The 144,179-nt window shown below is 44.1% G+C and overlaps 2 protein-coding genes and 2 long non-coding RNA genes across 7 annotated transcripts in view; 2 read left to right on the top strand and 2 right to left on the bottom strand.

Moving 5' to 3' along the window:
• LOC129604872 (uncharacterized) overlaps positions 1-1,534 on the bottom strand; it is a 6,292-nt gene extending 4,758 nt beyond the window's left edge. Inside the window, exon 1 of the long non-coding RNA XR_008696177.1 lies at positions 1-1,534. This exon is cut by the window's left edge and continues 3,434 nt beyond it. This is a non-coding gene — a long non-coding RNA (uncharacterized LOC129604872).
• Positions 1,535-5,697: 4,163 nt separating this feature from the next.
• Positions 5,698-7,098, top strand: LOC129604850 (uncharacterized). Its single transcript, XR_008696154.1, has 3 exons — positions 5,698-6,067; positions 6,323-6,438; positions 6,637-7,098. It is a non-coding gene; the product is annotated as an uncharacterized LOC129604850 (long non-coding RNA).
• Positions 7,099-14,742: 7,644 nt separating this feature from the next.
• On the top strand, positions 14,743-16,969 carry LOC129604849 (piggyBac transposable element-derived protein 4-like). Its single transcript, XM_055512961.1, has 2 exons — positions 14,743-15,391; positions 15,564-16,969. The coding sequence occupies exons 1-2, from the start codon at positions 14,986-14,988 to the stop codon at positions 16,352-16,354; spliced, it is 1,197 nt and encodes a 398-aa protein (XP_055368936.1). The 5' UTR covers positions 14,743-14,985; the 3' UTR covers positions 16,355-16,969.
• A 10,734-nt stretch (positions 16,970-27,703) lies between these two features.
• Positions 27,704-102,687, bottom strand: arhgef1a (Rho guanine nucleotide exchange factor (GEF) 1a). Of its 4 annotated transcripts, XM_029166557.3 has the most exons (23): positions 102,626-102,687; positions 102,426-102,506; positions 98,548-98,710; positions 98,297-98,364; positions 98,108-98,171; positions 97,856-97,988; positions 75,681-75,790; positions 75,441-75,584; positions 75,001-75,251; positions 74,566-74,691; positions 65,886-66,003; positions 65,207-65,283; positions 53,590-53,761; positions 53,332-53,408; positions 53,074-53,246; positions 41,167-41,246; positions 39,289-39,477; positions 38,515-38,601; positions 38,301-38,350; positions 36,102-36,152; positions 35,461-35,727; positions 35,117-35,264; positions 27,704-30,391 (listed from the first exon to the last, which is right to left on the bottom strand). In XM_029166557.3, exons 2-23 carry the CDS (start codon positions 102,486-102,488, stop codon positions 30,363-30,365), a joined length of 2,640 nt encoding a protein of 879 aa, XP_029022390.1. In that variant the 5' UTR covers positions 102,489-102,506; positions 102,626-102,687; the 3' UTR covers positions 27,704-30,362. The 4 variants fall into 4 exon arrangements, with proteins under 4 accessions (XP_029022390.1, XP_029022391.1, XP_029022393.1 ...); XM_029166558.3 differs by having other exon boundaries at positions 98,108-98,168; positions 102,426-102,667; XM_029166559.3 differs by having other exon boundaries at positions 29,158-30,391; positions 41,167-41,234; positions 102,426-102,666.
• Positions 102,688-144,179: the final 41,492 nt, after the last annotated feature.

Genomic DNA, 144,179 nt, shown 5'->3' with positions numbered 1-144,179 from the left:
AGTAATACTTACAGTTGGATTTGGAAAGCCTGTTTATCAGCTCAGGTGTTGAGTGTCCCACTACAAGGTTAGTAAAGCTGTAGCTTAACATTATTCACCCAAAGGGTGAGGCAGCTGTTGTTGTATGAACAATGCCACTTGTGGAAGCCAGGGTGATGTGAGGAGCTCGGCCACTACTCCCATCCAACAAGCAGGGGAAAGAATCCTAGCAGCCAGGAAGCCCACACACCTTCAGTTCCAGGAGGGCAGGTGTTGCGACCCAAGTCGCCCACACAGAGCCCCCCAGGCAGAGCTGCAGCAGCCACAGAGACAGCACCCGAGGTCAGAGTGGGTCACCGTGGGTCAACGCTGTCCGCCCCATGAGAACCAGGGGCAAACACTCCCCCCGGTGGGAGGGTCGGCCTGAAAGAGTGGAGCCCGAGGACCCACGGTCTGTAGGGAGCCCGCTAGGAGATGCCACCGCACGCAGAGTGGGGCCCACCCCCAGTCCACCACCTCTCCACGAGTGGAGCGGGGCCTACCCCATCGGCCCAACCTCATCCCCTGGCATCACACCGGGCCTGCAGCACATTCGTGGGGAGGGTAGGCCTCCGGCCTGCCGCCCATGTGGCCCCAGGCAGGGACCGCAGCTCCTCCTTCCCTCCTACCCGGGGGAAGCAGAGAGCAGCGGAAAAGGCACCCCAGAACCCTGCAACCCAGCTTGGACGTGAGTGTGTGGAACTAAAGTGCGACCACGACCGCTGGCTGACGGTGTGTCTCCCGGACAGTGCCCCCCTTCACCCTAAATGTCTTTTTGCAGTTAAAACTGGGTGGTGATCTCTCCAGCCAGGGCCATTGGGCGAGGCCACAACTGGCCTCAGCCCCAGGCCCCAGTGAAAGAGCCCACCCCTGGCCCTAAATGTATGTGTATGTGGCTAAGTATGAGGAACTTTGGTGGATCGCCAATTCTCCGAGGGGTCCAGCAGACAGAGCCATCAATGGGAAGGTTCCGTCCACTGGCCCCCCCGGAAGGAGCCCCCAGATTCCTGGACGAGTGTGTATGACTAATGCAATTAAACTGCAGAGCATCACACTTGGGAGGGACGGAAACACTTCCTGGTAGCCACGGTCCCTCCATCCGCAGGACGCCCACGGCTGACCTAAGTGGATGAATGTGGAGAAATGTAGTTGGGAAGCAGAGCACCAGGGTCTGCAGAGCCAGGTTCCTGACTGGCTCTGCTACCCATCCCACCGCCCCCCACAACCCCCAGCCAGGAAGAGACAGCCAAGACCCAGGGACCGCAGTACTACTGCCCAGGCACCACACGCAGCACAGCCAGAGCCATCCTCACCTTTCTTTCACAATTACCCATTCTCTCGCTCAAGTATGCCCATGCTCGCCCCGTGTAGTGCTACACTCGAACCTACACACATACTCTGCGGTTGTGCATTGAGGGCCAACCTCCGCCCAGGGCCCAATGAAGGTTGTAGCCTGAGTAGTCCGCCAACCCCCCCTGCAACAGGCCCGAGCAGTCACCAGAGGACGTCGGACCGCTTGGGCAGGCAGCGCTCCACCCGAGCAGGGGCAGCGCCCCAGGGGAGAGACACCCCTCCGGCTGGCAGGCATCCCCGGAGGGACTCCCCTGGACACAGGTCACCCAGGTCTCCACCCCCAGGTCCGCCCCCCGCACACCGGCAGGGAGGCCCGCCTCCCCCCCCGGAGACAGGCACACGCCAACCCTCAAATTGGCCCTACTCCGGCACAGTACCACCGGTCTCAGCAGCCACAACACCCCCGCCGCAGGGGACCCATGTGGCCAGCCCAGAATCCACCAGTCCCGTTTTCCCTGGATGGACAAAGGATGGACCTTTCACTGCAAGATAAGCTGGCACAGGCATTGGTCGGCCTAGCAAAGCCTTATGCAGTGTTAGCTTCAGTGTTCTGTGAGCACTTGCTCTACAGGCCATGAGAGCAGGCGGCAAAGCGTCGATCCAGTTCAAACCTGTAGACATTCAGATTTTCAGCAATTTGTTTTTTAGAATCCCATTGCATCAGACTGTGAGGTGGGACAGTAAACACTGCCATACCTCTGTTTCACTCCAAGTTTCTGCAGAATCACACACTACTGTTTTATCTACGAATTGTTTGCCGTTGTCTGAACTGATTTTTAGGGGAATGCCAAATCTTGGAATAACTTCCTGACACAGAAATTTTGCTACAGTCTCAGCAGTTTTGTGTTTCCTCAATGCAACGGCTGAAACAATCAATTACAAACAGAAGGTAACGCTTACCTTGTACCGGCCTCACCATGTCTACAAAGTCTAAGGTCAGATGTTTAAAAGGGCCATCAGGAATTGGCAGGTGTCCCGCTGGGGGTACCATACCCCGCCTGATGTTACATTTAAGACACGTTTCACACCAACCTATTGTCTCATCAACATACTAATAAAGCTTGGGAGCCCAAAAGTTCCACTTTTTGATTCGTCTCACAACCTCACCTCTGAACTCATGGCTCAGGCCATGTGCTTCATTTATCAGCAATGACAACAGTCCCTCATGGTTTCTCCATAAGCCGTCATCACCTTGAACGGCTCCTCTCTCGACCCAGAGCTGCCTCTCAGCCTCTGGCACCTCTTTCTGCAACAAAGACAAATCTTAGGAGGTTATTTGATCTTCATCATCTGCAGCATGAACTGCTAAAGTAGCATCCGTCTTTGCTGCCCAGTCTGCAGCAGCGTTTCCCTGGGTAATCAGAGAACCATCATGTTTATGAGCTACACACTTAATAATAGCCAGAGCTGCTGGCTTCATCATGGCTAGTAGCATATGTTTTATTTGCTTACCATGTGTCACTGGAGACCCATCAGTCTTCTTGAAGCCTCTGCCTCTCCAGGCTGCTCCAAACAAATGACACACACCGTGTGCAAATGCTGAGTCTGTATATATGTTGGCTCGCTTACCTGCTGCTACTCACAAGCAGCTGTTAAAGCTTTCAGTTCTGTTAGTTGGGCAGAGCAAGGCTGAGAGCTCCTGCGTGGTCATCACCTCCATGCTCCCGTTCTTCTCTTGCACCACTGCGAACCCTGCTTTAAGATCCTCCACTTTTTTAATGGAATATATGGGTGTGTTACCGCATGGGTTCGGCTCCTCCACAAGTGCACCCACATCCAACAGACCTTGGAGGGTTGGCTGAATTCCAGCCTCAGCTTCAGGTTGTAATGGATATTGTGACTTCAAGGGAGGCCTGCACCCAGATTTCAGGTGCACCTCCACTGGCTGTGCGGACTTAACCCTCACGCAGCCTTCGAGGGGGTCAGTCTGACCCCACGAGACAAACAATGAAACTTTTGATTCTTTTTACGTTTTTTGGCCACAAGGCACCTACGCGTCGCAGGATCCGCTGCGGCTCGGTCACCCCTCCCTTCTTCTTCGTCACAGGCCCGTCCCTTGTCCTCCCGGGGTCCGGCGCGACCCGAGCCCCCTGTACCTCCCCGTCCCTCGTCCTGCCGGGGTCCGGCGCGACCCCAGCTCACTGTACCTCCCCGTCAGGCGTCCTCCCGGGGTCAGGCGCGACCCCAGCTCCCTGTACCTCCCCGTCAGGCGTCCTCCCGGGGTCCGGCGCGACCCCGGCCCACGGAACCTCCCCGTCGGGCGTCCTGCCGGGGTCCGGCGCGACCCCGGCCCACGGAACCTCCCCGTCAGGCGTCCTCCCGGGGTCAGGCGCGACCCCAGCCCCATGTACCTCCCCGTCCCGCATCCTCCCGGGGTCAGGCGCGACCCCAGCTCCCTGTACCTCCCCGTCAGGCGTCCTCCCGGGGTCCGGCGCGACCCCGGCCCACGGAACCTCCCCGTCGGGCGTCCTGCCGGGGTCAGGCGCGACCCCAGCTCCCTGTACCTCCCCGTCAGGCGTCCTCCCGGGGTCCGGCGCGACCCCGGCCCACGGAACCTCCCCGTCGGGCGTCCTCCCGGGGTCAGGCGCGACCCCAGCCCCATGTACCTCCCCGTCCCGCATCCTCCCGGGGTCAGGCGCGACCCCAGCTCCCTGTACCTCCCCGTCAGGCGTCCTCCCGGGGTCCGGCGCGACCCCAGCCCCATGTACCTCCCCGTCCCGCATCCTCCCGGGGTCAGGCGCGACCCCAGCTCCCTGTACCTCCCCGTCAGGCGTCCTCCCGGGGTCCGGCGCGACCCCGGCCCACGGAACCTCCCCGTCGGGCGTCCTGCCGGGGTCAGGCGTCCTGCCGGGGTCCGGCGCGACCCCAGCTCCCTGTACCTCCCCGTCAGGCGTCCTCCCGGGGTCCGGCGCGACCCCGGCCCACGGAACCTCCCCGTCAAGCGTCCTGCCGGGGTCTTGGCGCCGCGTTAGAAACCCATTCTTTCGTAGCTCTCATTGTGGCGTTCGTGTGCAGCCTTGTTCATTGTGGCCATTTGCTAAATTTTCGTGCCCAGAGCGAGTCGCTGCGTGTGAAGAGCCAGTGGCATCGATGTTTCCACAGCGAGTCACTGATCAGCGCGCTGCTGTTGGCAGGTTTAGTTGAGGTTAGGGTGGTCTGTCGAGGAGCTCCCGCCCCCTGCGACTTGTCCACCGGTCTGCGGGGGAGTTGAGCCTGGTTGTAAACCTCCACACGGTGCGGTTCTCAGAGTAATGGCTGTCTACAAGAAGACAGTAAGAAAAGCGTTTCAGTGAAATAATACCTTCTGTTTTAAAATGTTTGTTAAAAGAAAACGAGAGAGAGAGATGCTTTGGCTTTTTGGTTTTTTCCTTTTCAGCTGCAGACCATCGCAGTCATTTGATCAGAGCGGAGGGCAGCCAAAGGCCTCAGTATCTTGAGGATCACAACACAAAAAGGCACAGTGTGACTGTTCCCTATGAGCCGCCCCACGTATCACTGCCTCTCACTTCTGACCTTTCCCCTAACGTAGCAATTAAATGTTATCATTCTGTTGTGCCTCTCGTTCCGCTTTCACGGTTTGTCATCCCTGAAATTACCCGTGCACTAAACGACTACTATCCTGCATGTGTTTCAGCCGGGCTCAGAGATCACCACAATCCTGTTCAACTTCATGTGCAACAGCTCCTGCATGGGAGGCATGAACCGCAGACCCATCCTCACCACATCCTGACCCTTGAGACTTCAGAGTACGTATGGTTTCATCTACCAGGATTGGTGTGAGCTGAAATGTATTTGCTGGCTGTCTACAAGAAGACGGTAAGAAAAGCGTTTCAGCGAAATAATACCTTCTGTTTTAAAATGTTTGTTAAAAGAAAACGAGAGAGAGAGATGCTTTGGCTTTTTGGTTTTTTCCTTTTCAGCTGCAGACCATCGCAGTCATTTGATCAGAGCGGAGGGCAGCCAAAGGCCTCAGTATCTTGAGGATCACAACACAAAAAGGCACAGTGTGACTGTTCCCTATGAGCCGCCCCAGGTATCACTGCCTCTCACTTCTGACCTTTCCCCTAACCTAGCAATTAAATGCTATCATTCTGTTGTGCCTCTCGTTCCGCTTTCACGGTTTGTCATCCCTGAAATTACCCGTGCACTAAACGACTACTATCCTGCATGTGTTTCAGCCGGGCTCAGAGATCACCACAATCCTGTTCAACTTCATGTGCAACAGTTCCTGCATGGGAGGCATGAACCGCAGACCCATCCTGACCACATCCTGACCCTTGAGACTTCAGAGTACGTATGGTTTCATCTACCAGGATTGGTGTGAGCTGAAATGTATTTGCTGGATAAAGAGTAGTGTTACATGGAAACCGAGGGTCGACGTGGTGTAACTTGATCTCCTGCTTTATGTATTTGCCTGTTTTATGTTTATTTTGTTTCTAAATGTAACTTGAAGTTGAAGTTGTGCATCACTGTTATCCCACCTCAAAGATAGCTTTTGCAGCCTTAGTAAATGTTTTTCTACTGTCTTTTAGCGGACAACTTTTGGGCCGAAGATGCTTTGAGGTGCGTGTCTGCGCGTGTCCCGGCAGGGATCGTAAAACAGAGGAGGCAAATAGTGCAGGTTAAAGGCCGTGAGCGCTATAACATGTTAAAAAAGATAAATGATGCATTAGAACTGGCTGGCTGAAAAAGAGGCGTAAGTATCTTTAAACTACAAGACACACACACACACACACACACACACACACACACACACACACACACACACACACACACACACACACACACAGAAACTGTGATCGGATGACACTTTGATAAACATTAGCTGCTACGGAACAGCTGCATGAGACTTTCAGCATTGCATAGCTGTAGTGTTAAATACTTTTTCCCTTAAACCAGACGTGTCCCATCTCTGTTCTGCATGGTCACTGTTTGTTTCCTCTCTCCACAGTAAAAACAAAACCAGGGCTTCTAAGGAACTGCTGCCGTCCAGTGGAAAGCGCGTCTTGCAAAAAGCAGAACGAAGCGACAGCGACTAGTTGCAATCTGCCTTCTTTTAACCGCCATGTACGAGTACGAACATCTACGATCATGACTATGAATCATTGTTTACCTCCCTTTGATGTTTCTACATTAATTCCTGCCATCAGTCTGAGGGCATACGTTGAGCAGTAACGTATTAACGATTCAGTGGGGCTTTACTATTTTTAACTACAAAGCCCTTTAAATAGTTTTTTTTTTTTTTTTTTTTTTTATCTCCTGCAGGTTATGTTCAGTGTTGCTTCCTGGCCAACATCCCTCAGCAGGAGGCTGCACGATCATCGAGTTCAGATGAACTGCGCGACCCCAGCCCCCTGTACCTCCCCGTCCCTCGTCCTGCCGGGGTCCGGCGCGACCCCAGCCCCCTGTACCTCCCCGTCCCGCATCCTCCCGGGGTCAGGCGCTACCCCAGCCCCCTGTACCTCCCCGTCAGGCATCTTGCCGGGGTCCGGCGCGACCCCATTTTTTTTGTTTTTTATTTTTCCTTCTCCTTTCCTCCCCTTTACCTCCACCCGTGCCACAGGCCCACTGATGATGAACATGATGATGACGAACATGATGATGATGATGATGATGATGATGATGATGATGATGATGATGATGATGATGATGATGATGCAAGCAGACAGCTGCGTGCAAGGGCTGACCATTTTAAACGAAAAATAAAACAGACCAAACAGGCAAAAACATTTGATTAAATGCCAAAAGTTTATTTAATAATATAAAACAGTTATGAAATAAAGGAGTACAAGGCGCATTCCGTACAGTATAATTTAATCGGTACGCGTAAAGCAACAGAGGCAGGCGTAGAAAGAAATTGAATGCGGCCCTTTTTTTGTTTTGTTTTTTAATCTTCATCAACGGGATTCTCGGCTCATCAAAACTTGACGCGAAGCAACTTTCGCAGCAGCGCCAGCATCAGTATCCCGCAGCGTTGGTTGTGGCTCTCGCTCCGCCGCGAGCCGCACACGACGCAGGGCATATCGTAGCCAAAGCCGACATGGCCTTCCACGGCCTCCTTCAGCATCAACTCGGGGAACGCCACGTAGCCCCTTCTGTAACGCTCCTTGCCTATCATTGCTTTCCGGACGCTTTCTCTGCCAGAGAACTTTTTCGCCAGGAAGTCGCACTCCTCCACTCCGGCAACGTGCACGTGATACACATGCTCTCTCAGCATGTTGTCACCCGCTACGAAACGGGAAAGCCTGACGCCGCACGCATCACACACGTGAGTGTCTACGGTGTCCAGCTCATACGACATGCCCTCACAGCTGCCCAGCTCCCTGAACAGGTTGTCCGCAGTGCGAGGGCCGACCACGCTCCTCTCGCTCGGCCTTTTCGTGTACAGCAGAGGCTTGCGCCCGTAGTCGTCGTCCAGCTGGGTGTCGGTCAGGTACGCCGTGAATCTCTCGCATACTTCTTTGCATCTGTCGCGGTGTCGTCTCCCCGCGCCGGCACAGATGACGCATCGCTTTACGTTTAGCAGGTAACATTTGCCACCGCTGGCAAATAAGAGGGCGTCCGGAAACGCCACCATGCCGTGGGCGAACCTGAGTTCGCCCAGGTCCAAGGCCAATTGATCCGGTGGCAGGTGGCGGTGTCTGTAATGAGCCTTGACGCGAGCACACCGTCCGTCGCTGGCCAGGATGTGTTTGTCCAACAAGTCCCTCAAGGCACCCTCAGCGGCCAGAGCGTTCCCACACAAACAGTCGCACTCCAGACCTTCGTCTCAGCCTTCTTCCGGGTCTGGGAATCCGCTATGATCCAACGGGCACGGGGTTCCCTCTTCTTCTACGCGAAGGCGCAGACAGTCTGTGGTCCGCTCGAGCCGCGGCTCGAACACCGCGCAGCCGTCGGTTTGCAGGTCACCTTCTTGTTGAGAGGCCATAGCGTTGGAACCTTTCGACGAGACTGTGGATAAACGCTCGTTCCAAGCTTGTCAGGTGAAGTGGTACTGCGACGTATTCTCTCTGCGACTTTTAAGGTTTGCCGCACCTCCCTCCCCCCACACACAGGCACCCAACCCAAAATCTGAACCAGCGAGGGATCCTCCAACCGGCTCATCGTCATCTCACCGCCAGACAACTCCTCCTGAACCGTCCTCCACTTTGTCCAACGTGGAAAAAGTCCTCCGACCGGGGCAATTTATTCCCACCAGGAGGATCCTCCAACTCGGAAAAATCCTGGGAAACCTGGGAAATCGAGGGAAAACTTGTGTAAACTTGTGTAAAAATTGGAAATGAGGCGGCGACTTGTCAATAGGTTCCGCCGCAGCGCTCCTCACATTGAGACTGGTGGAATAGCGTTGACACAATAGCGCAGGCCTCAGTGCCCGCAGCAGCCACGCTCCCCATACATGTAAAATAAAAAAGAAAAACACACACACACACACACACACACACACACACACACACACACACATAGACACACACACACACACACACACACACACACACACACACACACACACACACACACACACACACACATTATTTGAATATTATCATATTATGAGGGAGAAAATAAAGACCAAATAAGCAAAACTTTTGATTAAATACTAAATATTTATTAAATATGAAACAGTAATCAAAGAAAGGGGTACACAATAAATTCATATGCACTCATATTCAAATTCATATTAAAACCTCAGAGAGACCGAAATCATCTCACCACCAGAGAACTAGGGAGCCGTTCTCCACTTTATCCAACGTGAAAAATCCTCCAACGTGGCAGTTTATCCCACCGTTGGATTCCTCCAACGTGGTGAAGATTCCTCCAACTTGGAAACTCTGTGTTTGTGTGTGTATGCTTTCACCTGCAAATTATTTCACCACGACCCTCACATTCCGCATCCTCCCTAGGTCCAACACGACCCCATGCTCCGCGCACGCGCGCACACACACACACACACACACACACACACACACACACACACACACACACACACACACACACACACACACACACACACACAGATTGATTATTATATTATATATATATTATATTGTATATTGAGGGAGAAAATAAAGACCAAATAAGCAAAACTTTTAATTAAATGCTAAATATTTTTTGAATATAAAACAGTAATCAAAGAAAGGTGTACACAATGCATTCATATGCACTCATATTCATATTCATATTAGAATTCACATCACACGTATTCCAAATAATCCAAAGGTGTCCGGACACCTTAATCGGCACACGTAACGACAGAGGCTGGCGGGGCGGGGAGAAGCTCGATACAGCCGGCGATGTGAGCCAAGAGTTCAGAGACAGACTTGAACGGGTCTCTCACAGTGCCATCCACGAGCACGTATTGGAAACCGCGCGGGGTCGAACAAAACAAAACGCTCCGAGTACACTCGTCGGTAGCGATGTCAAACAGGTATCCCGCGTCGTAGCCGCCCATATAACAAAAGACTATCCCCGCGTTCGGCTTCACCTCGGGCAGCTTTTCCGGATAGGCGTACAGCCCCCACCAGGTGTCGCCCAGTGCCGTTATCGCGCCGCGCACCTCACTCAGCAACCTCGTGGCAGACAGATCCTCAAAGCGCACTCCGTCTTCCTGGGGGGGACTCAGAAGCCTGGCGCGGTCCTTGGCGATAACTTTGCCGATCAGCCTCACGGGGTCCGACGCCGTCCCGTAAGGGTCGGACCAAATTGGGGCGGTGGCGTCCATGACCATCGCGAGCCACCGGCTCGAAGAGGATCTGGTAGACTCCATTGTAAACCACCAGAGAGAAAAATTTCAGACCCCATACGGTCTTGATTGCACCCCAAAGAACAACGCCGTCCCCCGACTCTTTCCGGGGACTTGGGATGCAGTCGGCCAGCAAAACTATTCCCTCGCACGGTGTAACGCGCGCGCGACACAGATGCACCAGCCCCTTGCCGGGCGAGGCCCAGATCTTCCCCGTTAGGACCTCCATTTCCTCCCAGGTGGCGTTCAGGAGCGCCCAATTTCCCACGGGTCTGCGTTGCGAGACGTGAGGATGCGCGTCTCGCCAGACAGCGAACTTGTCATTGTCTCTGGCTTTTCCAGTGCCTTTAGAGAAGGTCTCTAAGATCTGAGCGAAGGCGACGAGCTCCGGTCCGTTAGAGAAGTTAGAGGTCTCTGCGTCCATGTCGGTGAGCTCTGTTCAGTTTAGAGGGACGGGAAGAGTAGCCATCCTCTTCTGTCTTCTGTGGGGTTTATATGACGCCGACCGTGGGAAGGTGGCAGGTCTGACCGGGGGTCCGATCCCCGACCCTAACCTTGTTTTTGTTTTGTTTTGTTTTTTTTTCGTATTCTCTGGCACCACATCTCCATCGCTGCCAGAGGCATCAAACCAAAATCATCTCACCGCCAAAGAACTCGGAGCCGTTCTCCACCTTATCCAACGTGAAAAATCCTCCAAGCTCCTCCAAGTTTATCCCACCAGAAGGATTTCTCCAACAAAAAAAAAACATCTAACCTGGGGGGGGGACTTATTTCACCACCACTCTCACGTCCCTCAACAAGACCCCACACACACACACACACGCACACACACACACACACACACACACACACACACACACACACACACACACACACACACACACACACACCTTCTCCACTTTATCCAACGTGAAAAATCCTCCAACCTGGCAGTTTATCCCACCTGAAGGATTCCTCCAACGTGGTGGAGATTCCTCCAACTTGGAAACAAGACCCCACACGCACACACACACGCACACACACACACACACACACACACACACACACACACACACACACACACACACACACACACACACACACGCACACACACACACACACACACACACACACACACACCTTCTCCACTTTATTCAACGTGAAAAATCCTCCAACCCGGCAGTTTATCCCACCTGAAGGATTCCTCCAACGTGGTGGAGATTCCTCCAACTTGGAAACAAGACCCCACACGCACACACACACGCACACACACACACACACACACACACACACACACACACACACACACACACACACACACACACACACACACACACACACACACATTATTTGAATATTATCATATTATGAGGGAGAAAATAAAGACCAAATAAGCAAAACTTTTGATTAAATACTAAATATTTATAAATATAAAACAGTAATCAAAGAAAGGAGTACACAATGCATTCATATGCACCCATATTCATATTCATATTAAAACCTCAGAGAGACTTTATCCAACGTGAAAAATCCTCCAACGTGGCAGTTTATCCCACCGGAAGGATTCCTCCAACGCGGTGAAGAGTCCTCCAACTTGGAAACTCGGTGTTTGTGTGTGTGTGTGTGTGTGCTTTCACCTGCAAATTATTTTACCACCACCCTCACGTCCTCCCTAGGTCCAACACGACCCCATGAGCCACACACACACACACACACACACACACACACACACACACACACACACACACACACACACACACACACACACACTGATTGATATATTATATTATATATATATTATATTATATTATGAGGGAGAAAATAAATACCAAATAAGCAAAACTTTTGATTAAATGCTAAATATTTATTGAATATAAAACAGTAATCAAAGAAAGGGGTACACAATGCATTCATATGCACTCATATTCATATTCATATTAGAATTCACATCACACGTATTCCAAATAATCCAAAGGTGTCCGGACACCTTAATCGGCACACGTAACGACAGAGGCTGGCGGGGCGGGGAGAAGCTCGATACAGCCGGCGATGTGAGCCAAGAGTTCAGAGACAGACTTGAACGGGACTCTCCTAGAGCCATTCACGAGCACGTATTGGAAACCGCGCGGGGTCGAACAAAACAAAACGCTCCGAGTACACTCGTCGGTAGCGATGTCAAACAGGTATCCCGCGTCGTAGCCGCCCATATAACAAAAGACTATCCCCGCGTTCGGCTTCACCTCGGGCAGCTTTTCCGGATAGGCGTACAGCCCCCACCAGGTGTCGCCCAGTGTCGTTATCGCGCCGCGCACCTCACTCAGCAACCTCGTGGCAGACAGATCCTCAAAGCGCACTCCGTCTTCCTGGGGGGGACTCAGAAGCCTGGCGCGGTCCTCGGCGATAACTTTGCCGATCAGCCTCAAGGGGTCCAACGCCGTCCCGTAAGGGTCGGACCAATATGGGGCGGTGGTGTCCATGACCGTGTCGTCGCGAGCCACCGGCTCGAAGAGGATCTTGTAGACTCCATTGTAAACCACCAGAGAGAAAAATTTCAGACCCCTCACGGTCTTGATTGCACCCCAAAGAACAACGCCGTCCCCCGACTCTTTCCGGGGACTGGGGTTGCAGTCGGCCAGCAAAACTATTCCCTCGCACGGTGTAATGCGCGCGCGACACAGATGCACCAGCCCCTTGCCGGACGAGGCCCAGATCTTCCCCGTTAGGACCTCCATTTCCTCCCAGGTGGCGTTCAGGAGCGCCCAATTTCCCACGGGTCTGCGTTGCGAGACGTGAGGATGCGCGTCTCGCCAGACAGCGAACTTGTCATTGTCTCTGGCTTTTCCAGTGCCCTTAGAGAAGGTCTCTAAGATCTGAGCGACGGCGACGAGCTCCGGTCCGTTAGAGAAGTTAGAGGTCTCTGCGTCCATGTCGGTGAGCTCTGTTCAGTTTAGAGGGACGGGAAGAGTAGCCATCCTCTTCTGTCTTCTGTGGGGTTTATATGACGCCGACCGTGGGAAGGTGGCAGGTCTGACCGGGGGTCCGATCTCCGACCCTAACCTTGTTTTTGTTTTGTTTTTTTTTTTTTTTCGTATTCTCTGGCACCACATCTCCATTGCTGCCAGAGGCATCAAACCAAAATCATCTCACCACGAAAGAACTCGGAGCCATTCTCCACTTTATCCAACGTGAAAAATCCTCCAAGCTCCTCCAAGTTTATCCTACCAGAAGGATTTCTCCAACAAAAAAAACATCTAACCTGGGGGGGGGGGTGGGGACTTATTTCACCACCACTCTCACGTCCCTCAACAAGACCCCACACGCACGCACGCACACACACACGCACACACCTTCTCCACTTTATCCAACATGAAAAATCCTCCAACCTGGCAGTTTATCCCACCAGAAGGATTCCTCCAGCGTGGTGGGAAAAAATCATCTAACCTGGGTTCTCCACCGTGAAAAATCCTCCAACGCAGCAGTTTATCCCACCAGAAGGATTCCTCCAACGTGGTGGAGATTCCTCCAACTTGGAAACAAAACCCCACAAGCACACACACACACACACACACACTCACACACACACGCACACACGCGCACACGCGCACACACGCACACACACACACACACACACACACACACACACACACACACACACACACACACACACACACACACACACTTTCTCCACTTTATCCAACTTGAAAAATCCTCCAACCTGGCAGTTTATCCCACCAGAAGGATGCCTCCAACGTGGTGGAGATTCCTCCAACTTGGAAACAAGACCCCACACGCACGCACACACGCACACACACATTTTCTCCACTTTATCCAACGTGAAAAATCCTCCAACACGGCAGTTTATCCCACCAGAAGGATTCCTCCAGCGTGGTGGGAAAAAATCATCTAACCTGGGTTTGTCCAACGTAAAAAATCCTCCAACGCGGCAGTTTATCCCACCAGAAGGATTCCTCCAGCGTGGTGGGAAAAAATCATCTAACCTGGGTTTGTCCAACGTGAAAATCCTCCAACGTGGCAGTTTATCCCACCAGAAGGATTCCTCCAGCGTGGTGGGAAAAAATCATCTAACCTGGGTTTGTCCAACGTGAAAAATCCTCCAACGTGGCAGTTTATCCCACCAGAAGGATTCCTCCAGCGTGGTGGAGATTCCTCCAACTTGGAAACTTGTGTTTGTGTGTGCTTTCACCTGCAAATTATTTCACCACCCTCACGTAGCTTGGACTAAAAACAAACAAAAAAAGAGAAAACCGGTCTTACTTATGAGTTGGTGTTAGGGAGACGCTTGCGTGCCCGCGTTTCCTGCATGCTTGCGTGCCTGACCCCCTGCTCATTCGCCTGCCTGCCTGCCAGCCTGCCAGCTTGTCTGCCAGCTTTGCGCTCTCTCTTCATGGCCGCTGCTCGTTTCACCGCCGCACAGGTTCTAGAGCAGATTTTTTTAAGCCAATCTAATGACGACTCTGAATCAGAAGAGGAATCTGAGGAAGACGTGTCAAGTGAAGAAGAGAAAGAAAAAGGAGAAGCAGAAGAAGCAGATACAGCAGGACCAGAAACAGATGAAGGACAAAAAGACAGCTGATGAAGAAGTTGATGATGAAGAATATAATGATGATGATGATGATGATGATGATGATGAAGATGATGATGAAATAATAGAAAACGTGCAAAGACTGGAGCAAATAGAACTCGAGGATGAGGATGAAGAAGAAGAAAAAGAAGAAGATAAAACTTTTATCTCTAAAGACGGGAAAATAAAATGGTCCTCCGCTGTGTTTCGCAACGGCGAGGAAGCGAGGAACGTCCCTCTTAGTCCTCTTTCTGCCCAGGGACCCACAGAGTACGCGGCGGCTCAGGCGGTCGACTTTGAATCGACCTTCCGCATGTTTGTGACCCCGGCGGTGGAAAGGATCGTCCTGGAGAACACCAACCTGGAGGGCTCTCGAAAGCTCGGGAGCGCCTGGAAGGGCATGGACGAGGTCGACCTGCGAGCCTACTTGGGCCTCCTGATTTTGTCCGGCGTCTACAGGTCCCGAGGGGAGGCCGTGGCCAGCCTGTGGGACGCCGAGAGCGGCAGGGCCATTTTTCGCGCCACGATGTCGCTCAAGGTGTTTCACGCTTACTCGAAGCTGTTGCGTTTCGACGATCGCCAAACTAGACCCGCCAGGCGAGCGACGGACAAACTGGCAGCCGTGAGAGAGGTCTGGGACGCGTGGGTGGAGCGGCTGCCCAGCCTCTACGACCCGGGTCCTAACGTGACGGTGGACGAGCAACTGGTACCTTTCAGAGGTAAAGCAAAAAAAAAAAAACAAAACATGCAGACACAGACACAGACATACAAACACAGGCAGACACACACACGCAGACATGCAGACACAGGCACAGACACACACACATACACACACAGGCACATAGACACAAAAAAATATATTTTTAAAAATCTCACCTTTATTTTTTGTAGGTCGTTGCTCTTTCAGACAGTACATGCCTAGCAAGCCAGCAAAATACGGCCTCAAGTTTTGGGTGGCGTGCGACGCCAAGTCCAGCTACGCTTGGAAGATGCAGCTTTACACAGGCAAGCCAGGAGGAGGAGGAGGAGGAGGAGGAGGAGGAGAAAAGAGAGCTTCTGAAAAAAAGCAGGGCCAGCGGGTCGTGCTGGACGTCACAGAAGGGCTCGCCGGGCCTCGCAACGTGACGTGCGACAACTTTTTCACTTCCTACGAACTGGGCCAGCGGCTCCTGCGCAGGGAGCTCACCATGCTCGGTACGGTTCGCAAGAACAAGCCGGAATTGCCGCCGGCGCTCCTCTCGGTCAAGGGCAGGAGCGCCTTCTCCTCCGCGTTTGCCTTCACTCCCAGCACCGTCCTGGTGTCCTACGTGCCCAAGAAAAACAAAAACGTGATCCTGATGAGCACGCTACACTCGGCCGCCACGGCCGCCGCCGACGTCCTCCTCGTCGACGCAGGACGGCGGGACAAAAAGCCCTTTGCCGTCCTAGACTACAACGCCACCAAGGGAGGCGTAGACAACCTGGACAAGGTGATAGGAACCTACAGCTGCAGCCTCGCTCGTGCGGACGCTTCAGAAGGGGGTTCGGGGTGCGGGTCCTCCTCCCGCTCCCTGTCCTGCTCTTCCGGACTCGGGGCAGCAGCAGCGGCAGGAGCAGCAGGAGCAGGAGCAGCAGGAGCAGCAGCAGCAGCAGCAGCGGCGGCAGCGGCAGCAGGCCCTCACCGCAGACCTCGTCTGGGGTGACGACGGGGACGATGAGGGTGACGGAGGAGAACACGACGGCCTCGGTTCCGCCGCTAGCGACCGGGCGCAAAAGGGCAAGAGGAAAAGGTGTCAAATTTGTCCGCGCGCGAGGGACCGCAAAACAAACAACGTTTGCCATCGGTGCGAGAGATACATCTGCCACAGACATTTGCTCTTCTGCTGTTCAGACTGCGTCCCTCGCTCCTGAAGATAATTTGTTTGTTCATTAGCAAATGAAATAATAATAATAATAATAATAATAATAATAATAATAATAATAATAATAATAATAATAATAATAATAATAATAATAATAATCATAATAATAATAATAATAATCATAATACTAATAATATTCCGTGTGTTTTATACTATTGTTGATGTTTTTGTTGTTGTCAGTGTAGTAACACTATTTACAAACAAAGTTTAATATGTAAAAGAAAAATAATTAATAAAATAAAGCAAAAGCATTTGAATTAGGGTATTTTGTTTTTTTTTTCTCCAACCTGGGAAGTTTCCAACTTGGAAACACACAACGTCACGGCCCTCCTTGTATTCCCACACACACACACACACACACACACACACACACACACACACACACACACACACACACACACACACACACACACACACACACACAAATTCTCCAGACAGAGATTCTCCATCCTCCAACCTGTGAATCCTCCTAACCTGCACGTTCGCTTTCCTCCTGGGGTCCGGCGTGACCCCCACCTCCCTCCTCCTAACCTGCACGTTCGCTTTCCTCCAGGGGTCCGGCGTGACCCCCACCTCTCTCCTCCCAACCTGCACGTTCGCTTTCCTCCTGGGGTCCGGCGTGACCCCCACCTCCCTCCTCCTAACCTGCACGTTCGCTTTCCTCCTGGGGTCCGGCGTGACCCCCACCTCTCTCCTCCCAACCTGCACGTTCGCTTTCCTCCTGGGGTCCGGCGTGACCCCCACCTCCCTCCTCCTAATCTGCACGTTCGCTTTCCTCCTGGGGTCTGGCGTGACCCCCTCCTCTCTCCTCCTAACCTGCACTTTCTGTGTCCTCGTGGGGTCCGGCGTGACCCCCAGCTACCTCCTCTTAACCTGCACCTTCTGTGCACTCGTGGGGTCTGGCGTGACCCCCACCTCCCTCCTCCCAACCTGCACGTTCGCTTTCCTCCTGGGGTCCGGCGTGACCCCCACCTCCCTCCTCCTAACCTGCACGTTCGCTTTCCTCCAGGGGTCCGGCGTGACCCCCACCTCTCTCCTCCCAACCTGCACGTTCGCTTTCCTCCTGGGGTCCGGCGTGACCCCCACCTCCCTCCTCCTAACCTGCACGTTCGCTTTCCTCCTGGGGTCCGGCGTGACCCCCACCTCTCTCCTCCCAACCTGCACGTTCGCTTTCCTCCTGGGGTCCGGCGTGACCCCCACCTCCCTCCTCCTAATCTGCACGTTCGCTTTCCTCCTGGGGTCTGGCGTGACCCCCTCCTCTCTCCTCCTAACCTGCACTTTCTGTGTCCTCGTGGGGTCCGGCGTGACCCCCAGCTACCTCCTCTTAACCTGCACCTTCTGTGCACTCGTGGGGTCTGGCGTGACCCCCACCTCCCTCCTCCCAACCTGCACGTTCGCTTTCCTCCTGGGGTCCGGCGTGACCCCCACCTCCCTCCTCCTAATCTGCACGTTCGCTTTCCTCCTGGGGTCTGGCGTGACCCCCTCCTCTCTCCTCCTAACCTGCACTTTCTGTGTCCTCGTGGGGTCCGGCGTGACCCCCCGCTACCTCCTCTTAACCTGCACCTTCTGTGCACTCGTGGGGTCTGGCGTGACCCCCACCTCCCTCCTCCTAACCTGCACGTTCGCTTTCCTCCTGGGGTCCGGCGTGACCCCCACCTCCCTCCTCCTAATCTGCACGTTCGCTTTCCTCCTGGGGTCTGGCGTGACCCCCTCCTCTCTCCTCCTAACCTGCACTTTCTGTGTCCTCGTGGGGTCGAGCGTGACCCCCCCCCCCCCCCCCTCTCCTCCTAACCTGCACTTTCTGTGTCCTCGTGGGGTCCGGCGTGACCCCCAGCTACCTCCTCTTAACCTGCACCTTCTGTGCACTCGTGGGGTTTGGCGTGACCCCCACCTCCCTCCTCCTAACCTGCACGTTCGCTTTCCTCCTGGGGTCCGGCGTGACCCCCACCTCTCTCCTCCTAACCTGCACTTTCTGTGTCCTCGTGGGGTCCGGCGTGACCCCCAGCTACCTCCTCTTAACCTGCACCTTCTGTGCACTCGTGGGGTCTGGCGTGACCCCCACCTCCCTCCTCCCAACCTGCACGTTCGCTTTCCTCCTGGGGTCCGGCGTGACCCCCACCTCCCTCCTCCTAATCTGCACGTTCGCTTTCCTCCTGGGGTCCGGCGTGACCCCCACCTCTCTCCTCCCAACCTGCACGTTCGCTTTCCTCCTGGGGTCCGGCGTGACCCCCACCTCCCTCCTCCTAATCTGCACGTTCGCTTTCCTCCTGGGGTCTGGCGTGACCCCCTCCTCTCTCCTCCTAACCTGCACTTTTTGTGTCCTCGTGGGGTCCGGCGTGACCCCCAGCTACCTCCTCTTAACCTGCACCTTCTGTGCACTCGTGGGGTCTGGCGTGACCCCCACCTCCCTCCTCCTAACCTGCACGTTCGCTTTCCTCCTGGGGTCCGGCGTGACCCCCACCTCCCTCCTCCTAATCTGCACGTTCGCTTTCCTCCTGGGGTCTGGCGTGACCCCCTCCTCTCTCCTCCTAACCTGCACTTTCTGTGTCCTCGTGGGGTCGAGCGTGACCCCCCCCCCCCTCTCCTCCTAACCTGCACTTTCTGTGTCCTCGTGGGGTCCGGCGTGACCCCCAGCTACCTCCTCTTAACCTGCACCTTCTGTGCACTCGTGGGGTCTGGCGTGACCCCCACCTCCCTCCTCCTAACCTGCACGTTCGCTTTCCTCCTGGGGTCCGGCGTGACCCCCACCTCCCTCCTCCTAATCTGCACGTTCGCTTTCCTCCTGGGGTCTGGCGTGACCCCCTCCTCTCTCCTCCTAACCTGCACTTTCTGTGTCCTCGTGGGGTCGAGCGTGACCCCCCCCCCCCCCTCTCTCCTCCTAACCTGCACTTTCTGTGTCCTCGTGGGGTCCGGCGTGACCCCCAGCTACCTCCTCTTAACCTGCACCTTCTGTGCACTCGTGGGGTTTGGCGTGACCCCCACCTCCCTCCTCCTAACCTGCACGTTCGCTTTCCTCCTGGGGTCCGGCGTGACCCCCACCTCTCTCCTCCTAACCTGCACTTTCTGTGTCCTCGTGGGGTCCGGCGTGACCCCCAGCTACCTCCTCTTAACCTGCACCTTCTGTGCACTCGTGGGGTCTGGCGTGACCCCCACCTCCCTCCTCCTAACCTGCACGTTCGCTTTCCTTCTGGGGTCCGGCGTGACCCCCACCTCCCTCCTCCTAATCTGCACGTTCGCTTTCCTCCTGGGGTCTGGCGTGACCCCCTCCTCTCTCCTCCTAACCTGCACTTTCTGTGTCCTCGTGGGGTCGAGCGTGACCCCCCCCTCTCTCCTCCTAACCTGCACTTTCTGTGTCCTCGTGGGGTCCGGCGTGACCCCCAGCTACCTCCTCTTAACCTGCACCTTCTGTGCACTCGTGGGGTCTGGCGTGACCCCCACCTTCCTCCTCCTAACCTGCACGTTCGCTTTCCTCCTGGGGTCCGGCGTGACCCCCACCTCCCTCCTCCTAATCTGCACGTTCGCTTTCCTCCTGGGGTCTGGCGTGACCCCCTCCTCTCTCCTCCTAACCTGCACTTTCTGTGTCCTCGTGGGGTCGAGCGTGACCCCCCCCTCTCTCCTCCTAACCTGCACTTTCTGTGTCCTCGTGGGGTCCGGCGTGACCCCCAGCTACCTCCTCTTAACCTGCACCTTCTGTGCACTCGTGGGGTCTGGCGTGACCCCCACCTCCCTCCTCCTAACCTGCACGTTCGCTTTCCTCCTGGGGTCTGGCGTGACCCCCACCTCCCTCCTCCCAACCTGCACGTTCGCTTTCCTCCTGGGGTCCGGCGTGACCCCCTCCTCCCTCCTCCTAACCTGCACGTTCTGTGTCCTCGTGGGGTCTGGCGTGACCCCCTCCTCCCTCCTCCTAACCTGCACGTTCGCTTTCCTCCTGGGGTCTGGCGTGACCCCCACCTCCCTCCTCCCAACCTGGACGTTCGCTTTCCTCCTGGGGTCTGGCGTGACCCCCTCCTCCCTCCTCCTAACCTGCACGTTCTGTGTCCTCGTGGGGTCCGGCGTGACCCCCTCCTCCCTCCTCCCAACCTGCACGTTCGCTTTCCTCCTGGGGTCTGGCGTGACCCCCACCTCCCTCCTCCCAACCTGCACGTTCTGTGTCCTCGTGGGGTCTGGCGTGACCCCCTCCTCCCTCCTCCTAACCTGCACGTTCGCTTTCCTTCTGGGGTCCGGCGTGACCCCCTCCTCCCTCCTCCTAACCTGCACTTTCTGTGTCCTCGTGGGGTCCGACGTGACCCCCTCCTCCCTCCTCCCAACCTGCACTTTCGGTGTCCTCGTGGGGTCCGGCGTGACCCCGACCACCACCCCCCACTGCACATCCTCACCCACTTGTGGGGTCAGATGTAAAACCCTCCTCCGTTGCCCTCGTGGGGTCTAAAAATGAGAGCTGCGTGAGGGTTAATTAAGCCCAGCGTCATGTTTGGACCAGAGCTTCCCGGGTACTCGCTCCACCATCTCCTTCTGTAACTCAGAATGTTGATGACAAAACACAGTCTAACAGGGAATGCTGATGACTTGTGGGGAAGCCCAACCCTCAGCAGGAATAGCTATTTTTAAAATGAATTATCTTCCCTCACCCAAATGTTGTTATTTTCAGTGGATCTAAACTTAGCCTGCTTTGATTCCACGATCATTTGGCCCAAATCATTTGGCTCGTACCCTAGGTTTACTAAAAGAGAGACATGCGGCTTGCTGTTTGTTATTTTAAATTCCTGATCTAAACACTTGCCTTTTTCAACAGTCATTGCTGCTCCCTGTCTTCCCAGGACAATAGAAGCAGATTGGATGGGGATTTTCTTTGGCTGTTGTTTTATCCAATCAGCTGGTTGAGCCTCAGATTCTGTTTTGAAATACTGAAGTGTGCAATGAGGAGGACACACAGGTCGGGACGCTTCAGGCATGTTGGCTTTAATAAAGTCCATCCATATTTCAGCTGCATTCATGAAAGTCTCATCGATGTTTCCAAGCCAATACACCAGTTCTTCTTTTTTTTTCACAGTCATTTGACACTGCGCTGTGTAAACAATCACTCCATCAGGTGTACACAGAATGGTACAGCCTCGTTTACACAAAGCATCTCGTCTGAGTAAGTTCACAGATGTCTGGTCTGAAATTAATACTGGCAGTTCCACTGTTCTTCCTTGGAACTGCAGAGGATTCGGGTCTGATTGGGGAATCAGCTGCTTTGTCCCTGAGAATCCAAAGATCCGTACATATTGTCCAGATCTTGGGAGGTGGTCAGAATCAGCGTTGCTCACACAAGTATAAGCATATATATAAGTCAGCCATCATGTTCACCGGTTTACCGGCTACATTAACCGGCACCAAAGGCTCTTCATCAGGGCTCGAGACAGATTTTAATGGCAACTGACACTCCCCTCCCAGATTCCCCTGATCCTCAGGGCACCCCTAGTATCCAGCAGGAGGACCCTGCCATGGGCTGGTGGGTCCCATCTGCTGTGGTGCTCCTTGTGGGATCTGGCGCACCGACCTGTAACACTGAAGTCTCATGTTTCCGACTCTCCCACAGTGGTAGCACCTTACCTCATTTTCTTGATTACCCCACATCACCCGCGCTCTTCCAACTGCGGCTCCCCCTCTCATCCTTGGTGGGCCGCCTCTCCAGCCTCCTGACTGGATGACGATCACTTGTGGCTAGACAGCAGGTGGAGCTGTGACGGTGGGAGGAGTCTCAGAGCCGTCGACAGCACATTGCAATGCCTGTTAAACAACTCTCCATCGTGTGCTTGCGTACCTGCATATGCATTCATCTGCGCCGATCTCAGCGTCTCCTCCATCTCCTGCTTCCCCAGTACCTTTCCCAGGAGGGCCTTGAGGTCCCTTTAAAGCCTTAAAGTTTCAGCTTTGCAACCATACTCCCCCCGGAACCCAAAGACTTGGTTTCCCGGACGCTGAGGACGCTGAGGTCCTCCTCCCTGAACCGCCGCCTTACCGTGGTGGAGGAGTTTGTGTGCCCGAATGACCCCGGGAGCTATGTTGTCGGGGGCTAAATGCCCCTGGTAGGGTCTCCCAAGGCAAACAGGTCCTGGGCGACGGGCCAGACTAAGAGCGGTTCACAACCCCCCTATGAAAGACAAACCACCAAGGCCAGAGACGTCGCCCGGTATGGCGCAGCCGGGGCCCCACCCTGGAGCCAGGCCCGGGGTTGGGGCTCGTATGCGAGCGCCTGGTGGCCGGGCCTATTCCCACGGGGCCCGGCCGGGCACAGCCCGAAAGAGCGACGTGGGGCCGTCCTCAAGTGGACCCACCATCCGCGGGAGGAACCGTAGGGGGCCGGTGCAGAGTGGATTGGGCGGCAGTCGAAGGCGGGAGCCTGGGCGCCCCAATCCCTGGATAACCAATCTGGTTATTGGGACATGGAATGTCACGTCACTGGGGGGAAAGGAGCCTGAGCTTGTGCAGGAGGTCGAGCGGGTACCAGCTAGAAATAGTCGGGCTCACCTCCACACACAGCCTGGGCTCTGGAACCCAACTCCTTGAGAGGGGCTGGACCCTTTTCTACTCTGGAGTTGCTTGCGGTGAGAGGCGGCGGGCTGGTGTGGGCTTGCTCATAGCTCCCCAGCTTAGTCGCCATGTGTTGGAGTTTTCCCCGGTGGACGAGAGGGTCGCTTCCCTGCGCCTTCGGGTGGGGGATAGGTCGCTCACCGTCATTTGTGCTTACGGGCCGAATGGCAGTGTGGAGTACCCGGCCTTCTTGGGGTCCCTGGAGGGAGTGTTGGAAAGCGCTCCAACTGGGGACCCCATCGTTCTTCTGGGAGATTTCAATGCCCACGTAGGTAACGACAGTGATACCTGGAGAGGCGTGATTGGGAGGAACGGCCCTCCCTGATCTGAACCCGAATGGTGTTATGTTATTGGACTTCTGTGCTAAGCACAGTTTGGCCATAACTAACACCATGTTCGAACATAAGGGTGTCCATCGGTGCACGTGGCACCAGGACACCCTAGGCCGGAGGTCGATGATAGACTTTGTAGTCGTTTCACCTGACCTTCGGCCATATGTTTTGGACACTCGGGTGAAGAGAGGGGCTGAGCTGTCAACTGATCACCACCTGGTGGTGAGTAGGATCCGCTGGCAGAGAAGGAGGCTGGAACGACTTGGCAGGCCCAAACGTATTGTGAGGGTCTGTTGGGAACGCCTGGCTGAACCCTCTGTCAGACGGACCTTTAACTCACACCTCCGGGAGAGCTTCGACCAGATTCCGAGGGAGGTGGGAGACATAGAGTCCGAGTGGACCATGTTCTCCGTCTCCATTGTCAACGCGGCCGTTCGGAGCTGTGGACGCAGGGTCTCCGGTGCCTGTCGTGGTGGTAATCCCCGAACCCGGTGGTGGACGCCGGAGGTAAGGGACGCCATCAAGCTGAAGAAGGAGTCCTACCAGGTATGGTTGACCTGTAGGACTCCTGAGGCAGCTGATGGGTACCGGCAGGCCAAGCGTGCTGCAGCCCGTGCCGTTGCGGAGGCAAAAACTCGGGCTTGGGAGGAGTTCGGGGAGGCCATGGAGGAGGACTATCGCTCGGCCTCAAAGAGATTCTGGCAAACCGTCCGGCGCCTCAGGAGGGGGAAGCAGTTCTTTACCAACTCTGTTTTCAGTGGAGGTGGGGAGCTGTTGACCTCAACTGGGGATGTTATCGGACGGTGGAAGGAGTACTTTGAGGATCTCCTCAACCCCTCCGACATGCCTTCTGCTGAGGAAGCAGAGGCAGGGGACTCAGAGGCGGACTCGCCCATCACCCAGGCTGAGGTCACCGAGGTAGTTAGTAAGCTCCTCGGTGGCAGAGCAGCGGGGGTGGATGAGATCCGTCCTGAGTACCTCAAGTCTCTGGATGTTGTGGGGCTGTCTTGGGTGACACGCCTCTGCAACATCGCGTGGAGGAGGGGGACAGTTCCTCTGGACTGGACAACCGGGGTGGTTGTCCCTCTTTACAAAAAGGGGGACAGGAGAGTGTGTTCCAACTATAGGGGGATCACACTTCTCAGCCTCCCTGGGAAAGTCTATGCCAGGGTACTGGAGAGGAGAATTCGGCCGATAGTCGAACCTCGGATACAGGAGGAACAATGTGGTTTTCGGCCTGGTCGTGGAACGGTGGACCAGCTTTATACCCTCAGCAGGGTGCTTGAGGGTTTGTGGGAGTTTGCCCAACCAGTCTACATGTGCTTTGTGGATCTGGAGAAGGCATTCGACCGCGTCCCTCGTGACATCCTGTGGGGGGTGCTCCAGGAGTATGGAGTCCAGGGCCCTTTGCTAAGGGCTGTTCGGTCTCTGTACAACCGGAGCAAGAGCTTGGTTCGCATTGCCAGCAATAAGTCAGACCTGTTCCCGGTGCATGTTGGACTTCGGCAGGGCTGCCCTTTGTCACCGGTTCTGTTCATTATTTTTATGGACAGAATTTCTAGGCGCGGCCAGGGGCCGGAGGGGGTCTGGTTTGGGGACCACAGGATTGCATCTCTGCTTTTTGCAGATGATGTTGTCCTGTTGGCTTCATCAGGCCAGGACCTCCAGCGTGCGCTGGTGCGGTTTGCAGCTGAGTGTGAAGCGGCTGGGATGAGAATCAGTTCCTCCAAATCTGAGGCCATGGTTCTCGACCGGAAAAAGGTGGTTTGCTCACTCCAGGTTGGAGAAGAGTTCCTGCCTCAAGTGGAGGAGTTTAAGTATCTTGGGGTCTTGTTCACGAGTGAGGGAAGGAGGGAGCGTGAGTTTGACAGACGGATCGGTGCGGCGGCTGCAGTAATGCGGTCGGTGTATCGGTCCGTCGTGGTGAAGAGGGAGCTGAGCCGAAAGGCAAAGCTCTCAATTTACCGGTCAATCTACGTTCCTACCCTCACCTATGGTCATGAGCTTTGGGTCATGACCGAAAGGGCAAGGTCACGGATACAAGCGGCTGAAATGAGCTTCCTCCGCAGGGTGGCTGGGCGCTCCCTTAGAGATAAGGTGAGGAGCTCTGTCACCCGGGAGGAGCTCGGAGTAGAGTCGCTGCTCCTCCACATCGAGAGGAGCCAGCTGAGGTGGCTCGGGCATCTAGTTCGGATGCCTCCTGGACGCCTCCCTGGGGAGGTGTTCCGGGCATGTCCCACCGGTAGGAGGCCCTGAGGAAGACCTAGGACTCGCTGGAGAGACTATGTCTCTCGGCTGGCCTGGGAACGTCTTGGGGTCCCACCGGAAGAGCTGGAGGAAGTGTCCGGGGAGAGGGAAGTCTGGAACTCTCTGCTTAGACTGCTGCCCCCGCGACCCGGCCCCGGATAAGCGGATGAAAATGGATGGATGGATGGGCCTTGAGGTCACCCACTGCCAGGATGTTGGCTATGGTTTCTTCTTCGAAGGCTGTAACCCATTTCCTGGCGCCATCATGCAGAGACGGCATTCTCTGCACCAGCCCCTCCAGACCCATTGTTGGCCATACTGCAGATTCTCTCCTTTGGCCAGCACGGGGTATTCGGATGCCTCCTCTACTACCTCTGCTGACACTGGATGTCCCTTGGAGCTGAGCGTGATGACACCTTCCATCTGTCCGTGCTCTTCTACTACTTCACTGCCGGGATCAAAGGCTTCAGGAAGAGGTATCTTTTCCTTCATCCCGGGCTGCTTGGGCTTAGCACCAGCCTGTTGATGGAGGGGTAGACACCATGCTTGGATCTGGCAACTTAGAGTACTGTACCTCTGCCAGGGATCTTCGGACTCTTTTACTCTCCCTGGTTGCTCCTTCTTCTTCACCTTGCTTCTCGCCCTCGCCGCTGTCCTCTGCGCGCTCAAATTTTTTTATGTCACGCATTACTTTATTATGTAAGCCACTAATACGATGAGTGTCTTTCCCTGCAAGCTGAACTGCTTTAGCATTTGTGGCAGGCAGGTCTTCTAGGTCATCTAACTCTGCCTCTCTCTCCCTGACCTTTCTTAACTCTTCGATCGGATAGATGCTTTTACGTGATCTACCGGACCTAAGTGAATTGTCACCTAAAAGTCTAATCTCCCGCACCACCATCTGCAGCATAAAACAGGGGGCTCTGCTTTTGAGGAGGCTCCCTTCTTTCTCTCCTCCTTTTTCCGTTCAATCTGCTTTTTCACATATTCAGCTGTTTTCTCCCTCAAGAGTTGGGCTTGGTCCGTGAATAGCCTTAGCATCGCAACCTCACGCTTACACAGTCGCTTGGCAGATTTATTTTTTATTTTATAATTTTTTATTAACCCTTCCATGTCAACACATTGCTCATAGTCAAATGTTCCATCGGATGGCCTGGGTGACGGAGCTTTACCCGTCCGCTTATTCCATTTCTCTATTTTTCATACATTAACAAGGCAGCCACGCATTAAGTACATCACAGTGGGGGGTCATGACTGGTGTAGGGGGGCTTGGTGGAATGGTACCTAAGTCATGCTAATGTCATGACGAGATCAGTGTAAAATCGGGCAGGAGTGAGGCAGCAAAAACTTGCCGCTCTACCTGTACAATAAAAATGGATAAAAACACAATAATGTCAAGCAGTATACCTGAAAAATGGCAGGAGCTGGAACTGCCAAGTTTACAATCGGTATCTGCTTGTTAATCATAACACTGCTTATGTGTGTGCCTATAAAAGTGGTCACATTAGCAGCTGATATTGTACCAAAACAACAGTGATACTAGTATGGTTAGAAGCCTTTCCCTAGCATCATCCCTAAGTTAATCTTCTAACAATATTAACAGTTTCATCATTTTGTTGACCATTTTTGTATGTAGGATTATCTTTTATACTCAATACGCAATTATACTCACCTGGACTGTACTGTCCTCACAACACCTGCACTGTGTGGTGTGCAATTATCTTGCTTATTATTCTGTTGTATCATCTTAATTTTAGAAAATGAAATTAACAAATGACTGCTGTTACCTCATGCTTGGCATTTGTGCAATACAATAAACCAGAATGGATAATCAGGATGATTATCCAGGATATTTTAATTCTACTTTTGTGCAATACCTCCCTGACCATTTTGGCAGTTTTTCATGTCTACCAGTTCCTCTAGGTTTCTATTCAAATTTCTGATTTGCCGTTGTTTGTTTGCAGTGATACCTCGTTCATAGTGTTTTTACATTTCTGTAGTTTATTTTTTTTATTTAAACTAAGCCAGAATCCCCACCTACAGGACTGAAAAATGGCATCAAAAACTGTGTTCAGCAGAATTATGCATATAACTTTGAAAGTATTTCTAAATTATTTAAAATTACATATACAGCGCAAACTATTAGTATAACAACAGAACATGAAACATCACAATGAATAGGCTGAGTCAAATCTTACAATATCAATAATGTGAATTTAAAAAAAGAATTACATACCACCATAACAAATCATCTAATTTGTCAAGTGTAAAACCATTATGCTGTTTCTGTTTTTATAAGCAGTACAATTAGGTGATCAAAATGTCGATATATAAATTTCATATGTTCAAAGGTTTGAGGTTAGAATCATCGAAGTCACAGTTAATTTTAAAAGATACAACTAAACCTTAATTTTTACATTGGTACAGTATGGCAGCAATTATTATGAAAGTAGGAGACAAAGCCAAAGGTCATTAAAATAGACAAAAAAAAACCTCTAACTCCACTTGATTCATTAAAAGATTTGAGTTAATTTACAAATAAAAGGACCACTTGTAATGCTTGTAAAATATGACTAAAGACTAAGATGATAAAAAAGCAAACACTATATATATTTTCATACACACACTATATATGAATTTTGATTTTAAATATTAACATAAAGCATGTTTTGAAATGTTTTGAAATGCTGATTTCATAAAACAATTTTGATACTGAAGAATCAAATAATCAGTAAATAAATTACTATTTCTGACGCAAAATTTACTTTATACTTTAGCAAATAATATAGAGCTATAATATAATCATGTCAAGTGTACTCTTCTTTCTTAGTATATTATATACTGTATACATTCAGGAAATTCTCAACTTAAGAAAGTTTTTAAGTGTACAGAGCTAATGTACAGTATCAGTGTTACATGTTGCATTAGTAAATAAATTACAAATATTCCACCCTTTCGTCAAACAAAAACAAAACTAAATGTAGGTTACCAGCGGGTTTAGGACACAATGAAAACTATACGACTGTACAAAAATATGAACAATTTTTGCTCCCATTTGTCATGACATCAACTTGAAGATCTAAGACTTTTTACATGTACACAAAAGGCCTAATCCTCTTAAATATTGTGCACAAATCTAAAAAAAGTCTAAATCTGTGTTAGTGAAGCCATTAGTACGTGCTGCTCAGACGAGTGAACGGGTTAGTGTTTGAACACCAGTTTGTAACATTCCCAAGCTAATCCATTCACTTCACAGGTGGCATATTGAAATGCTGATTAGACAGCATTATTATTACACAGACTGGCCACAAAAATCCACTCTAAAATCTGTAGTTTTGAGGCTTTTTTTTTTTTTTTTTTGAGGTTTCCTGTCAACTTTGTGGATTGAGTGGCCTACAGTATGGTAGTAGTGGGGTATGGAATGGACAGGGGAACACAGAAGCATTTTATTGATGGCAGTTTGAATGCACAGATATACCGTGACGAGATCCTGAGACCCACTGATAAACCATTCATCCACGACTATCACCAGCATGATAATGCATGGCTCCATGTTGCAAGGAACTGTATACAAGTCATGGAAGCTGAAATCATAGACCCTTTGTGTACCTCAGTTTAGTTCACAAGAAATGGGGTCAACAAAAAGAGTTTAGTTTAGTGTACTTAAAGAAAAAAAAAACATTCTTTGAACAACTGTATTTTTATATGAATTTGTACATGATTCTGACATTACATGACAGCATGGAAATTTCACTAAGTAGAAGATTAGAAAGCAGCTACAGTAGTGTCATACATCCAGTTCCACTTCCAGAATGTGCATACAATACATGTATTTCATATGCAAATTAGCTGAAGACAATAGAAGCTCTAAGAATCCAGAAGCCATCCTTCCAGTTATAGATTCATAGATGTAAGTATATATATACAGTATTAGGGCTGGGCAAAATAATGTGTTAATTGCTTGTTAAGGCAAGACTTTATTAAGGAGCAAGACTTTGTTAACGAGAAAGACTTGCCACTGCAGCACTCATTGAACTAGAACCAAATAGAGTGTCCTACGTGGACATTATCAATTAAAATCTCTTCCTAATGGCAGGTTTATAGACCCAAGTCATCCAAGAGAAATCTGAATCAGATGAATCACCGTAGTACTTTGAGTCTAAAGTATCACTTACATGCAATACACACCGTTGATGCCAGCAAATTACCCACATAAACAAACAGCGCAGGGAAACTTTGGCAGACTACATTGGATGTAGTCTGTGGGAGAAGTTTAAACAAAAGCAAGACAAGCTAAAAAATGCCATAGCTAAGTGTTTAGCTACTACTGAATGCGCTTCATATTAATGTGTTAATCGCGATTAATTTCAGAAAACTCATGCAGTTAACTCGATTAAGGATTTTAATTGGTGCCCAGCACTAACACACACACACATGCACACACGCACGCACGCACATAGTGTAAAAGCTAAAAACAACTGCAATCAATTGCAATACAAAGCAGATGGATGAATAAACTTTCAGAAGATATATGTGTACTGGTGCGTATTACAACAGACAACAACACTGCTGCAGTCAATGCATTTAAAAAAACATCTTAGATATAAGCTCTTTGGCAAAGAAAAACATTACAAGAATCAAATCTCCCCTGGAATATCTTGAACATCTGAAAAAACAAAACAAAAACAAATCAAGTCAGTCTAAGATATACCATATGGATGAATGTGATTTAGTAGGGCGGCAACTTGTAGTGGGTAGCACTGTTGCCTCAAAGCGAGAAGAGTGGGTTCGATACTCAGGGCGGCCCGGATGCGTTTCTGTATGGAGTTTGCATGTTCTCTTTGTGTTTGCATGGGTTCTCTCCTGGTTCTCCGGCTTCCTCCCACGGTCCAAAAACGTGCATAAGGTTGATTGGTCACTCTGAATTGCACATAGGTGTGAGTGTGTGAGCAGTTGTTTGTCTGTGTGTTGCCCTGCGTTAGACTGGTGACCTGTACCCCGCCTCTTGCCCAAAGACAGCTGGGATAGGCTCCAGCACCACCCGCAACCCCGCATGGGAATAAGTGGTAGAAAATGGATGCATGAATGTGATTCAGGGCTGTAGCCATTTGTGACCCCCAGCTACCACTTCATGCTAGTCAAGTCCCACTAAGAAAATATCACAACAATAATCCAAAAACACAATCCAGCCTTTTTGGATGGATAGAATGAATGGAATAAAAATGTTTAGCTAATCTAGTGGTCAAATTCAAAATCAAGGCTAGTTCTTCATATAGTTCAAGGAAAAAAGAAATACTGCCTCTGAACTCAGACTGACAGAGTTTTTTTGATTTGAAGATTTTGACATAATATGCCAGCATAGCCAAAAATTGTACTTCTTAAAATTATCTCTGTAATTGCTGAAATAATGTTTGGTCTTCTTAGCTACCTTGACTGCTGGGAAAACAGTGTACAATCTTGTGCAAAGGCACAAATATCCACAACCAGTGCTTTACAGACTAAGAACAGAAGACTTTTGGGGTTCCCTCAACAATAATCTCTCTCATTATTGCATAACAGAAATAATTTTGGCAATCCTAACTGACCACAGGAAAAGTTATAAATAATCTGTTACCTGAAAACATACTGAAAATGTTTAGGGATGGGAGCTAAAACTTAAGTTAAACTTAAAAGTAAAATGTACACGTACAACTGTCAAAGGTTTTTCTATATCTATATCTATATCTTTGTATATCTATCTTTAATCAGGGGCGTAGTTTTTCAATTCAAGAGCGCACTTTAGTGATTTAATGCTAAGATTTTGTCATGCTTGCGCTCAAATCCCTTCCTTCGCCATCAAAATGTCTCTGTGGAAGACAAGCAAAGTGACTTTAGAGCAAGTATTTCGGAGTCCGTGTATTAAAAAAAGTCAAAGTCAACTTTATTGTCAATTTCTACAATATGTTTTGTTTTGGATCTACAGAGAATTGAACTTACGTTACTCTTAGACCCCCGGTATAAAACAATGTAAGAACACAAATCCAACTCTCCATCCCCCTCAAAAAACAAGACAACAGAAAGTGGACTACATCGTATGATACTATGATGCGTTCATTCTATTTTTCATTAAAGGTGACCTGTTTTTGCGTAATCTAATTTAACGTTGGTACAGAGAAAATAAATAAATTCATCCGAGGTCAGGTGGCTGCCATTAGACTTGTTGACGTCTGACAGAGAAATGGAACTACATTATAATATATTTTGTTGAAATAAAGCTGTCACCCTGTAAAGTCTATGTGTAGGTCAAACCCAACAACATCAGCACCAGGTTTAGATTGCTAAACTAATTTAACCAGTCAGACTGAAAACTGATCAATTGCTACGGCAGATCATCGGGCACGGTGGATCAGGACAGACACCAGCTGAAGTGAATGGCAACAACGGCAGATTCTCTGTGCAGATCCTCCCCTGATTTGTTTATTTCTCTGCGTTTCGTCTCACCTCTTTCTGTGGCTAGTGTGGGGAATTGAATGAAACATTTTTTTGACATCTGTCTGGAGAATCAAGTCACCTTGGACTTTGCTCAGCTCAGAAAATATGTTGTATGCTTTCAATTAGAGTTTTAACCAAAATACCGTCACCGTGTTCCTTTTACGTTCTTCTTTTCCACATGGGAAAAATAAGCTTCATGTCATTGGTCAGACAGCCTCCTATTGGCTGGTGACTTTTTATAGGATTATCTCGGGTCATAGAAACGAGAGCAAGCGTGAGACGAATTAAGCGTGAGCAGCAAGAACCGAGAGCGAGGAGGAGGATTTGAGCGTGAGTGCTGGAAAGCTGAGAGTGCAAATACAAATTTGAACACAAGCAGAGTAAATCCGAGCGCAAGCAGAGACATTTTTAAAGCGAAGGAAGGGTTTTGAGTGCAAACATGACATATCTTAACATTAAATCGCTAAAGTGCACTCTCAAATTGAAAAACTACGCTCTTGATTAAAGATCTCACCCCCATATAATACTTAAAAATATGCATCAAATGTAAAGCAGTTCACAAGGATATGTAAAGAAAACATATTAATGAAAAACAGTAATGAGGCTAGCAGGACTGTATGAGATTAATGTGAATAAAATAATGGTAATATGTAAAGATATTATTTATATATGAATGTATGAGTATGTGGGGTGTATTTGTGTGTATAAAATTAATATGTATTACATATAGATTACATATATGAAATACATATAAGTGTGTGTGTTTGTGGGGGGGGTTAGCTGGGATTGTATTTGTGTGCATAAATGAATATGTTGTATGCATGTATATGATAGGATATATGATTTGGAAGTAGGCTAAAACTGAACTGATAAAAGCACATGGGGTAGGATTAAATAAGTCTATACTTCTTCCTACTCCATTTAAAAGATTTTGTTCATTGGCCTTTGTTAGCCATTTGTTTGTTTGTTTGTTTGTTTTTCTTCTTTTTTCTATATACATTTTTATATTGTGTGTGTAAAATGTAAAACATTTTCTGGAAATTTAATACCTCATGCAGTCTACTACACAAAGACCTTCAATCCTGCTCAAAAATTATTTAGTTATTTATCTTATTCATTACACTTAAAGTTTTCACTTCGTTAAAATGAATTCACCAATAAAGGTGGACCTAATCTTTTCAATGTTGCCTGGGAGCTTCATTTACAAGCACAATGTTTTCCTGTCACCCAAAAGAGCAGCAAACCACCAAAGAGCCAAAGACATCAAAGGAACTCCTGCCAGAAGTGCACATGGTGGGGAAAAAAGTATTTAGTCAGCCACCACTGTGCAAGTTCTCCCACTTAAAAAGATGAGAGAGGCCTGGAATTTCTATCAGAGGTATACTGCACCTCAACTATGAGAGATATATTAAGAAAAGAAATCTAGAAAATCACATTGTCTGAATTTTAAAGAATTTATTTGCAAATTATGGTGGAAAATTAGTATTTGGTCACCTACAAACATGCAAGATTTCTGGCTCTCAGACCTGTCACCTTTCCTCTGAGTCTCCTCTGTCTTCCACTCGTTACCTGTATTATTGGCACCTGTTTGAACTTGTTATCAGACACATGTACACAACCTCAAACAGTCACACTCCAAATTCTACTATGGACAAGAACATGGAGCTGTCGAAGGACACCATAAACAAATTTGACAACCTCCACCAGGCTGGGAAGACTGAATCTGAAACAGGCAAGCAGCTTTGTGTGAAGAAATCAACTGTGGGAGCAATTATTAGACAATGGAAGAAATACAAGACCACTGATAATCCCCCTCGATTTGAGGCTCCAGGCAAGATCTCACCCCGTAGGGTCAAAATGAAGATAAGAACAGTGAGCAAAAATCCCAGAAACACACGGGGGACCTAGTGAATGACCTGTATAGAGCTGGGGCCAAAGTAACAAAAGCCGCCAGGGACTCAAATCCTGAAGTGATAGACGTATCCCCCTGCTTATATCAGTCCGGGCTCATCTGAAGTTTGCTAGAGAGCATTTGTATGATCCAGAAGAGGATTGGGAGAATGTTATATGGTCAGATTAAACCAAAGTAGTGTTTGGAGGAGAGAGAATGCTGAGTTGTATTGAGTGAAACCCTCATGCCATCAGCAAGGGTATTGAAGATGAAACATGTCTGGGTCTTCCACCATGACAATAATCCCAAATACACTGCCCGGGCAACAAAGGAGTTACTTCGTAAAAAGCAGTTTAAGGTCCTGAAGTTACCTAGCCAGATCTCCAAGAGAACCTCTAGAGCGGGTTAAAAGTCAGTGTTACCCCGACAGCCCCAAAACATCACTGCTCTAGAGGAGATCTGCATGAAATGGCCCAAAATGTCAGCAACATGGTGTATATACCTTGCGAAGATTTACAGAAAACATTTGACCTGTCCAACAATGGATATATAAAAAAGTATCAAAACCTTTGCTATTGACCAAATAGTTATGTTCCAACATAATTTGAAAATCAATTGTTTAAAATTCAGAGAATGTGATTTTCTGGATGTCTCTTATAGTTGAGCTATACCGAAGATAAAAATTACAGGCCTCTCTCATCTCATTTTAAGTGGGATAACTACATATACTAGTTGAGTACCCCCTGAATTTCAAAACTTGTTCAGTGAATTTTTTAGATATTAGGAGAATTGTAGAGAACCGATTTTACTGTTCTAGCTAATAACATTACAGGTTACATCTTACTGGTTAAGATGTAATAAACATTAAAAGTCTTACTGGTTAAGATTTAATAAAACCAAGCCTAACTAAGTGGGTTTAGCCTCCATTGTCTTTAATCACAGAGGCACAATTATTTAGAAACACTAATACCACCTTGGTACATGTAACATTCTCGGGCACCGTGCTTTACCGTCAGTTGATTATCTGACCTTTGGAGCTTTCTGATATTGAACCATCGTCATCTGACGTGTCCACCTCAACATCACTGCCACCCTGAAAGCCATGTGATAAGTGGAATGGCTTCTCGCTCCCGTCATCTCCTGTTAAGATCCCCCTTCCTGGTTCCACAGATGCAATCTACAACAATAGTAAAAGCAGAACAAGCCTGTAGTATCATGTCAGATATAGAACACTACAGATTTTTTTGTTCTTTGGAAAAGAGCACTGATTTGTCTTGCGTTAAAACCGATTTAAAAAAAAATGAAATCAAAAACATCCATTGATTTTTGTAATTGCTGTGCAATTGTTCTTAGCTCGTAGCTCCACTGCAGACCTTCATGTGTCGGACTTGCTTCTCCAGCTTGGCCCGGGCCTTCTCACTGTCCTTGAACCGGCTCTCGGCATCCCGCAGCCTTAGCAGTTCCTCCTGCAGCAGGCTGTGTTGTCTCTGCAAAAGAGCCAGCTCACCTATGGTTGAGCCCACAATAGCCTCCCGATTTCCACCATCACACCAGAGACGACGCCATGCTCCACTTGTAGCTGGCATCATTGTTTCCTGTAGCAGCAACTCTAGGATGGTGTCTTGTTTGATGACAGCACCCTGTAATGTGAAAAAAATGAAACATTTTGCAGCCAAATAAACAGACACATAATTGTGGCAGTTATATAAAAAAAAAGATAGAACACGACTTATTGCAAATCTTTAAGGGAAGTATAACTAAGAATCAGAGGGAATACTTCTCTTAATATGCTAAAAAGAGTAAAACACACACATACTTTAACATCACTTACACAGCATCTAAGAGGTTATTTATTTTTTAAGTTGCATTACAAGTCCCTTTAAAATAATCTTCAATTATTACTCCAATTGAAAATCACTAGAAGATTTATTCCTAATGTTATTTAGACAATAAAAAATTAAAGAAAATAACAAGATATATATTCTTGTGTAGAATAGCAAGTAAACATCATCACCTGGAGTGCGTGAAGGTAAACATTGAGATTTACCAGCCTCTGATAGATGTCCTGTAAAAAAACAAAGCTTATTCTCTCTCTCTCTTTCTTTCTGAACAATACTTCAACTGTTCATGTTAACTATGCTGCTTGGTCCATGTACAGCAAACTAGATTTTTTACAGCTTTCACACACAAACACATTTAATAATAGTGTCCAACACTGACACACAAAGTTTACAAATTGTTAAAAACACAATAAAACAATATAAACACACAAAAAAATTTAAAAACCCTACAATAAAACCAGAATGATGAATAAAAAAATAAATCTCTCGAGAAAATATTTTTAAACATACTGATTGTTTTGTGTGTTACTGTAAATTACTACAGTATGTAAAATTTAATGGTTGTCTGCTATTGGAGCTGGATCGCAAACCTTTTTAGTTTGCCACAGTTGTTAAAGAAATGCATAAAATGAAGCAGCAGCTGTTTACTGTAACATTTGAAAGAAGAAAATATAAAACACATAAAAGAAGTCTATGTCAAGATTATGTCTTTTTACAGTTTTTATTGATTGCTTTGACCTGTTTTTAAAAAAAACTAGGTTTCATTCAGTCTTCATCACTATTAAAGCAGAGCATTAGTGTTCTCATTCGATTGACACGTGTTCCCCACCCTTTTGCAAAACAGTTACATGTAACACTGATGTCATTCAAGCAGTCTAAAGTCCATTGTTTTAGTTTTGGTGACCAAACAGAAACAGTCTATTCCTAACTATTAGAAACCATCAAGACCAGTATCAAATTACCATTGCACCTTCTTTGACATTCTGTCACACAAATCTTCAATTTGCAATCTGTCTTTAGACTTTACAGTATAAAAGCTGTGTTAGTCTTTACCAGCATGGATGGAGAAGGTCTAAGGCAGAGACTGAGTATCAATAGTGGCTGTGTCTTTGTCAAAGATCCAGCGTCATGCCCATTACTCATGCTCATGCTCAATAGATACCTTCTATTCTCATGTGTTCTCACCAGCTGCATCCACTTACCTATTAGTGTTGTATTTAGGCCTCAGTTCTCCTCATGTTCCTTGCCAGATTGTCTGCTCGCGTTACCTGTTGTGGTTGTCAGCTTTTCAGCAATCATCCCAGTAAGTCCTTGGTTTTGACTCGTGCATTTTGCCCTTGTCCCTGCCTGTACCTTCGTTGGAGTTTTGGATTACTGGTTTCTGATCATTGCCTGCACGACCACCCTGCTGCCTAGTGTTACTGTATGTGCTTTCTTAATAAAGAACTCTTTACTTAAACCAATTCAAGAGCTGTGCATTTGGGTCCTCACTTCAGAGCTCCTGTCCTCTGTGACAGTCTTATCCTCCAATAGATGAGACTGTATGTTGGTTTACATGCATTATCTATGATATTTAGAATATTTCATTTTTCAGCCGCAGTTTGAGAAATGAATGTCATGCATGAATAAAGCAAAGCATTTCTTCATGTGGATCCAATCCTGTGCAAAATGGTTAATTTGACATAGGCTAAAAAGACAACATAAAGCTACAGGATACAATGGCAATCAATGATGCACTGATTCACACTGAGATCAATGTTTTGTATTTTGCTGTCCACTGTGTTATGACTGATTGGACATGTTCATAAACTTGCTTGCAAGTTGTATTGCTTTTGTTGCATATAACCAAGGTTTTGACACGGTTAGAGACTTCAGCAAACAAAACATGTCATTTTGACATTGGAACAGCTGTTTAGGCCTGTGTTAACTGTTTAGGCAATGTGGAGTTTCATTAGACGGCTGCATCAAAGCAATCAATAAAAACTGTAATAACCAAACAGATCAATAGTTACATTTATTGTATTGTACTAAACTGAATTCACTTCATTTTAGATTGTAAAGGCATGGATGGCCAGTCAGCCCATCATTGTACTGTAACTATCAACAAAGTTTTATATGCCATAGTGAGAATGAGAATTTTTTTCAATGGCACATAATTGACCTATCTTTTAACCTGACTACATTTGTAGTCTGTTCAATTGCAGTCTACTGTATGTCTTGACTGTGGCTACTTTTGACACATTTACTGTGTCTACAAATGCTTATAAGCATTAGAAAACGAATTTACAATAAAAGTGTGCAGTTTATTCTGTCCTCAGGTCACTGTCACATTCAACAGAGTCGTTCAAACCTAGTGTAATTCCTAAGCTCACCTTTGCGGTGCACAAATCACGGGCTCCATTTATGAACATATCCTTACTACCTGCAAAAAGGCAAACAGCAATAGTCAATATGTACTGTAGTAGTAATGCAAAAACTAAGCTGTCTGTAATGAATAACTGATTATCTTACAAAGTATGCGACAGGGACACTTTAATGCATTTGTATCCATTTGATACATTTGATATTTGAACGCAAATGACTCACTGGTTTCCAACATGTCTGTGTTTTTATGATGACACTGAAGCGGGATGTCCACACTTGAACCCAGAAGGAGCTCACTCAACCTATCCACTGTGAAAAAACATACCTAGTAATTCAATGTTTATATTATCATATTATCTGTTGCTTTAGTTAAAAGCATACATATGTCCACTAAGCTGCAGAAAATGAGTGAGTATCCCGAATTCACTGTAATAACACCAATGCATTCCAATGAGACATTGTGTAAATACTGTTGTTGTGTGAATATAGCTGTTTGTACAAAACCTGGTCACAGAAGAGACCTGAGCCACACGTGTGGAGGGGGCATTTTACACACATTTTTATACAGTCTTATATTTGGAGTCTTTATTTATTGATGGTTAGTACATAGTAGTATACATAGTGTAATTTCAAAACAAGTTGAAAATGTGAAAGTTCACCACAGACCATTATAGCAGCTGGTTTAACTTATTCAGTGTCTCACAACTGATTTTGTCATATCTTTATCTTTATTCTCTTTACATTTCAGGACAATAGCTGCCCTTTCTCCTCCTAGGTATGTAGTGCGATTTCCATTATGGACACAAGTAACAGCTTTTCCTTTCTTTCTATCTTCAGATGAAAAAATAGAATGAAAATAATATGTCTAACTAGACTAATAACTATAATAATAACTATATAACTGGATGTAAAAGTCGTCCAGTTCTGAAGATGGATTCAGGACTATTACTTTACACTTTGTTCCAAATAAACACTAAAAGTTGGTGTCAGACTCACCCTCTGCTGTGGCATCCAGTAGGAGTTTCTCTGCACGAGGGGCTTGGGGTGTATCTGCCCTGAACAGGTATCGAGTGACGGGGGGCTGTAGGCTCTCTTGGCCACTTGTCGCCTCTGCCAGCTCACAAAAAAGAGAGACCCTTTCCTGCAGAAGCTCCAAGATCTCCCGGTCCTTCTGCTTTAGGTCAGCTGTGGGTAGCGGTAGGCAATTAATTTCTAATTATTAATAATTAGGTTTATGCCTCTAACACAGATATTCTGCCTGTTCTTATCTGTGTACCAATCCCACACCAGATTGACCATAATATGATACTGATGTTGTGCCTGATATACAGTAGAATAGATCAGATTAGATAAAACTTTATTAATCCCACAATGGTGAAATTCTTTCATTTTACAGCAGCAAAAAGACCGTAGACAAATAAACATAAACACAAAGCCTTAACTGTGCAAAAGAAATTCAAGGTTTTAGGTAAATGTAAGTAAATTATCAATTATTAAGTTTAGAATATTATGTTATATACAGTATTTTGTGCATATTTACAGTGTTGATTTACAGAGGAATGACTGGTGGGTGGTTGAGGAATAAAAGTATCAGACTATATTGTAAAGTCTTAAGGCTTTGGGGAGGAATGACCTGCGGTAGCGCTCCTTCTTGCACTGTGGGTCAGTCTAGTACTGAAGGAGCTGGTCAGAGTCTCTACATTGTGGTGCAGAGGGCGGGAGGGGTTATTAAAAATGGATGTTAGTTTAGTCAACATCCTGTCCGCCACCTCCTGATGGACTCCAGTGTGCGGCCCAGGACAGAGCTGGCTTTCCTAACCAGTCTCCAATCAGTCTCTTCCTGTCTCTGCCTGTACTTCCCCCTGCCCAGCACACAACTCCATTAGGACTGCTGAGGCTACCACAGTGTCATAGAAAGTCCTTAGCAGCTCTCTGCACACACCAAAAGACCTCAGTCTCCTCAGCAGGTGGAGGCCACTCTGCCCCTTCTTGTACAGTGTGTCTGTGTTTAGTTTATAGTCCAAACAACCAGATGTTGGTCCACACCTGCCACCTCCAGCTTCCTCCTCAGCAGTGATGGCTGGATGGTGTTGAAAGCAGTGAAAAAGTATACTGCCATCTTACTGTAGAACAATGTACAGTAAAGTGCTTTATACCTGCTTTTTAAAAATGATCAATCTTATACAGCATTCTCATTCTCAATTTTTTGAAGGATTATGTTATCAGTGACACTCCCACATGTGTCAAGCTACAGATGCACAATTTAACTCTTTATATTAATAGTGAGACTCAAAGTGAAAAGCATTACTACAAGAGGTGACAGGACTGTCATTTAATTGTATGAGACATTGTGTGTTGTAAAATAAGGTCAAAAGTACTTTTGTCTACTTTAAGTTATATGGAAACTTATTAACTAAACATTTTTTGCCTAGTTTTATCCCAGCTGACCTTTGCATAGATCCCATTCACCCACTGACTGATTTAATACCAAGGGCCACATTTAGTTTTGGATTTTGGCATCCTTGGTAGACATAATTATATCATGGTTTAGGGTCTGTCATAATGAATTTGCCTAATTTCTCCAGTTTTGTGATGAATAAAAACCAGAAGTATACTTAATCTTCAAATATAGTACACAGATTAGTGCAATACACCTGTGTGTGTGAGTGTGCCATGAGTGTGGCACATAACTCGTTACCTTTTTACCATACAGTGGTTTGAAAGTTTTGGTCCCCTTCTTGATTTCTTACTTTTTTGGATGTCAGGCGCATACTACTGTATATTTAGAAAATTTTCATAGTGGAGGAAATATGAGTAAAATATCATTGAAAGGAAAATGTCTTCTGAAAATTCATTTGAAATAATTTGCCTAACCTTTAAGTCTTCTCAGGTGGGCCTTGTATTCAGTCTCTATGAGGGGGAACTCCTCTCTTGAAGGACACCTAAATAGTAACCAGGACAGAAAAATAGCAGAAATGATTGTACTAACAACAAAATAACTTTAAGGATCTGTGATGCAATCCCTCCTGTTCATTTTGTTTCTTTTTTTCCCTCTGACCTAAGTGTTTGCCTTTTTTCTGTCGGCATGGTCATACCGGTGGGTGTGGCCATCAGCCAGTTCTGATTGTGGAAATGGCATTCCTGCTTTGGAGCGAGCAGGGTCGCCAAATCATCATGTTTCAGTTAGTTTTTTGTATTGACCTGTCGTCAACCTCCTCGTATTTGAGCTGTTAAGAGCACAGTATCCTTTTTAATGACAATTTCAGCTTGTTATGGGAACTCATGAATGTTTTTAAACATGATGGACTACATCTTAATAGGTGAAGATCACAGTTTCTATCTTCAAACTTTACCATGTCTTGTTTGACTTCACCATGTCTTGTTTGTGCTGCTATAGTATGAAACTATATGGTGTTTTGTTTTAACCATTAAGAGCCTTGTAGACCATGAAAAGTAGCTTGAAATCAATACAATCACACACAGGCAGCCAATGCAGAGACCTAACAGAAAAGTATAGAAAACACCTAAGATAAGTTCATTGAGTTCTCCAAAAACCCAATGACTGAAGCCCTTGTACCTCTGCCAAACAAGCTTTTTCCAGCGAAACCATGAGTTATGACCAAAAAAACGTCACTACATGAAATAGATTATTGACTTTGATGAGCAACTGTTGTAAAATCTATGTATGTGGATGTAAAATTGTAGCCACAGCAGCGAGTTCTGCTCTAAGAGGTGACATTATACAGTACCATCTAAACAGACCCATTTATTAGAAACTATGTACTGTAAAACGAAAACTGTCACTATTAAAAAATTATAAAATATATTACAAAACTGAGAGTTTAATGTCATCAAACTTAATTTATTTTAAACTGTGTCTGTAGCCTGAAGTCTGCCAAAGTTAAGTTGAAAACGTCGCATTTTAAACAGCAGTGTGCTGTTGTGCGAGCTAAAGCATGCCTATACTAAAGGGCTCATTATATGAAATTATTAACAAAACACTGGTGAATTTCCTACAAGTGAGTGCAAAAATCGTTAAAAAAAAGAGTGACATTATGCCTGTAGCAGCCTCCTGCAGAGATTTGTTTAAAAAAATGTACAAAAGAATTATAAATAATAAAAATAACATAAATTACTACTACTACTACTACTAACTACCATAAAGACAAAAGTAATAAAGTATAAAGCTAAAAAAATTAGAATAACAACACTGTTGATTTTTAGTAAGGCAAAGTGAAAGTCAAACTTGCCAGCAGAATTAAAACTGCTAGGCTACCTGAGGATGTAAGTTTTGGAACAAATTTGCGTTAGATAATTACTTATTCAAAACGTCCATGAGCCAGGAATACGATTTTAGCAGATGAGTATTATTTGTTTAAACGTTTAAAACATATCTGAAAGTAGCTGAAGCATTAAAAGCATAAATACAGTGCTGTGCAAAAGTATACCCACTTAACCTTCTCAGATCATCAAACAAATTCAAACATTAGACGAAGTATAATAAATGCAGTTGTCCTGTTGTGATTTTATTTGTTAAGAGAAAAATCCTATCAAAACCCACATAATCCTAAGAAATAATTGCCCCCTTGTTACAAGGTAAGGTAATTATATTCTACTATGGGGGAAAGCAGAGTTCAATTTCATGGCCACACCCAGGCCTGATTACTGCCCGACATTTTCAATAAGGAGACCACTTACATAAAACCTGTCTGACAAGGTGAGGTAGGCCATACAGAACACACATGATCATGCCGCCTAATTTTGTATTTCCCATCTAGTTGTAGTTCCTGTTTGTGACAGGCCTCTGCAACATTGCGTGGACAAGGGGGACAGTTCCTCTGGACTGGACAATCCGGGGTGGTTGTCCCTCTTTACAAAAAGGGGGACAGGAGAGTTTGTTCCAACTATAGGGGGATAACACTTCTCATCCTCCCTGGGAAAGTCTATGCCAGGGTACTGGAGAGGAGAATTCGGCCGATAGTTGAACCTCGGATACAGGAGGAACAATGTGGTTTTCGGCCTGGTCGTGGATACTGGACCAGCTTTATACCCTCAGCCAGTGGCTTTAGACGTTATCACGCCATTCAATGGTCATTATCAGTGGTTATCAGCCCATATCTATGGGTCGGTAGGTACCCACCTACCTACTGGCAGCGGTGAACAGGTGCAATAGGTCGCCGTCATCGATCCGTAAGGTAGATCACGGCTCGGCTGATTTAACCAGCACAGTAAGTAGGGACACTGTTAAGCGGTTGTTGTTCAGATGGGAGGATCAAAGTTTTTAATTTTGATTTATTAGCGAGCATAACTTAGCAAGTTGCTAGCTGTATCGTATTAGCTAACCGTAACCTGAACCCCCCACCCGTTATCTAACGTCTAACGTCTGAAGCTGCTGAACGTAGCAACTTAGCTAGCTGCTAGCTGTTAGCGAGTAGGTAGAGCAGGCACCTACTTGCCCGTAGGAATGGGCTATGTTCTGATCAGCCCAATCGCTATGGGTGATAACATTCGAAGCGGGTGCCTCAGCAGGGTGCTTGGTTTTTTTTTGGGAGTTTGCCCAACCAGTTATCATGTATTTTGTGGACCTGGAGAAGGCATTTGACCGCGTCCCTCGTGACATCCTGTGTGGGGTGCTCTAGGAGTATAGAGTCCAAGGCTTTTTGCTAAGGGCTGTTCGGTCTGTGTACAACCGGAGCAAGAGCTTGGTTTGCATTGCCAGCAGTAATTCAGACCTGTTCCCGGTGCTTGTTGGACTTTGGCAGGGCTGCCCTTTGTCACCGGTTCTGTTCACCAGGTTGGAGGAGAGTTTCTGCCCCAAGTGGAGGAGTTCAAGTATCTTGGGGTCTTGTTCACGAGTGAAGGAAGGAAGGAGCGTTAGACTGACAGATGGATTGGTGCGGCGGCTGCCCCTCCCTCCTCCCCAAGTGGAGGAGTTCAAGTATCTTGGGGTCTTGTTCACGAGTGAAGGAAGGAAGGAGCGTTAGACTGACAGATGGATTGGTGCGGCGGCTGCAGTAATGCGGTCGGTGTACCGGTCCATCGTGGTGAAGAGGGAGCTGAGCCGAAAAGCAAAGCTCTCAATTTACTGGTCTATCTACGTTCCTAACCTCACCTATGGTCATGAGCTTTGGGTCATGATGGAAAGGCAAGATCACGGATACAAGCGGCCGAAATAAGCTTCCTTCGTAGGGTGGCTGGGCGCTCCCTTAGAGATAAGGTGAGGAGCTCTGTCACTCTACTCCGAGTCAGGAGCAGTGACTCTACTCCGAGTCACTGCTCCTCCACATGGAGAGGAGCCAATTGAGGTGGCTTGGGCATCTGGTTCTGATGCCTCCTGGACGCCTCCCTGGGGAGGTATTCTGGGCATGTCCAACCGGTAGAAGGCCCCGAGGAAGACCCAGGACACGCTGGAGACTATGTTTCTTGGTTGGCCTGGGAACGCCTTGGGGTCCCACCGGAAGAGCTGGAGGAAGTGTCCAGTGAAAGGGAAGTCTGGAACTCTCTGCTCAGACTGCTGCCCCCGTGACCCAACCCCAGATAAGCGGATGAAAATGGATGGATGGATGGGTTCCTATGGTTTTCCGTTCTAGCTAAGTCATCGACTTGGATATTTTTAATAATCAATCTTTGTATTTAAACCCCATGTATCAGATTGTTAGATCACGTACCTGAGTTAGCCTTTTATTGATAATACCAGTAAGTTCTTGTTACCGACTCTAGATAGTTCCTGACTGTGTTTTTGCCTTGTCCCTGTCTGTATCTTTATTGGATTGTTGGATTACTGGTTTTGATCATTGCCTGATCCTGAGTTTTGCCTGACTCCTTTTGGGATCTGCCGTAATTAATCTATTCAAGTCCTGTCTGCGAGCTGTGTATTTGGGTTGATCTGCCTTGCCTTTCCTGATACCATTGAAGAGTTCTGAGGCGAAAGCCACTGTTCACCAAAAAGAATATTAAGGCCCGATTCACTTCTGCCAAGAATCCCCTTGATCATCCCCAAAGCTTTTGGATCAAACCCAAAGGAAACAAAGTCTTCCAACAGGGATCTCTAAGCAAGCCTTTTTATTTGTTTAAATGTTTAAAAACATATCTGAAAGTAGCTGAAGCATTTACAGCAAAAATACAGTGCTGTGCAAAAGTATTTGCTCCATTACTGATTTTTTATCTTTTTGCACCTTTGTCCCACTTAAAATCCTCAGATCATCAAACAAATTCAAACATTAAATAAAGATAAGCCATAAAAAAATGCAGTTGTGAAAAGAAGATTGTGCCAACAGTGAAACATGGTGGTGGAAGTGTGATGATCTGGGCTTGCTTTGCTGCCTCCGGACCTGGTCGACTTGCCATTATCAATGGAACCATGAATTCTGCCTCTAGCAAACCTCTAGCTAAAGCGCACCTGCATTCTGCAGCAAGATAATGATCTGAAGCACACCAGCAAGTCCACTTCCGAAAAAGAAAAGAAAAAAGGCTCAAAAAGAACAAAATTATAAATAATGAATTATAATAAATTATAAATAATAAATAATAAACAAAGTTTAGGCTTGGCCTAGACAAAAAAAGTCTTGAGCAAAACGCTACTGAGATGCTGGATGCACAGAAGAGTGGGCCAAAAATCCATCACAGCGATGTGAAAGACTCATCACCTCTTATCGCAAACGCTTGACTGCATTTATTGCTACAAAAGGTGGTTCAATCAGCTATTAGGTTTAGGGGGGCAATTACTTTTGTGTTTACTTGTGTGTTTATCTTAGTATAATATTCAGGTTTGCTTGATCTCAAATGGGTGAGTGTGACAAACGTGCAAGAAATGTCAGAAATTGGTCATTGGTACTTTTGCACAGCGCTGAAAAATTTTCTGAAGAGAATTGGGGGTTGTTTAAACAGAGCTGAATATTTGCACAAGAAGCTGAAGCAGATGGATTTTAAATTAAGGAAAGATTTGCTGGTTTTGAAGAACTGCTGAAAATGAAGTAAGTGTGTACAGATGGAGCGGCAAATTTTAGGTGCCTCGTTGATGACTGATTTCACGCTGATCTTGTCATGACATTAGCATGACTTAGGTACCATTCCACCAAGCCCCCAAGTCATGACCCCCACTGTGATGTACTTAATAATCTGCAATTGCACATTCATGCACTAGGATATATATACACTCTATTCTCACCCTCCGCGGGTGGTCTCATCCACTTTCCAAGCTCGGGTCCTCTACCAGAGGCCAGGGAGCTTGAGGGTTCTGCGCAGTATCCTTGCTGTTCCTAGGACTGCACTTTTCTGGACTGAGATTTCGGATGTTTTTTCAGGGATCTGTTGTAGCCACTCCTCCAGTTTGGGGGTCACAGCCCCCAGTGCTCCGATCACCACAGGTACCACTGTGGCCTTCACCTTCCAAGCCTTCTCCAGTTCTTCTCTGAGCCCTTGGTATTTCTCTCGTTTCTCATGTTCCTTTTTCCTGATGTTGCCATCGCTTGGTATTGCCACATCCACCACTACGGCTTTCCTCTGCTCTTTATCCACCACCACAATGTCTGGTTGGTTCGCCATTACCATTCTGTCAGTCTGTATCTGGAAGTCCCACAGGATCTTGGCTCGCTCGTTCTCTACCACCTTGGGAGGTGTTTCCCATTTTGACCTTGGGGTTTCCAGTCCATACTCTGCGCAGATGTTCCTGTATACTATGCCAGCCACTTGGTTATGGCGTTCCATGTATGCTTTCCCTGCCAGCATCTTACACCCTGCAGTTATGTGCTGGACTGTCTCAGGGGCCTCTTTGCACAGTCTACACCTTGGGTCTTGTCTGGTGTGGTAGATCTGGGCCTCTATGGCTCTGGTGCTCAGGATCTGCTCCTGTGCGGCCAGGATGAGTGCCTCTGTGCTGTCCTTCAGCCCAGCCCTTTGAAGCCATTGGTAGGATTTGTTGAGATCAGCCACTTCAGTTATGTTCCGGTGGTACATCCCGTGTAAGGGTTTGTCCTCCCATGATGGTCCCTCTTCCAGCATCTCATCCTCTGTTCTCCACTGCCTGAGACATTCACTCAGCACGTTATCTGTCGGGGCCTTATCCTTGATGTACTTATGGATCTTGCATGTTTCATCCCGGATAGTGGCTCTAACGCTCACTAGTCCTCGGCCTCCTTCCTTGTGGCTAGCGTACAGTCTCAGGGTGCTGGATTTGGGGTGGAACCCTCCATGCATGGTGAGGAGCTTTTGTGTCTTAACATCTGTGGTCTGTATCTCTTCCTTTGGCCACCTTATTATTCCTGCAGGGTATCTGATCACTGGCCGAGCGTAGCTGTTTATTGCCCGGGATTTGTTCTTGCCATTGAGCTGGCTTCTTAGGACTTGCCTTACTTGTTGGAGGTATTTGGCTGTTGCCGCATTCCTTGTTGCCTGTTCAAGGTTGCCGTTCGCCTGTGGTATTCCAAGGTACTTGTAATTGTCCTCAATGTCTGCTATTGTTCCTTCTGGGAGTGAGACCCCTTCTGTGTGGATTACCTTGGATACATAACTCTGAAAGTTCCGCTCAAATCAAGGCTTTGTTAACATAATGCTGTAAAAAAAACGCTTTAAAGTGTTTTGGTTTTATATTCCGTTTATTTCGTTATTTCCCCTTTCACCTGTACCATTATAAGTCAATGCATAGCTACAGCCATGTTCCCAAGAGGTTCACCAGCGCTTTCGGCAGTGAGTCATAAACGGACGTTGTTCTGCCCGCTTTCATGTAGACACAGAACTCTTCATAGTATTTTCAAATGTAGATTTTGTTAATTTCGTTATTCATAAACATGTAAATGCAAATGCTAAAAATTACAGAAAAGATGATAGTACACCCATCAAGTTTTAACAAATGTGCAATAAAAAATATAAACAGAAAACGCTTGAAAGCATTTCCGTTTTATATTCCGTTTATTTTATTATTACTCCTTTCACCTGTACCACAAGTCATTGCAGAGCTACAGCCATGTTCCGATGAAGTTAACCAGCTGTTTATTTTGTTATTCACTCTTTCATGTCCGTCTGTTAAATGAAAATATTGGAGGATGGGGAAACGCGCATCAACATGCAGGACAAAGATATGCGTTTCTCTAACTGCTACAGCCTCGGCTGCGTTGGGTTGTTAGTCTCGCTTTTACCTGTACCATATAAAATGTTTTCCTACAAAGTTGATCTGCTGCTTTCAGAATCAGAATCGTTTTTATTTCCCAGGTTTGAACAGGGCAAACTTGGGTTAGGGTTAAAACTTGATGGATGTACTGTCATATTTTCTGTAATTTTTGGTGACGTTACAGTGCAAACAATATTTGAACTAGTTTTTTTGTAAATAAACAAAGCTTTGCCACATTTGAGAAGGATCTGAAACTGTCTTAATGTATTGTTGATGTCTCTTATTGCTTCCTCCGGTGAGACCGCAACAATGACACTCGTCCTTTCACGTTGTAAATCCAAGCACATAGCGGTGGAATATTGTAACAGTGGATGTTATAGGAACTGTTCAGCCTTGCAGGCAGGAGCAGGGTCAGCGAGCCCATGCCCCTGCCTACCATGACAGTATGTGATTTGATTGGACGACAAAGAGATTTCACTCTGTCCAGAGAAAGGGAAAAAAGGCAGAAACCCAAGCTGGCTTTTGATTTGCTTTTCCCATTTTTTTATTATTATATTATTATTGGTATTACAATACATTTCACAAAAGACAACTTTCTCTCATTTTTAATTATTTTATAATTAAAATTATTTATTAAGTATTTACAATTATATTTATAATTATAATTATAATTACAAATTTCCATGACATTTCTGGCGTAACACACAGGATCTTCTCTGCAGGTTGTCTGGACGGTCTGAACAGGGGTGGCGGTCCTGAGGACTTGGTTTACTCAGCCTCCAAACCTCTACAGACATGCAGAGTTGGGAGGACTGCTCACCTCATCAACACTGCAAACAACACGCATGGGGGAGTTCACCCTCCTGCAGAAGGAGTGCAGGGGCTCACTGTATGAGAGCCACCTATGTGAACTTGTGATGAAAGGCTTACTACCCAAATTTTCAGAGGCTGTGAAATAGTCATACATTGGATGAAAAGAGGACGCGGTCTGTCTGATTTCATAAGCATGCCATGCTAATGACACCCTTCAACAAAGGAAGACAGCGAGGAAAGAAAAACAACAGTGAGCTGCATCTGCTGACCGTGGAGATGTTCTCTGCGAGTGGCACAATTCATAACAACGGTAGAACCGAACGGCCCAACAGAGCTGCACCCAGAGATCCAGGAAATGTCTGCTAAATGTAAACTGCTGCATGTCTTTGCAGTCTGATGGGTTCAAACTATTTCCTGAGTTTACTCTGACTGTTCAGGGTGAAAGTATGGTAGATTCAGGTGCGACAAATTCGTTAATGAAATGTTTTTTAATCCACCTAAAATGAGTGGGCGCACTATAGTTTCATCTGGCCAGACAGTTAAGAAGAACTTACTGTTCCTCTGTCTTGTAATCTATTAGGAAGAGATCGCAGTAGATTTCACTGATTTTCAGTTGCAACTGCAGACAATGTAAAAATCATTTTTCTTTTGTTGGTGTTAATTTAATCTTTCAGATCTTTTCAGCCACTGCTCTAACTGCCACTTATCAGTGTCTGCTGAGAGGGCTGTAACTGAAGCCCTCATGCAAGCTGCACAAGAGTTTTTTTCTTCACACAATACGACCTTCAGATTTGCTTCTGAACTGTCTTATACAGCACGTGTCTACTGGTCCTGATGAGAGGTTTGAGTCATGGTTACTGTTATGGGAAAAATTGTCTCTTCCTTATTTCTATGCAGTTATTATATGATTTATGACTTATGTTCTGCAATTAATATCTTATGTTTTGTCTTACTGTATGCATTTGACATTTGACCTATATTGTTCAATGGTTGTCTCTGCCTGATGGACTCTCAACTCTAGCTCCCAAACCCAAGGTCGGGGAGTTGTGTCTCTGTCTGTTGAGACTTGGTGCTCCTTTCTCACAGATAGTTGGCCGTCAGCGATGCAGGTGTGAGAATGTAAATATCTTCACACACACTGCGACAGGGAGGAGATGGTGCATGTAATTTGATTGGGTTAGAAAGACATTCCACCCTAGTCGGACAGAGAAGCTAAAATGCAGAAGCAACTTGAGGATCGTGGAGTCTTTGCATCACACCTTCAAGGTGTGTGCACTGATCTCCCCAGCTGGTTTTTGGTTTGTAGATGTGCACGATCAACATCCATGCTTTTTATTTGCTTTCCCCATTATTTTTATTTTCTTTATTATTTCAATAAATCGCACAAAAGGACAACTCTCTCATCTGCTTCTTTATGGAAAATTTCCACCACAGTTACGCATACATGCTGACAAATTAACCTCCACTTCTCTCTTTTGGGATGGACACAGGTCCACGGTTGAAATTTCTCTTACTAACAAACAAAAAAGATTTACTCTCCCACTTTGCATGCTTATAAGAACTTTTTCAATCTACCTTTCATGCACAGCGAACAGGGCACTTGGTACCTCTGCATTCCACACACACTCCACAACACATGTTTTTGTGAGAGGATGCTCTGACGCCGCATCCAGCCTTACAAGAAATTCCTGCTTCCCTGGATCTGCAAGCAGTAAATGCGGCAGTTCAACCACGTGTGCCTACAGCACCAAACCCCTACATCATCCTTTCTCAGGTTCCACATAAGGCTTTCAGTGATCAATTCATCCAATGCTTTTTCAGTGCCTGTCCATGAAGACAGTCACTTCTGGTTTGCTTTTCGATTCAATGGAAAATCATACACATTTACCCGACTTTGTCAGGGTTACTCATAAAGTCCCAGAATCTGCAATTTGACACTAAAAGCTTGGATGAACTTGTTTTGTCTCTAGGCATTGCCCTACTACAGTACGTTGACAACTTGATGATCTGCATTGAGGATCAGAAAACTTGCAAAGCAGACATGATCAAGCTGCTGAAACATACGCATGCCACAGGCCACAATGCAAGCCAAATTACAGTTTGTACTAACGAAGGTCAGGCATTAACAGTCAGAGAGACACTATTTAGTCATAGTCACATTAGCTTCAGATTCTACTGGGAGGAAGCTTAGTGTCATCTTTGACCAGGATCTCTTTTTTACATTATATATTAAACAAATCTCCAGAACCGCCTACTTTCAGCTTAGAAATATAGCTAAAACTAGAAGCATCCTCTCTCAGAGCGATGCAGAGAAACTGATCCATGCATTTGTTACCTCTAGGCTGGACTACTGTAACTCCTCACTCATAGGATGTCCTAACAGCTCCTTAAAGCACACAACTTCTTACCCACAGTTTCTTAAACAAAGCTTTTTTGTTACTGTAGGTGGTAGTTTATTATAAGAAACTTTCAGATATCCAGAAGCCATAAATATACCCCTTTCTTTTTAACAAGTCTAACCAAGCTTTGCTGGGTTATATTTACAGATTTTATAAACATCTAGTTCATTTAACCATTTTCTATATCAGGTTACTAAATTCTTTTAGAGCAGAAATGTTTCTCAAGGAGCTTCTATATTACACGTCATTCATGGGGGATGTGGTCTTCACACCTCACAGTCCTTTGTTCAACTAATGACACAGTTATTTACAAGTGTGAAGTGAAGCCTATTGTTAATAAAGAATAATGTTTAACTTTAATGTTTAAAATGCAGGAACCTTCAGTCTGATTAAACTTTAGTGTTTCCACTCTAAGAACAGAAATCCAGATGCCATGACCCAGCTTTCAGAATCTGTGGAATGTTTGTTTTTGTTGTTATTCCTGGCTGGCTAAAAAATTGTCAGTACACAAATAATCGCAAGCAGTATAAGCGCAAATAAGAGGTCCATGTTGTTTATTAATGCAGTAAAGCCCAAACCATTAAATAATTGACAGAAAATTCTAATTCTTTGAAAATGGAGCCTCTATTAGTCATTCTGAACAACAACAACAAAATTGAAATATCAATTTTGGTATGAGTTTCAATTTGTATCATAAGTGATACATCGAGTCGCAATTTTATTGCTAAAATGCTAAATGTCATGAACTAACAAGTGGAGGAGTAACCTTTTTTCCACTGATACTCCTTTTCACTTTCACATTTGGATTTGTTGTGTCCTCCTCTGTTGAACTGAAATGTGTTTTATTCGTTATTCTTCATTAACACGACACACCTAGACCTGCTGTTTGTTTCACTTATAGTAGCGTTAACATCACAGCTATAGGTTGGTCTGTGAGCTGGTTTTAGTGCTCATCATTATAAGTACAGTAGTTAGTAGTAAAGTCAGCAAAAATAAAATATCCATGTTGATGTTGACTATATGTTTGACTAAAGGGCATTTTATTCAAAACTGTTATGATTTTTCACTTTAAAGTTTCATAGACTCATGCATTGTTAAGTACATCACAGGGGATGTGACTGGTGGGGGGCTTGGTGAGATGGTGCCTAAGTCACGAAAATATCATGCAGAGATCAGCCAGAAGTCCTGCAGGAACAGGGCAACGAAATTTTGCCGCTCCATCTGTAGTACAGTATGTGACGTACTATGCACACTAGAGTTCAGTAAATAAAGTATCTAATTTTCTTTAGCTTTACTTTAACCAAACATTGGTTTTCCAGAATTGGCACAAAACATTTACAATGAATTAAAGTGATATTATAATCACACTATATTTTTTTTCTCACTTATAAAGTGAAAAAAGTGCCCTAACAGTCAGGGAAAATGGTAGATGGATAGATTACATGCATTTTTACAGATGCTTACTTGCTGACGGTGAACTGGATGTGACGTATCCAAATATTCTTATCTTCTTTGGAGGCAGCATGAAACTCATACATCTCAGGAGGAGAGGAGTCACTGATGAGGAACATACCTCGTTCCTGATTTGCTATGTCCCTTATTATGAGGTTCTGAAGGGACACTACTGGGGGTTTTTCCTAGATCACACAGAGGTGCAAGATATAAGAATGGGTTTTCTTGATAGTTTTCTGTGAAAACAAAATTCTGCATTTGAGTACTTACCATACTTGGAAAGATATACTTCTGGTCTTTCTCCTGTAGAAACACCAGGATGTCTGTCATCAATAAGACCTGTATATCTACGTGTACAACACACACACACACACACACACACACACACACACACACACACACACACACACCAAGCATAATAATTGTAGTAATTATAGTACACAATGATCTGTTGTTGTTTTTTACCAGTAACATACACAAAAATACCCTTGCCTGTTTTACCTGTTTAAACAAAATTTTGTACAGTACCTTTGAGTCGGGATCCTGGGGTTTTCCATAGAAGGGTTCCTTCATGCACAAGTCTCCGGCGGAGTAATTCTATGGGTTTAAAAAGTCCACCATCTCTTACTCTAGCCTCTGCCCGAGGGTCCAACTTGCACTGGATTTCTTGTAGCCGCTGCATTTTCTCCAAATCCTCCATCTTTCAAAAAATAGAAATAATTTCAATTTATGTTTAATGATAATAATACTGAGGTTTAAAAATGTAAATTAATCTGGCCAGCTATGACATCACTGAGGTTTATCTCTTGGAATGTACAGTACATGAAATTAATTAGAATTAGAAAAGTACATTAAAGTATACAGTTTGAAAGTATATAGATGAGAAAAGAAAAAAATAGATTAGAACATATATATTAGATCAAAACAGCCAAATTTCTTTAGAACAAGCAGAAACTGTTAAATGTCAAAATAAGAAAAAAAAATACAATGCTTTTTTTTATTGAACATTTATAATGAAGTAATCAATTAAATGGTAGCTGACTTTTTAATCCTGGAAATAGAATGAGTATTGACTGAGAACATGGTAACGGCAGGCAACTTGTCTTCAGCGGGCCTGAGTTGACCTCATTGAAAACTGTTAATGTATAAGACTGTTGATGGGAAAGTTGTTGTTGAGGATGACTTTCTCAACTCCCTGATAGTTCAATTCATGGCCCAGGATGAGTTAGTCCTGATAGCGGCAAATACTTCTGATGCTCAATGGATTGAAACATTGTTTTCTGTGGTTTGCTGTAATCTCATTAGCTGTGCTAATGAGATTACAGCCTTCTGCTCTGCAAGGAAAGGGAATACCTGTGTGGACAGTACAATAGCTTCTTTATCTGATGTGCTTGGTGCAAGAAATATTTTCCCATGTATTGTGTGACTTTGCACCTCCCGGGGTGGAACCCAACTTTATTATGAGTTGTACTCATATTATAGTTGCATAGCTGCGTACAGCTCACTTCTTGCAAGTAAAATCCTGCAGAAAGGTCTCAACTGATTATGTTTCTTTTATTTAAGATTAACAAAGGGAATTCATGATTTCCCTATACAGCAGAAGATGGAGCGTATGTACAGTGAGACATGCAGTAAATCATTACGCGGATGTCAGTGAGGAGTTATGCGACATCACTACTGCTGCTGTACAACAAGTTGCCACAATGGAATGGCATCTACTACTTAATGGCAAAAAAATAGGCTGAGCAGAACGACCACCCATTGTGAAGTGGGGGTGGATTGTGAATTTATGTGGGTGCCCATGAGAAAGAAACCAAGGAGGCAGCCTTCGACAGCCATAGAATTTCTACTGATGATAGAAGTGCTTAAGGTGCTGGGATAGTGTACATGACCAATCTTTTGGTGCAAGGGTTGGAGGAGGGGGATTCCATAATGAATCACGGGGGTGTTCAAATGGGACTGTGCTAACCCCTGACATGGCGTTACGTGGTAAAGAAAGGAGGGCGTGCGAAGACTGAAAACTACTGGGAGAGTTAAACCTGCACACGTCAAACCTTTTGCCGACAAAGCTCACCAGAGAAGACTCAGGCCTATTATTGGCACTGGTGTACCTGGAAAAATAAAAGTAGTTAGAACTAAGATGGTGAGTGTTTTTGCCATCAGGTTTGGGCATTTGGGAGTTAGTTGCGTAAACACTTTCCAGCTTCTTAAAAGAAAGGCTGGGTTAGGATGTTCAATCCCACAGCTGTTACTAGATATAGCTCATTTAAAGTCTGTGTTGAATGTCACAACATTGAGGAAGTGTGCAACCCTGCACTTTGGCCTTATGGAGTTGTGGTGAGGCGCTATAGACATAGACATACTCTACTGATCTGGTACACACCTTAGCAGATGGTTTGCCAAGAGCTCAAAAAAATTAAAAGTCCCTTGTTTCCTTTGTACCTGCCCCAACAATGGTCAGACTGAGAGGGGACGGAGCCAGCCGTCTGGAGCGAAACTGTTGAGTCCGCCATTGTTTTTCATTGAGGCAGCCCACAGTGGGGAGATCTGACCACAGAGTAGCTTACAGGAGCTGTGTGCAATAGACAGCTGGTGGTCTGCACCACACGCTAATGAAGAATTTGGAAAAACAGCTGGGACAGAATGGTTAGATGAGCCTTTTATTGTTGCTCTGTGAAGTTTGAATAAAATTAGCTGCTGCTTGTGTGCTTTAGAGTGTCAGAATTAACGTTACCTTATGTCGCTAACTCTAGCTTGTGTATTAGCGCTGAGTGGCTGGCACTAATTTCATATTACTACTTTGTAGGCAATATCAGCTTCATCACTGACGATGCATCTTAGATGAAGTTACAGAGGCAGCCGGTAAAAGTGTCTACCCCCACCGTGCTAGGGACTCGAATCTGCCGCGTCAGCGCCCTGTTTGCACTGCATGAAGAGTGTGTTACGTCCTTTTGGCCTGTAGGTGGCGATTAACCTCCACTTTTGGTCCTAAAACATCGTAGTTGATTATGTCATATAATCTCTTGTAGAACGATCATCGATCAGGTCTTGGGTGGCCTAGTGGTTAACATGCATGGCTGCAAAGCTTTTGTTCGGGGTTCGAGGCCGAGTGGAAGGGTTAGGGTTTTTAATTTTAATTATTGGTAAAACAGCTTCTCATCATCATCATGTGATCACGAGATGACAACGTTGTATTACTTAGTGCAGGGATCGCCAAGACCATGAACCGCTGGTCGCATTATAGTATTTAGTATTGTTATGAACGTAAGTAAGTTATGGCAAATTATGGCAATTTAAAACCGAAAATAAAAAGCTGAATGGTGTGCCCTCCCACGTGCAGCGTTTGATTTATGACAGACAAGCTACTGTAACCCTGATTTCTCGCTGTTGGTACGGGCTACAATTTTCTTTACGTGGTATTCTTCTTTAATGCACCACACGACAAGACAGTACGGCACATATACACTTTTTTCTTTACGCCGCTCTTACCCAACGCGCGTCACCTTTTTCCTGTCCCCCGTCAACAAGGGCAGGTAGGAACTAATGTTAATTACAAATAAAATCACAGTAGCTGAAATGCCACGTTTCCCAAACTAAAATTAAAAATTAAAAAGGAATACTAACTAAGATTACACTACTACAATTTAAAAAAGTGAATAAGGAAGATCTAGACCAGAGGTCGGTGGCCGACCTCTGGTCTAGAAATATTATTTGAGAACATTCAACATTTGTTTTTTAATCCAAAGAAGACATAAAAGTCAGGGCTCAGAGATCTAACGTTTTATATTTTATTGATGGAAGATCGTAGCAATTAACAGCATACCAATTCAGTCCTCGTTCTCTTTTATATGGAATACGAGCAACAATCAAACGTAAGTGTCATATTACGCCTTGTAAAACCATAAAAACTGTTCAGATCGTTAACAGATGATAAAACATTGTCAAGGCACCGACAAGGACAGCTAACCCGCTTTTCCCTGCTTCAAACAGCTGCTGTAACTGAGAGCAACCCGTGCAGCATCACCGCTCAATCTGGAAACGTATTCATTGGTTCGGACGTTGTTCTGCCCGCTTTCATGTAGACACAAAACTCGTCAAAGCAAAAGAGCTAAGTGCAGCATTTACAAATCACATGTGAACGTTTTAATTTTTTTTTGTAAATAAAAATAATTTTTGCCCTGTTCAAACCTGGGGAATAAATGAATGATTCTGATTCTGAAAGCGGCTGGTCAACTTTGTAGGAACACTTTTCATATTGTACAGGTGAAAGGGAGACTAACAACCCAACGCAGCCGAGGCTGTAGCAGCAGAGAAACGCAGATCTTTGTCCTGCATGTTGATGTGCGTTTCCCCATCCCCCAGTGTGCCTGCTCTGAGACGTGGATGGCCCCGCCTGCTTTCATTCACCAGACGAACATGGAAGAGGGAATGACGAAATAAACAGCTGGTTAACTTTATAGGAACATGGCTGTAGCTCTGCAATGACTTTATGTGGTACAGATGAAAGGAGTAATAATGAAATAAACAGCTGGTTAACTTCGTAAGAACACCTTGTAGTAGGAACTGGTATATTTAGAAAACCCAGTAGTCCTAGTGTTAAGGTGTGTGAACTGGGGAGGAGACGGCAGCAGGGACTGAAGAGCGACTGAATAGAGTTGATGTCTTCCCCGCTGACAGGCGCATTCATTTGATAATGCACGTACCTTGGCTGACAATTCAGTTGAAAAACACAATGAATCTTTATCAGACCATCCCTGAATAACATCTATGAACTGCAGTTTCTTCCTTGATTATTATGGAAGAAGCGCAAATCATCGCCAGTCCAAATTGTGCAATTAATACTGTGTTTACAATAAAGGTAAGAGTTTAGTAAGTAAAGTTTACCCTTGCAGAGTAAACATGTAGAACAAACTACTTGCTGCATTAATGAGTCTTAGACCTGCAGCTGATCACGCCGCCCGATGCTGCCCAATCTCCCACGGAGCTTTGTCCCGGAGCTGAAGTATTTCTCACCTGCTGATCATGCATGTCAGCATGTCTATGAGCCTCTACGGAGGAGGTGGAAGGGATGTGTAGTTTGCCTTTGTGACTGTGAGCAAACATGAGACAAACAAAAGCTTGGTCGAACTCAGATCCAAGTCATCTGAGTACGAAACACATTACATATCATTCGATCTCGTGTTTCATTCGAGTGGTACTCTGGAGCTCTCTGCTAAGACTGCTGCCCCGCGACCCATCCACAGATGAGCTTCGATTAAAAATTAAAAGCAGAGTTTTTTTGTTTTTCGTTTTCGTATAAACAAAAAAAAACACTTTAAATCCAATTCCGTGTGTTTTTGTTAAACAATATTTTTGCTCGGTTTATTGGTTTGTAAGGCGGTGCTTTTATTCAAATCTGTTTTCCGTCCATAGCAAGAGAAAAGAGAAGCTTGTGAAGGTAGATAGATGGACGGATGGGAAATCAAAGTTTTGAAACATACACGGGCCGATCAAGTCACATCAGCCACTCATTCAGTTACAATGACAAGCACAGTCAAAACAAATTCTCGTTACATCTAGTGCGCCACTCCCCCGTTCCTTTCGTAGCCTGCATTTGCACATCCATACATATGTGTATTGGTCACTCTCTGTCTGGACACATGCCTCCGAAACAAGAGTTTGATGTCTCCACCAAATTATAAACAGAGGCAACGAGAGAACGACTTTTTGTGTTTTCCGTTTGTCTCTAAACAATAAAAAAAATTTAACTCCAATTCCGTGTCTTTTTGTAAAAAACAAATATGTTTGCCTGTTTTATTGGTTTGTAAGGCGGTGCTTTGATTAAAATCCGTTTGCCGCTCTTCGGAAGAGAAACGAAAACGCCGGTGAAAGTGGCTGGATGGACGGATGGGAAATGAAAATGTTGAAACGTACACGGGTCGAATAAGTGATCTCAGCCACTCAGTTACAATGACACGCACAGTCAAAACAAGTCAAACTGCAGTTCTGCGGACACAGAGTAAACGCGTAGGAACAAACATGTTGCTGTAATGCGTCGCTGTAGGTCTGCTGATTTCTGGCGTCCTGTCAAAATTACGATCGACAACTGCTATAAAACAAATTCCTATGATTATTACGGTTATTTACGTAAGATCTATGACTATTGGAAAACATTCATTAACAAGTTGTGGAAGTTTAAAACCTAAATAAGCGACTGTAGTCGCAGATGGACTGTGCTCTACGTCTTTACTTGGCCATGCCAAATTATATTAATTAAACCGCAACGCATAATCACGGAATTATGTGAAGCCAATATGTTGTATTAGATGTTAGAGCGGTGGGTGTGTACATATTCTTAAGAGACGCCTGCTATTTAAAGACACAGACACAGGAGAATGAAAACAAGAATGTGTTGCTGCTGTGGCGCTGCCTGTTTTAAACCACACAGAACAATTATAGCTTTGCAGTGAACATAAAATAACTAAGCCATCAACAAGTTGTTCACACTCCCCACATTTGAGCACACAACAGATACTTAATAGTAAAAACTAAATAGTAAAATAGGTCTGGTGTAATATATGTGTGTTACAGGTAGAAATGAACAGTCGGACTTCAGTTACGCTGTAGTGCTTTGGAGGCTTCTTATCGACGCTGCGCCACCTGGTGGTTAAAACGAGACTAGCGTCCTGATTTTTTTCAGCCGGCTGCAGGATTAAAAATCTTTAGTCAACGACGCACTCGCTGCACCGTGGCAACGCGTCGGTACTGCAGTAAAAACGCTAGTCACTTTGAACCGCTACCACTATAGGACTTCTACTACTGACGGGGGTAGGTGTGTTATGGATCATTTTCTCTGCATGTCAAGCATGCAGCTCAAGCAAGCAGCAGTTCAAACTAGCTTCGGAAGGCCAAGGACAAACCAGAAACAACAGCCGGGACAGTAAGTAATATATTCGACCGTTTATTGTTTTAGCTTCTACTACTACTCACGCTACTCAGTACATGCTCAGCCTATTTTCACCATTAAGTAGTAGATGCTAAAGTAGTAGTAGTGTGAGTACTACTACTCACAGCGCACTGTGAAGTTTAGGCACAGTTACAACAGAAGCTGCTGCTTCTCGTGAACTGTCGGGTATAGCGTTTCCTTACGTTGCTGAGGTTAGCTTGTGTATTACCTTGGCTAGCAGCAACTAGACAACTGATTCAATAATTCATTTCATCATTTTGTAGGTAATATCGGGCGGCCGTGTATCGTCAAAGAGACTCTTGCAAGGGACAACCGTCATGCTTTTGCAGCCACTAACAGCAGATGAAGAAAAGAAGAGGGTTTTGGCTAAATGAAGAATCTGTGGATAATATAATCTTTTGTTAAAAATGTAAGGCAATATCTGAGCATTTGTCTGACAAATTCAATTGTGCTTCTTTTAGCACAGAGACAGAGGAAAGCAGGAAGCACTAGTTGTACTCTGTGAGCCAATAGCAAATAATCCGCCAGTCTGTGTTGAAGGAGGAATGATGAGTAACTTCTCTGCATTGTTTTGGTCAATCCTCATTGAAAATCACTTTTCCTTTAACGTTGGCACAATGACAGGGAAAGGCAGACAGCTGGCACACATGATGAAAAAGGGGAGGGTAGATGTACTATGTGTGCAGGAGACAAGGTGGAACGGCAGCAAAGCACATAGTATTGGAGGAGGATACAATCTGTTCTACCATGATGTGGATAGGAAAAGACACGGGGTAGAGGGGGGATGTAAAAGAGGGAGTTTGTTCTAGAGGTAAAAACAGTCAGTCTTAGACAGAGTGATGAGCCTAAAGCTAGAAATTAAAGGGGTGATGGTGAATGTAGTCAGTGGGTCTGCTCCTGTGATGGAAATTTTATATTATCCATTAATGTTGATCATTTTATTATTAATGCCTCAATAATCATCTGATTGTTTCTGATTCATGTTCATATTTATAAGTGTTGGACATTCACATCCTTAAACATTCTAAGCATTTGTTTGGGGACCTCATCTGTATAATCTGTTATTAACAGGATTATTATTAAGGGCCCACATGCTTAAACAAAGAGGTACTGCGGCCTACATGTAACGTCTTCATCCTGATAGTAGTGAGTGGAAACAAAGAAATTTCAAATCTGAGCACCAAAACCAAGCGCCAGGCTGGGGAACCATACCTGACTCCCCCGCTGAGACTTCCGGACCCCCCGCTGATACACGCGACAAACGGAGGAGGAACTTGGACGTCAGCCATCCTGATTGGACCAAACAATAGGATGAGCGTGACCGAAAACACTGTTATAAAAGCCGCTGTGACCAAAGACTCGCCCCTTCTCCGCCCCTTGTTCCCTCTACGACGAAACGACGGACCTTCTCACAAGGATCGAGCAACCTTTGGTCTCCTCGTCCTCTCTGTCGCCTAATTCACGTTAGTCTCAAAAGCTATGCCATCTCACCATGCCCCTAAAGGGGGGCGCGCTCTTCCTCCTCCTTTCTCTCTCTCTCTCGCATACACATACAGTATTTCCAGACGAACACACCATACGATTAAGTTGTGATTTGCTAAGTTATTCAAGATAGTGTTGACATTGGAGTTTATATTTATTGTTTAATAAAGCATTTATAATTTAATTGGTCGTTGTCTGTGATTATTTGTATATGGTTTTGCAGCACTGGTAAATTGAGTAGGCTATGGTAGGGAGTTCACCCTTCAACTAACTTAAATACAATTGAGACTGTATTGGCTAGTCTAAATTGGTTATTGGTCCCTGGTAACATGGTGGTGCCTCGTAAATTAAGTAATTATTAATTCAATTAATAATTATTTAATCAATAATAGTTAAGTGTTTCACTTACCAAACTATAGACCTTGTCATATAGCTAATAACCAAAATATGTGAATCTAAATAATAAATATAATTGGTATCTTCACTCAGGAGCTAAAAATCCAATAATTATAAATTGTGCTCCTCGCATATCCCCATCATAATTGGTGCAAACCTGTGTGAGGTTAATCTAACTCAGCCCTGTTTGAGACAAGTTGGTGTTGCTAATTCATTTGGCACTACCACAACCCTCACACTGCCCCACACATTGTTCAAGTATATTGCAGGAGGGGTCCTCAGTTATTTTTTGAGTAGGAAGCCCAGTCCTGATTTGATCACCTTGTGAAACAGTGTCTGACTGTCTGAATTGATGATCTGTGACATAGTGTTTGACTTAGACAAGGAACAGAATGCTCCTTGAGTGAGGCCTTCCTCTTTTCTCACCTTTGCTCTTGCAGACTTGAAGTTTGAGCTTGTGTGTGGAGGTGTTTCTGTTAACTGTAGGCCTTAAAACTTGGGACGTTCTCTCCACCTGGGTGCCTTTCTTTTCTTTTACCTATTGATTTCCTTTCTTTTTTTATTTTTCATATTTGCATATGCAGAAATAAATTCACAAAGACAACTTTTTGAATTCTTCTTTTCATTGAGTGTTTAGAAGCTCTCGTGGTATTTTTTCCACAAAACTTCACAAGATGGCTGTGAGTTCGAAGAGAAGGAGAGATTCTAGAGTGGGTTTGATGAGGTCATAGAGAACATGCCCAGAAGAGAGAGGGTAGTGGTTGGAGCAGACTTCAATGGGCATGTTGGTGAAGGGAAGAGAGGTGATGAGGAGGTGATGGGCAGGTCTGGTGTAGAGGAAAAGGAATCTAGAGGGACAGATGATGGTGGGCTTTGCTAAGAAGATGGAAATGGCTTCCAGAAGAGAGAGAAACATAAAGTCAAATACAAGAGTGGTGGTAGGAGCACGCATGTGGACATTTAAGAGAGGTTAATGACTGCATGGTGGTGTGTAAGTGGACTCTGGTGGTCAGGAAGAAGAAGAGTGGAAAGACAGAAATAAAGACTAAGTGGTGAAAGCTAAAGAATAAAGAAACTTGAGGAATTTAGGCAGAAGCTAAGGCAGGCTCTGAAGGGTCAGGGAGATCTTCCAGATGACTGGGAAACTACAGCGGAAGTAATCAGGGACAGCTGCTGGGTGTGTTATCTGGATGGAGTAAATATACATGTGTCTAAACGAAAGGGGTCAAGGTCCAGTCATAGCACTTCAAAGCAACCACCTTTTTACTGCAGTACGGTTGCATCGCCACCACGCAACGGGTGCGTCCCCGACTATGGATTTTTAATCCTGCAGCTAAAAAAAAATCAAGGTTCTAGTCTCGTGTCTGTAGAGCCTGAATGATAGATGATGTGTACAGACAGAGCTTCAGAGAACCAGAAATATATGCATGTGCAAATGCAGACGAGACAAACAGAATTTAATCAAAGCAGCATGGTAAAAACAAATAAACGAGCTGAAAATGGTGTTTTCAAAACCAGTCAAATAAATGTATTTAAAACCGTTTCCCGTACACAGACCGTGTCGCCCTGCTGCCCAGTCTTTGTTGATTGCACACATTAAGAGAAGAGACAAACAGTGTGTTTCCAAATTTTAACGGTTATGCCTGATGAAAACAAAAATAACTCCTTTTGCTCTGCAGCATAAACCACTTTGACCACCTTTTAGGTGTGTGTGAGAACCGTTAAACCAGTAAGATATAGCCAATGTCCTTTAAACGGAAGCTCCAACATTTTACCGGAATGACATTAATCACAATATCTGCAGAAAAACAAACTTTTATTACACAGGCAACACAGTGGATTTGGAACTTGTTCTGCACCGTAAACACGGTGTCTGATGTTGATTCAGTCGCTAAAGCAAACTTCACATCCCTTCTCTCTACTCCGTATTGGCACAGAGACATTAACATATTGTCACCACTCGGTCAATAGGTGTGAAATACTTTAGCTCCGAGACAAAGAAAAAGCTCTATGGGAGATCGAGCTGCATGATCAGCTGCACCTACGTAGGCTGTGGGACGCCATAACCTTTCATTTCACTTTTTTTAAACGCTCTTCTTATGGTATTTCACACATGTCTGGCAGACTACCACTGCTAACTTGTAGAGGATATTATATAATAAAAATAAATAAATTGTATTAAACTCTCTCTATGGTATGCCAGAACGCCAGGACTCAGCACATCTCCAACTGAGCAAGTTGTTTGTCCTACATATATTGATTCTGCATGAGTAATAAGGACTGTTTTACACTTATATATATATATAGCCCAAGACAAAACTCAAGTGGAGATCGGACAATTCGCTGAGCTGCACTTAGTCTGTTGAACGCTCTCCCAGAGCACACAAGAACGCCACAGACTGTGGATGCTTCTTAAAATTTATTTATTTACCGGAGCTTTCAAAGTCGGTAAGATCCAGAGTCGCTCAGATTTATTTGCGACTTTCCCGCAGGAATAATATCATAATAAAATCGAACGCTGTACGTGGGAGTGCGTACTCGGTCTGTCTAAGCATACAGTACAGCTGCTTATTTCGGTTTTGAACTGCCATAACTTGGAAATACTACTATACTAAATACTACAATTGTCTGCTAAGTAATACAGGCAGCCAGCCCTATTAGTCATTTATTATTATCTTGTAGGCCAAAATATAAAAATAAGATAACAATGCTGATTGTAATTACAACTTCTGCTTCCACCGAGATTCGAACCCAGGACAAAAAAACTGACAAGTCAAGACTGTTAAACAATAACTAACCACTACACCACCAAGACATTGTAACATACTCTACGTGGGCCCATATAACATGGTCTCAGTACGGCATTCGGTTATTCTGAGACTTGGATATCTGCCACTTTGATAGCCACTGGATTTTTTTCAGGTGGATCACCAGCCACTGTGCATTGCTGTTGTGTGATGCCTCACATGTTCCAGTAGCATGTGCTATGGATGCTCAACCCGCCCTGACTGGGATTTGAACCAGGGACCCCCCATATGCAAATCCAAAGCTACTTTACCCATTGAGCTATCCAGTGATATCTCACATACTCCTCTTGTATACATGCTGCTTTTTAAACTGCTGGACAGAACAAAACAAACAAACAAACAAAAAAGGTGTACTTATATGCACTAATCACTTTTCTTGTGATTTTGCAATAAAATAAATTGAATAACAAAATCACCAATGTTTTACTATTACTAGGATATTTAGGGAAGTTACACATTAATGGATACTGTGGATGGGGGTTTTCAATATACAAAACAGAAAGTACCATAGTACCTGCTGGTCTATTGAACTTAGAAGTTCCCTGACCATTGTGAGGGACTGGGCAAGAGAAGAGGCTTCTTCCTCATCCTCTGAAAGAGAAACAAACAGGCTGTGTTATTTAGTTCACAATAGTAGTCATAAATGAAGTCGACACTTATAGACGAACAAAAATTTTACCTATCCTAAAGTTTTACTCTGGAAGTATTGCCCAAAGCTTGAGCTAAAGCCCTGCATGCATAGGGTTTGGGCAGGTAATAAAAATGTCTTCCACCGAGCCACCAGACCACCAAATTAATAAAAAATAATATGAGCCAAATTAGCCACTAATTGAAAGCAGTACACTGTAAACCTGTGTAAGCATCCTAAGCACACACACACACATACGTCTATAATCTTGTGGTAGTGTGCACACTTACTATTTAGGATAATTTAGGGGCTCAGCGGATTATGTCATACACGTTGCAAGGCAAGAGGTTCTCCCCATTTGCTTTAGGATTTGGTTACAATCTTATTATCATTTTATAAAAAAAATCCAAACAATGTAAATAAGTCTGCTATTTTAATTTTGTGTATCTCTAGAAAGAGTTTCCTTTTCAATTATTTATAGTATTTCTGCTACTTGCTACTAAAGCCCTACAATCACTTTAATTTTGGTATGCCTATGACGGTGAAGGATAAAGACTTAATTCACCAGTGGTGTTTTCCAGAATTCGCTGGATTAGGACAGGATACTTGGAGATGCGTTGAGTCACCAACAAGATGCACTCCTGCACACCGTGGCATCGCAGTAAGGGTCCTCGGCTTACCCGCTGCTCAGACACAAAAACATGAGTGATTTATAATCTAATACAAAAGATTCCATGTTTTGCTTATTTGGCCTCTATAAAACATAGAAAATGGGTGACTTTGTAAGCACAATATTTACAAATTTATTTACCCCTAGCTGTGTCTTGTTAGCAGCCAGAATCATCTTTCTGCCTTTAGTCATTATATTTTCTCACTATTAACATTCTTCTGTTTCAAAATGTGGAAGCACCTACAATGGTATAGTTTTTATAAATGTTTTTATATTCCATTTGCTTATGTCTATAAGTGCCTTTTTGTAAATAAAGTATTTAATTGTGTTACAGTAACTGAATGAGTTTTCTGCGATTAATCATGATTAACGCATCAATATCATTGAACGCTGCAGTGGTCTTAGACCCCGCCCCCAAAGTCTGTGGTTGGTTGAGAAGTATGTCTCAGTATGTCGCCAGTACTGCTTGCAGCATTCACTGTTTTGTTTTTCTAATCACAGTGAATGCTTCCAGCATGACTGCTTTGTGTTTCCATACGTTTTTCTGCAGTTAACTACTACACAAACCATTCAAATATCAAAATATTCAGCTTCTTAATGAGAGAGATGCTATTATTTTTCACATTCATATCTTTCATATTTTTCAGGTTATTAAGGTTTTTTCAGCAAAATTCTCCCATTGAAATGAATTGAAAACCATTTTCAAATCCTCTTCAGTCTAATTTTAGCTTTAATCACAGTGAATGCTTCCATCATTGTTTAGTTGTTGTAATCTTCTCTATTATTATATAATATATATATACATATATGTGTGTGTGTGTGTGGGGGGGGGGGGGGGGGGGGGATGTGGGTTTCTCTTGGAAACCACATTCAAGACTGACGGCGAAGCAACTAGTAGCTCAGTGTTCCAACATCCACAAACGGCAACTGCTATCTCAACTTGATATTGACGAAGTCAGAGGGGAGGTTTCACTATCTCCTCAACCGGAAATTGGGTACGAAGCACAGACACGCTGAGCGAGGCAGTGACTGACCTGAAAGATAAGATCATGGCTAAATTGAACAGGCAACCCCGAAGCCTACTACAACGGTTAAGTGAAGTATCATCAGAAAGTCTCATGGAAGATGTGAATGCAGCATTGAGAGTGATCCCTACCACAACAATCACAGAAAACAATGAGCTGATATACGCTTCAGCATCAGTGATCCTAGAGGTGTTTGGCTATAAGAGCAACCATGGTAGCCATGAGAAACAATACCCACCATGGAAACGAAGGTTGGAGGCAAAAATCAAAGCAGCTCAGAGGGAAGTGAGCCAAATGACAGAGGCCCAGAGGGGTGCAATGAAAAGACCGATGCCCAAGAGGTACAGCCAGATGACCATACCTGAAGCCCTAAAAACTGCCAAGCAAAGGCTACAAGCCTTGGCCAGCCGCCTGAAGAGATACACCAAAGACAACAAAGCCAGACGAATAAACCGGCTGTTCGCAACACAAACTGCGAAAGTGTACTCTCAATGGCAGGGTGATAACAGCAGAGCAGACCCACCAAGGCTGGAAACTGAACAATACTGGAAAGGTATATGGGAAAGGGAGGTGTCACACAACAGTGATGCACAGTGGCTGGTGGATCTGAGGGAAGACCACAGCAACCTCCCTGAACAGAATCCAGTGACTATTACAGTGACAGACATCCAACAAAGAGTCTCAGGTGTGAAAAACTGGACAGCACCCGGCCCTGACATGATCCACGCCTACTGGCTAAGAAGCTCACTGCAACCCATGAGCGCCTGGCATAACACATGAACCAGCTGCTAAGGGATGGGACTCACCCTGAATGGCTAACCGAAGGGCGAACAATCCTGATAATGAAGGATCCCTCAAAGGGTACAGTCCCATACCTACCAGCCAATAACCTGTCTCTCCACAACATTGAAGCTCATGTCAGGCATCATCGCAGCTAAGATAAGTGGCCACAGTCGTGATTTAAAAGTGCCTGTCCCTCTGTGATTTTACCCAGAAGTCATAGAGTATTTTCCATTGGAGTGAATGGGAGGATTTCTGGAAACCTCTGTGCTTTGAGGCAGATACAGACTAAAGTATAGTCTTGATGGCTTAGCCAGGCAAATTATTGGAAAGAAGACAAGTATGAATACAAACGAGTGAAGAAAATATGTTGATAGAGTGAAAACTGTGGCTGTAGTGATGAGTTAAAGAGAAAATTCTGGCGTAAGAATGCACCTCTCCACACTCTAGCTGTGACATCATCCACTCAATCAGATGCAACACACACTAATAGAAAAGCTGGAAATTCCTCAAAAACCACCCTATACTTAAACTGCTATAACTCAGATTTTGTTTTGTAGTTTAAATGGTGTCTGTAGCTTAAGGTGTGTTGAAGTAGTTAAAGCTGAAAGTAGACAAAGCGGTAGAGGATTTGAAATGCTTTTTCCATTCATTTTAATGACAACAAAGTTGAAAAAAGCTTAACTTGAAAAACATGAAAGATATGAATGAGAAAAGTAATAGCACACTTCTCCTTAAAAGGCTGAACAGTTTGATATTGGAATGTTTTTTTTAGCTGAAAGGATGCGGGAGTAGTTAGGTGCGGAAAAACGTACGGAAGAACTAAAAACTAGATAAAGCATTTCCATACGAAGAAACACAGTGAACGCTTTCATGATCCATGTATTGAGAAAGAATAGCAGGAATATTTACAAGATAGCTGAAAGTAGATGAACCATTTAAAGCATGGATGAATGTATTTCAAAAGTATGAGGAGTTAAATAGAACTGAGTATTTGCAGAAGAAGATCAAGCAGCTGAATTTCAAGTTGAGGAAAGTTAAAATGATTGAAAAGGTCTGCTTAATTTCATAAAATGTAGCTCAATGGTTTAAAACAGCAAAATAGTCCAAAACTTGAAAGAATAGCTAAAACTTAACATTTAGAACAGCTAAGAGTGATTGCAGAGGAATTATTTGAATTTTAAATGTAGAAAGATTGGAGCATTGGAGGAAGCATGTGCAGGCATTTGCTTAACAGTAAAATAGCCATATTAAAAAGTCATAATAAACTAGTTGAAAACTGAATTATTACTATTTAGAGCTAAAATCTGGATTGGTGCGTTTATTTTGAAAGGATGAGGAGGTATCATAGGTAGGCCATTGCTAAGCAGTAAAATAGTCTCATTAACTAGTCAAGTTTATGCATTTAAAAGCAGAAAATAGCGCTATTGAAGCTACAGATGGAGCGGTTCAATTTCGCTGCTTTCAGTCGACTGTTAGTGCCCTTTCTGACGTTGATCACACACTTATCACACATGAGGAAGGATATGCAGGCAGTGCTGAGAAGCTAATGTGGGAGATATGTTATCTCTCTTTCTAAGTCCTGTTAGAACTCTGGCTGCAGCATTTTGAATAAGCTGTAGGATTTTTAAAGAGCTGTTAGGACATCCTATGAGTAAACAGTTACTGTAGTCCAGCCTAGAGGTAACAAATGCATGGATCAGTTTCTTTGCATCACTCTGAGAGAGGATGCTTCTGATCTTAGCTATATTTCTAACAAGAAAGTAGACCGTTCTACAGATTTGTTTAATGTATGATGTAAAAGAGAGATCCTGGTCAAAAATGACACCAAGGTTCCTCACAGTAGACTCTGAGGCTAATGTTATGCCATCCAGGTTGGCTATCTGACTCAATAGTGTCTCTCTTGGATTTTTAGGCCCAACAATAAGAATTTCAGTTTTATTTGAATTTAGTTGAAGGAAATTTTGGGACATCCAGGATTTGATGTCTTTTAAACAACTCTGAAGTTTGATAGTTGATCTGTGTCATTTGGTTCCAAAGACATATATAGCTGAGTATCATTTGCGTAACAATGAAAATTAATAGAATGCTTTCTAATAATCTCGCCTAGAGGAGACATGTATAGGCTAAACAAAATTGGACCAAGCACAGAACCCTGTGGTACTCCATAGCTAATCCTTGGAGAATTTGCAGTGGAGAATTTCTCATTAACATGAACAAACTGGAATCTGTTCAACAAATAGGATTTAAACCATTCCAGTGCTGTTCCTTTAATTCTAATTCTATGTTCTAGTCTCTGTAATAGAATGTTATGATCAATTGTATCAAATGCAGAACTAAGATCTAACAGGACAAGGACAGAAACTAGACCATTGTCTGAAGCTAAGAGAAGATCGTTAGTGACTCTAACCAGAGCTGTTTCTGTGCTATGATGTTTTATAAATCCCGACTGAAAAACTTCGTACAGGTTATTCCCACTAAGGTGGTCAGATAATTGTTTAGCCACAAAAGAAAGGGTAAATTTGAAATTGGCCTATAGTTGGCTAGTTCTCCAGGGTCCAGAATAGTTTTTTTTAATAAAGGTTGGACTACAGCCACCTTAAAAGCCTGTTGTACATAGCCTAAATGTAAAGATTGGTTGATTTGATTTAATATGGACAAGCTGATTAAGGGTAGAATTTATTTGAGTAATCTGGTTGGGATTGGATCTAAAAGACAAGTGGATGACTTGGAAGAGTTGATTACTGAGGTTAACTCCACATAAATTATGGGGAAGAAGCTGTCTAGGTAAGACAAAGGATTTGGTAAATTTAAAAGTGATGGATCTAGACAGTGCTTTCTGTCATTTGGAGGAAGCTACTGAATGTATTCTCTAATGGTGATAATTTTATTAGTAAAGTAGTTCATAAAGTCATTGCTGCTGAGATTTAAGGGAATAGTAGGCTTAACACAGCTTTGACTCTTTGTCAGCCTGGCTACAGTGCTGAAAAGAAACCTGGGGTTGTTTTTGTTTCCCTCAAATAGGGAGGAACAATATGTTTTCCTAGCAGCACAAAGTGCATTTTATATTTTAAAAAGACTGTCCTTCCATGCTATGCAGTTTACATTTATTTTGTTGGAACGCCACTGCCTTTCTAGTTGTCTGGTCCTGTGCTTTAGGCTTAGGCTGAGTTATACCATGGAGCTAACCTCCTCTGATTCACTGCCTTTTTCTTCAGAGGAGCCACTGTGTCTAACATTATACATAGAGAAGCTGCAGCATCATCTACAAGACAGACAACCTGTTCATAAGGATTAAGGCGACTGTTCTCCTCTGTGTATCTACAAGACAATGAGGCAAAAGATGATGGAATCATCTGCTTGAATCTGGCAACAGCGTTGTCAGATAAACATCTGCTATAGTAAGATTTCTTTCCAGCTGCTGTAAGGGTAATTTTGCTAAATTCAAAAGTTAATAAGAAATGGTCAGATAACAGAGGGTTTTGGGGAAGAACTATTAAATTATCAATTTCAAACCCATATGTCATGACAAGATTGAGGGTATGGTAAAAACGATGAGTGGGTTCATTTACATGCTGAGTAAAATCAATAGTGTCTATTAAGGAGTTAAAAGCAGTGCTGAGACAGTTACTGTCAACATCTACATGAATGTCAAAGTCTCCCACTACAATGGCTTTATCTGTGCACTAAGAACTAAGTCAGATAAAAATCAGAGAACTCTAAATATGGAGCAGGAGGACAGTAAACAATACAAAACACAACTGGATTCTGGGTTTAAGAGTCTGGGTGAGAAAGACTCAGAGTGAGGCTCTCAAATGAGTTATAACTATCTTCTTCTTTAGGTTCAGGAGTAATTATTAAATCTGAGTTATAAATTGCTGCTACTCCTCCACCTCTACCTGTACTTCTAGGAACATGATAGTTTATGACTCATTGGAGTCGACTCGTTTAAGAGAAACAAGGAAACGGATGTTTTTTGAATTTTATTTTCTGGACAACTTAACCAGAAAACGGCTTGATTCAGCCGATGTTGACTGGAAAGGAAAATATAAATCCATTACTAAAGTTGCCCTTGAGCACCAGCTTCCTGTTGTTGTTGTACTGTGTTTCAAAATAAGAGTTTTTTCTTTCTTGCATGTTCAGACACATTAACAGGTCCTCCGGTTCTAAAACGTTCTAAAACGACTTGTCTTTCCAGCTTTTATTCCGGAGGGGGAAATCAAACTGTTACCACGTACACGGACAGTTTTCTCGTTTCTTTTTATGAAAGTGACAAACGGCATTTAATGAAAGCAGCGTGTTAAAAACGTTTTAAAAACCAGACAAATAAATGGATTTAAAGCTGTTTCCCGTTTTGAGGAAAAAAACGGAAAACGAGAAAACGACTGCCCTGCAATGGACTGGCGACCTGTCCAGGGTGTACCCTGCCTCTCGCCCATAGCCAGCTGGGATAGGCTCCAGCACCCCCGCGACCCTGCATATGGGATTAAGCGGTATCGAAAATGGATGGATGGAGAAAACAACTCGTTGGCTCATTTTCCCAGCTTTTACTCTGGTGGGGAAATCAAACTGTTAGAATGTACACTGACCCGACACACACCGGACAGTACTTAAACACGAGGACATAGAGTATAAAGACAGAACGTCACATCACTGTCTGCTTCAGACGGTGACGCCATTTCCCTGATTCACTCGTTGCCTGCATTTGCACATGCATACATTTCTGGTTAAGCTCTATCTGGACACATCATCTGTCATTCTCTTACGTTTCATTCAGAGTCAGAGCAAACTATAGGTCATTCTGGTCTGAGTAAATTTTAAGAGTTTGGTTTCTCCACCAACTTAACAGCTGCTATAATAAAAGAACGACTTATTTTTTCGTTCTCTGCCTTTTTTTCAAAAGGAAAAATCAGCTTTAAATCCAACTCCGTGCCTTGTGTCAAAAACCAACGACACTTGAATTCCGTTTGTCGCTCATATTAAGAGAAACGAAAATCCAGTTTGTTTTGTATTTTTTCTTCATGACCAACAAACCAGAAGACAAGACAGATATGAATATGAATACATTTATAACACAGATTGATAATTATAGATTCCTATTTTATATTATACTTATATTGTCATATTGGATTGGCTAGAGGAGGGACTGTGTCTCTCGGGTGGCCTGGGAACTGTGTAAAGAAGTTCCCGAAGCAGCTTCGGTAATTGACAACAAACACTAGCGCGCACTGGAGAGCAAAGACGCATACTAATCTATAATATTTAAAAATGAACTACTCTACATTTAATGATACAATAACATGACATCGTTTTTTGTGCTTAATGTGCAGACACAGATAAAAATGAACACTCGGAGCTCACTACTTTGCACCACCTGGTGGTTAAAACGAGACTAGCACCCTGATTTTTTTTCAGCTTTCTGCAGGATTAAAAATACTTAGTCGGGGACACACCCGTTGCACGGTGGCAACGCGACCGTACTGCAGTAAAAAAGGTGGTCGCTTTGAAGTGCTACGACTGTATGCAGACGACATTATCGTCATTGGGCTCATCCAGGACTTTGCATACAGACAGGAGGTATAGCAAGTGGTTCAGTCGTGCAATCCGAACCAGCTGGAGCTCAACATGCTCAAGACTGTGGAGATGACAGTAGATTTAATGAAGAACTGCCTGCCCCCCTTCCCCCTCACCATCCACAACAACACAGTGTCTACCGTAGACTCATTCAGGTTCCTAGGGTCCACAATCTCACACGATGTAAAGTGGGCCCCCACATAGACACTGTCCGCAAAAAGGCCCAGCAGAGGCTGTACTTCCTGAGACAGCTCAGGAAGTTCAACCTGCCCAAGGAGCTGCTTTTTCTATACTGCCATCATCCAGTCTGTCCTCTGCACTTCCATTACTGTGTCGTGTTGGTTCAGCCACCGAACAGGACAGACACAGAATGCAGTGGGTGGTCCGGTCAGCAGAAAAGATCATTGGGACTGAGCTTCCATCTATTGAGGACCTGTACCAGGCCAGACTTATAAAACGGGCTGTCAGCATGCTGACCCCACATACCCCCACACATAAATTGTTTAAACTCCTCCCCTCTGGTAGGCGTCACAGGGTTATGGCCACCAGAACAACAAGACACAGAGTCAGCTTCTTCCCCCAGTCTCTTTCTGAGCTGATCTCTACCAGTCACACAATACAATGACTCAACGCTTCACAGACACAAACATAAACATGCAATGACCACTGTTGATTGTGACACAGCGAGCTGCAGTTTATAGTCTTTATTTCTTCATTTTTTTAAATAACTATAATTAAAATTGTAAATATTAATTATAATAATATAATTATTAATTATAAGAGGAAACAAAGATGGAGTCAGATCATATATAATTCCTTCGTTGTCCTGTGCAAACTTGGTCATTAAAGCTCATTCTAATTCTACATTTGTGCTTTTACTGAATTTTAATAAAATCAAGCTTATTATCCTCTGCTTTTGGTTGTTGCCATCAGGGTTGCCAAAGCAAATCATCTGTTTCCACCTAACTTTATCATGGGCATGTTACACTCTGGCATCAGCCAACTTCCTGTGTTGGAACATAGTGGAGATACATAGATGTACTGACAAACTCCACTGCTCTCTCTTCTAGACACCTCCACAAGTCTGTATCTCAGGTGATGTGGGAGTGAAGCAGAATGCTCATTCATACATATTTAATCTTTAAATGACTGAGTGGCTTGAGCTACGGATATTGTGTCTTGTCAGTCTGTCTCACCCGTATAAAGCACTGGAACCTCTTGTCTCTGGCCAGCAGTTCCTTGTACAATTTGAGAGCCTTCAGGTGGCGGCTGCAAAACTCAGCATAGGATTTTTGCAGGTCATCTGCACATTGGCCTGAGAACTGACAAAAACACACAAAAATAATATATTTTTTGAAAGAGAAAATTACCTTGTGACCTTGTCACAACACGAATCTTCACACTTGTGAAGAGTTTTCATTATATAAATTTACTATATGACTTGCTTTTTTAGAGCCAACTTCAGATAAAAATCACAAGCAGCAGCTTCAACTAAACACAGACTAACCCCTAACTTTAATCAATCTTTGATTAATTTAACCCTAAGAGCTAGCTTTTTTATTTAGCCAGTGTCAGTAATTTCTAGCCATTTCATGTTTGCCAGTCAAGTTTTCTTATACCATGGTTTTCACCTGCTCTAGTAGTATGTCCCCCAGGTGGTGAATGTAGTAGTTATGGGACGACCCAGGCTGCAGGCTGCTTTTGTGGCGTCGGAGAAGTTGTGCAAGAAAATGAGAATGTATCCTAATCAGATGATTCAAGCAAGGGAACATGGCATGCACAGTGCTGGGATCCACCTGAAGCTCATCCAGCATTCCCTGGCGAAACACCCTTTCCATGATATACAGTGTTCGCATGTGGTGCAACTCTGTTTGAATCAACTCTAAAAGAGACGTATGAACACACACACACACACACACACACACACACACACACACACACACACACACACACACACACACACACACACACACACACACACACACACAATCAAAGTCAAGTATTGTAAGAACTTTCTTTGTACTTTGCCATAAATAAAATAGAAGAACTGCTTAAGAACTGATGATGGCACCATAAATGACATCCTGTCGCTTGATGTCATTTTTGCGATGTGTGTGTAAATAACTGCTGTCCACTGCCATACTCCATGAGTCAGCCTTAAAGTCCTGGCCCTGAAGGTCTAGCGCCTCCATTATTGAAGTGTAGTACAGGTCCCCTAAATAACATAAAGTAAAAACATCTACATGAAGCATCATATATTGAAAACATATTTAAGTTCTCTAACATCAGCCTTAAACAGTGATTGCAATACCGTCATCATTGAGAGACTCCACTGACAAAGCTCTGGCCCTGAAGCTTAGAGAGTCTGTTGACTGGGAGAGGATCCTGCGCAGCCCCAGCGGAGAGTCATCATTCAGATTGCTACAACACACATACATACAGTTGTTAGGAAACATGGCTGGTAACACACATATATATTTTAACGTAATGTAAAATAATAGGAAAGGACTTTATTATTCCCACAATGGGGAAATTCTTTTGTTCTACAACAGTAAAACAAAATTGCGTTCCAAAAGTGTAGTTCCCTAAAATTGTGGTGTGCTACAGCGTTTTGGCCTGTTGACTGTTAGTCCAACACTGTTGTTCATTTTGTTATATACAGTGGTAGCGGTTCAAAGTGATTAGCGTTTTCACAGCAGTACCGTCGCATCGCCACGGGCATGACTGATTTTTGGACAACAGAACTGATGCCAACTGACTGACGGCTGACTGACGGTAAGCGTATCGCGTCACTTCCGGTTACTGAGGTTTGCTGCCGCTGTGTGTGTACAGCGTTACTCTCCGCTCTTTTCTAAATATTATCGTTTTATATCCGATAGCGACTGCTAAAAGTTTCAAAACAAGCTTGTAACACTCAAGCATCTTTTCCTTTCATTAAACGTCCTGCTAATTTACACTGTTATCTAAGTGTTTTCTCCGCTAGCGTAGCTCCTAGCTTACTTTCCTGCTATGGCTTCCTCCTTTTCCTCTCCCTCTCGCTCTGTTCGGTGCTCGGTGTGTCTTATGTTTAGCTTATCCTCCGCCTCCTTTAGTGATGGTAATGGTATCTGTAATAGGTGTACGCTAGTTGCAGGGTTGGAGGCGAGGTTGTTAGACTTAGAGTCTCGGCTTCGCACTTTAGAAAACAGGCCAGCTAGCCAGGTCCCTTTAGCCGGTGCGGAGCCTCCTAGCTTAGCTGCTACCAGTCCCCCGGCAGGTCCCAGGCAGCTGGGCAACGACTGGGTCACGGCTCGTAAGAAACGTAGCTTTAGGCAGGCACCCACGGTGCACCACCAACCGCTTCACGTTTCAAACAGATTTTCCCCACTCAGCGACACACCCGCTGAGAAACCCACTCTGATCATTGGTGACTCCATAGTCCGAAACGTGAAGTTAGAGAATCCAGTGGTCATAGTTAGGTGTTTGCCTGGGGCCAGAGCGGGCGACATTGAGTCTTATCTTAAGCTCCTGTCTAAGGATAAACGTAAGTACGCTAAGATCGTAATACACGCAGGAGCTAATGACGCCCGGTTACGCCAATCGGAAGTCACTAAAACTAACATTGAGTCGGTGTGTTCGTTCGCCAAAACAATGTCGGACTCCGTAGTTTTCCCTGGACCCCTCCCCAATGTGACCAGCGATGACATGTATAGCCGGCTGTCATCGCTCCACCGCTGGTTGTCTAGGTGGTGTCCTGCAAACGATGTGGGCTTTGTGGCTAATTGGAGCACTTTTTGGGGAAAACCTGGGCTGATTAGAAGAGACGGCGTCCATCCCACGTTGAACGGAGCCTCTCTGCTCTCTAGTAACATGGCCATGTTGCTTAGTCCCCCCACTCCGTGACAACTCAGAGTGGAGCCCAGGACGCAGAGTCGCAGTCTTACACGCCTCTCTGCATGTTCTCTACAGCCGCGACCCACTCTTAGTCTTAGTTATCGCATAGAGACTGTGTCTGCTTCTCGACCACCTAAACTATACAAGTCACAAACAAATCAAAGAGGAGTGACTTACCAGAATTTAATAAACATCAAAACAGTTCCTCTTACGGAACAAAGTAATAGTAAGCTAATGAAGTGTGGTTTATTAAATATCAGATCTCTCTCATCTAAATCCTTTTTAATAAATGACTTGATAAGTGACCATCACATAGATCTGTTCTGTCTCACTGAAACCTGGCTGCAGCAGGATGAATATGTTACTTTAAATGAGTCGACTCCAATGAGTCACATCAACTATCATGTTCCAAGAAGTACAGGTAGAGGTGGAGGAGTAGCAGCAGTTTATAAATCAGATTTATTAATTACTCCTAAACCTAAACATAGTTATAACTCATTTGAGAGCCTCACTCTGAGCCTTTCTCACCCAGACTCTAAAACTCAGAAACCAGTTGTGTTTTGTATTGTTTACCGTCCTCCTGCTCCATATTCAGAGTTCTTAACTGAATTCTCTGAATTCTTATCTGACTTAGTTCTTAGCACAGATAAAGTCATTGTAGTGGGAGACTTTAACATTCATGTAGATGTTGACAGCAACTGTCTCAGCACTGCTTTTAACTCCTTAATAGACACTATTGGTTTTACACAGCAGGTAAATGAACCCACTCATCGTTTTAACCACACTCTAGATCTTGTCCTGACATATGGAGTTGAAATTGATAATTTAATAGTTCTTCCCCAAAACCCTCTGTTATCTGACCATTTCTTATTAACTTTTGAATTTAGCACAACTGACCCTATAACAGCTGGAAAGAAATGTTACTATAGCAGATGTTTATCTGACAATGCTGTTGCCAGATTCAAGCAGATGATTCCATCATCTTTTGCCTCAATGTCTTGCAGATACACAGAGAACAGTCACCTTAATCCTTATGAACAGGTTGACTGTCTTGTAGATGATGCTGCAGCTTCTCTACGTACAATGTTAGACACAGTGGCTCCTCTGAAGAAGAAGACAGTGAATCAGAGGAGGTTAGCTCCGTGGTATAACTAAGACATCCGCAGTCTAAAGCAAAGGACTAGACAACTAGAAAGACAGTGGCGTTCCAACAAAATAAATGTAAACTGCATTGCATGGAAGGACAGTCTAATGAAATATAAAAAAGCACTTTGTGCTGCTAGAAAAACACATTATTCCTCCCTAATTGAGGAAAACAAAAACAACCCCAGGTTTCTTTTCAGCACTGTAGCCAGGCTGACAAAGAGTCATAGCTGTATTGAGTCTACTATCCCCTTAAATCTCAGCAGCAATGACTTTATGAACTACTTTACTAATAAAATTATTATCATTAGAAAAAACATTCAGCAGCGACTTCTTCCAAATGACAGAAAGCACTGTCTAGATCCATTAATTTTAAATTTATTAAATCCTCTGTCTTACCTAGACAGCTTCTCCCCCATAACTCATATGGAGTTAACCTCAATAATTAACTCTTCCAAGTCGTCCACTTGTCTTTTAGATCCAATCCCAACCAGATTACTCAAAGAAGTTCTACCTTTAATCAGCTCATCCATATTAAATCAAATCAACCAATCTTTACAACTAGGCTATGTACCACAGGCTTTTAAGGTGGCTGTGGTCAAACCTCTATTGAAAAAACCAACCCTTGACCCTGGACAACTAGCCAACTATAGGCCCATTTCAAATTTACCCTTTATTTCCAAGATTCTGGAAAAAATCGTGGCTAAACAATTATCTGACCACCTTAGTGGGAATAACCTGTATGAAGATTTTCAGTCAGGATTTAGAAAACATCATAGCACAGAAACAGCTCTGGTTAGAGTCACTAATGAACTTCTATTAGCTTCGGACAATGGTCTAGTTTCTGTCCTTGTCCTGTTAGATCTTAGTGCTGCATTTGATACAATTGATCATCACATTCTATTACAGACACTAGAACATAGAATCGGGATTAATGGAACAGCATTGGGATGGTTTAAATCCTATTTGTTGAACAGATTCCAGTTTGTTCATGTTAATGATAAATTCTCCACACGCACAAGGATTAGCTATGGAGTTCCACAGGGTTCTGTGCTGGGTCCAATTCTGTTTAGCTTATACATGTCTCCTCTAGGTGAGATTATTAGAAAGCATTCTATTAATTTTCATTTTTACGCAGATGATACTCAGCTATACATGTCCTTGGAACCAAATGAAACAGATCAACTAGTCAAAATTCAGGGTTGTTTAAAAGACATCAAATCCTGGATGTCCCAAAACTTCCTTCAACTAAACTCAGGGAAAACCGAGATTCTTATTGTTGGGCCTAAAAATCTGAGAGAGACACTATTGAGTCAGATAGCCACCCTGGATGGCATAACATTAGCTTCAGATTCTACTGTGAGGAACCTTGGTGTCATGTTTGACCAGGATCTCTCTTTTACATCATACATTAAACAAATCTCCAGAACCGCCTACTTCCACCTTAGAAATATAGTTAAAATCAGAAGCATCCTCTCTCAGAGCGATGCAGAGAAACTGATCCATGCATTTGTTACCTCTAGGCTGGACTACTGTAACTCCTTACTCATAGGATGTCCTAACAGCTCCTTAAAAAACCTACAGCTCATTCAAAATGCTGCAGCCAGAGTTCTGACAGGACTTAGAAAGAGAGATCACATTTCTCCTACATTAGCTTCTCTGCACTGGCTGCCTGTAAAATGTAGGATAGAATTTAAAATTCTCCTACTCACATACAAAGTACTCAATGATAAAGCTCCTTCTTATCTTAAAGACCTAGTTCCTTATGCTCCCAGCAGAACACTTCGTTCTCAGAGCGCTGGGCTACTTGCGGTTCCTAGAGTGTTTAAATGTAGAACAGGGGGCAGAGCTTTTAGCTACCAAGCTCCTCTCCTCTGGAACCAGCTCCCTCTTCAGGTTCGAGAAGCTGACACACTCTCCACCTTTAAGATTAGGCTTAAAACCTTCCTTTTTGATAAAGCTTATAGTTAGAGATGGTTCAGGTCACTGGCAATTATTGTTAGTCACAGGAACCATCTCTTAGTTAAGCTGCAATAGACATAGACTGCTGGGGGACTTAATTTATACACTGAGCTCCTCTGTTTCCTTCTACCTCCTCTGTCCCATAACCTCCCATCATTGTCCCATGTTTAACTAACCTTGTCTCTTTCTGTCCAGTAGTTGTGCTTCTCTCCTCTCTCCCCCCCCACCCCCACTCTTTCTCCCTCTCTGTCCTCACCCACAAGTATCATTGGACTCAAAGTTTGGTGTCTGTGATGGGCAGCTGCGGATCCAACCATCCTGCCTGCATCCAGTCCCTGGTCCTACCATCCTGCCTGTGCTCTGTTGTTGCTTGTTGTTGCTTGTTGCTGTTGCTGTGCTTTTCTATCTCTCTATCCTCTCACCCCAACCGGTCGAGGCAGATGGCCGCCCACATCCAGTCTGGTTCTGCTGGAGGTTTCTTCCTCGTTAGAGAGGGAGTTTTTCCTCTCCACTGTTGCTGTCAAATTAAATGCTTGCTGTATGTGGGATTTGTTGGGTTTAGTTGTGTGAGGTTTTAAACCTTACTTTGTAAAGTGCCTTGAAATAACTTTGTTGTGATTTGGCGCTATATAAATAAAATTGAATTGAATTGAATTGCAGTGGGTGCGTCACTGACTAAAGATTTTTAATACTGCAGCCGGCTGAAAAAGATCAGGACGCTAGTCTTGTTTTAACCACCAGGTGGCGCAACGTTGATTAGAAACCTCCAATGCACTACAGCGTAACTATACTACTATAACTATAACTAAATATGTTTTTATTGTTTAGAGACAAACAGAAAAGACAAAAAGTCGTTCTCATTACGTCTGCTTATAATTTGGTGGAGATATCAAACTCTTAAAAGTTACACAAACACGTGACATGTTTCGGAGTCATATGTCCAGACAGAGAGTGACCAATACACAAATGTATGGATGTGCAAATGCAGGCTACGAGAGAAATGGGGGAGTGGCGCACTAGATCTAGGGAGAATTTGTTTTGACTGTGCGTGTCATTGTAACTGAATGAAGTGGCTGAGATCACTTATACCCCCGTCTACGTTTCAAAACTTTGATTTCCCATTCGCCCTTCCATCCACCTTCACCGGCCTCTCCTTTCTCCTGCTATGGGCGGCAAACAAATTTGAATAAAAGTACCGCCTTACAAACCAATAAACCAAGCAAAAATATTGTTTAACAAAAACACACGGAATTGGATTTAAAGCTGTTTTTTCGTTTAGAGAAAAACGAAAAACCTCTGCTTTTAATTTTTAATCGAAGCTCATCCGTGGATGGGTCGCAGGGCAGCAGTCTTAGCAGAGAGCTCCAGACTACCGCTCGAATGAAACATGAGATCGAATGATATGTGATGTGTTTTGTACTCAGATGAGTTGGATATGAGTTCGACCAAGCTTTTGTTTGTCTCATGTTTGCTCACAGTCACAAAGGCAAACTACACATCCCTTCCCCCTCCTCCGTAGAGGCGCATAGACATGCTAATGTGTTGCTACTACTCAATCAGCAGGTGGGAAATACTTCAGCTCCAGGACAAAGCTCCGTGGTAGACCAGGCAGCATCGGGTGGCGTGATCAGCTGCAGGTGTAAGACTCATTAATGTAAAGTTATTTGTAGCACTTAGACATTTGTTTAAAATATGCAGTGCATTTTAAATTGAAAAGACTATTACTATTATTTATTACCTTTATTGTAAACACAGTATTAATTGCACAATTTGGAATGGCGATGATTTGCGCTTCTTCCATAATAATCATGGATAATCAAGGAAGAAACTGCAGTTTGTAGATGTTATTCCAGGACGGTTTGATAAAGATTTAGTGTGTTTTTCAACTGAACTGTCAGCCAAGCTACGTGCATTATCAAATGAATGCGCCTGTCAGCGGGGAAGACATCAACTCTATTCAGTCGCTATTCAGACTGCTGCTGCCTCCTCCCCAGTTCACACCTAAAGTGTCCGAACCAATGAATGCGTTTCCAGATTGACTGGTGATGCCGCACGGGTTGCTCTCAGTTACAGCAGCTGTTTGAAGCAGGGAAAAGCGAGTTAGCTGTCCTTACCGATGTCTTGACAACTTTATCGTCTGTAAACGATCTCAACAGTTTTTATAGTTTTACAAAGCGTAATATGATGCATATGTTTGATCGCTGCTCGTATTGCATATAAAAGGGAACGAGGACTGAATAGGTATGCTGTTAATTGCTACGATCTTCTGTCAATAAAATATAAAATGTTAAACCTCTGAGCCCTAACTTTTATGTCTTCTTTGGATTAAAAAAACAAATGTTGAATGTTCTCAAATAATATAATATTGCCGCCCTCCGCATGTTTTTTTTTCATTGAAAACATGGGTGCTACCGGTGGCCAACCCCTGGTATAATCTCTTATTCACTTTTATTTTGAGCTGTTCATTGAGCTGTTTCATTCATAATTGTAGTAGTGTAACCTTGGTTAGTATTCCATTTTGTTTTTTTTTTATTTTATGTTTGGGAAACGTGGCATTTCAGCTACTGTGATTTTGTTTGTAATTAACATTAGTTCCTACCTGCCCTTGTTGACGGGGGACAGGAAAAAGGTGACGAGCGTTAGGTAAGAAAGAAAAAATTGTACATGTGCCGTACTGTCTTGCTGTGTGGTGCATTAAAGAAGAATATCACATAAAGAAAATTGTAGCCTGTACAAAAGCGAGAAATGAGGGTTACAGTAGCTTGTCTGCCACAAATCGAACGCTGCATGTGGGAGGGCGCACCGTTCAGCTTCTTATTTTCGGTTTTAAACTGCCATAATTCGCCATAACTTACTTACGTTCTTAACTATACTAAATACTATAATTGTCTGCCACAGGGAACCAGCAGTTCATAGTCTTGGGGATCCATGCACTAAATATTACAACGTTATCTAATCAACTACGATGTTTTAGGACCAAAAGTGGGAGTCAATCGTAGACACTTTTAACGGCTGCCACTGTAGCCTCGTGAACAACTGGTGTGTAGGTCCTGGGTAGTATAGTGGTTAGGGAAAGAGCTTAGAAACATCTGTTGTGAGATCAAGTCCCTGTGTGACCACTGCTTTAATGTAATTTACTGGAAAAACACGGTTTGTGTTTCATTATTATCATTTGCGTACAAGAAAAGTACCCAGTTTTTTCATAGTTTTACTTGTTTTACTCATGCATAGTAATGTAGAACAAACAAGTTGCTGCATTAATGATTAATTGATCTCTGTCTGAGACCTAGCCTTCTGACATGCTATAGAGAGAGATCTTATACCATTTATTTATTTATATTAATTATTATCCTCTACAAGTTAGCAGCGGTAGTCCGTGAGACTTTATGTGAACGACCATAATAACCATGTTTTTAAAAAGTGAAAGGTTTTGGCATTCCACAGCCTACAGTAGGTGCAGCTAATCATGCTGCCCGACGTAAACATGTCCTTGCGCCAATACGGAGTAGGGAGAAGGGATGTGAAGTTTGCCTTTGCGACTCTGAACCAACATGAGACGCTATGTTTACAGCGCAGAGCGAGTTCCAAATCCACTGTTGCCGGTGTAATGAAAGTGTGTTTCCATGCAGATATTGTGATTATTGTGATTCTGGTAAAGTACAGTATAATGCAATGTCTCTATATGTTTAGTTATAATCACATTTGAGAATAGTAGAAGGATAAAATACTGATGATTAAATCAAAGACTTTTTAAGTATAAATACAGGTTTATTTTGGTGTTAAACTTTGTTAAGACACGGCTGGGCGTATCATAACATAAAACTCTGCTGCATTAAGTGCTTAAATTATTCCTGTGGTAAATGTTGCACCCCGAACTCTTGTTCTGTTGGAAATTTGTCACGTTCTTAAAATCAATCAAATCCAGTACTCATCTATCTCGATCTCTGCGCACCCACCGCACTCTAGTGATGTCATCAATATGCCCACCTTTTACCTCTTTCCATAAAGAGCTAAAAATAAATAGGTTCTGCACAAAGTACTAAATGAAAAATGGTAAACTTAACCATAGAACTCACATCACAAGAAAGATTTTATAAAATAATGGTAATAATAAGTATTTCTAGGTCACAACTCCCTCCCCCACTAAAACAATGTTGCAAACCACTTTTTAATAATGTTTCACAAACTCAACACTTGGTGAAAGGCACACTATTGTTCAATAGTTTGGGGTCACTTAGAAATGTCCTTATTTTTGACAGAAAGGCACTTTTTTGCAATGAACAATTCAAAAATACACTGTTTACATCACTAATGCGGTAAATGACTATTCTAGCTGCAAATGTCTGATTTTTGCTGCAATATTTACGTAGGTGTATAGAGGCCCATTTCCAGCAACTGTCACTGCAATGTAGTAATGGTACAATGTGTCTGCTCATTGCTTCAGAAGGCCCAGATTAACAGATTACCCAAACAAATTAACATCCAGAATGCCAAAGACCTGCCATGCTGTAATTGCTGCCAATGGAGGACTATTAGACGATTTGAGGATAAAAAAAAATATTATTTCAAATGCAAATCATTATTTTTACCTTTTTCAATTAGACTATATTTTCCATTCATACATTTTACAACTCATGCTGGTAAATACAAGAGTGACTTTTAATTGAAAACACAAAATTGTCTGGGTGACCCCAAACTTTTGAATGGTAGTATAAGTGAACTGATAAGTGTCTTTCACAAACATCACACATTAGAGAATGGTTAAACCAGTGTCTCTCAATACTGCTTTTCCCCAGGAAATCTCTCATGGCAGCAACACAAGACTAATAGTCGATAGTCCATTAGTATTGCAGGGTGAATAGTGAAGTATCGGGGGCCCCTCCAACATTTCATAATGGAACAACACCCACACTTATTTATCCACATATTCCAATGCTATGACCTCAATGCCATTCTATTTGTTACTAATGTACCAATAAGGCTCTTACTATGTCAGTTGCATAGTATACTTATACTGTATGCATTGTTGCTTATACTGTACTTATTTCTTAAACAACTGTACAATTTATCTGTTAACACTCTGTAATATTGTAACTTCGACATCACCATAAAGTGCTCCAGATTAAGTGCTCCAGATTAACGTAAGGACTATTCGATTATTAATTATGAAAAGGATACATGAATGAGCTGGTCGGTCCACAGCAGACTTCTAAAGGTTTTTTCACATTGATGGAGCAGGTCTTCAGCTGCTGTAATGTCGGTTGTCCAAGCTAATCATAGGTGTAGATACGCTTGGGCTGCCTGACTCTCCTAGGCCTGTCCCTCCACCCCTCTGCTTCCTGATCTTCCTCCATGTCAACCACCGGAGTTTCATTCTCTCTATTCTCTTCCACATGGTTTTCTCTATTGTGTACTGCAGGTACTCAGGCCTCTTCAGTTACCTCTATGAATTTTTCGATCCTTGGCTGGAACTTTTCTGCTTCTGCATTAAGGGGCGACCAGCATTTCTCATGGCTGTGTTCAGATAATACTCTCATCATTAGATGAGAGTACCCTCATCAGGTACAGTATCTGAATGAGGGCATGCAGCGTCAAATCAACTCTGCTAAAGATAACTCTTCAGTTTCGTTCCTGGGGCTATTGCCTGAATTACATCTTCAACCACTTCCTCTTTGTCATATCCCTTTTTTAGTGCCCTTTGTCTTTCCAATCTGTTATACAAACTGTTATATGCTAATTTATTCTTTTGGTGTGGTTCTCCAATTTGTCCAATTTTAATTTAAATCTTGTTGATATAATGGCTGGGCAAAAGCAACATATTGGCCTGGGACAGGTACAGAGACAGCAGCATTTGACACAGACATATCTCCTCGTTCATTCACTTTCCTGGATGCCATTACAATTCCATCCACAAGGTGGTGCTCTTGTAATAATTTTTCTCGTTTAGCTCTCCAATCTTATCATTTAGTTGCAGTAACACAGACATTCCCTCATCTTCCCATGAAATCACTTCTTTGCCTTCTAAGTACTGTAAAATTAGTCTCCTTAGTTTATGGGGTAAGTCGTCGTCAACCTTTTCCATCGTTGTGGATATGCTGCACATATCTCATTCAAATCCAAATCCAATGTCCACAGCGTTAGCATCTTTTCTTCTATCTCTGACAGGACATTTTCCCACTCAGACGACATTTGTTGTAGTTTAGACATGGTTGAAAACTTATTACCTTCACTACTACGTCTATGGTGCTCATCTTTACTTGCGACGTCAGTGTCCTTGTTAGCCGTTAGCGTAGCTCCGCGCTACTTGCTAATGGTAGCTCGTTCTTCTTATTTGTGAAAAAAATTCAACCAGGCGGAAAAAAATATTTTATGTTTCACCCCTTAACAGACAGGACTCTTGGAGACCTCGTCTTCTTGTTGCAACTTTTCTTAGCCCGGGCTCTGTTGGAAATTGGTCACGTTCTTACAATAAATCCAATCCAGTAGTTATCTATCTCGGTCTCTGCGCATCCACCGCACTCAAGTGATGATGTTCTCAACATGCCCAGCTTTGACTTCTTCCCATAAACAGCTAAAAATAAACAGGTTCTCCACAAATTACAAAGTACTAAATGTAAAATGTTAAACTTAAACGTACCCTCCCACATCAAAGATTTCATAAAATATAAAGTATTTCTAGGTCGCAACATAAACTTAGATGTTAGAAATAATTTGGAGCTATTTTCCTACCAAACCGTGAATATGCCATATCTATCAGTTTGTTCCCATGTGCAGTTCACCCAGGCTGTGAGTTCGTCATGTTCCTTCCCCCACGGACAGGTGCATTCGTATGATAATGGATTCTCACCTTGGCTGAAAGTTCTGTTGAAAAACACATCTAAACTTTACAATCAACTGATCTGCTAGACCACCTGATTTAAAACTTTACATTGCGTGCAATAGTTATGTAATTGATGTAACAAAAAACATGTTAATTATTGTAATGGAAAAATTTTGCCTTTGTGCTACTTCTTATCCAACACAGTCGTCATGTGCTGGTTAGGTGCAATACTGAACATTCTTACACAAACAAATAATCTCTTGCGCCCTGTCGTACATCAAGTCTAAACATCTGATGTTCCATTTGACTGACTAATAATTTATGATATATGTTTGTCTTTTACACCCAGACTCTGGCTCCATTCTATCTGACTCCCCACCAGACCCAAGGCTGTTAAAGCGAATGCATCTTGTCTTGGAAGCTTGGTGTTCCTTCCTTTGGATAACAAGACATGATGATGCAGAAGTGAGAAAGCAAACATTCTCACTCACGGCAAGATAAGGTGGCGCAAACAATTCCATTGCTGCAGAGAGACATTCCACCAGAGCCGGACAAAGGGGTTAAAAGGCAGAGACAACTTGAAGATCGCGGGCTCTTTGCATCACACCTTCGTGGTGTGTGCACTGATCTCCCCAGCTGGTTTTTGGTTTGTTGATGTGCACGATCAACATCCATGCTTTTTATTTTCTTTCCCCATTATTTTTATTTTCTTTATTATTTCAATAAATCGCGCAAAAGGACAACTCTCTCATCTGCTTCTTAATGGAAAATTTCCACCACAATTATTTAGCTGGACTGTATGAATATCGCTGGAACATCTCATCAATATAACCATTCCAAATAAAGAGTAAAGGATCGTTAATTTGTTTGTAAAATAAACACAGCAGTACATGCTCAGCTGAGCTAACTACTAGCTAACCTGTGGAACTCAACTAGATACGTATGTATACGTATAAACCACTGAGGTAACTGTCCGTGAACCAATCTACATGGGAATCAAAATAACTGTCGACTATCAAGAGATCATCCACTTAAGTTAACGGTCAGTCAAAACCATGACATTATGTCTCTATAGCAACCCTTTTCTAGGACCCCTTAGATGTCCCGTAAGATGCCTGACTTAAAAACGTAAGACGGCGGTAAACCAATACTAATAATAACAATGACAATGGGAATTTACAACAAAACATTTATGTTAATTCAAAATCATTAGCACACTCAAAACAAATGTATTCTGTAGGTTATAGGGGGTCTTAAAGGTTATAAAAGAATAAAAGACATGATTTCCCATGCATTGGTCATTTGAATATAATAAACAGAAGCCCCCAATGTAAGCCCCCAACTTCCAACCAGACATACTTGTAACTATGCCATTCAATATACTATGTTTACAGTACCAAACAGTGTAATATCACAAACTAAGAAATGAAATATCAGAACTAGCCATGGGTTGATTTTTCAGCACTTGAATTTTAGGAGAACGCTCACTTTCACCCAGCTTGAGCATTACAGCAGCTACTGAACAAAAGGTAAAAGTGTTTTTCATATATTTATGGTAGTCCAGGTGGACCAGTTGACCAGTTGTGATGGAAATGTTGTATTATCCATTAATGTTGATCATTTTTATTATTAATGCAAACAGCATCTGAGCAGGGGTAGTGTTTGATTTAGATAAGGATAAGTAAGGCCTTTCTCTTTCCCACCTTTGCACTTGCAAATTGAAGTGACAACTGTCTAAATAATATTGATGGACGTGTAGTCTCTTTTCGGAAGTTGAACTCATGTTTGTCTAAAGAATGTTGTGGGAGGCGTTTGTGTTATCTGTATGCTTTAAAACTCGGGCTGGGAGGAGAAGTTTTCAGAGACGCTTGGTGTGCACCTTGAGTGAGCATCAACTTGTCCTCTCCACCCGGGTGCCAAGTTTCCTTTTACCTATTGATTTCTTTTCTCTTCTTTCCTATCTTTTTTGTCTTTTTCCTATACGCACATGCAGAAATAAATTCACAGAGACAACGTTTTGAATTCTTCTTTTCATTGAGCCGTCAGAAACTCTAGAGGTAATTTTTCTTACAACACAGTCCAAACATAGAAAATATGACGCAGATTGGCCAGTTTATCCACCCCCCCAGATGATTCCCAGTCTGGATGGGTTAAGATGAGGAATTTGCTGGATTCCCACTGATGTTTCACTTTGTTTTCACTTTCAGTTACATCCTAAAATAGAAAACTGTTAGTATAGCAGTTTACATTTCATTCAACTACTATAATTACACATGTAGTCTACTGGTTGTAAACCCAAGAAAAAAACGTTATTTTATAAAGCAATAAGACAAAATAAGACATATAACAAAACTGCAAGCCCACTGCAATATGCCTCATGCTAAGGTGAGTCCTTATCTACTTGCATCACCACCATGAACCTTTACAATAACTTTAAAGACTTACAGTGCAGGTCCTCAAGAATGTAAGCGATAATCCCCCAGGATGTGTTTGTGTCTGTTGGCTCAGTGGTCTGAAATGCAGCGTTGCCTGACAAATGCACAGGAAATGACAGGAATGGGAAAAACAACACAATACAAAGAACACACAGAAAAAGTATATCAAAATAAAGGTTATTTAAAATTAAACCAAACAAAGCTTCCGGTGACATTGTTGGTGTTATTGTTAAACATGCAAAAATTGTTGCCACGTTAGCTAACATGTGACTGACAGGTCGTATTCAGTTAAACAATGTTTTTTTTTTTCACCACTAACCAATGGCCGCTGTCAAATGCATCACTGTTTCCTTTTCCGTGGTCAAATGACCCATCGCTATATTCGAGATGATGATAGTTACGGTAACGGTGTTGTAATCACTGAGAAGAGGAATGGTGATGTACCAATTTGAGGAACTCATTTTATGGAAGGTCAAAATTCAGCTATTGATATCAATTGAATTAATGTATGATAGTTTATTGATGTATTACTCCAAAACTATGCAGTAAAAGTATTTGATATTTGCTGTGGTAGTAGTCGACGAAGTACTAAGTAGAACTATGAAGGAATAGGGATGTATCAATTTAAGGAAGTAATTTATTCAAAACAAAGTTGCCAGGCCAGTTGCCTCTTTAAATTTTCCATCAGTGAATATTTTCAAACGTTCACTGTAAATTCCATAATTTCTTAAATTGACTTTGTTTCCTTACGACATTAATCCTAATATCACCTCCATTGCTAATTAGAGTGAGTATCTCTGCTCTTTTCAGTAATCGCAATACTGTTACCATAACTATCGCACGAATCGCACCCCTCGAATATAGCGTTAACCAACGTCCTATGAAGCAAAAACACGTTCGCTAACGTGTGACTGACAGGTCATATTCAGTTAAAGGTTTTCTACCGCTTACAATTATCCCAAACCCAAAGTAGTTACCTTAATGCTGACTCTGGTTAGCTAACAAATAGGCTACACTAATGGACAGTGGAAAAACACTGCATGTTCTTACTCACCGGACACGTTAGTTGAACTGTTCTTCTCAGGCGGAGGTATGAGTCTGCCGGTGACTGTCTGTGCCTATAGTCCATGTTAGGAATCCAACCGAGGTTTTTCTGCTGCAGCATGGAATCAGGCAGCCATCTCTAAAGCTTTCAACAGTCAGTCTGCTGCTGCACTCCAGGTGTGCAGTAGATATTTACATAAGAACACGTAACCATGGGGGAAAGCTCCCCCATTAATTTAAAACAATGAAGTGAGGTGCGAGAAACACTAGCGTGAAATCTATGTATGGGCATGTAAACTATATACACCACAGCAAGTTTTGATGTAAACAGTGGCACCACTGTTTTAAACTGCTGCAGTTTCGAGACGACCCAGAGTAAACATAGGAATAAATGAGTTTCAGCAATAATAAGTGGATCTGCTGAGTTCTGTTGTCATGTCATAGAGTTCAACAAATCTACGGCTGCTGTGAAACTAATTGCATCACCCATGATTATTTACTTAAAATCTACAACCACTGGAAAACATTTATTAACAAATTATGGCATTTTAAAACCTAAATAAGCGGCTGTAGTCGCAGATGGACTGCGCTCTGTGTAATTACGAAGCCATGTGCGCTGAAATTATATTGGTATTAGTGATTAGTATTAATCACAGAAATATGTGATGCCAATATCTTGTATGAGATGTTAGAGCAGTAGGTGTGTACACGTAGATTGGTCTTAAACTAAACAGAATGCTTTGTAATGAACAAAAAAGTACCTAAGACAGCAACTAAAAAAAATTGCATAGTAAAAGCACTGACAAGGGACTGAACTCATTGAGTGAAGACAATAGCCACCCATCTTAACCACTGGAATGTCACCATAGAATGACTAGTCATGATAATGTCTCAATGTGAATTTGACAATGTTTATTTGAGAGCGAGTTGTTGCACTTCATACTCCCCATATTTGAGCACACAACAGATACTTCATAGAAAAATAGGTTTGGTGTAATATATGTATGTTACAGGTAGAAATGAAGAACCAGACCCGAGTTAGGCTGTAGTGCATTGGAGGCTTTTAAACAACGTTGGGCCACCTGGTGGTTAAAATGAGACTAGTGTCCTGATCTTTTTTTAGCCAGTTGCGGAATTAAAAATCCTTAGTCAGCCGTCTAGCTCGCTGTAAGTACATGCTCGATACTTGTGATGTCTTAATATGTTAGTTGGTCTGTTTAAATTTGTAGTAACCCACAAGTGAGACAAGCTAATAGCTAGTTTTGCTAATGGCTACAGCCAGTCAACCGAGACTTTGTCCCTTTCAAATGTGCTACTCTGAGTTGGTGCGATCACACACCTGTGTAGGGAACAGCGAATAGCTATAGGCCTTCGTTTGGCTACTGGCAGGGAGCCGTGGATCAAGCTTTTGTCCTGTTGACATGTGCTGCCGCTCCTATTTGTGTGTTGCATTAGCCGTTAGCATGCCGTTAGCCCTTTGCACTTTAGAGCTACAGCTGGGTGATCACTACACTAAGATATTGAAGATGAACGCGGGCATGTCTGTTTTACCCCGTCCTGTGTCACAGCCTAAATCAACTTGTGATGGTTAGTTGGAATGGTAACTGTGTTGTGTTGCAAGCTCAGTTGCTAATTAGTCACACCTTTACAATAACTGCTGCTTATCTGGTCAGTTACCTATAACTTGTGTACCATAGCCATTATATTTGTAGGACCAATACAATTTACAGAAAATGTAACATTTTCTTTTTCTATACTGTAGGGGGCACAACCCAGTTACCCACATGCAAGGAGGTTGTCAAACAGAGAAATTACTGCAGACTGTTGATACACAGACATCTGCTGTCCAGCTCAGGAGTGAAGGTATGTGCATTTGTATGTACCAACAGTAAGATAGGCAATAGAAGATTTTAATTTTAATTGGTATAGAAGGTGACAACTAAACATACATACATAACATACTAAACAGACTACTATGGTTATCTGTTGTTTTAGCACAGACAGGCCTATCCTCTTGTCTGGTTTAATTTTTTGTCTTGTATTGTGTATTGTTACATTAGAGAAGGTTTTGACCTACATAAACTGAACATTTCACTAATCTACAATTCTGATTGCAGTATTTTTGTTTTGATGAGGTGATGGTGAGGACAGCCACAGTTTCCATCTGGTAGAGGACTGCTTCCGCTCAAAGTTTTCCAAATTTTCCACATCTCCCTGGTCATTTGTCTACAACTATACCTGTCCTGCTGCAGAAACAAATCTCCAACATAACCAAGTTTACCCGCTACCCAGGACATGGTCTGTTTACCCTACCTCCATCAAGCATTTCATCTGCAAGGCCCTGCAAAAGCTTCTGTCCTCAACCCCCCAGACCTCTTAATTAACTCAGTAACCTATACATTGCACATTGGAGTGTGAAAATAACAGTTTGTTCAGGCTTTGGAGTAATGGTGCATTTTTTGGTTGATAATAAAGTTGGGAATCAGACAAGGCAAAGGGCATCAGTGCCTCAAGAATCACCATATCCAGTAATAAAAGGACATCTGAATATATATATAAATATGTGTGTGTGTGTGTGTGTGCGTGTGCGTGTGCGTGTGCGTGTGTGTGTGTGTTAGCAGAGTTATGCCAGCAGTTCTGTGTCATTTCAATCACCTTTTACTGCCAAATGTCACCACAATCGGCTGATTGTGACGACTCAATAATTTTCAAGGTAACTCACAGACTTTTCTTAAAGTAGAAACATTACCAAAAGTGCAGGAACCTTCAGTCTGAGTAAAGTTACAGTACACATTATCCTCCATTTACAATAGGCTTCACTTCACACCTGTAAAGAACTGGCTCATCAGTTGAACAAAGGACTGTGAGAAGGTGTGAAGACCACGTCCCTCATGAAGGACATATCATGTAGAAGCTCTTTGAGAAACATTTCTGCTCTAAAAGAATGCAGGTGCAATGACCCAACTTTCAGACAACCTGGTTTAGAAAATGGTTCAATTAACTTGATGTTTATAACATCTGTAAATAAAACTTGTTAAAAAGAAAGCGTTAAGTTTATGGCTTCAGGATATGACAGTTTCTTAAATTAAACCATTAACTAACAAAAACGGTTTGTTTAAAAAACTGTGTGTGGAAAATGCTGTGCTTTAACCACTAGGCTCTTTGAAGTGATGGAGCTCTGAATAATTTTCTGTTTAAGAAGTTTACAAATGTATCTGGTTACATCACATCAGGTAACAGCACTGCAGGACTCTGATGCTTTGAGGAGGAGGGGGTGGTGTGAAACTAGTCTAACTAGTGCTGTGGATTGGTTGTTCTGTCTGAAAAGAGGCTCTCTATTGTTATGTTCATTTAAGCTTGATTAGAAGATTCAAATGCTCATTTTTTAATTTAAAACAGCTCCTGGAGCAGGCAGACTGACACACACTATATCCAAGTGAATATGGCCAAATATAGATATATAGAATGAAAATTAAAGAATTTCATTAGGTACATTAGTAAATTCCAATTCAACCTAATACACCCAGTAACTGATAACCTCCAGATGATAGTTTGGCAGTTGTGGCAGCAACTGCTTATCTATGATTAAAAAAAAGTAAGTACAACCTTCAGCTCTGACATGAAGTCAACTTTTTAAGTTTTCTCAACTTTTTAGTTGACTTTTAGTTTAGATAGTTTAGTTTAGTTTAGTTCAGACAGACTATTGTCTGTCTGTCTGCCTTAGCAAACAGTGTAGAACTGACATTATCAAATCTATGTCCTGTTCTCAGAACTGTGCCTATACTTAGTAATTGAGCCTAACTCTACAGGTCAGATGCTAAAAATGGGGGTGGCTTCATTAACAATTTTAACACCTTCCCCAGATAGACCAAGGAGGGGGGCTGCTGACAATCGGCTCATGAGGGTGTGATGAGTGTGTGATCAGCGTCAGAAAGGGCACTGACAGTCGACTGAAATCAGCGAAAACGGATTAATCTGTACTGTATATATAAAATATAAATATATATATATATATAATAACAACAATAACAATATATATATATATAATAACTATAACTATATATATATACTAGACTCTCCCTTCTCACCCCACGCGGGTGGTCTCATCCACTTTCCAAGCTCGGGTCCTCTACCAGAGGCCAGGAAGCTTGAGGGTTCTGCGCAGTATCCTTGCTGTTCCTAGGACTGCACTTTTCTGGACTGAGATGTCGGATGTTACTCCAGGGATCTGTTGTAGCCATTCCTCCAATTTGGGGGTCACTGCCCCCAGTGCTCCAATCACCACAGGCACCACTGTGACCTTCACCTTCCAAGCCTTCTCCAGTTCTTCTCTGAGCCCTTGGCATTTCTCTAGTTTCTCATGTTCCTTTTTCCAGATGTTGCCATCGCTTGGTATTGCCACATCCACCACTACGGCTTTCCTCTGTTCTTTGTCCACCACCACAATGTCTGGTTGGTTCGCCATTACCATTCTGTCTGTCTGTATCTGGAAGTGCCACAGGATCTTGGCTCGCTCGTTCTCTACCACCTTGGGAGGTGTTTCCCACTTTGACCTTGGGGTTTCCAGTCCATACTCTGCAGATGTTCCTGTATACTATGCCAGCCACTTGGTTATGGCGTTCCATGTATGCTTTCCCTGCCAGCATCTTACACCCTGCAGTTATGTGCTGGACCGTCTCAGGGGCCTCTTTGCACAGTCTACACCTTGGGTCTTGTCTGGTGTGGTCGATCTGGGCCTCTATTGCTCTGGTGCTCAGGGACTGCTCCTGTGCGGCCAGGATGAGTGCCTCTGTCCTGTCCTTCAGCCCAGCCCTTTCAAGCCATTGGTAGGATTTGTTGAGATCAGCCACTTCAGTTATGTTCCGGTGGTACATCCCGTGTAAATAATAAACAAGACTGGCTATGGATACCGACTCCGGAACGGGGCCACCATAAGTCACCTCCTCTACATGGATGACATCAAGCTGTACGCCAAGAGTGAGCGAGACATCGACTCGCTGATCCACACCACCAGGATCTACAGCTTGGACATCGGGATGTCATTCGGGCTCGAGAAATGTGGGAGGATGGTGACAAAGAGAGGCAAGGTAATCCACACAGAAGGGGTCTCACTCCCAGAAGGAACAATAGCAGACATTGAGGACAGTTATAAGTACCTTGGAATACCACAGGCAAACGGCAACCTTGAACAGGCAACAAGGAATGCGGCAACAGCCAAATACCTCCAACGAGTAAGGCAAGTCCTAAGAAGCCAGCTCAATGGCAAGAACAAATCCCAGGCAATAAACAGCTACGCCCTGCCAGTGATCAGATACCCTGCGGGAATAATAAGGTGGCCAAAGGAAGAGATACAGACCACAGATGTTAAGACACGAAAGCTCCTCACCATGCATGGAGGGTTCCACTCCAAATCCAGCACCCTGAGACTGTACGCTAGCCGCAAGGAAGGAGGCCGAGGACTAGTGAGCGTGAGAGCCACTATCCAGGATGAAACATCCAAGATCCATAAGTACATCAAGGATAAGGCCCCGACAGATGATGTGCTGAGTGAATGTCTCAGGCAGTGGAGAACAGAGGATGAGATGCTGGAAGAGGGACCATCATGGCAGGGCAAGCCCTTACACGGGATGTACCACCGGAACATAACTGAAGTGGCTGATCTCAACAAATCCTACCAATGGCTTGAAAGGGCTGGGCTGAAGGACAGCACAGAGGCACTCATCCTGGCTGCACAGGAGCAGGCCCTGAGCACCAGAGCCATAGAGGCCCAGATCTACCACACCAGACAAGACCCAAGGTGTAGACTGTGCAAAGAGGCCCCTGAGACGGTCCAGCACATAACTGCAGGGTGTAAGATGCTGGCAGGAAAAGCAAGGATACTGCGCAGAACCCTCAAGCTTCCTGGCCTCTGGTAGAGGACCCGAGCTTGGAAAGTGGATGAGAGACCACCCGCGTGGGGTGAGAAGGGAGTTTTTTTTTTTATACTGGAAACCCGAAGGTCAAAGTGGGAAACAGCTCCCAAGGTGGTAGAGAACGAGCGAGCCTTTCAGGACTTCCAGATACAGACGGACAGAATGGTAGTGGCGAACCAACCAGACATTGTGGTGGTGGATAAAGAGCAGAGGAAAGCCTTAGTGGTGGATGTGGCAATACCAAGCAATGGCAACATCAGGAAAAAGGAGCATGAGAAGCTAGAGAAATACCAAGGGCTCAGAGAAGAATTGGAGAAAGCTTGGAAGGTGAAAGCCACAGTGGTGCCTGTGGTGATCAGCGCACTGGGGGCAGTGACCCCCAAACTGGAGGAGTGGCTACAACTTATCCCTGGAAAAACATCCGACATCTCAGTCCAGAAAAGTGCGGTCCTAGGAACAGCAAGGATACTGCGCAGAACCCTCAAGCTCCCTGGCCTCTGGTAGAGGACCCGAGCTTTGAAAGTGGATAAGACCACCCGCGGAGGGTGAGAATAGAGTGTGTGTGTGTGTGTGTGTGCGTGTATATATATATAAATATATAAAATGTATTTATATTATTTCAGCTATGCTCTCAAACTTTTATTTATTTGTATGTAAGCTATAGTAGTGTTTTCTATTAACGAGAGTTTTCCAGGTAAGTGGGTTGTGAATATCCAAGCTGTATAGGCCGTTTAGCATAAGCATTATCATTAGCAACCAATAGTCGCTTTGCTAATTACATAAATCAAATAAATTGAAGTAAATGCGACATTACCAATGAGACACATCTTGCATCAGCCGAAATGTGGGGACATCAACAGCCTCCTATTCAGCTTCAGGGTCAGATTCGGGATCATAGATGTATGGTTGTGCTACGCGGTCTTCTTCTTCTGTGGAGGATTGCGCTGGATTGCATTCTCAATGTCGCACTACTGCGACCTATTGTATCCTAACCCTGCGATGGCTTGTATCCATGAAGCCAATTAAAAAACAACAACAATAAAGGTATGCGCTTTTGCACAGAGCAGCTTCACTTGCGACACACCCGTAAAACAGCTTTTACTGATGGGGAGTGAAAACCACACATTGACAGGGGCAGTGTGGACGATCTAAAGGGTTTTATGGAGTGAAAATTAACTTACTGAGACATTGAAGTCCAATATTCTTTAGAGTGAAACGCTGTATGATCTGTTCCCTTTAAGAAATGTATTTCAGGAACTTGTAAATGTGTAAGTCTTGTTTAGTAAGCAGTGCTTACCCTACAATGTTGTTGGTGGAGACACTTTTGGACAGTGATAGACTGGAGCGACCACGTCGAGATCCCAGCAGGGTTTGTCGAAAGCTGTCCGAAGGGTAAATAGCTGAAGTTGGACGTTCAGGCATTCCTGGATCTAAAGAGGTGTGGAAGATACAGTAAGGAAGCCATGGATGAAATAAAAATTAACAAACAAGAGAAGCAGTTAGAGAAGAAAAGTGTGATTATGCAGAAGACATTAAGGAAATGTCTCACTCTTTGAGCGCAGTGTGACATTGTGCAAAGCTGAGTTATTCCGCATCAGGACTGTCTTCTGCTGCTAGGTTGACAAGATGGAAGCACACAAGATGTCATGACATTTTAAAACAAACCAGTTTAATTTACTCTTCTTTAATTTTAGTAGTTTAAGCATAAGGTTTGTGTTGATTTGATCCTGTATTTTACCCGTTGTTTCATTTTGGCACAGTGTGGTAGAGTATCCCGACAGCGGTTATGGATAGTGACACTGCATGCTGTGAAAAATAAACATAATAAAAGACAAGTTTGTCGGTGCTTCAGAACTGCAGAGATGTAGCACAAAGGAGTACATTCAGTAAATTAGAAACTTAGTTGACTGCTGCAATAGATTTTTTTTCGTCTATCATCTGTTCAAATAGATGATTAGATGCAGAAGTGCAGTAAATTGTGTCACTTACTAGGGCAGCTGAGTGCCTCCTTGGCAGTTATACTCCTGTTACATGCTGTGCAAAGTGTGGTTCCTGACACTGTCAGTGAAGTAAACAGGTGACCATTGCTGTAACGTTCTTCCCTCTCCCTTGCTGCTTTCTCTCGCTCCCTCATGCGCTCTCGTTCTTTATTCTAGAATAGAAATAGACACAAAATTTGAACATGACAGAGCGTATGTACAGAGAAGACTGACAAAATGGGCACTCTGTCATGGAAATGGTGTCACTGTTTTACTGTGGATGTGTTAACCTTGAAAAATCTAAATCATCCTAATCATCCTAATTAATCATCATGATTAACTGGCATAAGTTTAATAATTAATGGACACAAGTAAGGCCCGTGGAGAGGGGCAAAAATTGTGAGACATTGTGACAATCCAGCCCTCCAGCTGTTTTTGTGTTTGTAATGTGTTGTCACTTCCTGTTTGGTTTCCATCTTGTGTTACCTAGGCTAATTACCGATTACAGATACCTATCTACACTAGCCACAATATGACCACTCCAGTGATTAACAAATTACTCTTAGATCTTGCTTGTGTCCCTGGTGTTGTGTGTCTCTCGTTTTTATCAGCGGTTCCTTCGAGGTATTCTTTTTTTTCTTAGTTGATAAACCATTTTTGTTTGTTTGTTTCCTGCTCCAGCAGTGTCTTAGTTTGCTTTTGTTTTGTATGCATGCTGTTTATGATTTTTTAATTCAAGTCTTAGTGTCAGATATTTGTTTGTTCTATTCTGTTTAGCAGCGACTCTTAGTTCTTAGGGTCCTTTTAAGATTGGCTCTGCCCTGCAGTGTATTTATGTTGGTTTGTACAGTTCCTCACATTCTTTGTTAGAATTTTTGTCTTTTATGTTAATCTTTTAAATTAATTATTTCACGTTGCATGTCTGTCTCATGGGTTATTCATTCACGAGCAGAAACCCGCTTAGCAACGCAGATGATTCTTTTTTCCCCCAAGAGCTTGTGCTTCCCCCCACGTGTCATGAGAAAATGCTGTCCTGGGCAGCTGCCCCCTATCGACCATGCCTAAAACCGCCACTGCTGTTGGGCCCATCTCCATGCTGAGTGGGTTAGGTAGTCTAATGCAGCTAAAAGTGTTCAAGTGAGTTTGGCGTCATCTTATGGCCAAATTAATTTCCTCTAGTCAGGAGTAGTATCAGCAAATTACTGACATATTGCTTTTATGACATATTACCCATGTTTAAAATCCAGTCATGATAGGCAGAGAGCAATATGTTATACCTGTAATGTCGGCAGCTTGACGGTATTGGCGTCTTATTTTGGTAATCCTATTTTTGGTTGCTTGTCTCTTAACTTTACTTGCTTTACTATTGATTTCAACTGTTGTTTGTGATTATGTTTAAGTATTTATACATTCAGTTCTACTAGGTTTCTCGTTAGATCATGGTCATTCTCATTTCCATTTCCCATGTGCTTGTGTTTGGTATTTCTGACGTCAAACTCCTGACCAGTCTCAATGAGTTCCCACGCTTTTCCTTGTTGGATGCATCACAATGCTTCTTGTACTGTACCATGGAGCAACATGAAACACTGTTTGAAGTATATACTTTATATTGTATCATAACCACTTGTCACAAACAAGCAACCATTTAAAACTGCCTATTCTGAATGTCATATGCACATTGACATGCGGATATTTTCCTTATAACTCTGCAAACTGTTAGGCGTTATGTCTGAGGGATGTTTTTATGTGCTGATTTTCTTACTGAATCGAAAAGAGGAAGGTCTTGTGATGATCACATGAACACATTTGTGAAAGCGGAAGTGAAAGTGGGCCATCTGCTATAGTATAGGTTTTGTCGTTCCAACTATAGTTTGACTCTTGATTATATTAGATATTTGTACTGTATAAAGCAAACCTAAACACGTTATAATATAGAAAACTGAATCTTGCATTTTCACTGCTACTGTCAGTAATAACAGTACCCTATTACACAACACACGCTTTAGTGGTCTTTGAGTTTTGTAAGTTTTGTTAAATTATGTGTATATAATATAAAAAATTAAATGCAGTCTCTCTACACCCCTTATCGTTTTCCATAAAATCCCCTCACTCACATAAGGAAACAGTGGATAGATCTATTCACTGTCGATCATCAATGTCAAAATTCCGCTGGGAACAGCTCTGCTCTTGGCTCATAGCAATCAAGCATTGCAGAATCATGCTTAGGCATTGCTCTGAGAAGTGTTCAACCACTATAAATAGTCCTGCCTCCTCCACCCACTTTCAGCAAGCAGGAGGACACTTCCTAGAGAACATAATGTTAGGTGAGTTAGGACAGTGAGAGTAACAATCTGAATGAATTGTGATACTCAAATACAGTAAACCTTTAGTTCCAATGATGATCCTATGCTTTAGAACTTGTGAAGCAGCACACATCTACACAACTTACTGTTGGAACAGATCGTGTTGCGCTGAGAGATTTTCACTGACAGGACAGACTCATGAAGCCCACACACAGGCTAAAATACCATCATGAATAGACACTGGATTTTTATTTCTGTATTTCATTGAAGGTGAAATTCAGTTGTGCACTGTAACACACTACTAACAATTTCTTTAGGGATGATTTCCATATTTCTTCAGTTGCTGTACTTATCCTACTGCGAAGTTATAGTGACAGAACCCAATCAGATCAGAACTACATTTGTGGTGGTTTTGTGGTATTGTAAGCAACACAGAATGCTTACTATTAATAAAGTAATTCTATTTTCACAGGACAATGTACAGGCTAAATATGTGCATATGCTCTTTTTGTGTCAGGTGTTCCACTTAAAGGACAGATCGAAATGGTTCAGTAACCCAGATTGATTCCTATGAGGCATCTTAGCACTGTTGGTAGTTTAACATTAGTCCCCCTGGCTAAATCATTAATAACGAAGCTGCTATATTAACAACAATATTGGAATGTTCATACAGTATACAGCCCCTTTGCTGACAACATCATCAAATTTTCTTAAATTTGGTAAAAAAAAGTTTAAAATTGGCCAAACAGTACACAGGCACTAAAGTACTAAATGCAGTGAGGTTTCTTCACATCTACTTTTGTTTGAGGTTGAGATGATACACAGTCAGTGGCAGCTGGGTTCTTCATCCTGTTAGTTTGTAAGAAACTCATTTACTCACTATCTCACTTATTCTGGTCAAGCATAAAATAAATTTGCACTTACTGTATGGCTCAACATACAAAGAATAAGATGTGAATTAATCTTTTTGTTTTGAGATAGTCTGACTTATATGTTATTATGGAACATGAAAACCCCAAGGACCCCCCCAAGGCCTATTTAAATGTGTGAAATTAAGACAGTATAATATGGTCACTTTATTTTTCAGGTCTTTAGCATTTTCAGAGAAAGCTGTAATTCCCCACACCCACTGCCATTTCTATGGCAACAGTTGCTATAGGCAAATATCCAGTGAACAAGCACTATGTACAAGCAATCAGACACACATACACACCACCTACATTTACAAATATATTCATGTACAGTATGGCTTTATTCTGCATAATTAGTTTGAAGCAAGATATAGCTACAGTATATCTGGGCCCTATGAAGCTTGGGGCACTATGTTACAGTGAGGCCTGTTTTGCGCAAGAAGACAGAATGAGATAAGGTTCTGGAAAGTAATACCATCAGAAATAATAATTTTAAACAAGCAATACACTCTCCTTAATTTGCTTACAGTAGTAATTTGCAGTTATTATGTTAAAATCTTCCTCTGATTAATGAACATAAACAAAATTTGATTGTTTCAAACAGTCTCGTAAGCTGTACTTGATGTCACATGCTCTGTCAAATTGAGTTTGTCATGAAGATGACACCAACTCACCCGTAGACTGATCTCCTTCATCCTCTCTTGCCGCAGTTTTGACAGATTAGTAACTCTGGACATTAGGACAGCTGGATTTTCCTGCCACAGTGACACAATTAAAAAGCTATAAGCAAGTCGTCAAATACATAGCCCCAATATTAAGGTGTGCTCCTCCGTGGATCACTCAAATCAGAGAGAAATTCAAAATCTTTCCTCACTGGCCAACTGCAGTGTGCTTCTGCTTCCAGTGAAGTGGCTGTTCCTGTGAGAAATCTGACTTCTGAATCATCACCGCCCCCTCACACACACACACACACACACACACACACACACACACACACACACACACACACACACACACACACACACACACAAAGTGCTCGGCTATTAACGCCTGGTATAGTTTTGCTCGAATGCTATATCAACTAATTTTTGAATTATTTATAATTTTGCCTTAAAATGCTTGACAGTAATTATTAAATCTGAGATAAAAGTTTCTATCATCTTGTCAGTTTATCAGAGCTGTCATATCACACATTTATGACTAGCAGAATATGCTCTAAACATGACAAACACAAACATCTGTAGCTCCTATACTTGGTATATTATACTATTATTTATTATTATAGGGTAGGTGTATAATTTGCCTTATATTGATTATAGGCAGTGGCCCTAATGTTGCCTGTTTTAGATGCTCTTAATACCATGTCATGCGTAGTCACAATATGACTATGACACTATGACTTCCACATATTAAATAAAGAAATTAATATGTACTGTAGCACTTGCCGACTTGTATGGACACACGCTCTTTTCTGTTGGTCCTCGCAACGTTAAAAGGTTGTTTGATATCTAAGTCTTGAACCTGCAAACCTCATCACATTAGAATTAGGTTTAGGTTAATGTTGGGGTTAGCTATACACTTAAGTCGGCTGCGGGTTGTAATGGCTATTTTATTCTTTTTTACTAATTTTCTTTAACTAAATCGTCTCTACAAATGTATTTTGTGTATATATTGCTTGTAAAGCCAAAACTCGGACTTGGCTTAGCGGACTTTCCAACAATGTGTATCTGACAACATGCAAACATTGTTTACACCAGGGAACAGCTTATCTCGTGGCGTAGCGCGGTTGTGTTCCCCAGAGAGACAGACACGCAGAGACAGACACGCAGAGGCCGCCGTGCTGGAAGGAAACTTCGGGAGAAGAGCCGCCGCTTCAGACCTGTCCTCCCCTCTGTGATCATGGGGAACGTTAGATCGGTCCCCAACAAAACGGATTAACTCGTCACGCTCACGACACGTCAGCGTGAATATAGAGAGAGCAGCGTCATGCTGTTCACAGAGACATGGCTGAGCCTGCACATCCATTACTCGGCTGTTCTCTGGACGACTTTCACCTGCTGTGGACAGAACAGCGGACAGTGGAAAGAGGAAAGGAGGAGGCCTGGCTATATTCATTAATGTGCGCTGGTGCATACCTGGACATTGTGTCGTTAAGGAGCAACTGTGCTGCAGAGACATTGAACTTTAAGCAGTTAGCATGTGGCCATACTATCTGCCACGGGAGTTTACGCATGTTATCGTGATAGTGGCGTACGTGCCCCCCTCTGCTAATGCAGACACAGCCTGCGACACGCTGCTCGCTACCACCAGCAGGCTGCAGACACAGCACCAGGGCCTCTTCCTCATCTCTGGTGATTTCAAACACGCACCTCCTCCAGCTGTCCTACCAACGTACACACAGTATGTTACCTGCCACACCAGAGTTGACAAAAGACTGGACTTGTTTTATGTTAACACGAAGGAAGCATATTCTTCATCCCGCCTCCCTCCCCCGGGGAGAGCTGATCACAAGATCATTGTGTGATCATTGTCACCTATTGTGCACAGGCTGCCTGTGGTGCCACGGGTTGTGAAGATGTGGTCTCCTGAGTGTGAGTCTGCCCTGAGAGACTGCTTCAGTACCACTGTGTGGGCTGAGCTCTGTGATCTACACGGGGAGGACATCAATGCAGTCACAGACTGCATCACGGACTATATTAACTTCTGTTATGAAAACACTGTACCCTCCCGGAAGGTGCGGTGTTTTTCAAACAACAAGCCTTGGATTACCCCTGATATTAAGACTTTACTAAAGGAAAAGAAGAGGGCCTTCAGATTAGGCAACAAGGAGGAGCTGAGGACTGTACAGAAGGAGCTAAGGGGGAAGATCAAAGAGGGGAAAACAGCTAAAGGAGGAAAATGAAAGAGCAGCTACAACAGCAGGATGTCAGTGGGGTGTGGAGGAGCCTAAAGACCATCTCAGGCTTTAAAGAACCCCACACTCAAACAGAGGGGAACCGACAGTGAAGTTGAGTAACTCATCAAGATTCAAAAATACACCTTCACATAAAATGCAAGTAACTTAGGGATAAAAGGTCCTAATACATAATGTTGAGAAGTAGTGTTCTAAATGAAGTGCCAATGTGATAATTAGATGTCTCTGTGGCGCAATAAGTCAGTGCGTTTGGCTGTTAATCATAAGGCTGGTGGTTCAAGTTTGATATCTGTAGAGTTTGTTAAGACCGTGTAGATGGGAATTTTCACCAAACAATTGCCTGATGTGACACTTGCTCTCAAACACAAAGACTAGACAAACAACCTGAATGATGGATTCGTTGCCGCAGTGAGGACGCTTGTCACCCACCTCGAAACTGGTTCCCTGATAAAGTCTGTATGATTAAAGTCACTACATGCAAACAACAACCAGAGAAATCAGTTGATGACTTTGTTCACCGCCTCACCACCGCATACAATACACACGGAGGAGCTCACCCTTCCCCTGAACGAGTGGGAGGACTCATCTGTTGACATACGAGAGTCACCTTTGTAAACTCGTGATGAAAGGCTTACTCCCTGAAGTTTTTGACGCCGTAAAGCGGTCATACATCGGATGGAAAGAGGAAGCGCGTCTGTCTGACCTCACAAGACACGCACGCCATGCTTATGACACTCTCCAGCAAAAGAAGATGGCGAAGAAGGAAAAACAACAGAACGAACTGCGTCTGCCATCCTTGGAGATGTTCTCTGCGATGCATAACAACAACAGAGGAGCGCACAGGTTTCACGGGCGAGGACGAGGAAGACACTTTAGATGGAATTGGCCCAACAGAGGCACAGGGGGTGCATCTGGAGAGCCAGGAAACGCTTGCCACATCTGCGGCGAGATGGGACACTGGAGGAAGTACTGCCCCCGGCTACGTCAGGTTCCACCCTCCCGGGCACTCTTGTCAGACTAACTAGAGGAGGAGCCCAGCGAAGGTTTCTGTTCACATGATGACGTAGACGGTACCGCACAGACACACACACACACGCTCACACTTGGTACATGTTTAATTGATTCAAATTCATGCTTGCCTGCTTGCAATGAAGACTTGCTTTCTGCTCAAAACATCCCACAGAGTGATTTTGAAAAGAATAACAAACAGCTAAGTGACAACTGCTGCATGACTTTACAGTCAAATGGTTTCAAACAATTTCCTGAGTTTGCTCTGACGGTTCAAGGTGAACGTATGATGTTTTTAGTTGACTCAGGAGCAACAAATTCGGTAATAAAATCTTCCATGTTTTTCAATCCACCTAAAATGAGTGGACGATTTGTGCACACTATAGGTTCGTCTGGCCAGACAATAAAAGAAAAACTTACTGTTCCTCCGTCTTGCACAACATCAGACGGCAAGACACTCAAGCATTCATTTTTGCTTTCAAACTTATGCCCAGTTAATCTATTAGGAAGAGATCTCATGTGTAGTTTAGGTATTTCACTGATTTCCACTCCGGAGGGAGTGCACGTCACAATAAATAAATAATAATTCCTTTGTTTGTGTTAATTTCAGCTCAGAGCCGCTGCTGGCGGAGAAAGGAGGTGTCTGCGTTATGTTTGGAGAAGCGTGCTGTACTTTTATCCCTAACAACACTGATTCTAATGGCACTGTGACAAAGGCTATTGAGGGCCTTGAGAGTCTTAGAGACGAATGGGCTAGAAACTCCGGCGTTGATCCGTCCCCTTGGGGCTGGCTAAACCAAACTTTTGGAAAATGGAAATCAGTTTTTATGTCGGCAATAGTCTCGCTTATCATCTTCATGGCCGTGATCATGTTGCTTGGTTGTTGTGTTATTCCTCTGATTAGGGGTCTCATCATGTGTGCGACATCAGCGGCGCTTTCATACCAAATGACACAATGCACTACATTCAGGAATCCGGGCACCGATTCACTCATTAATTCTGATGCTGACTCTGTAGAGGATGATGTTGACGTTGATAACGAGGACTACAAAGATAACTCCACAATAGTTTGAATTACCATATAATCCTCTGCCCATTTTTGCTTAACTGAACATGAACTGATTGAAATCGCTTATAGGCTTATTTCCCTTTCTTTCCAAAAGCTCATACACAAGGGTTATTCTAGTATAACTACCCGTAAAAACAGCTCACGATCTTTTATTCCTTGCATTTAATATTTTATGTCTTGTCTTACTGTATGCATTTGGCATTTCACCTAGATTGTTCAATGGTTGTCTCTGCCTGACTCTCGTCTCTAGCCTCCCAAACCCAAGGCCGGGGTGTTGTGTCTCCCTGTATGTTGAGACTTGGTGCTCCTTTTTCACAGATGCAGGTGTGAGAAAGTAAAAAACTTCACACACTGCGTCAGGGAGGAGATGGTGTATGTAATTTGATTGGGTTAGACAGACATTCCACCCTAGTCGGACAGAGAAGCTAAAAGGCAGAAACAACTTGAGGACTGTGTGATCTTTGCATTATACCTCCGTGGTGTATGTTCTGATCTCCCTAGCTGGCTTTTTGATTGCTTTCCCCATTATTTTTATTTTCTTTATTAATTCAATAAATCGCACAAGGACAACTTTCTCATCTGCCTTTATTCCAAAAATTCCACCACAGTCCAAATCAAAGGGTAAAATGTCTCTGTGAAGCAGTAGGTCAGCGCATTCGCCTGTTAACTGGAAGGCTGGTGGTTCAAGCCCACCTAGGGACGTTTGATATCTGTATAGCTTTATAAGACCATGTAGATGGGAATTTTCACCAAACCTGCTTGATTTTCATTTTTCAAAGAAAAGTTATTGGAAATTTCCTCATCTCACATCGTCTTCAATACTTCTGAACCACCAGCATTCGAACTTGTAAAGAATAGTTCTACAACTGACAAGCACTTGACTTCACCTAATACATATTTTTGAGAAATAGTGTTCTAAATGAAGTGCCAATGAAAGTTATTAATGTCTCTGTGGCGCAATAGGTCAGCGAGTTCGGCTAGTAACCGGAAGGCTGGTTGTTCAAGCCCATGCAGGGACGTTTGATGTTTGTAAAGTCTTTTAAGACCATGTAGATGGGAATTTTCACCAAACCCCTTCCGTTGAGTTGAGTTTCCTTTCTACGGAGACGACCATGGAAGAGAAATTTGAAAAGGTTCTGGCCGGAACACACAAAAATCTAAGGCAGGAAACCGCCAGGGACTCTGAAAGATGGGTTCGGGGCGATCTAAGTCTCCACCACCAGACTGCAGCATTACAAAAGTAAAAAGTAAATATGATTATTAGTGCGTTTCATGTTTATATGAATGGGAAACTGGTTATGGGTTCAAAAGGAGAATCGCTTAGTGTAAAAGACATTTGCACCTTAAAAGAAAACTCGATACAAAAGATGAGATCTGAAAAAGCAAAATTATAAAAACTAAACCCCTAAAAGAAACAAAAGAGAGATGAAAGTAACAGAAAGAAAGAAATAACAACTCTGGGGAAGAATTGTTTGCACTCTGCCACACACACACACACACCACACACCACACACACATCATGTCAAGAGCAAATGCTCCCATTGTTTCTGCTCTCTATCCTAATGCAGAACTGAGCGCAATGAGGGTAAATCCGGATCTGGACTCCTTTCCCACCATCAGCAGAAGAACCGAAGTAGAAGAAGCGCCAACCAACAACCAGAAGGGGGTGGAAAGTATGATACCACACCAGCTGGAGGACACAGACCACAGCATGGAGGCCTCACCGACTCCCACAACGTCTGCAGCCATCACGTTCTGGGCTCATCAGATGAACCAGCTACTACAAGCGCTGCACCAGCATGAAAGAACTGTGTCTGAAGCTTCAGAGGCCGTGAAACTGTCATACAAGCGTGTGTGTCTGACAAAGACACCTGCTTATGACAATCAACAAAGCAAAACAAGGACAAACAGCAGCTCCATTTGAGAGTTGTTTCAACAGACACTGGTTGAAACAACAGGAGACGATTCAGACGTGATTGGCCCAATAGAGCTGCATGTGAGGATCCAGGAAAGGTCTGTCATCGAGGAACAACTGTCCCATCTACGTCAGGCTTCACCCACTGGCGCTCACATCAGACTGATGGTTGGGGAAGGAGGCAGGTGACGGTTCCTTTTCACGTGACGTACAAGACGGTATCGCAAACACACGCACATTCATACACGCAATGAAGAAACATGCTTACAGCTGATACACGCTCAAATTCATGTTCATGCTCATCTGCTTGCAATGAAGAACCGCTTTTTGCTCAAAAAATCCCAGAGTGATTTTAAAATTATGACAAACAGCTAAATGACAACTCCTGCATGACTTTATGATGGGTTTAAACTATTTCAATTTGCAACAAATTTAGTAATAAAATACTCCATGTTTCTGAAAAGATTTGTGCACAATATAGGTTGGTCTGGCCAGACTAAAAGAAAACAAAATAAAACCAGACTATAGAAAAACAAAACCAGACTATAGGAAGACTGAAACCGACTGAAACCAACTGAAACTGACTGAAACAGACTATTAATGACTATTAAAAGGGAAGACGACTATTAGAGAGAAGTAATAATAATTACTGTACGTACCAGACTATTAAAGAAAAACTTATTCTTTAACCGTCTTGTGCAACATCTGACAGCAAGACACCTTAAGCATTATTTTTGATTTCAAACTTAGGCCCAGTTAAATTTTTAGGAAGAGATCTCATGTGTAGTTTAGGTATTTGATTGATTTCCACTCCAGACGGAGTGCAGGTTACATCTACAGACATTCTAAATAATCCCTCTTTTGTTGGTGTTAACTTCAGCTCAGCTGTGCTCTTATCATTGGCTACTGAGGGGGGGCTGTAACTGAGGCCCTCACACAGGCTGCATCACAGCTTGTTTCCCCATGTGATACGACCTCCAGAGACGCATCTGACCTGTCCTGTACAGCACATGTGTCTTCTGGTCCTGATGATCAATTTGAAGAGTTATGATTTCACACACACACACACACACACACACACACACACACACACACACACACACACACACACACACACACACACACACACACACACACACAAACTGACCTTAACTTCCTTCTTTTGGGATGAACACAGGTCTGCGCTTGCGATTTCTTTTACTAACGAACAAAAAGATTTTTGATTTTTATTCTACAGTTCCACACGTCCCTCTGTGAAAACATGATGGAGTCAGATGACAGAACGTGGCTCCTTTCGTGAACAGATGTCAACAGGGTGGAGACTGGTGAACAACTTCCGACCCCATGTGACGTATTTACCCACATTACATGCTTTTGTTTTTATTTTTATTTTTCAGAGGACGCTCTGACCCAACACTCAGCCTTACAGGAAGCCCTGCTTCCCTGTGGCTCACACACAGACATGATGTAGGTTTGATCAGAGGATGTAAACCAGTGGTCATCACACCTAAATCTGACCATGAATTCAAACAACAACACCCCCTCAAAGGAAACCATAGATGGCGTTACTGCAGTCACCACTAAGCTACTGAAACATTGGATGCTACAGGCCACAAAGAGAGCCTGTCTAAATTACAGTTAGTTCAGACTAAGGTTAGTTTCTGGGTCATTGTAATTACAGCTGATGGCAAATCCATCTCACCCAACAGAGTTGAAGCAATATGAAACCTGCCTAAACAGTGCACGTAAAAACAGCTGATGTCTTTTCTAGGTCTTTGTTCTTATTCCTAACTTTACTGTCTTTGAGGCCCCACTCAGGGTTCTGATGCAGACGTCTTCATCGTCCACTTCTTGTCTCACGTGGACGTCTGAGGTTCACTTTGGGTCTCCCTGATCTGACCCTACGCAACCTTTCACTCAAACAGTGGATGAGAAATCAGGTTGTACGACTTCTGTTCTTTGTCCTCATACTGTGTCTTTGATTCCTTTGGAATAGATCACATCTTTCCACAGCCCGATGGCTTAGATCAGACTCTGGCAGACGAATGGTTCCACCTGTAGCCATGGAGTCTGGTTTGGGCCTGATGGCAGCTGTGCCGCCCAAACACTTTTTCCCCAAAATTCAGATTTCCCAACAGGTGAAAACAGGCGACAGGACCACTGCACCATCCAACCAGGAGACTGGGTGATCGTTAAGGAGTTCAGGAGGAAGCACTGGGACTCCAAACGGTGGCGAGGCCCCTTCCAGGTCCTTCTGACGACCCACACGGCTGTGAAGGTCACAGAACGAGCGACTTGGATCCACTCCATCCAGGAAGGTTATGGATCCAACAGACGACCCTGCATCTACACCACATGGAGAAAACCACTACTAACGAAAAGAATTAAGAAGGACGACCCTCGCTGTGCTCACACACGCACTGAGGCGAGGCTGCGTTGACCGTTCAGCTAAAGGTGTGAGCCAAGCGCCGCCTGAAGCTGCGCCGGTGAATCACACTGTCAGACCATACATCTACACACACGCTCCTGAAAAAACACACACACGAGCAGCCTTGAGTTGCCGACGCTGGACGACGTGTAGACTCTTCACATCACGGGAGTGACAGTGACTCAGACGACATTGGGAGGAAACCTGGCGGTGATAACAAATCCCAAGTGTCTCTGTGAACCTGAAGAACCCCAACGGACAATCAATACGTCAACACACTGGTTGGAAACAATCTAACGCTACTGTTCAACAGGAAGAAGCAGATTGTTACAAGACATCAATTGTAACCTTGTTTTGTTAAACTTCATTTCATGTTACTTGGATTATTGCCTTGGTCATATGATGTTTCCACGTAACTTCACACACTACTTTTGAAGAAGAAAATTTCACAACAACACTGAGTTTAAATATCCTGAAGTTGATTTGGTGTTTGAATTTCTCACAATCACTTTATTCACTGCTACAATTAGTTTTTATCCTTCATCTACAGATGAAAGACAACACAAGCGGAAATATGCATCATCATTCTGGTTTAATCCCTGATTCTCCTATTCATTTTAGACCCAAATCTACAATTAAAGATCCAAAAGTTATCCCACTGGTTAGACGTCTCATCATGCGTGCGACCTCAGCAACACTCTTGTATGAAATGACACAATGCACTGTTCAGAAACCCGACTCTAATTCACTTAATGACTTTGACGATGATCTTAAGCTATCTGATCACAAAATATAATCTGATACAAATATGATTATTGTCTTATTTTCTTCACATGCATATACAGAGGTTATTCTTGTATAACTACCCACCAATACAGCTCCCAACCTTTTATCCCTAAGTTACTGTACTTGCATTTTATGTGAAGGTGTATTTTTGAATCTTGATGAGTTAATACACTCACTGTTTCATTTGTAAGGGCTGTTACTACAAAATGCAATGTTGGACAATTTTTATTATTTTAGTGTTTGATTAATGTGTAATCAAAAGGGGGGAATGTAATGGAAAACCTTTTGCTTTGTGCTATTTCTTATCCAACACAGTCGTCATGTGCTGGTTAGGTGCAATACTGAACATTCTTACACAAACAAATAATCTCTTGCGCCCTGTCGTACATCAAGTCTAAACATCTGATGTTCCATTTGACTAACTAATAATTTATGATATATGTTTGTCTTTTACACCCGGACTCTGGCTCCATTCTATCTGACTCCCCACCAGACCCAAGGCTGTTAAAGCGAATGCATCTTGTCTTGGAAGCTCTGTGTTCCTTCCTTTGGATAACAAGACATGACGATGCAGAAATGAGAAAGCAAACATTCTCACTCACAGCGAGATAAGGTGGCGCAAACAATTCCATTGCTGCAAAGAGACATTGCACCAGAGCCAGAGAAAGGGGTTAAAAGGCAGAGACAACTTGAGGATCATGGGCTCTTTGCATCACACCTTCACTACTGCACCACAGAGACATCAAGTGCATGTCAGTTGTAGAACTATTCTTTACAAGTCCGAATGCTGGTGGTTGAGAAGTATTGAAGACAATGTGGGATGAGGAAATTTCCATTAACTTTTCTTTGAAAAATGTAAATCAAGTGGGTTTAGTAAAAAATCCCATCTACATGGTCTTATAAAGCTTTACAGCTATCAAACGTCCCTGGGGGTGCTTGAACCACCAGCCTTCCAGTTAACAGGCGAATGCGCTGACCTACTCTTTCACAGAGACGTTTTACCCTTTGATTTGGACTTTAGTTAGAACACTTTTTCTCCACATTATATATTAGGAGCAGTCAAGTGTTTGTCAGTCGTAGAACTATTCTTTACAAGTCAGAATGCTGGTGGTTCAGAAGTATTGAAGACGATGTGGGATGAGGAAATTTCCATTAACTTTTCTTTGAAAAATGTAAATCAAGCGGGTTTGGTAACAAATCCCATTTACATGGTCTTAAAAGACTTTACAGGTATTTAAACCAGTGACACCCTAGGCGACACGGATTTCCCTCTATCTTCAAACTTCTTTCACCTTCTCTTTTTGCGTCACATTACTTTTCTTTAATTTTCCTTTGTTCTTAAATTTTGTAAACTTAAGTTAAACTTAGAAACACAAACGAACAACGATTTTTGTTACGTTAGAAAGTTAGAAACTCCGCGAAACTGAAACTATCACAACCAGTCCTTAATTGACTCGCTATTTTTGATCTAACTAATTAAATCAGATTCCAGCCCGTTTTCTTTTTGGGATGGTTTAAGTAGCGCTGACGCTTTGAAACACCTTGGAAGTCCAGCCTGGCTGACTGTTACTTCGCTGACCCCGAGCCGTCATCAATCGCGGGCGACCATTCCTGGCCCAGAGTCTGTGGCACCTGGACCAGAGAGGGCACGCCTGCTCAACCCACCGGTAACGGGAGACGCTGTACAGCGGCTACAGCTCCAAACTAAGGCAAGACGAACATCTCTAATCCTCTGAGAATTCTGGTGTTTCTCAAAGCTCTAAAATTGAACATCCCAAATTCATTAGTTATCCTTAGATTCGAACTAGTTAGAGACAAATACTCTTTTCGCTTGATCAAAGCCATCACACACTCAGGTCTTGACCATTCTTTGGGTTTCACTCATTGATTCATTCACTGTTCATCATCTCATTCTGATCGTTCTCTCATTTTCTGTGCTGTTTATGTGAGTATTTCCATATTATGTTATTCATATATCCAGTAGTGTTAGATTAATAAAACGTTAAAAGGAATCTGGTTTTGTGTGCATTGCTCTTCAGATTTAAGCAGAGGTCACTGAACCGCGACAAGAATTCACGGCATAAGAGACTGATTTGGTTTTATCACAAGAAAGTGGTTATTGTTGTTCATGAGTGGTAACTCATTGAATTGAATTGGCTGACTGACGGTAAGCGTATCGCGTCACTTCCGGTTACTGAGATTTGCTGCCGCTGTGTGTGTACAGCGTTACTCTCCGCTCTTTTCTAAATATTATCGTTTTATATCTGATAGCGACTGCTAAAAGTTGCAAAACAAGCTTGTAACGCTCAAGCATCTTTTCCTTTCATTAAACGTCCTGCTAATTTACACTGTTATTTAAGTGTTTTCTCCGCTAGCGTAGCTCCTAGCTTACTTTCCTGCTATGGCTTCCCCATTTTCCTTTTCCTCTCCCTCTCGCTCTGTTCGGTGCTCGGTGTGTCTTATGTTTAGCTTATCCTCTGCCTCCTTTAGTGATGGTAATGGTATCTGTAATAGGTGTACGCTAGTTGCAGGGTTGGAGGCGAGGTTGTTAGACTTAGAGGCTCGGCTTCGCACTTTAGAAAACAGGCCAGCTAGCCAGGTCCCTTTAGCCGGTGCGGAGCCTCCTAGCTTAGCTGCTACCAGTCCCCCGGCAGGTCCCAGGCAGCTGGGGAACGACTGGGTCACGGCTCATAAGAAACGTAGCTTTAGGCAGGCGCCCACGGTTCACCACCAACCGCTTCACGTTTCAAACAGATTTTCCTCACTCAGCGACACACCCGCTGAGAAACCCACTCTGATCATTGGTGACTCCATAGTCCCGAAACGTGAAGTTAGAGAATCCAGCGGTCATAGTTAAGTGTTTGCCTGGGGCCAGAGCGGGCAACATTGAGTCTTATCTTAAGCTCCTGTCCAAGGATAAGCGTAAGTACGCTAAGATCGTAATACACACAGGAGCTAATGACGCCCGGTTACGCCAATCGGAAGTCACTAAAACTAACATTGAGTCGGTGTGTTCGTTCGCCAAAACAATGTCGGACTCCGTAGTTTTCTCTGGACCCCTCCCCAATGTGACCAGCGATGACATGTATAGCCGGCTGTCATCGCTCCACCGCTGGTTGTCTAGGTGGTGTCCTGCAAACGGTGTGGGTTTGTGGCTAATTGGAGCACTTTTTTGGGAAAACCTGGGCTGATTAGAAGAGACGGCGTCCATCCCACGTTGAACAGAGCCTCTCTGCTCTCTAGTAACATGGCCATGTTGCTTAGCCTCCCCACTCTGTGACAACTCAGAGTTTAGCCCAGGACGCAGAGTCGCAGTCTTATACGCCTCTCTGCTTGTTCTCTACAGCCGCGACCCACTCTTAGTCTTAGTTATCGCATAGAGACTGGTTTATTAAATATCAGATCTCTCTCATCTAAATCCTTTTTAATAAATGACTTGATAAGTGACCATCACATAGATCTGTTCTGTCTCACTGAAACCTGGCTGCAGCAGGATGAATATGTTACTTTAAATGAGTCGCCTCCAATGAGTCACATCAACTATCATGTTCCAAGAAGTACAGGTAGAGGTGGAGGAGTAGCAGCAATTTATAAATCAGATTTATTAATTACTCCTAAACCTAAACATAGTTATAACTCATTTGAGAGCCTCACTCTGAGCCTTTCTCACCCAGACTCTAAAACTCAGAAGCCAGTTGTGTTTTGTATTGTTTACCGTCCTCCTGCTCCATATTCGGAGTTCTTAACTGAATTCTCTGAATTCTTATTTGACTTAGTTCTTAGCACAGATAAAGGCATTGTAGTGGAAGACTTTAACATTCATGTAGATGTTGACAGCAACTGTCTCAGCACTGCTTTTAACTCCTTAATAGACACTATTGGTTTTACACAGCAGGTAAATGAACCCACTCATCGTTTTAACCACACCCTAGATCTTGTCCTGACATATGGGGTTGAAATTGATAATTTAATAGTTCTTCCCCAAAACCCTCTGTTATCTGACCATTTCTTATTAACTTTTGAATTTAGCACAACTGACCCTATAAAAGCTGGAAAGAAATGTTACTATAGCAGATTTTTATCTGACAACGCTGTTGCCAGATTCAAGCAGATGATTCCATCATCTTTTGCCTCAATGTCTTGTAGATACACAGAGAACAGTCACCTTAATCCTTATGAACAGGTTGACTGTCTTGTAGATGATGCTGCAGCTTCTCTACGTACAATGTTAGACACAGTGGCTCCTCTGAAGAAGAAGGCAGTGAATCAGAGGAGGTTAGCTCCGTGGTATAACTCAGAGATCCACAGCCTAAAGCAAAGGACTAGACAACTAGAAAGACAGTGGCGTTCCAACAAAATAAATGTAAACTGCATTGCATGGAAGGACAGTCTAATGAAATATAAAAAAGCACTTTGTGCTGCTAGAAAAACATATTATTCCTCCCTAATTGAGGAAAACAAAAACAACCCCAGGTTTCTTGTAGCCAGGCTAACAAAGAGTCATAGCTGTATTGAGTGTACTATCCCCTTAAATCTCAGCAGCAATGACTTTATGAATTACTTTACTAATAAAATTATCATCATTAGAAAAAACATTCAGCAGCGACTTCTTCCAAATGACAGAAAGCACTGTCTAGATCAACTTTAAAGCACTGTCTAGATCAACTTTAAATTTATTAAATCCTCTGTCTTACCTAGACAGCTTCTCCCCCATAACTCATATGGAGTTAACCTCAATAATTAACTCTTCCAAGTCGTCCACTTGTCTTTTAGAGAATTAAAAGACATCAAATCCTGGATGTCCCAAAACTTCCTTCAACTAAACTCAGATAAAACCGAGATTCTTATTGTTGGGCTTAAAAATCTGAGAGAGACACTATTGAGTCAGATAGCCACCCTGGATGGCATAACATTAGCTTCAGATTCTACTGTGAGGAACCTTGGTGTCATGTTTGACCAGGATCTCTCTTTTACATCATACATTAAACAAATCTCCAGAACCGCTTACTTCCACTTTAGAAATATAGTTAAAATCAGAAGCATCCTCTCTCAGAGCGATGCAGAGAAACTGATCCATGCATTTGTTACCTCTAGGCTGGACTATTGTAACTCCTTACTCATAGGATGTCCTAACAGGTCCTTAAAAAGCCTACAGCTTATTCAAAATGCTGCAGCCAGAGTTCTGACAGGACTTAGAAAGAGAGATCACATTTCTCCTACATTAGCTTCTCTGCACTGGCTGCCTGTAAAATGTAGGATAGAATTTAAAATTCTCCTACTCACCTACAAAGTACTCAATGATAAAGCTCCTTCTTATCTTAAAGACCTCATAGTTCCTTATGCTCCCAGCAGAACACTTCGTTCTCAGAGCGCTGGGCTACTTGTGGTTCCTAGAGTGTTTAAATGTAGAACAGGGGGCAAAGCTTTTAGCTACCAAGCTCCTCTCCTCTGGAACCAGCTCCCTCTTCAGGTTCGAGAAGCTGACACACTCTCCACCTTTAGGATTAGGCTTAAAACCTTCCTTTTTGATAAAGCTTATAGTTAGAGATGGTTCAGGTCACTGGCAATTATTGCTGCAATAGACATAGACTGCTGGGGGACTTAATTTATACACTGAGCTCCTCTGTTTCCTTCTACCTCTTCTGTCCACTAACCTCCCATCATTGTCCCATGTTTAACTAACCTTGTCTCTTTCTGTCCAGTAGTTGTGCTTCCCACCCCACAATCTCTCTCCCTCTCTGTCCTCACCTACAGGTATCATTGGACTCAAAGTTTGGTGTCTGTGATGGGCAGCTGCGGATCCAACCATCCTGCCTGCATCCAGTCCTTGGTCCTACCATCCTGCCTGTGCTCTGTTGTTGCTTGTTGTTGCTTGTTGCTGTTGCTGTGCTTTTCTATCTCTCTATCCTCTCACCCCAACCGGTCGAGGCAGATGGCCGCCCACATCCAGTCTGGTTCTGCTGGAGGTTTCTTCCTCGTTAGAGAGGAAGTTTTTCCTCTCCACTGTTGCTGTCAAATTAAATGCTTGCTGTATGTGGGATTTGTTGGGTTTAGTTGTGTGAGATTAAACCTTACTTGTAAAGTGCCTTGAAATAACTTTGTTGTGATTTGGCGCTATATAAATAAAATTGAATTGAATTGAATTGAATTGAATTGAATTGAATTGAATTGAATTGAATTGAATTGAATTGAATTGAATTGAATTGAATTGAATTGAATTGAATTGATATCTGGCGTTGACTAGATTGATACGAGCGTGGTTTCAGCTTTAAAACAAACCTGGTGCCCCAACTTCGAGGTATATTAATGTTTCGGCATTAATATCAAACTATTAATAATTTGAATCCGCTACACTCGAAAACACTTCCCCCTGCAAACACTTTCCGTATTTCAGAAGCCGTCTTTTATTTCTTCCCACTGCCTTTGGACTACGCTCAGATCTGCACACTGGTCTGTATCCTCAGTACAGACGAAAGCTCGGTTCCACGAGCCAACCTTTAGCAACCATCATCTCGGCCACCAGGGCAGACTTTGACCTAATTAATTTTACCCGAATATTACATTTAAAAATTGAAAATTTTTTTTTGTTTCTTCCTAATATTTTATTTTGGATGTTTTCAGCCAAATAGTCTTTTTAGAAATATTATTATCTCTAATCCTAATTATGTTTTCTTTTGTCAGAGTATGTTTTAGTCTAGTAGGGGATGTTTTAGAATTAATTGTTACTTGCCTTACTTTCCCTAAACGAAATGATCAGAGCCAAGTAAACCCCGAATACCTGAAACCAATTAAAAACCCGTTTTTTTTTCTCTCTCTCTCTTTTCTCTCTCACTGAGCTGAGTAGAGGTTGGATTTTGTGTTCGTTGGATCTCGTCAGAGGCGATCCAGATGGGTGAGCAGTCCTCCCAGCTCTGAATGTCTGTAGAGGTTTGGAGGCTGAGCGACCCTAGTCCTCAGGACTATCGTCCCTGGTGACACCGTCCATACAACCTCACACAAACACAGACGCATACACCCACCCACACGTACACCTCACATCATCACATCAACACACACACACCATAAACTCTCTCACAACAAACTAGTCAATCATACGTGAACCAATGCACTCTCAGATACATTCTCGGACCCACACCATTCGCTTGGTGACATTCGTGGGGAGGGTAGGTCTCCGGCCTGCCGTCCATGTGGCCCCAGCCAGGGACCGCAGCTCCTCCTAAGCCCCGCCCAACTCCCCCAACCCGGGGGAAGCAGAGGGCAGCGGAAAAGGCACCCCAGAACCCTGCAACCCAGCTTGGACGTGAGTGTCTGGAACTAAAGTGCACTAAAGGTGGGTCACTTGCCCATGCTCGCCCCGTGTAGTGCTACACTCAAACCTACACACATACTCTGAGGTTGTGCATTGAGGGCCAACCTCCGCCCAGGGCCCAATGAAGGTCGTAGCCTGAGTAGTCCGCCGGTCTCAGCAGCCACCACACCCCCGCCGCAGGGGACCCATGCGGCCAGCCCAGAATCCACCAGTCCTGTTGTCCTGGTTCCTTAAGAAGGCAGGCACCCCCAACCACCAGTCACCCCCCCCACCACTGTGCCAGACATGATGCAGAACCCGAGCCCCACGCATCCTTACCTGGAAATGGAATCAATCAGAGTATAGTTTTTGGTCATTGATTTGATGAAGCAGACAATGTGTCTAAGGTGGTATAATCTAACAAGCTGTTCAGGTACTGAGTAATGCTTAATGCTTTTTTAGTTTTCCAGTTCATAAGGATGATGTCCTTTAGGGCAGAAAGAAGTGTGTGTGATGAGTTTGTATCTAGATCAAGCCCAGTTAGATCTCCTAGAAGACAAAGTGCAGGGGCCGCTGGGATTGGACAGCTTAACTTGGTTGACAGGTGTTTACATACTCTTTGCCAAAATTGCTGCACAGGTGAACATGACCATAATGCATGTAGGAATCTATCTGCTGTGTTATCTGTACAGAGAGGGCAAATATTTGAGTTTGTGAGACCCATTTGGAACATCCTTTGTCCTGTATAGTGAGTTCTATGAAATATTTGGTATTGTATTAGTTGTAAATTTGTATTTTTTGTAATTTTGAATAAATTAGCATATATAATATTCCAGAACGTGTAATTAGTGGTGATGTTGAGATCAGCTTCCCATTTAGAGATCGGAACGCTCACTGTCTGGTCTACATTGGAAATTAAGATATAGATTTTGGATACTGTCCTTTCCCTGATATATCAATAAATCGCTCTGTTACTGGTGGTGGTTGCATGTGGATGGGAGTATTCTTAGTTTTTGCATTAAGTATTGACTTTAGTTGTTGGTATTCTAAAAATTGGCACTAGTGATTTCATAGTGGGACACTAATTCTTCAAAAGAGCTAAGCTTGTCTCTTGTGAAAACATGTTTCAGATGTGTTATCCCTTTGATATGCCAAGTTGGAAAGTGTATTGCCTTTTTGTTTTGTATGATGTCTGGATTGTTCCAGAGATGTGTGTTTTAGCAAAGAGTAAGCAAAGACCCATTAATTTTAAGAAAATCCCACCAGGCTGTCAGAGATACTTTTATGCTAATGCTCTGGTAACAACTATGATGTTTAATTTTGGTGCTGATAAAGGGCAGATCTGCAACTTTAATATTTCCACGAAATGTTTATTCAATGTCTATCCAGGAAGAGTCTGCTGGCATGGGTTTTATCCATTTGTGGACATGGTTCAGTCTATTGGCCTAGAACTACCTAACTTCCACCACTATTTTCTTGCCGCCGCAGCGTCTGGATTTTTGAAGAGTTTTTAAAGTAATTCGTGGTGGCTTGGTTTTCCACAAAAACTGTGAGATGTAGGAGTCTAATGTCTTAAACCACGCCTGGGCTGCCTGAGTTGGAATCATTGAGAATATGTAATTAATTTTTTGCAGGATCATCATTTTTATGGTGGCAATTCTTCCCATAAGTGAAATGGGTAAGAGAGATTATATAGCCCACTTTCGATCAACTCTGTTTTTGACAGCTCTAGGTCAAAGGTCACTTGATCTTTTCACCCGTGAACTTGCCATGTCATAGGTCACTTGATCTTAAACCTCGAGTGTCAGAGTGCACTTGGTCTTTAGCCCCGAGTGTCAGAGTGTACCTGTTCTTTGACCCCGAGAGTCATAGGTCCGCTGAACTTTAATCCATCGTGTTAAAGGGCGTTGTGATCATCAGAACGCAACTGTTGTGTGGCACGTCCTCTATCAGCCGCCTCCTTGAGCGTGCGGCTTTTTAAAGACGTTGCTATGGGGGGTTTTGCAGTGAAAAGAGACGTTGTGTGTGGGAGAAAAACAGAAAAATGTCTGATTCTCCAGCGGTAGAGGATTCTGACAGCATCATCAGCAGCGTGAACGTTGGGGTTGCGGTGGAGAATTGGTTTCAGCGCGGAGCTCCTAAGAAAACAAAGTTGCGGTTGTGCAGAGTGCAGAGAGCGCTTCCTGCGTCTCTCAAGGGCGAGCTTAAGCTAGCGTCGGGCTCTCTCGGCTATGTGTTTTGCTACCCCACGGGGGAGTTGCGTCTTTACCAGCTCAAAGTCGGAGATGTTTTCTCCCCCGACACTGTAACGATGCCCGTCACTGCAAAGACTGGAGTGTTTTGCGCGGCATAGTAGCGGGGTATCTGAGTGAGCTTTTTGAAAGAATAGACGAGGATGAATCTGACGAGGAAGATGAGCCCGTTGAGAAGAGGATGCGAGCGGTGCCGGACACCGAGGGGGAGAGTTTGAGCGACGCTATGGGAGTGTTCGACATGGAGGACCCTGACCCGAAAATACTAAAGTTTGTCTGGGAAACCAGCGGCTCCGTCAGCGACCGTTGGTACTACAGAGTGAGCATACACGCGCCCGGAGGCCCCGACTGTCGGCTGCTCGTAGCCCGCTTCAGCACCGAGTGTGGTGTTTTCCAGCAAATTATGAATGTATCCTGCAGAGAGTGGCTGAAAATATTTGATGAATGGGGAATCTCGATTGCGCAGTTGTTTCGGATGAGCCAGGATTATAAGGAGTTGATTGTAGTTAGAAAAACCCTCTTCCCCTAGACACACCCACCCCTCCCCCTCTCATCTCCGGGGATAAATAGAGACCCTCTGCTCCAGTCCTCAGCACGCAATCAACCAAGCAAGCAACCCGGCAAGCATGGCTTCACTGCAACTCACGCCTCCACCTTCTCCGACCCAGTCGATGGATAGCGCCTGCTACGACGGGGATGACGACGGTGACACCGTTTTCACATCAACGCGGATCAGCGACCGGCCCTCAATGGAACTGGGTTCAGACGGGTGCAGCGTTTATGACAGCGAGGAGGAGAAGATGGACGTGGGAGCCGCGTCCCCTGGATCGATCACGTCGGTGCGGTGCGAGGTCCTCCATCACGCCCCGGAGGAGGAGAGCGGGGATGAGCTGGACGGGCCTCTGCTGAGGCTCTTTCAACACTGTAAAGGCCTTTGCGACGCAGGTTCTGTACATCGCAGTTCACGACTACAACGAGTTCATTCATGTCAAAACATGAGTGACATGACCTGCAGGAGGCGGTGGATCTCTGGGAGGGGCGCATTTGTGATGATAGCCTGTAATTCATTCTAGTCTCATTTATTCATTGTGTGTGTGTACTCATTCTAATTTCACTTATTCATACTGCATCCACTTTTTGCCCGTATCATTTTGCGTAGTCACATTTATTGTAATCACATTGTATGCATTTATCCATTTTTGTATAAGCGATGTAACATTTATTCTTTTTAAAAAAAAAAAAATAAAAGCTTGTGAATTTGTAAAAAAGACTACTCATTACTGAAGCGACCGAATAACCTTATAACAACGTAAAAAGCGTGCTGGCTGTTCAGAGCAGAGGTATTTGGCGAGGAGAGAAGATGCCTCCTAAACTTGAAAACCTGATGAAGAAAATTTATTACAACCCTTCTCATCCGGGCAGTTATGGCGGTGTGGCTCCTTTACACAGAGCCGTAGAACGGGATTCTGGCAAGAAAATTAGTATGGATCGCATCAAAGAGTTTTTAGCCAAACAAGATGCGTACACGCTGCATAAGCCTGTTTCTTTCTACCGTACCGGACACAAACACCCTATTTCCCCCGAAATAGGGTGTTTGTGTCCAGACCACTGAACCAATTTCAAGCCGATCTCTGCGACATGCAGGCCCTAGCGTCGCACAACGACGGTTATAAATTTCTGCTGACCGTTATTGACGTATTTTCTAAAAAAGCGTACGTTAGGCCTGTTAAGAATAAGGGTGCAAAAGAGGTGGCGACCGCTTTTGAGTCCGTTCTCGCCGAGAGTGGAATCCCTAAACGTGTTCAGACGGATCAGGGAAAAGAGTTTTACAACAAGCTATTTAAGGCTCTGATGAAAAAACATGAAATCACGCATTTCAGCACATCCAGCGAGATCAAAGCGTCGGTCGTGGATCGCTACAATAAAACCTTAAAATATAAACTGTACCGCTACTTTACGGGTAAAACCACCCTGAGATATGTGGAGGTTTTGCAGCAGAGTGTCAAAAGCTACAATAACGCGTATCACTCGAGTATTAAAATGAAGTCCGTTCAGGTGACGTCTGAAAATGCTTTAGAGGTATTTCAGAATCTGTATGGCTCCTTGCCTTTGAGACACGAGAAGGCTTTAAAGATGAATTTTAAAGTCGGTGATATTGTGCGCATATCGAAGCTGAGAGGCGTTTTAGACAAGAAATATACCCAGGGGTTCACCGACGAGCTTTTTAAGATAGCAGAATGCGTTCCTAGGATACCGCCGGTCTACAAACTATGCGATTACGACGACGAGCCCGTCGAAGGATCCTTTTACGAGGCTGAATTGCAAAAAGTGACGGTGTCCGGCGACAAGGCGTTCAAGGTGGAGAAAATTCTGGGCAAACGCAAAATTGGAGAGGTGGAGCACGTTCTGGTTAAATGGTTGAACGGGCCCGAAAGTTTAACAGTTATATAAAGGCGTCGGAGATTGTAAACGTATAAAATATGTACGAGAATGGTTTTACATCACCCTGCCGTCCAACGCAGGTGTTGAGCTGTTCCCAGACAACACGCCCTCTGTATTTCGCGCCGATCTGGTGCAGCATATAGATTTAAAAGGAGCTTGGGAAGTTGCTCTGACAGACCTGTCATACATGCATACATGGTCGACAATACCTCACGGCCGCACCTATTTTAACTGGATGGATACAGCCCCGCTTGAACCCTCGGAGAACCCGGAGCACCCCGCCACCGATGCCGAGGCAGACCACGAGGTGAATCAAGAGTTTTTTTGGATACGGGTCCTACGTTAGAGAGAGTCTTATGAGGAAGCTTAACAACAGGTTTAAAAAGCTTAAAATGGACGTTGATCTAGGGTATGAAACACACACGCATTACTTTGCATGGAACGGCAGTGGGCGCCATAAACTCCAGTTTCCTGAAGCCTGTGTGCTACGCGCTGGGTGTGGAGAAGGACGCGTGGATTTCTACGGGGCCTGGAGTCCAGCTGTCGCCGCATCCCGCTGATTTAAAGTGCAGATTTTACCATTTATACTGTTATTCGGATATAGTGAGGCATCAGGTGGTTGGTGACTCGTTCGCTCCTCTCCTGAGCTGCGTGACGGTCGAGGGTCAATACGGACACGTCATCACAAAGACGTTCAACCCTCCGCACTACCTGCCGCTGTCCAAGCATCAAATAGAGAACGTTGTCGTGTATTTCTATTCTCTTCAACCACGACAGAGATTTCACAAGAACTCAACTTTGAAGTTTAAATCAATAGCATACAAATTTATTATACATGACAAATTAAAACAATCATATAATGATTACAAAAGAGTTATAACAAGAGAGGCAGAGACCGAATTCACCTGCTTGTTCCTCTGCAGAGAGAACCAAGAGGTCGGAAAAGGTCCGCTGTGTGCTACCAGTGGACCCTCTGGTCTGAAAACCCCAGCCTGGGAAGGCCTGCTTTTAACCACCACCTAAAATCTTACCACATGTCCAAATAAGGACGTGTAGATGTTTTTCTCGGCTACTTGGAAAGTCCTGGCGCTGGGCCGTGTTATCTGTCCAGCTCCAGCTGCATCTGGCCCACCATCAACCTCCCAGTTCCTTTCCCAGGTCGGCGTGACATTTTGAATATTTCCTTAGGAACAGCTTGGATAAACATTGTTAACAACAACAGATTCTGCGAACACGGATTCTGCGAACCCAGTTTACGCAAACTCTTTCACCCCACCCCACACGAACCCATCTACTCTCTGTACTTCTCTCATAAGCAATGATTTTGCTTACAAAATTTTGCTTACAATGATGAATGAATTTTACTGCTAAATGTAAATGTAAATGTCTGTTTCCTAGAGTCTATCCCAGATGCTCCCCAGACAACGACCCTGCCAAACTGCAAGGGTTGAGGAACAGTCACTGCATCTTAACCTGACCCGAACAGATTGTTCACTACCTATATAATAATATATGATATGATACATAAATATACTACAAATCCCCTCCTCATGGGCATTTTAATGCCCATCAATCTTGAAAGCGAGCGGCCAAGAAAGCTCCTCTTTGACTCATCATGCTGCATTATATTAAATAGACATGAACTTCAACATTAAGATGACACAGCAAAGTTAAAGATTCACAAAATCTGTAGTAAATAGAACACCTAAGCTCTTCTTTCAGCTCCAACAGGTGATCCTCCCACGCTGCCTGTAAACAAGTACATTCAATAACAAGCCTCACATTTTCATTCTTCATTACACACACTACAGTGTCCTCTTTATCACAACAGATTCTTCACAGACTCCACACCAACCACAGTCAATCATGAAGGTCTGTGATCCCACGTCATCCAGCATCTGCAATTCAGCTCATGCACGGGCAAATTCAAACATCAGTGTATATCAACGATGCAGCTATGGGCGGCGCTCCGCCCACAACCTATAGCCGTGTTGGTCAGCGCAGCCCCACAATATTAGGTGGGTGAGGATTCCTGGTGTAGCTGGAATTGCAATATTGGACTCTCCATCAGCTCCTTCGGCTCCATCGACTCCTCCTTCATCCGTCAAGGTTGCTCTGGAAGCTGTGGCACTGCACCCTCTGTGTTGTCCTTGGAATCTCATCTGATGCCCTGCCTTTCTGCTAGCAACCCAGTTGGCCCAGCTTGCCTTCACGTTGAACATAGAGTCCCTCATTTCTGGACCGTTCAGGGCTCCAGCACACTTCTGCTGCACCATCCTCTGTCCCCATCAGACTGGTGCTCCAGCTGTGACCTGAGAGCTGATAGCTGAGAGGCAGAAAGATCTGCACTATAGTGCAGCATAACCATCCTACAGAGTTAGGGTTAGGGTTAGGCTGAATAGAACATATAGTTTGCTTTTTGTTCCAGGTTGTCGCTGTAGAAATCAAAAGATCAGAGAATATAAAAACCCACAGTCGTAGCAGGTCATAAGACACACCCTCCTCTGATACTGAAGTAACCTGTGGATGGAGGTTAAGAGTAGGAGAGAAGTTGGTTAGGAAAGAAAATTAGTTTAAGCGAGATGTTTATGCTGACACAGTTTCTCCACTGCAACTCTGTGTAGAGAGAAGGGTTGAAGTTGTTAATGTGAGCTTCCTGTGTACAACAACACACTGAGATGCAGAATGAAAATTGTTAAACCCTCATTATATATAATCAACAACAAGAAACATCATCGACATGTGTCATAGTCAGTCCGTAAAGGCTAGCCTGTGACCTTGTTCTGCTAAATGAGTCAGCAGTGTCACTCAGGGCCCATCAGTGATCCGGAGTTTGATCTTCTTTGTCCTCTTCTTTCCTGCAATGGAACAACACAGCTTTCCTGCGTATATTAATCATCTGTTTCACATAGAAACTTGGTTGATGCATTAAACACCATTTCGTTTCTATTGTCATTATCACATTTACACTTTCCTTTTCATTCACTCCTTGACTTCCCTCTTTTCCTCCCTCACATACCCTGCTCCTGTCACTTTTCCTATCACTCCACAATGAGTCCCGCTGTGAGATCATACTCCTCTGTAGCGCAAGCTATTTACAGTATATACCAAATAAAATTTTTGTGCCAACTCGACCACAACCTTTCCCCCATGGATTAAGTTCACCAACTTGGGATAAAACACAACCGAAACAGAATAGTCCATTCTTACAGCAGATGCCACACACACAAGTTCCCCAGTTACTAAGGACCGACATAAAGCAATAATCAAAACATTTTTTTTTGCAATACATTTTTCCCCCCTCAATAGACAGATAACTGTCCATTGAATTTGAAGCCGATTAAATCACTAAATTAAGATGGATGGATAAAAGAACACTAGCAAAACCCTTAAAAGTAATTTCCTACTCTTATTTATCCTACGTATTTATCCTTACCAGGGATCATCATCAATCCCTGAATAAAACTGAGTGAAATTAAGGACGATGTCAATAGAAGGAACAAGAATGTTTAGACCTTAATAACTACAACATCAACACGAACTAATCTCATTATGAACACAGAATCATTGCGTTGTAGGAAACCTTATTGAATTCAAGAAGCACTGCAGATGCATGCATTAAGTGACTTCATGACACAATTAACGTAAAGACTAAATAAGCTGAATAAATAAGCTAGTCAACTGTTGGAAATGCAAAGCTATACCCTAGAAATTCAAACAACCCCACAATTATTGCTACATCTAATTATAATTCCCCTGTGACTGTCAGAGTTTGTAGTGATAACAAAACAGCTGTGGACGATAACTGAAGTATTGTAACCTATTAAAGAAAGTCCATATAAACCCACATACAGTCAAACCTCTTGCAGGATAAAGCACCGTCACTGTTGCTACTCAGTCTCTTCCCCAGACCTTCTCCTTCCATGCCGTAAAGAACACCACAGCCCTGTCACATTTGTTTAAGGCCTGCAGACTGATGACATCTATGTTAACTGTTTAGCAAAAGGATGGAAAGAAAAATTAACTGAGACCTGGTTTACACATTTGCTAAATGTGTCTTCTGCTCTGTTGGAATATATTAATGATAATGATGATAAGAACTAAGTGGAACCTCATCAAAACATGTCAAGGTGATCATTAAAACTGCAGCCTCGCTTAAACAGTAGACGGACTGTGCAAATCCTAAATGTAGTGTAGTGAATTGTAGCTGCTTGCAGCACCACAATCCGTAGCATTACAATACAGTACTATAGAAGGCTAAGCATTGTTGCAACAGTTACACCTTGCAGGTTCCGAATGGTTTGGTTTTTCTATCTATTGGGGAACTGGCACAGTAGCAGTGAAAGGCACACCTGGTTTTAGTCACCTTGAAGTTTAATGTTTTCTGTAACACATGAGAGCATGATGCGTTATACCAGCTTACATACTGTAGGGATCAAACTGCTGTTTACTGTATGAGGGAAACATGTACACTCTCCTCATTCCCTTTTTAGCTGATTGACCTCCTCAGATACTTCACTCACCTTATGGTATGTGGGAGGCACTTCCTACAGTATTAAGGCTTGTCTAGTGAAACTTCCTTACCTCAATAATGAGAATGAGTCTTTACCAATATAATGAGACAACTGTCTACAGTTAGTGTTAGTTGGAGAGATGAAATGAGGCATGTCTCAAAGTCTGGTGCACACAGTCTCTTCATCCACATACTTCACATTCACATTGTTTTTAACACCGTCAACCACTGAGCATCAGGTGGAGCATTTGTCAGCAGAGTGATTGAATTGGGAACTTTATCTTGAAATATTCTCTATACCTTTGTCTTTCCCTTGCCTAGTAAAATCGGCATATTTTTAATTTTTGACTCTTTTGGCAGGTTTAAGGACTGAGCTATTTTGACCAGCCCGACTTGTTTATTTTGTTTCCCAATTTTAGATATTTGTCTGAGTCTCAAAGTACTAAAGTGTGCAGCAAGGTGAAGTCACGAATTCAGAGGCCTCTGGCTTTTTGGCTTTTGATGGAGCCCATCAACAAAGTTCATGAATCCTGCAGGTGTCTGGTCCTCTCTAGTAACCAGCTGAGGGGCCTCCACATTGATCAGCGGACCCCTTTGGTCTGGGCACTCCTCGTGAGCCTCGTAGCCAATCAAAGCAGTGGCTTCTTACGTGACCAGTCTTCCCACAGCAGTAGCATCTCACGCCTCCTCTGTGGCTGCCCCCTGTTCCTCTGCCTTTGTCTGCAGGGAACCCTCCTCTCCTCATAGGAGGTCTTCTTGTCCACCCTCCTGGTAGAATGTACATTACCTGAGGTGTGGCCATGCCTGGTGGTGTAGGTGGGGTCTGAGGCACGCTGGCTGGTTGAGCAGAGACCATCCTCGTCTCTCTTTTCTCCCCCTCTTTTCGCTGCTGCTGGTGGGTTGCTTCTTTCACTGCCTCCTTTGCCTGCTTCTGACGCAGCTCAACAGCATGAACCACGTGGTCAGTTATTTGTTCTAGTGACAAGTTGCAAAGTCCCACAGTGCCAGTCAGATCATTCTGCCAGGGCAGATTTTGACGCTTTGCCTCTTTGACCAGCAGAGGAAGTCCATCAGAAACCTCATTTACCCGTTTGTCACCCACACACACTGATTCCTCATCTGACTCAGCCCACCGTGATCTACCTGCTCTGTCACGCAGATCACTGCAGGAATTTCCAATTGAGATTTTCTCTGTTTTTAAATAAATGTCGGGCAGTTCTAACAACTCATCCCTTTTCACTGCCCTGTCTGTCCCTTCTAGATCAGCTACAGGGTGAACTGGCTTCTTTGTCCGTAATGGGTTTGTTTCTTCTGCATCCATCTGGGACGCATCTGAAAGAGACTTAATTATAGAGATCTGATTAAATTGATTATCACCACATTGAGTCGTCTTTTTGTTCATCGTTTTTGCACAGTTGATAAACAATTGCAACACTGCATTTTCTCTTTCCCGTTTAAGGCCTCGCTTTACAGATTTTTCTTTTATCTTATAGGTTTTTATAAAACCCTGCATCTCTGCACACTGCCTCAGATCAAATGTCCCCTCTGAAGGCCAGGGCGACGTGGATTCATGTGTCTGCTTGCTCCATTTGTGTGAGCATTTCTGAATTTCCTTCATCAACACCTCGACTGGAGACATGTTCCCATCCACAGATCTCATTATTAAATATGTATCTTTACTGAAGATATGATTTAAACCCCTAATTACTTCTAATTATACTTGTAACTGAACTAATCTCAATCAGTGTTCATAACTGAAGTAAGTTCCCTGTCTTTACAACCCATAGTTAGTGAAAAGCAACATAAATATTAACCAGTTAAATTGTAATTAGACGCTCTTCCTTTCTGGGTATCTTGGTTTTACCTCTGTTTTAAGCAACTGGCCCGATAATCATTCCTAGTGACTGTTGAGCTGATGAGTTTTGATTTGTTCTGAATAAAAGAGTAAGTCTGATGCAAAGATAAACCAAACCTCTGCAGAAACGCCCACTTCAGAGCAACTGCTGAAGAAAACTATAAGCGTCTTATTGGAGCTGATCATGTGCTTTGTTCATATTACTAGGTTTACACAAAATCAGCATAATTGAAACACTTGATTTAACGTGATAGTGATGTCACAGGCTGTGCCTAACCCACATTAGGTCACAAATGGTGGTCTTGCTCATAAGAATGCAGGTGCTACAGACGCGTGAGCAGAAAGACCTTTGATATAAATGGAGGAATGTTTATTAACTTTGCCCAAATAACCTAGTTAACCTAGAACCAGACAAAAATGGAAACTGAAAATGAAAAAAATAGAAGCTAAATCCCACCAATACACACTGACAGACAGTATAGCCAACACGCTGCAGACCACTACTAGTACACTAGCATGTATATCGCATAAACCCTTTCTTGTGGTTCTATTCTCACCTAGTGTATTACTAACATTTATTCTCACCTAATACTAACTAGGCACTAATAGTCTATACATACATACATCTGATCTGAAAAGTTGGTGAAAACTCAGGGGAGGGGTGAGACGGAGCCTCAGACAGGTGGAGGCTCGAAAGTCTTTGTACTTCCAGTCTGCTCTTAGAGAAGCACACTTCTGACGGTTCTGAGCCAATTTAGACGCGTTAGCGTTACAGTAAAATTCCTTCCTCTTCAAACGACGTAGTAAACGTTTTGAAGTTTATCTGCTGTCTGTTACAATAATAGTAATAATAGGAACAAAACTAAGGCTTTACTGCAGTCTGCCAACTATGTGTCTATGTCTCTCCAATGCACACTTACACACACACCCACACCCGAGCCTACTGCTAGGACTAGTACGACACACACACACACCCTTGAGCTTAATGCTCTGAGCAGTAAAACACACGCACACACACACTCTCTCGGGAGCGTGAACAACAGTAGAGGCACACAGCTGACGCCTCCACACCCAATTCAGAGACCGCGCCTCAACTCCCCCCTTTTTTTATTATTTTAATAAACAAAGCAGCCGCGGTCTTTACACTCCGTGACCAGCTTGACCACTCCCAACCACAGTGCGGACACGTCGTCACCAAAAATGCACTAAAATACTCAGATTACGTCAAAATGATTATTAAATTACAAAGAAAAGTGAACACCATATAGGACAATCAAAAATGTTAAAGTATTAAACAACAACAAAAATTTAAAACCCAACTTTGTGTCGCCACCTGGCACCAAGCCAACAGCTCCCCCCAACCATCTGAAGACACACACGTACAGTAAGAGGAGCGGGGATCTCTCTCTAGTCCACACACACACACTCACTCCCCCGCCCTCCTGCTCTCTTTTCCTCTCTCTCTCACACACACACACTCCTTCTGCACCGGAGGAGTAGAGGAGCCTCTGTCAACCCAGCCTACTCAAATTTAAATCAGCAACAAGCAACTATTACGCCGGTTAACTTCACATACGTATATACACAAATACACACTTGATTAAACTTCATACATTATTGCCAGCACACTTCATATGCATATCACAGAAAGCGCTTTTACTGATTTCCCTATGTCTCTCAGGCCTCACAACTCATGAGAAAATCTACACTTGGATTGATCAGTCCCAAGCTTAATGTAGGTCTCCTCATACGCACATAAACCTACAGTGCCTAAAACCAAAATTTGATTGAATGTGTAGCACAAGGTCACACTCTATGTCCTAATGCACTGAGGCCTCACCGTAACCTGATGCTTGTTACGCACCCCCCCCCCCCTGTAAATTTGGTGTACGCTTTTGAAATGGCACAATATAGCTCCTACCTTATGAAAGAGTAAATAGAGAGTGTCCAGTCCAGTGAAAAAATGTGCATATATTTTGCCACTTCAGCGTTGTTGGGCCGAAGCCATCGGCATCAGTTATGGTACTTACACAGCCTTTATATATACTTTAACCAAATACAGACTTCAAAGCCCTTAATATTAGAGTGTCCAATCCGCGTCTGCCTTAAGTCAACATTTAAGTCAACGTCTAGAGGTCAATAGGCCATGTCATTTTTTATTTCCCCACAATGAAAGCAAAGCACACAAATAAAGCAGTTGATTAGTTATATTTATATACAGCAAATTATACAAGCAAATTCTCCACTGCCTCTCTCTGCTTATTCCCACACAGATTGTTTTCTAGAAATAGCCGAATCAGAATTTAGAAATTTCTAACATAACCAACATTTGCCCACACCGCCCCCAACACAGAGAATCGTCATGTAAGAGCTTAAGCGCATCTCACCTGTGGCCACCAGTGACGAGTCGTCTCGGGCTGGGTGCAGTCGGGCACCTGTCGGCTCCAGACCCGGCTATGACCTGCCTGCTTGGAGTGACGCCAATTTCTGTCGTGTATTTCTATTCTCTTCAACCACAACAGAGATTTCACAAGAACTCAACTTTGAAGTTTAAATCAATAGCATACAAATTTATTATACATGACAAATTAAAACAATCATATAATGATTACAAAAGAGTAATAACAAGAGAGGCAGAGACCGAATTCACCTGCTTGTTCCTCTGCAGAGAGAACCGAGAGGTTGGAAAAGGTCCGCTGTGTGCTACCAGCGGACCCTCTGCGAAGCGCTCTGAAAACCCCAGCCTGTGAAGGCCTGCTTTTAACCACCACCTAAAATCTTTCCACATGTCCAAATAAGGACGTGTAGATGTTTTTCTCGGCTACTTGGAAAGTCCTGGCGCTGGGCCGTGTTATCTGTCCAGCTCCAGCTGCATCTGGCCCACCATCAACCTCCCAGTTCCTTTCCCAGGTCGGCGTGACATTTTGAATATTTCCTTAGGAACAGCTTGGATAAACATTGTTAACAACAACAGATTCTGCAAACACGGATTCTGCAAACCCAGTTTACGCAAACTCTTTCACCCCACCCCACACGAACCCATCTACTCTCTGTACTTCTCTCATAAGCAATGATCAATTTTACTGCTAAAAGTAAATGTAAATGTCTGTTTCCTGGAGTCTATCCCAGATGCTCCCTAGACAACGACCCTGCCAAACTGCGGGTTGAGGAACAGTCACTGCATCTTAACCTGACCCGAACAGATTGTTCACTACCTATATAATAATATATGATATGATACATAAATATACTACAACGTCTATGTGGAAATTAAAAACGATCAAAACAACCCCGTCAAATTTGCGTACGGCAAGACGATACTCACGCTGCACTTTAGGCCTGTAAAAACATGATGCGCCGGAGTTATAACGCGGACCCGTATAGATTTGTCAGCTATTATGACAATCAGGTGGGGCCGGCCTTTCAGGCTTTGCCGGAGCCCCCCACGCAGTACGGTAGAGGTCTAGGCTCAATGTTTTCCAAACTGTTTCGTTTTGTAATGCCTCTGGTAAAAAGTGGATTTAGAGTGGCCAAGCCCCATCTAGCAACGGCTGTAAGGAGGTTCACCGGCGGCCGGTCTGAAGAGCCGCAGGAGGGCTCCGGTATTATGGTTTTAGCCCGTAGAGCCAGGAAACGCCCCCTCGGGGCAGCGTCTACCGGGAGTCTCCAAAAGAAGACCCGCTCATAATAAAAATTCAGTCATCCCGGGCGGTCGTAAAAAGCGGAGGTCTGCTGTAAAGAGCGGGGATATTTTCTAATCAGCATGGCTCTGTTACACGAGAAGTCGTCGGAATGCGTCATGTCAGAGCTGGATTTGTTTTCTTGTCCGTTTTCACAACTGAGCATAGAGCACAAACAATATGTGGAGATTTCTCCAATCTCCTCCATCACCGACAGCGGTCCTATTGAAATTTATGTAGCGGCGGAGGGGGAGCGTTACCTGGATCTGAACGACACGCACGCGGACGGAAACCGATTTAGCGGCGGGCGCGGACGTGGGCATCATCAACTACCCTCTGAATACAATATTTAGCCAATGCGACGTGACTCTGGGGGATCAGCTGATCTCCCAGTCAAGCACCACTCGCGCTTACAGATCCCTGATTGAGGCTTTGCTGAATTACTCTCCAGAATCTCTGAAAAGTCAGTTCAGCGCCAGCCTGTTTTATCAGGACACGGCAGGTGCCATGGACTCTCACGTGGTGAATAACGGGCCAAACAGCGGCTTTGTTGCGAGGGCCAGGTTCAGCACTCAGTCGCACGAATTCCATCTCCTTGGCCCCCTACACGCGGATATCTTTTTCTGCGAGAGGCTGCTCTTAAATTCTGTCGATTTAACACTAGAACTACTGGGTTTTCTAAATATACCCATTCCCACTAGAAGGTGGTCAAATGATCTGCTCGGCTAGCTGAGACCCTGAATCATCTGTGAACAGCTGCCTTTGTTAGGTAAAGGGGGCCATCACTGACGCACTCTAGGTGGTGGGTTGCGTGGGCTTGCTGACCCTGCTCCTGTCTGCAAGGCTGCACAGTTCCTATGAGTCTAAGAGTGACATCCACTGTTACAATGTTCAACCGCTATGTGCTTGGATTTACAACGTGAAAGGACGAGTGTCATTGTTGCGGTCTCACCGAAGGAAGCAATAAGATATCATCATCAATAATACAATAAGACAGTTTTAGATCCTTCTCAAATCTGGCGAAGCTTTGTTTATTTACAAAAAAACTAGTTCAAATATTGTTTGCACTGTAACGTCATCAAAAATTACAGAAAAGATGACAGTACACTCATCAAGTTTTAACAAATGTGCAATAAAAAATATAAACAGAAAACGCTTGAAAACGTTTTTTATATTACGTATATTTCGTTATTACTGCTTTCACCTGTAACACATAAAGTCATTGTAGAGCTACAACCATGTTCCTACAAAGTTAACCAGATGTTTATTTCGTTATTCCCTCTTTCATGTCCGTCTGTTGAATGAAAGTGGGCGTGGCCATCCACGTAACAGAGCAGGCTGGGGGAAGGGGAAACGCTCATCAACACGCAGGACAAAGATCTGCGTTTCTCTGCTGCTACAGCCTCGGCTGCGTTGGGTTGTTAGTGTCCCTTTCACCTCTACCACATGAAATGTGTTCCTGCTAAGTTGATCTTGAGCTGCTATCAGAATCGTTTTTATTCCCCAGGTTTGAACAGGGCAAACATTATTTTTATTTACAAAAAAAATTAAAACGTTCACATGTGATTTGCCCGCTTTGATGTAGACAAAATTCTTGAAAGCGTTTTACATTACATCCCGTTTATTTCGTTATCCCCACTTTCATATCTGTCTGATAAATAAAAGTGGGCGGGGCTATCAGTCCCGTAGCAAAGGTAAGCGCTGACTGTGGGGGCTGGGCGCATCAACATACAGGACAAAGACCTGTGTTCCTCTGCCACAGCCTCCTCTTTCAACCTGTTGCTTTGGGCCGTTATTCCCCCACTTACTGGAGCCACATGTTGACAAAGTTGACCAGCCGCTTTCATGTAGACACCAAACTCTATAAAGCATTTTACTTTACATTCCGTTTATTTCGTTATTAATATACATGTAATTGCAAATGCTGCTCTGAGCTCTTTTACTTTGATGAGTTTTGTGTCTACATGAAAGCGGGCAGAACAACGTCCATGCGTGTGTCACGCTGAAAGCGGCTGGTGAACCTCTTGGGAACATGGCTGTAGCTCTGCAATGACTTTATGTGGTACAGGTGAAAGGGAAAATAACGAAATAAACGGAAATATAAAACAGAAACGCTTTCAAGCGTTTTCTGTTTAAATTTTTTATTGCACATTTGTTAAAACTAGATGGGTGTACTGTCTTTTTTCCTAATTCTTAGTGACGTTACAGTGCAAAGCGTATGGGATTTTTTTGTAAATAAAAATAATTAAATAAATGGAATATAAAACGGAAACGTTTCAAGCGTTTTCTGTTTATATTTTGTAAATAAAAATAAACCCGGTGAATAAAAACGATTCTGATTCTGAAAGCAGCTGATCAACTTCGTAGGAACACATTTCATATGGTACAGGTGAAAGGGACACTAACAACCCAACGCAGCCAAGGCTGTAGCAGCAGAGAAACGCAGATCTTTGTCCTGCGTGTTGATGCGCGTTCCCCTTCCCCCAGTGTCACCGCTCTGGGACGTGGATGGCCACGCCCACTTTCATTCACCAGACGGACATGAAAGAGGAAATAACGAAATAAACAGCTGGTTAACTTTGTAGGAACATGGCTGTAGCTCTGCAATGACTTTATGTGGTACAGGTGAAAGGAGTAATAACCAAATAAACGGAATATAAAACGGAAACGCTTTCAAGCGTTTTCTGTTCACCCAAACTAGATGGGTGTACTGTCATCTTTTCAGTAATTTTTAGCATTTGCATGTTGTTGTATATGAATAACGAAATAACGTTTGACAAAACTGTGAAGAGTTCCGTGTCTACATGAAAGCGGGCAGAACAACGTCCGTCTATGACTCACTGCCGAAAGCGGCTGGTGAAACATGGCTGTAGCTCTGCAATGACTTATTATGTGGTACTGGTGAAAGGGGAAATAACGAAATAAATGGAATATAAAACTGAAACGCTTTCAAGCGTTTTTTTGGTTTATAATATATTTTTAATTGCACATTTGTTAAAACTAGATGGGTGAGCGGTGTACTGTCGTCTTTTCTGCAATTTTTAGTAACGTTACAGTGAAATAATGTGTGAACTTTATTTAGTTTTTTTGTAAATAAGCAAAGCAGCAAAACTGTTTTATTGTCTTGTTAATGTTTTTTATTGCTTCCTTCGGTGAGACCGCAACAATGACACTCGTCCTTTCACGTTGTAAATCCAAGCACATAGCGGTGGAACATTGTAACAGTGGATGTCACTCATAGACTCATAGGAACATGAGTAGGAACCCTGCTCTGCCTTGCAGGCAGCAGCAGGGTCAGCGAGCCCATGCGTCCCACCCCACAGAGAGCGTAGGTGATGGCCCTCTTTACGTAACAAAAGCGGGTCTTGGCAGGGTGCCAGCTGGAGCGTGGCGGACAAGTGAACACCCAGCCGTAGTTAGGGGTATATGTAAAGGTGTACGTCCCTTAGTCGTTCTAGTGTTAAGAGTTAAACTCACAAGAGCCAGCAACGCCTTTTGCCTGATGCATGCTGCAAACGCAGATTTTAAGCTGCATGTGCTGGGCGCCTCTCTGTTTGTAAAGAAAGTGACCATGTCCTCTGCCGTGCGCATAGGACACTCATCCACACTGACCAAGGGCAACGCTTTGTACCCGCTCTCGCGCGTCAATGTTAAAATATTCTCCATCCCGGTCAATTCCAGAATATGCACGCAGGAAAATCTTTTTCTGGGCACTCTACCGAAATATGTGGTTATAGGGCTGGTTAACCACGAGGCTTTTACGGGGCGGAGTACTATGAACCCTTTCAGGTTTATTCACTCCAACCTGGAGTTTTTAGCCTTATGCAGAGACGGCAGACAGATTCCGGGAAAAGCACTGCAGCCTGATTTTGAGCACGGCTCCTCTATCAGAGAGTATTACAGCTTAATCACCGCTACCGGGCAGCACCTGAAAGACCAGTCTCTGTGTTTTAATTGAAGAGATTATGAGCAAGGTTATACGCTTTACGCGTTCAACGTGGCCCCGGAGGAGGAGGGCGGAGCTCTGCCTCCGGTCAAGACAGGCACCTTGCACCTGGAGATGCGCTTTAGCGCTCTAGCGCAGACGACTACGCTAGTGGTCTACGCCTGCTACGATTCCATTCTCGAGATTGATTTAAAAAGCAACGTTTTAGTCGATTATTATTAGAGGGGATGAACAGCGTTCAACTGGAAAACATTATGCAGCCCCTACTGGGCGACGCGTTCCAAGGAGTGTGGGCCTCTGACGAGCTGTCGCTGCAGGTGTTTATGAGACCCTCCTATATTATAGTGAACACCCACCCGCCCGCGGCACCTGCCAGAGCACTGACTTGCGCTGATTCTTGAAGAGAGCGGAGATGCCACGTTCTTTGACAGCTAAGGACTCTAAAGCCGTTTATTATCACAATAGACAGCTGCAGCACCCGTTATCCGTCGTCTGCGGGGAGCACTGTGCGTACTTTCTGTTCCACAGGGCCAGAGGCTTATCCTATCAAAATGTATTGAGTTTGTACGGGGATAACGCGTCCGAGAATGACTCTATGGTCGCTGATTTTGTGAAAGCCTACCAAAAGTGTGTAAAATCCTGCGCAGCCTCACCCGACTGCATGCGGGCCTGCTCTTTAAAAATGTTTTCGAAATGTTATAACTTTTGTCTATAGTTGTTTTTCTCTTGTCATGTGTTTTTTTCGTTTCTTTTTTCATATAATAAAAGTAAATAATACTCTGAGGTTCAATAAAAATCCTTTATTTAAACTTAAACAGCGTTGCTTCTTTTTTTTATTACGACAAATTAAGCCATTTAGGCGATAACAAGGTCGTCTTCGTCTTCTTTTTCTTCTGTCGGCCCCCCAGTGGAATGTCGGGCGGTGAGCCGCTCTTTACGCTAGAGGGCGGGACGCCCCCGCGCTTATACTCGTGCAGGAGCTCCCTGGCGTGTTTGTTAGGAACGCTGGATAGCGGTATGTTTATTCTGGACAGAGTTTGCAGAAAAGAGTCCCACCCCGCCGGTTTGTCAGAACCTTTGTGCGTGGAGCTTAAATGTCTAATCAGATCCATAATGTGCGAGCCCTTCACGGGCTTGTCATTGAAGACAAACTCTCCCGAGTCGTTCCAGCTCCCCGGACCCCCGGAAGCCGCCATCTTTTCCAAAATGTAACCCGCCTTCTTTTGAAAACGAGGGTTAACGCCCCTCATAACATCCCGCATAATTTTATCAGGGGATTTCTCGCGAGAGGATCCCTCGTCAACGTCAGCCGGCTCCGCCTCCTTTGGCAGAGACAGCACAATCTTGCGAGAGGCAGTCCTCTTTTGCTTTTCCAAATTAAGGTAGCGATGTAACAGGAGAGTGTATTTTTTAATCTTTTCGTCTGGGGCTAAATTTTTTTGCTCTAAAACGACTCTTATTTGCTCGTCCAAGTCGCCCTTTGCCCTGTCTCTGATGTCACCGCCGCCCCCTCCGGCGTCGTGAAGCCGGTTCAGCTGTTGCTGGGAGACCAGATACATTTTTCTGGAGGCCATCTAGCGGCGGCCCGTGAAACCGCTTAGCGAGGGTTCCGTATCAGGCCGCTCACCAACTGACCCAGGATTGGTAGCGCAGCCGTGAGCAGCGGAAACAAAAACCCACCTTTTTGAATAAGCGCTCTCTTTTTTGCTAAAGCGGTGCGTTTATCAGCCAGGATTCAGAGGCTGCGTCGCTGACGCTTTAGCTTGTTGTACTGATTGCTGGACAGCGCGATGTTGCCTTTGAGGAGGTTAAACGCTAGCTCGCAGATGGTTTAAACCAGATCGGGCGAGCAGGTGGCCAATAGCGAGCGGCGCTGCCTCGGGGGTATGTAAACCAGTACTTTCAGGAGCGGTAAATTTCGCCTGATGCGCTCAGACATGACGTTTTCTTGAGGGTAGATAGACGCAGGTGCACTTGTGGGGCAGCACACCCGCCCTCAGCCTGAACTCGTCTGGGCAGCCGGCTGTCAGGTCAATCAGTAAATAACCGTGCGGCTGCCTGGTAGCGTCTCCAAAACTTTCCATAAAATACGCCATCTGTCCCGGAAATATCTGCTGAGCCAGCGTCGCTGTTTGCAGCCTATCGCGGGGATTTTTAAATAAAATAATGTGCGTGCTGTTTAGACTCAGCGTTCGCCCGTGTTTACCCTTTTGAAAAACATTTTGAGTTAAAAACATGAGGGACATGTTTCGATGATGTCTGTATTGGGTAAAGATTTTAACCACTTCAGGGTGCTCCAGAGCTTGAAACAACATATCGTCCAAAATAAGTAAATGACTCTGCCCTCGCGGAAACAGCGTCTTGTCGTTGAAAGAATCAGGCAGTCCTTCCACAAATTTTATTCCTTTATTCATCCTCCGCAACTCCTCGTACATGGGTTGAAAAGACGTATATATCCACACAATGTTATCAGGCACATTATCGGTTACATGTTTACAATTCTCCAAAAAACTTTTCACAAAAAACGTTTTACCAGTGCCACTAGGGCCCGCTATAAGGCAGGAGAACGGGGCTTTCAGGCCCGGGACAAATCCCTCCCCCACCTCCTGCATGGCCCTAATAACCAAAAGGGACGCTGGACCCTCCGGGAAGCAGTCGGTGCTTGTCAAACACCACTCTGAATTTCTTGTCGACCGAGACGTTTTTTAAATCAAAGGTCTTTTTGACGCGGGCAATGTTGTATTGAGGAGCTGTCAGGATCCTGCGCTCGCCCGTTGCAATATAGTTCTCCACCAGGTTTTTAACAGAGTCAAAATTGATGCTCTTACAACACTCTGTCAACACAGTCTGTGTGATGCCCTTGACTCTAACCGTCACTCTGCCTCCTGTAGTTGGCCGCTGGTTTCCTGCTTCCCCTTGAGAAAGGTTGAGATGTATTCTTTAAAGAGAGAGGTACTCTGCTCTTTGAAATGCCACACTTCTATGACCTCCGCTACTCTGTAGCCCTTCTCCAGCGCTTTTAGAATCTCGGGGGAGGGCCAGACTCCTGTCAGAGCGCGCTCCGTGTCGCTGTGGTCACAGGGGCCGTCCTGACGGTTCAGCTCAGCACAACTTCTGCATAGAGTAAACACTAGGCGCCCTTTGCCGGATCTGTAAGCAAGCACAGGGAAAAACAGGCCGCGGGGAGGATACAAGGTGGCCTTAATGGGCCCGAAATAAGATTCCAGAGGCTGGAAATCTCTGAATATTAACTCCGGGTGTCCCAGAGGATAAGGACACGTGTAGTTGACGTAAGGATACAGGGATGTAAAATCAATGTATCTCACAACCTCATCTTCTCCCGCAGAGTATCTCAACGTCACGGGGCATGTGCGCCCCCCGTACAGAGCATCGCGTGGGGCTAGAGGCTCAGGGGCCTTGTATGCTTTTAGGAACGCTTTCACACCCTGGTGCGACTTTTTCAGCAGATCCCAGTTGTGCTCCTTCATGGTAATCACACGGAGCCCGTACTCTGACCTCAACTCTGTCAATCTCTCCTGCGTCTCAACGTGCATTCTTTTCCCCGGGTGAAGTTTTCCCCGTTAAGGCGTGAACGCGGCTGCCTGTGAAACACTCCAAGCAGCCGTGGTAGAAGCAGCCCAGAAATTCATACGCGACCTTCACCCTGCCTGACTCACAATAGCCGTCCACCCGCAAGCGTCCAAAGCTCCGTTCACCTCCGTTTAGAGCTTGCTGGATAAACATGGGCCGACATAATTCAGATTCTCCTTAGAGCTGAACTTGTGAGGGAAGTGACCCTTTTCAGCATCCTCAAAGCCCAGAGCTTTTGGCAGGGATGCCAAAGGGAAAGGTAGAAAGCTCATGGAATCTATAAATTTGAGATTATAATGCGGCTCTGTGAACAATACCAGTTTAGACCCCTGCATTATAACGTGAGGGCTAATCCCCAGCGACACCATGGCTCTTAAAAGAATATGCCCGTCAAAACCTTGTACTTTTTAGCCCTGTAGCGCCTGAGAAGCTTTAGGGCACAGTCGGGCCCATAACAACCCCACGGGCTGCTATTATTGCCCCTCATTACGCAGACGTAAAAGGGCACGTGCGTGCCATTCTCATCAGGATACGTCTCAAAGTCATAGAACAACAACTTCTTATTTGGAATAACGTCTGTGGTGGTTTCAGGAGTCGGTAGACTTTGTATGAAGCACCGGTGAGGCTCGGTCGCCCCTGCATATTTGACCCTGCCACAGATGCAGCATTTAACGTCCTGACATTCGTGCGGCTTTGGTATTTTAATCAGTGAGACGTAATACAAGAGCCCGCAGCGGTGACATTTCTTGTGCATGTCACAAATGCTCGCATGCTTCTGAGCCACGGGGCGCCACACCTTCTCCCTGTGTTTTGCAAGACAAAAGGCCGAGGCACACCAGTGGTTGCAATATTCACACACTACGCCCCCACCGGCTGCGGGACGCGTGGCCGCGCACGCAGCATCAAGACACACACCGGTGTCTGCGTCGTTAAACCGGCCCGTTGCTGAAGTTCGCTCCCCCTCCTTTCAGCCTCGGCGTCTGTGATTCCTGGATAGAGCAGATGCGCCAGGTTGATGGCAAAACAGAGCTCATTATTCCGATTGTTTACAATGTAAATTAACCTCTGCTTCTTTTGAACAATTTCGCAGTCTAGGGTCTTTGCCAACAGCCTTTTACCACCCTCTCGGGGGTTGCGCACCACCTGAATCACCAGCTCCAAGCTGCCGTCCGTCAACACTTCCATATTGGACTGAACAGCGCTTTCCAGCAGGTCCTGAAATTGGGAAAAATCCACGCCGTCCGCGACTGACACAACAGCGGCCGCTTGTGATCGCAGCATGTCCCCCCTGAGCTCGAGCTGGATAACGTCGCCTTGCTGAGTCTGATTTAAAGCCTGCTGCACCATCTCGGAAACATTCCCCATAACAGTCCCGTAAAAGTGTCCGTAATCAACCTCGTCCGTCTGCCCGATATTAAGCAATCGTGTTATTTCAAAGTTATTAAAACTGTTTCTGGTTACAATCCTGGTTTCATTGGAGGCCCCGCTTCCCCTCTGCGCCGCGTCGGGGGTCCGTCGGGGGGTGCTTCCGGGTTGCCATCTCTGCTCGGAGGAGCTTCTTCCATAGCATCGTCATTGTCTCCGCACTCGGGTGCGCCCTCCTCTGACGGGAGTTCATTATTTCTCTGGCTGGGATTTTGCAGTCTTTCAATGAAGCGGTTTACAGACTGTTCTAATCGATCAAAATAAGAAACATACTCATCACCCCCGCTAGGAAACTCGCGATTCGGGGAGTAGACTGGAGACACACTTCCGACTCTTGCCACCAGATCATTGACCAATTCATCCAACCGATCAAAATGCTCGGTGGTTATGTTCACACCCCAAAACCCTCTTTGGCCATTGGATATCAAAGTTAACACATCCTCTAATTCGGCTTGTAAATCATTGAGATCAGAGTTTTCATCAGCCATCTTGTTGTTTAATATTCAAATGAGTGACATTCCAGCACAGTTTTCACATCAGCGTGCGGAGCAAATCATTCATTGTAGCGATCCTGCGGATATAAACATTGGGAGATCCGCTGGAAATGTTCGGACCCATGCAGCTCCGCCTCGATGAAGATGCGGACGCCTTCTCGTCCCAGGCCCAGCCTTCTCTCTCGCCGTCTCGGACGACCAGAATCTGATTAAAAACGGTCTCGAGTTAGTCACAGGCCATAGAAACAACTCTCTTTTAAAAAAAAAAAAGTTTAAAAAAAAGAAACCTACCGGAGGATTAAGAGGAGGATTATGGCGAGGATGGCCGGCTGGAGCGATCCCTAGTGAGAGGAATCCCGGGACGATGCACGGGGGTTCGCCTCCCCTGTTCCGGGACGCTCTGCTCCGCTAGAAGCACAGGGGCCCGCTCTCGGAAGTTGAAGGCTTCACGCTTGGCTGTCTGGACAGCACGTGCTCCAGCTCGCCGATTAGACACTCCTCTTCAGGGCTCCGCGGTTCTTGTTGTTGTTGTTGTTGTTGCTCTTGTGGCTGCTGCGGCGGCTCCGGGGTGGGTGGCGGCGCATTGACAACGCACTCGCCGGCAGTAAATATCTCTCCGGGGTCCAGTGACACCTCCAGAAGCGCGTCGTCTGATACTGCGTGAATAAAAAGGAGAGTTTATTTCAACAGAACCGGCGGAATAAAAATGATATAATCATGCTTCACAATATTCGTACTCACCGTCGAGACTGTGATCGGTCCGTGGCGGCTAATGGATCTCAGTGTCTTTTTTCAGAAAAAATAAAACAGCCGTTATGGTCA

This window comes from Betta splendens, chromosome 11, assembly GCF_900634795.4.
Source record: "Betta splendens chromosome 11, fBetSpl5.4, whole genome shotgun sequence".
Taxonomy (NCBI): domain Eukaryota; kingdom Metazoa; phylum Chordata; class Actinopteri; order Anabantiformes; family Osphronemidae; genus Betta; species Betta splendens.
The sequence above is the reverse complement of the archived record's forward strand: the minus strand, read 5'-3'. Positions and strand labels throughout refer to the sequence as shown.

What these genes read in the sequence shown, in the direction of transcription:
- LOC129604849 (XM_055512961.1), top strand. Translation starts at nt 14,986, where the DNA reads ATGTTTGTGACCCCGGCGGTGGAAAGGATCGTCCTGGAGAACACCAAC. An exon ending in GCAACTGGTACCTTTCAGAG is followed by an intron (nt 15,392 to 15,563) that starts GTAAAGCAAAAA and finishes TATTTTTTGTAG; the next exon opens with GTCGTTGCTCTTTCAGACAG.
- arhgef1a (XM_029166557.3), bottom strand. Translation starts at nt 102,488, where the DNA reads ATGTCCAGAGTTACTAATCTGTCAAAACTGCGGCAAGAGAGGATGAAG. An exon ending in TCCACCAACAACATTGTAGG is followed by an intron (nt 75,791 to 97,855) that starts GTAAGCACTGCT and finishes TGTGTGTTGTAG; the next exon opens with CAATCTGAATGATGACTCTC. An exon ending in ATCCAGTTCACCGTCAGCAA is followed by an intron (nt 41,247 to 53,073) that starts GTAAGCATCTGT and finishes TTTTCTGTCCTG; the next exon opens with GTTACTATTTAGGTGTCCTT.